Genomic DNA, 141,888 nt, shown 5'->3' with positions numbered 1-141,888 from the left:
GCAGTCGGGGCAATCCAACCGTTTTTCCCCTTCATCCTGCGCCATGCACGCGGTGAAGGAAGAAACCCCCTATTCGAAGGTGGAAGAGCACCCTCTACGGAGCGCCTACCGTGGAGCGCCCGAAGCCTCCTGCACCCGGAGGAGAGAGGCCTGAAAACTGTAAGCACCGCATATTTTTCATAAAATATTATATGCATGTATTTAACTCATTAACAGCAGCCTTGTAAAACATTGATCCCTTTTCATTGCGTTATATATGCCTATGCTGCTATATTCGGTTTTAACCTTTACAATGCCACACGTTGGCGGCGGACCTTGCCAATTTTAGTAGCAGAACCTTACTCCTGCATATAATATATGTACCTATAATAATATATGTAAGTATCCGTATCGCCGCAATTGTTGTTGTTACCCAAAGAGGCGCATAAATGATGAGAGTATACGCGTTATTTTTACCCCCCTTTCTGCTTCTTCTCGAAGTCACGCGTCCCTTGCAAAGGTTTCCCCCGCATGTACGTACGGAAATGCATACGTCGTATATATTAAAAAAAGCACATGTAAAAAATTCATAGCGAGAGCTTGACATACCCTTCCCCAATGCTTCGTACCTTTTGGCACTACACGTATTGTTTGTAAACTTATATAATATATAATACAATGTAAGTTACGTGCTCGCACTGAAAGTAAAAAAAAAAAAAAAAAAAAAAAAAAAAACGCATTCACGCGTGAAAAATGAAAATAAATAATTTTTCCTTTTTTACTCATTTTTATAAAGGAAATATATATCCCGTACTTTTATATGTAGTACATGCGACTTTCACTTTTAAGTGACTTTTTTGCCTAGCATCTTTTGAAAGCCTTCTTATGGGCCATTTCGAATAGCAACATTTTTTGTAGTACTAATTTAAACGCAGAAAAAAAAAAAAAAAAAACGCCATTTGTGTGGTACCGCATGCTGAAACAGTCAGTACATGCAAGTACGTGAACGCATTTGTGCTATGTTTGGCATGCTTGACATCCTATGCTTACCCGCATAAGTGCCAAAGTTATGTTAACTTTCCAACTTATGTTTTCACGCCGCACAATTTGCGCGAATACTTTTTTTCATCTCCACGTACCCCGCGCCATCCCACTTCCACGCCAACTGCGCTAGCACAGCAGTGTAGCACGCCTTTTTTCCCCTCCCCGCTGGAATTTTTTTTTTTTTCCCTTTTTACGTGATGAAATAAGATGTTTACCTTGCCAGCTCTTATTGGGGAAAACAAAAATTAGCAAAGGAAGCGGCGAACCAAAACGACGAAGCGAAGCGAACAATGCTGATCGAGCAGAATTAAAGCATTTCAAAAAGCGAACCACGTGAACCGCGAAAACCGACAAAACATCAAAACGCGGAAACACGCAACACAGTCAAACGTTAAAAACAATAGGGTGAAGAAAGCAACCTGGCCAACCAGCAGGCCAACCCATGCTAGCTAGCCACCCAGCCTATCGCCTTCCAATTTGTCATCCAATTTGCCGCCCAATTTGCGAAAACATTGCAGGCGGTGCTCGTTTGCAGTAGTTACAAAACAACATAACGACCTACATACGAACTTTGCCTCCGTGTAATCGTAAAAAGGGATATGCGCGAAAGGAAAAAGAGCAACGCATAGCGAACACTGGCTGAAAAGGGGAAACCAAAAAAGGAAGCAGTCAGTCCCCCTCTGACATTGAAGAAAAAATCGTGGGCAATTAATGAGTGTTGAGGAGGCGCAAATTTTTTCATACGTTACGCAGATACGTGGCCGTACTTTGTGCACATGTGTATACGTGAGTATGTGGCATCCTCCCGAAGACTTCCATAAAATTGTTTGCATCCATGTGTAAGTACGTTTACCCCCTTGTCGTACGTCGTTTCTTTCTCCCTTCTAGCGGTGCTTAATTTTTTTATTTTTTATTTTATTTCCTCCGCAATTCTCCCTGTTGTGCTTCCATCTGAATCATTACACGCACCAATCTTGCGAATTCAGTTGTGATAAGGAGCACCCCTGTTTTATACCAAACGTTTAAAACGAGCGTGCTCTGTGTTCATGTGCCCTGTTTCATTCTACGAGGCCGAACGACATTTCTCCCGCAAGAGCATATTTAGTTACAAGGGGGGAATGCCCAACTGAGGCCCTGAGACGAGAAACGGGCAAACAGACAGGCAAAGTGTCCCTTCCAGAACACCTTGCGCAGGCACAACTTGACACATTGCTTCAACCCCATCCCCATGGAGGAAAGCAACGTGGCCGAGGAGGCCGTGCAGAGCGCTGCACAGGAAGAACACACAAATGAAAAGAAGGGGCAAAATGAGGAAAACGCACCAAGTGGGGAAAATGCCCCCAATGGAGGAGAAAACGTCCCAATTGGAGAGAAGACACTCACTCCAGAAGACTTCCAATGTGATGAAAACAAAATTGTTTACACGAAGAATGAATTCCTATACGCCTACGTTGAACTGATCCTGAATGAGAAGGGATTGGGGGAGGACCATGACGTCCCCCTATGCAGCAACCAGTTTAAGTTCCCCGAGTTACTGAACGACGTAAGAAAAGGGGACGATGAGAATAACCACTTGGGAGGTGAAGAAGGAGAAAATGCTCACAACAAAAGTAACGCAATTGGGGATGAGGAGGATGGAGGTGTCTTCAATAAGCATCCTCACTACAGAAACTTCGCAGAAAGAGCAGGCGCTCCTTCAGGGTTTTTTAACAACGAAAATGACAGTAGAAGGATTAGAAATGACTTTTTCACCAGAGATGGGAATAACTTCCTGAACAAAAATAATTTTCCAGATTCGACCGATTCGAACAATCCGCTAAACAACCAGAATAGGAGAGGTAACCATTTGCTAAAGAACAACAGGTTTATCAAGTTCTTCGATGGAGGGAATACAGGCGCGCCTAACATTAGTGGTGGCAACAACAACAACAACAACAACAACAGCAACAACAGTGGTAACCACCCCTATGGAGGTTCTAAGAACCAGTTTGAAACTGCCCTAGGGGAAAGCACCAACCGAAACAGCTTCACCAGGAAGACGAATTTCCATACCGATGGAAACAACCCCGCTTTCGTCAGCCAAAACAATGCCGGCAATAACGCCCTGGGAAGTAACCCCATGGGAGGTGGTGGCCCATTAGGTATTAACAGTGGAGCGAACAAAACTTTGTGGAGGGAGTTCGATAAGGGCATTTCCTCCTGGAGGTCCTCCAAAACGAATAACAAGCAAAACGAAAATGTGAAGAATGATCCAAAGATAAGAGGTGCTTCCAAAGGGTTTAGCAAAAGTTTTGCAGATAATATGAAGATGACTTCCCCTTCTTCGCAAAATTCAGACGACGAAAATGAGAATAATAACGACGCGGTAAGGACTGTGAACAGGAGTAACTACCCCAAGGATAGGGGACCAATGCACATGAAGAGGGAAGACATGTTTAGCGACCACCCCTTTGCTTACAAAAATATGAGTATGAATAATAACATGGGCCAAATGAACAACAACAGTGGTGCTTTTATCAACCACTTTAACAACACCACTACGGCTGCTACTGCTGCTGGTTATGGCTACCACTTGGGAGTCAACCCCATGGGGCGCCATGCACAGGACAACCACGACGGAGTACGTAGTAACGCAGCAGCTGTGGGGGGAGACAACACCACCAACAAAAGATCAGTGGAGAATGCCCCTGGCTTGTTAAACCATTCAAATGCACAAAACAAAAACTTCAACTTTACCTCTCCCCCTTCTGCATTTTATGGCAATAAAGGAATTGGCAGCAGCGGTGGGCCCAAAAAAGGTTACAACGATCTGCACAACATGATCGGTACGAACGCCACGGGCAGCACTGCAGCGTTCCTCGCAGCGAGTAGCGGCATGGCAGGCATCAACAATGTCAACGCGGCTGACGATTGGAAGATGAAAAAGTATAAGAAGGTCCCCACTGGTGGGAACAACCCAGAGCAGCAACAACAACAATCGCAACAACCGTTACAACCGCGCATGGGGGAAGAGAAGGCCAAGAGAAGAGACGGCCGAAATGAATTCACAAATATGTTTATGAACAAGGGGAACGACCCCAGCAAGGTAAACATGCATAACATGGGGTCTATACACGAGATGAATTTGTACAGTTATGGTGGAAGCGGTACCAGTGGAGGAGCCTCCGCCCTTGCTGGAGGGATGCACCCAAATGTGACTCAAAATATGAAGGCTGGCGGAGCGGGTAATTTCAAAAATGCAGACATGATCAGTAGTGACATGAAGGATGGACGAGGCAACCACGGCATCGACGAAATGAATAGAACTGGGGTTAGTGGTACATCCGATGGACTGCTTAACAATATGGGGAGGAAGATGAGGAGAGGTGAAGCAGGAATGGGAGGCAACTTTTCCGCATCCCACGATATGATGAGGGGTCCACTCGGCCACACCAGCGGAGGAAACAACCAAACTGGTATTGGCAGTACACCCTTTAATACCAACAGAAGCGCAAAGGGAAATCAAAAAAGAGACACCAAAAATGAGAAGAACGTAATGGAAGATGACTGGAGCAACATAAGGAGGAAGTCCAGCTTTGTTGACAACAAAAAGGCGACGGACGATTTTATGTGGCACAAAATGAGCGAGCAGTTCGATAAGAACAACAAAATGTCCTTCGATTCCATTTACCTAAAAACGGATCAGAGCGTCATAGCCACTTTAGGCGGAATAAAGAATCATCATCAGAACAGTGTGGGGGGAGCAAAGAAGGCAAACGATGGCTCCTTACTAGGTGTTACTCCCAACAGTGGGGGGTTAAAGCCGAATGAGCAGCAGAAGGGCGCCAACAGTCTGCACCCTTCGGCGGAGGACAAACCGGGAGATGGGAATGTAAATGGAAACAACAAACTAACGACGGAAAAGGGAAAAAAGAAGAAGAAGGCAGATAAAGATGGTGCAAAGGATAATCAAAACGGTCAACAGAATGGTCAACAGAATGGTCAACAGAACGGTCAGCAAAACGGACAAATGAACCCTAAGGACACAAGTAATGATAATACATATAATTCCTTTCATGGAGAAAATAATTCTGCCCTTCATGAAAGCAGCTACTATAAATTTGCCCTTAGTGAAAAAAAATATGTCCATAAGAATAATAACGTTAGCCTTAACCCTACCCTTAACCCTAACCCTAATCTTGTGAATGTTAATGTTAGTACAAATAAGGGTAAAAATGTGAACGATAAAAAGGAACTCATTTTTAATAAATTCCATAATGTTGATAAAATCAATTTACAGGAAGAACATAGGGGAATGTTGATGGTTGGCCAGAAAATTGATGAGCGCGACGTGGGCAGGGAGTCCAGCCAGCAGCCCTACCGCATCATGGGTGCTCCTCCCTCCACGCAGCAACAGCAACAGCAACGATCACAACAACAGACGCAACAGCAAACGCAACAGCATAACTATGGCGGCCTACTCCCAACGCACGGTAACATCATCGGAAAAACGGACAAACGGAACTTCTTCGACATCAATAAGAATGCCAAACCAGGCTACCCCTTCCAGGAAAAGGACAACAACAGTAGCAGCAGCGGCAACCTGAACGAACGATACTTCCTAGCCAATCGATACGCCAAGTATGACCATTTTAAGAACAGGAAAATTTCAGAAGACAGGGACAGCATGATGGGAATCATCCCGCAGGAGAGTCTCCTGCAGAAGATTAAAAGGAAAAACATCAGCACGGTACACAGCATGAACATGAACAATGTGAGTAACCAGAATGACGTGCGTTCTGTGAACAATTTACAAAATCTGAACAGCGCGGACCACACTAGTAATCTCAACAACAGCGATGCGAACGGTGGTATTTTTCCCCAACAGAGCAATCACAAGGAACACGGAGGTGCCCTCCCCATCAGTCACATGAATCAACAGTTTAACACAAATCAGCTCATGAACAAACGAAACGGCAGTTTAGTCGACCTGGCCAGTAACCCCAACTGTATGGACGAATCGGTCAGTAGTAATAACATATCGTACCTCCTCTCCGTGATGAACAAGGCACAGACAGCAGGAACAGCACCACCAAGCGATGTCACCGTCATGAGATCCACGCCGACCACTACGAACAGAGGCGGAAGCGCCCTCCTTACCAATGCAGTGAAGGGTACAAGACCGTCCCACCCGAACCTAAACCAACCACATATGAACAACCAGAAATACTACACCACACCAGATATGAACAGAAGCAATGAAGAAGGTCCAATGGATAAAGAACAGCTAACAATGATGGAAAAACAAAATATCCTTTTAAAAAAAATTATGAGCAAAATAAAAATGGAGGAAAATATATACAACAAATTAAGCGAAAGTGAAAAAGAAGAATTTCTAAAGGAGCTAATTTTAACGAATGCGAAACATGTGGATTCGTATGGATATACGCAAGAAGATACGTCGTCCTCTCAGCTCCACATGATGGGGAAAAATATGCATCACTCGGTTATGGGAACTAGTGGTGGCCTTGAAGGGACACACCTAAATTTGAAAAACAGCACCGGTAGCATGGAGCTTATCAATCACATGTATGGAAGCAGTGCCGGAATGAAGGGCAGGGACAGTAGATCCAATGTAGCCACAACGAACATTGCTGCATCCCCGTTTGGGAATAACTACCCCAAAGAACGGGGAGAAGATGAACTGGCTCGCTATCGCCGCGACGGGGAAGACAAAATCGATGATGGAAATAAGGACCAGGGTAACTTGAAAAATAATATTAATCATATGAGCAAAAATGAGGCCTTTCCCTATGCGCAGCAAGGGGAATTCGCGGGTCGGCATCATCTGTATGAGGGAGAGAAGGAAAGCCATTCGGGTAAAACTGCTGCTGGACATGCAGCCAGCCAGGCAAACATCTCCCCCCCAGTGCAGAGTGACAAAAAGAGCTCCTTCATGAATGTAAGCAGGTGGCTAAAATACTTCAGCAGGGATAAGGGGAACGACCAGGTGGAAGGTGCTCACGTATCAGTGCAGGAAAAGACCATGCAGATGAATGAAGTGCATCACATGCACGAAGACAATGGGGGAAGTTGCACAGATAAGGGGACCACCCCATCCGGAGGAGTGGTGACAACCGCATATGGTTATAACACGAACGGAGTAATAACCCCAGGTAGAAATGCCCCACAGAAAGGTCACAAGAACAGTAATGCTGATTATACAGGGGATTCTTCAAACCATTTGCATGAAGAACCGAAAGTTGTAAAAAACATACTCAGTGCTATGAAGGAGGAGAAGAAACATCAACCATACGACAGGGTGGACATTATTTCCTCCCCCCCTTGTGCTCTTAATGAAAAGGTTAGCAGCGGTATCCCCACGGGGCGTAGTAATCTCTTGGGGGATTTTCCTCACAAGGGAATGAACTCCACTGGAGAAGGACCACACAAAAGGAGTGATAACCAGAGCAATGAGGATATATCCAACAACCACTACATACACGTCATGAACAGAATAAATAAAATTAGAGGAGATGTGTGGCAGTACAAAGATCCCGCAGGAAATGTTCAAGGTCCTTTCTCTTCCGAGTTGATGTTCTACTGGTGGTCCCTGAAATACTTTCCACAGAATTTACCCATTCGATTTAGTGAGAATATGCCTTGGGTTAGCTTCCACGAAATGTTCCCTCCTGGGACGTTTCCTTTTGTTTTTCCACTGACCAGTTTTTCTAAAAATAATTACACCATGGTGAAGAAGGATAACGAGCACTCTTCTTCCGCTCAGCAGAATAGCGACACGAACAACTACCTCTACGCCAATGCCACTGCTAGCCACCTAACTGGTATAAACCATGTGAACCATTTGGTGAAGAACCAGGATAATTTATCAGCCAAGGGTTACAACATAGATGTGGCGAAGAACCCAAGGGGGATTCTAACACAGCCAGAAGGAACAACAAAAACAATCTGCATGTACAATGAAAAAGAGTATGCTGACGTCCGTGATGGAGGGAAACCCAAATCGGAAGGACTCATCCCAGAGAGAGGAGAAAGAGATAAAAATACCCCGAGAAGGACAGTAAATTCCACCAGTAGTGGTAGCAGTGCTCGTACCGATAAGGAAGTCACTGACATGGAAAAGTACCTCCACTCGGATGACGATCGGGACGATAATGCTAAAACAGCGACGCAGACATACAAGGCGAAGGGAAACATGCAAAGTCAGAATAATTACGCCAGATCGCATAATTCCGTAGTAGTACCTCCCATCGCCGCAGAAGCAGCAATAGGGGCGCAGAAGTTTCCCTTAAATTACAAAGACGGAGGAAGCGGCATGGATAACTCGTCACACCACACGAGAGGAGATGTTAGTAGATTCTTTCCAAGTGCTCCCCACCAGGACACCAAATTACCCACCGGGGAGAGAGGAACAAATCTTCCACATAAAGAAGCAGAGCAAGATCAGGATCCCTTTTCCAGGACAATCAGATGGATGCCGGAAAAAATGACCAACTTTCCAAAAATGTTCGAATTTGCACTTAGCGAGGAGATACAAAAGGAGGTAGGGGAAAAGTTACCTCCAGGTGGAGTTCCTTCCCAACTGCACAACAATAATGTGGCACACCTAAACAAGAGTCAGCACAGAGCTGTGGATGAAGAAGAAGAAGAGGTTTCCACAAAACTGCGCGACAACAACAGTGGTAACCTTAATGACAAGCAAATGAACAAACACACAGTTAGTCATGTATCCAATGCGAAAACTACAGCGAAGGGGGGCAACGAACAACCCAGTGATAAACTGAACACACAGGGTAAAAGTAACAACGTGGTGGTTAGTGAGGACACTCTTCTTCCCCCTTTAACCGAAGCAAACTCCAAACGAAGCGTTGCCCACCATGACGGAAGCGGAAAACAAGCTAAGGAGGGCAAAGCCACTGCCGGGAAACCGGAAAAGGAAGAGGACACCAGCGAGGGATACGCCACTATGAAGAAGGATAAAAAGGGAAAAAAGGAAAAGCGCGAAAAGGGAGAAAAGGCAGACAAAAGCGATAAGACCGATAAAGCAGATAAGGTGGAAAAGACGGAGAAGAAGCGAAACAAGACCAACGAAAGTGCCAAAGCAAAGGAAAAGAACCACCAACAGGTGGATGGACAGATTGACCCGGGGACAACTAGTGAGGTTGGGGCGAACTGGGAGGAAGCAAAGAAAAAGCGAAAGGGAAACGACATAGATAAGGCTAAAGCTGATGAGGGCGAAAAGGAGGTAGCGAAAAAGAGTAACAACACCAAAAAGAAGAAAAAGGAAAGTGGTGCAGAGGTGGTGGGTAAGAATGGCGAAGCACTCCTACCGCAACAGTTGGAGTGCGAGAAGAAGGCCAAGAAGGAGGAAAAGAAGGCGGACGCCAGCAAAGCCGGAACTCCCATCGCAGCAAGCACGTCCAGCGCAGTTAACACCAAGGGGACCGAAAAAAAAACGGAAAAAATGAAATGGAGCATAACGGGCGAGAGAAAAATAGACAAGCTGGTGGACATCATGAAGGGAGAACAGAAGAGTGTAAATATGAGAATAAAAATGGAAAACTCTAAAAAAAAAATGGCAGCAATTGCTAACGGAAACAACGCAAGTGGTGCCAATGGCACGGTGAAGAAATCTGGCTGGGACGTCTCCTTCAGCACAAATGTGAAAAACTCGGACAACGTAAATTTTCCTCATTTATCCACAGGGGGAGGAAGCAAACAGGGCAAAGCGAAGGCTGGAGCGAAGGGCAGCCTTCCAAGTAAAGTTAACACCCCGAACAAAGACAATGCAAACGCAACTGCCAACGGTAGTGGTGGAAGTCTTGCCCCTTTCTCAATGGCATTCGATAACAATAACGCCAAAGCTGTTGGCGCGAAGAGCACCACAGATGTATCTAATAAAAAACAGAGTGAGAAGAAAAAATGGAAAAGCGGAAGTGGCGATGTGCAGCTGAGCGAGGAGGACAAGAAGTTCCCTCCCCTTGTGAATTCTACGTCTGTCAAAGGTAAGGCTGATTTGGCTCAGCGAATACCGCGTTGGTAGCGGTTTGCTTCTGCGCGGTTTTCCTTTGTCGCGCTGTTGTTCCGAGTTTGCACACCCCTGTTTGTGCATCTTACTACATGCTTACCCTCCTTTCCTCCACTTCTCAGCCGAAAGCACCAAGAAGAAAACGAACAATCCTTCAGACCGGGAACTAGCAGGTAGGGCTGCACATTCCCGCATGATGCCTCAACGTTAATGGGAGACTCCGCAATATACTTCCCCCTATATGTTGTCTTCCCCATATTACCCTTCTAACCTTGTTATACGCTACTTCCCACCACTTTACAGACCTGAAGCAACTGACGAGCATGTGCAAGCTTCCCCTGGATGACTCCCTCTTGAACTTTCTAAAAAACTTCAAGAAGGCCGAGGAAATTTACGCCTTCCTGCAGCACAGCGTGGAAGATAAAAAGAAGCTGACCCAGTTTGCCAAGGAGTTTATAAAAATAAACAGCAGGAATGACGAGAGTGGCCAAACTGCCAAGAAGAAGAAGTAACAGTGCTGAGCTTTCCTTTTTTTAAAATAAATTTTTTTTTTTTTTTTTTTTTTTTGCATTCCCAGTGTTGCTTCCTTTATGGTGAACTGCCCTACTGAATCCTGGTGGAATTTTTTTTTATTTTAACTTGCATTTGATTTCGTCACCTATTCCTTAACTCATTTAAAAAAAAAACAGTCCAACGGACACGTTGCCAACTGGCCTTCACATTTGACACGTTAAAGTAGCTTTTCCGCCCCCGCGCGTGTTACCTGTGTGAAAATACCCTCGTGCACACCTACGGTGCTTTTGCGGAGGACCAACTTCGCAACTTCAACACAACTGTTACGTTAAAAGAAAGAAATTGTATGTCGTTCTTGCTCAGCCAAGCGGCATATTCCCACGTCGTGAAAAAATCAAGGGGAAGTAGCCTCCCTCCACAGGGGGAGAAAGCATCCTCATTGTGAACAAAATTATTACACGGAAGTGGCGTATGCCCCTTTCTGCGTCACCATCGCGTTGGAGCGGGTGCTTCCTATGTAATGCTCTGTAGGTAGAGCAGGAGCAGGAAGGGGGCTACACCCTTCCATCCCTATACTTAGGGGTCCCCAATTCGCTGCACCACCAGAGATTGCGCTACAAGGAACATTCACGACCACATGATGATTAGCACGGAACAAATGAAACGTCAACCCCCGGAGGTATCGCCACTTACGCGCGGTGCCTACCGGTGCCCCATGAAGAGGCGCAGCAAGTACTTTTCGAAAGCTAGTAGAAAGACCACCAGGCAGGAAAACACGCCCTCCAAGAGGACACATGCAGGGGAAGCAGGAAACTACGCCATCCCCATCTCGACGAGCCTATACAACTCGACCATACTGCATGGGAAGTTCAAGAGTAGAGAAGCAAATGGGGGGAAGGAAGCGGGACTGTCCGATGGTACCCCCAATAGGCATCTCACCACAAATGAGGAGAAAACTCCCCCTAGAAGGTATCAGACGGGGTATAGGAATGGCAGTTCGCCCCCTGATGAGGACAATTCCCTAACGATGAAATTTCGTAGGATAATTGCCACCTACAACACCTTTACCGAGCTGATGAGGAAGCTAAAGTTAAGTAACAAACAAATGGGACAACATACCAACTGCCCTACATGCAGTAACAGCTCAGTACTTATGAAGGAAGGGAAGTATGGGCACTACTTCGAGTGCACACAGTGTCATGAAAGGGTTTCCAAAAGGAGAGCAGAAAACTCCATGTTCGATGAAAGAGAAAAGTTGTTTCTTCAAAATAGGAAAAAAATCTGCTTCGAAATGGAAAAACCCGACTCCTACCGCATTCACCACTTTGGGAACCTCAGCTTTGCCAACGACTTCAACAAAATAGTAACCGACGTGATCAGAGAAGTGGTCACTGATTTGAGGAAAATAAAAAGACGTAGAATAAAATACAGGAACATTATAAAGTACATATACAGGATCAATACATCTGTTGATTTATTCGAATGTTCAAAGAGGACAAAATTGAAAGGTTTCCGTCCTGCAAGGTACGTCTCCCATGGGGAGTCCCACTCCGTCTTCAGGTCCAGTTGCAGGTATAACTTCTCACTCAACCGAAAACGATACGCAGCCCTCCTTAGGAAGAACTATGCGAAGGTGAAGTCCAAAGGGGGGGAAGAAGACGTAGAAGAAGAATTACTCTTCCTGTACAACTCCAAATTTTTAAACCATGTTGAAAAAAAAAAAAAAAAAAATAGCCATTTATTTAAAACTCTAATTGATAGGTACACCCAGTGGTACATAAACGGACGTGACTTTTTCGATGAAATGAAATATCTTCCATTGACTTGGAAACCCAGGAGGGACTACATACAGAGTGGAATCTTCCCCTTCCACCTATCCAAGGATATTAAGAAGAAAGCTTCCTTTAGAAGACTCAGCGTTGACAATAACAACTATCTCTGCGGGTGTGTGTTCGACCTCTGCTCCTACCCCCTAATGCTACGTTATTTTGTATTCCATTTATACAACCACTGTTTTGTGCACGAAATTCCTACCTGCGTCTTCCACTACTTTGGATACGTCTACCCGAGGGTGAATGAGAAGACACGGGTACATAAGTTCTTTCTAAAATGGAAATTCTCCAACGTCATGCGGATAACCTGCGCAAAGTATAAGCGCGAATTTGAGGAGTGCCTTCTCCAGGAAGCGCAGTCGCCACGCCCTGCTGTAACTGCTAATATGAGAGGGGAATCCCCCATTGCATGCCCCTCCAAGTATTCCCCCCCGGATGATAACCGTATAACCAGTTCGTACAATTTGGACGAGCTAGCCAAATCCTCCTACCTTTTCAGTCGAGAAAAACTCAAAGCTCATATACTAAGACACCACTACACGAAACGAAAGAAAAAAGTGAAAAGAAAAATTTTCAGCGAAATTAAAAATAGGTGCCTTGAAGAAATAAAAAAGAACCTCCCCAGGAGGATTCAAAAGGTGATCCTACCGTACCAGCTAGAATCTGTGTACTTCTTTAAACAGCAGAATGGAAGAATATTAATTGCCGACGAAATGGGACTAGGAAAAACGCTGCAGGCGATTTGTATTTTCCACTTTTTTCGGCTTTACCCCACCCTTATTGTAACTCCGTCGTCTTTGAAGCTTAACTGGGCCTGCGAAATTGAGAAGTTCCTACCTGCGTTCGACCCGTCCAAGGTGCTCGTGGTAGGCGATTCGAACGACTTCCCGAGGGGGGCCAGGTTGTACAGGTAAGGAGTGCAAGCAAATGAGTGATACACAACCACCACCCGTGATACAACGCTAAACCTTTTCCCTTTCACCCCCCCTACAGAATCATCATCGTCTCCTTCGAGCTGTACAAAAAGCTGGCCCACCTCATAAACGAAATAAACTTCAAACTAATTATTGTGGACGAAAGTCACTTCATAAGAACGGTGCAGTACGGGAAGCAAAGTCAGCTAGCCAAAATGATCAAAGGGACCCTTAAAAAGACAAAAAACGCCATTTTCCTGAGTGGAACTCCCTCCATAAACAGACCCATCAATATATACCACCAAATTAAGTACCTCATAAACAGCAAAAAAATTTTCTGTAAAAATAAATTCACCTTTGGGGAAGAATTTTGCAAAAAATATTTTTGCAGAGGAGAAAAGATATTCGAAGAAAATTTACGCTCCTGGGAATTCCACCTCTTCTTAAAAAAAACCGTCATGATAAGGCGGTCCATTTCGGAGGTCTTTACTTCCAACTTTCCCGACTTGAAACGGTTCTTCGTGTACTTACCTCATGGACCTTACACCATGGGGAAAGATGATCTCGTCCATTTTTCATCGTCCTCTCCTTGTGCCCCAACCGGAGAAGAAAATGCCCTGCAAACTGTCGAGAAGGACTCAAAAGAAGAAACCCAGTCGGTTGACCCAGACTTCGCAACCCCCAACAGACAAGCATTGAGCGAGTTTTTTCAGGTACAGATAAAGTCCAAAAAAGTAGAAGAGGGACTGTCCAAAGTGGTTCATGCGATGAAATATATGGAGGAACATTTCCCAGGGAAGAAGAAAATAATTTTTTGCTACCACCTAAATGTGTGTAAATGCATCGAAGAAGAGTTGCTAAAAATGATAAAAAGAAAAAAACAAACTGAACAAGTTATTGTAGATTACGTTGTACTGAATGGAAGTTTAAGCGAAAAGGAAAAGAGAGAAAAAATACAATTCTTTCGCATGAACCGCAGCTGTCAGTATGGCATTTTCACCATCTGTGCAGTCAGCCATGGGTTAGACTTCACCTTCTGCAACTTGTGTTTTTTTGTAGAATTTCCAATAAACTTCTTTCACCTTCAACAATGCGAAAGCAGACTGTTTAGGAAGAACCAGCAATTCGACACGTACGTTTTTTACTTCCTCTTGAAAAATGGCTTAGGGAGTGACTACAAAACGTGGAGGAGGTTCATGCTGTGTGCACATAGCACTCGCTCAATATTAGATGGAACGGAGTTTGTTGCCAAGGATCTCCTCTATGAGAACGTTTCGGGGGACGTGCCTATGTTAAGCGGTCAAAGTGGGTCAAGCGGGGTTATAGATCCTTCCAGAAGTAGTTACTCCGCGGAGGGAACCAACTGCCCCTCCCACACCGTGCGAAGAGCGCGAAAAGGAAAATTCCTCTTCCAAATAAACACCCTCACAAACAGAATCCATGCGTACTACCAGAACAGGAAGACCAACTTTCCCATGGAACATTTAACCAACCATGGGGATGATAAAAAATCAGGGACGCTTCTCAAAAAATGCGCGACTAAATTTTTGCAAAATTACAACAAACTAAGCACGAACGAAAAGAAGTTAATTGAAAAGAAAAAATGCGACATGCACATATCGCTGTTACGCAAATTGCGCCACGGAGAAAATAAAATGAAGCCCCTAAAATTTGAGAGGTACATAAAGAACTCCACCGAAGGTGATAAGACATACGTGAAGACGTACCTTAAAAACAGCTTCAGGGGAAAACTACAAGTCTTCTATTACCAGGAGTACGATGAAAAAAGAAACGCAGTTAAATGTTTGCAGTGTAAAAGTGAGTTACCCCCCAGTGCCAATGCCATAGTTGGAGAATATGACGTCATGAAATATCTGCAGGACCACTCAGACAGCGCCACGGTGGAGAAATTTCATCACGAATTTGAAACGATTAAACTGCAAAGTTGTAATGTTAAAAATATTCTCATATGTGATGAGAGCAATATGTTTTGCGAGGGAAACTGCAGGAAGATTTATTTTTTAAAAAAAAGTTCCACCACTATACGAAGATTAATTTATGAAAGAGATAAAGGCGTTTGTAACATTTGCAAATTGGATTGCACAAATTTAATTAGACAAATAAAAAATCAAAAATATTTTTCAATTAACGAAAAAATTGATTATTTTGTTAAAAGGTATCCACTATTTATTGAAGATATTAATCACCTCACATTCATACTTGAGAAACCAATGGAGGGACATATCTGGAACGTGGACCATATTTTGCCCGTTTTCAGGGGGGGCGGAGAGGCCTCCTTTGATAATTTGCAGACATTGTGTACCTTCTGTCATAAGAAAAAAACAAAGGACGATTTTAGGAAAAAGGTGGAAAGCGCTAACCCTTTGGAGAACTCCCCTTTAAAATGATTCAACTGGTATATTTTCCGAGGGAAGGTAATTCGTCAACCGTTGTGTTGTATGTCCATGTGTTTTTTTTTTTTTTTTTTCCTCTTGGATTTTAGCTGTTTTTTTTTTTTTTTTTTTTTTTTTTTTGTCTTGCATTTTAGCTGTTTTTTTCTTTTCTTTCTCTTCACTTGTCACCCTTCAAATGAACACTGTACCCGTCCAGATCCTTGACCACCCAGCCCCCGTGCGACTCCAACAGTTCTATTCCATTTTCCCGTAGCCTCTTCTCCACGGGGGCCAAGTCGTTAAAACTCAAAATTAAATTCCCAAGCGAATTCCCCATGTGTAGCTTAAAAAAAAAAAGGGGGGTGAAAGTAGCGACGTGTGTGTGGCTGTTACGCAGGTAAATTTGCCAAACGGGCAATTTGGACTAAATTGTTCACACGCCTTGGCAAAGGCTAGACCGACACACTCACCTTATCCTCATCGTAGGCATACGCCATCTGCAGCACCGTCTCGTTCCTTCCCGAGGAGAAGAAGTAACTCATCCCGCCGTATACACTCCAGGGGTAGGAAATTTCTTCCAAGTGGCTCTGTATCTTTATCAGCTAAATATGGGGACCGAATGAGCAGATCGAAATGAGCACGCTGAACACAGTAACTATTCCAAATGGTGAACTTTTTTTCTTTTTGTTGTTCTTTTTCTCACCTCCATTCCTAAAATGTCCGAGTAAAACTTTTGCGAATCCTTCGTCGATGTGGTAAAGAAGCGTATCTGTAAATTTGCATTTTTTAAAAGGGGAATTACCAATTGAAAAGCTGGACGAAACGTGAGCAAAAATGTGCATAATGAAGGGGTTCCTTTCACTTATTTTCCTTTTCTATGTGCGTACCCTGTCTAGTTTGCTGCCTTTCCCCTGCAGCACAACCTCGATTCCGTAGCCATCCGGGTCCGTCACGAAGCAGTTTGTTGCGAATCGCCTAATTTGCGCCTACGTGTGTGTGTGAAAGGGGGCGAAAAATGAGCGCGCGAAATGGGTTAACCCTAAGTATGATCACACCACATGCACAGGCAACGAATGGATAGCCCCCGTGAAGAAGCTTCCTGTTCTTACGTCCTCGTCCGGAAGTATGCACGCTGTGATCGGCCTTTTGTCTATCCCGTCTTCCACATTCCCTCCGTATATTTTCGTTTTGCTTATTTGGAACTCTTCCATGTTTACGCCTAATCCCAGGAAGCAGTGCTGTGAGGTGTGGAAAAAGGGTTTGTATACTGTTTCGGCGGTCCACTAATGGTGGAAAAAGCAACACAGGTGCAACCAAGTGGCAGGGACAAAGCTTCCCTCCATTCACGCAGAGTGACAACGACACCCCTTCCCGAATATACCTCTCCTATAGTCAGGTCCTGCTGCTCCCCCTTTTGCACTAGCTTTATATAAGCCTCTTCCGGGCCTAAGCCCATTTTCACGAAACCCTCACCCTTCTCCCGCACTTGAAAACCCAACACATTTTTGTAAAACTCGATCGACTTGTCCACATTGCGGACTGTGTACTCTATTCCTTCCACTTTGCATTTCAGCCTGTTCTTTTGTTCTGGTTCAGCTGCATTTTTAACCTTCTTCCCGACGATATTGCTGCTGGTCAGGAAGGAATAAGACGAACTCCTGGGCAATTTCAAAAAGTGGTAACCGTTAAAGCAGAGCAGGGCTGACCAAAGGAGGGCGCGCTTAATCGGGGAAACCTTTGCCATGCGAACTAGCATACACACAAAAAATATATATAATATGTGTGTCCAGTGTGCGAACGTGTAACAAATGGGTGAGGAGTAACAGTCGAATGTGCGGATGGCACGTATCTGCAACCGATGGGTTCTGATACCCACGTGGGGGGTCCTACACTTGGCTCACCGCAAAACCTTTTACATTTACTGCGACGTTAGTGAAGGTGCTTATGTGAGGATGACGAAAAATAAGTTCGCACCAGGGAACAAAATTGATGGAAAGCATGTTCGGCGCGGAAGAAGAGCCATGAGGGAAAAAAAAAAAAAAACACATACACATATGCATACGTACGTATGTGCGTACTTACATATCGTACATTTCCGCGCCCGCAAGATGGTAGGTTGGGTAATCTTCAAAGCAGGAATAAACGGCGGCCGTCGCAACTGCCGCGGCAACCGGGGAAAACGCCTATGGAAGGTAAAACCTACGCACCAGGGGGGGCAACCACAACTAAAAAAGGAACCACGCACGTGCATACCCATGTGTGCTGTGACACCAGTATAGTTGCTGCAAAAGTGACTCCCCTTACGCTACGGAAGTGACGTCATTTTTGGCAAAGTGTACGATCCACAGGGGGTACATTATTCACCGCTCCACCTCATTCGTAACGCCCAACAGACGCAAAAGCGCGAGACTTCCCCGTCTCGAGCAAGTACGTATCAGCATCGCGGGCCACGTTTAGCAGCTTCTGAAAAATGGCCTTAACCCTCTCAAGGCGGCCATAACACATATGCCACTCATAAAAGGGCATAATCACTAAATTGTAATTTAATTTTCTCAAAAAAAATAAACGCAAATAAACCAATGGTAGAAGCTCAATAGAGGCACCATCAACTTCCTTAAAATAATTGTCCTCCTCCAAAAATTCAAAAATAATTCTCTTCCTTAAATCCACATACTTAACTTCCATGGAAAATATTTTAACGTTTTTCGAAATTTCGATTTTGTCCTTTTGGCTATTTTGGCAGTAGGCGTATTTCCTCAAAATAATTTCGAACTCAAGGTGGTCTGCGTTGCTGCGCTTGGTGCGTTCCTTGACGAGGTCATCATGGTTGCTCCATTCTGAACCATGTGGACCTCTTCTCTCCGTCGTTCTCTCCCCCCGTGTGTGCACCTCGGCTGTGTCTATATGGTTGTACTCCCGAGATATTATCTCCATCTCGTTGTCATCTTCCGTGTCCAGGAGGACGAGCTTCTTCCTGTCAAAGGTGAAGTCATGCGGCAAAGCGGGTGAGCGCATTAATGGTGACGTTGCATCTTCCCATCGTAGCGACTCCCCCATGTTAGCCTCAACAAACCTGCCAACCTTGTGCAGCAGCGCGTCCACCTCGGCGCGACCCTTTTGTTTAGCAAAAAATTTAACATTCAACAAAAAAAAGAAAAAATTGTTCTGCGGAATCAACTGCTTCATCCCCAGAATGTCGCTCATCAAGTTGGGATACCTTTCCAAAAATGGAATGTCGCGGAAGGATAAATTAACAAAAGTTACCAGCACGGGGACGAACTCCTCTTTGAGTCTTCCATCACATTTTATCTGCTCGTACAGCTGGTCGAAGAGTTCCAGACTTGTGCAGATGTACAGGTCGTTCACGCTGCAGTGAATGTTCGTGGCTGGGTTTATTAACAGCGGCATGACGGAGAAGTAGGTCTTCAGGAAGGGCAGTGGCAGCAACGAACGCGGCGCTCCTTCGAGCGATCCGTCACTCAATCCGTTGCGTTGTTCTTCGATTGATGTCTCCCCCCGGAGTGCCTGGCTAACCCCCCTCAAGCAGCATTCCACCAAACACACATACCGGTAGGGGTACATATTTTTAAAACTCCTCATCAACAGCTCCAACTGAGGAATTCCCACGGTGTCCACCCCCAACTGACGCTCCAAAAAAACCAACAGATATTTCCTTATGAGGGTATTCCTGTGGTCCACATTTATGGATAGCTTGCTCACTAGGTACAGCAACTTGATCGTTTCGTCTGTCTGCTGCTCTGTACTCTTCGTACTCTCCTTCCGAGACGACATAAAGCGAAGTAGAATTTTTTTAAAAACTGAATTGAATGAACTAAACTCCGTGTCGACATTGCGGATAATGCTAAGTCCCTTCACCAATTTAAGTATTTGCTCATTCTTCAACGCATGCACATGATCGTACAGGTTCGACAGTACGACTCGAACGACCCCCTTGTTCACGTAACTTAACCTTTGGAAATAATACAACAAGGTGCAACAATTTACTGCGCTTATTTTTGTTCGCCTGCTGTTGGAGATAATACCCCCTTCGTCTAGGGGAACATTCCCATGTGGGGCGTTATCCCGGTCGTCGCTTCCCCCACTAAAACTTTCCATCGAAGTGAGGTCATTCAGGTATGCCCAGTTCGTCTCCATCACACGTTCGATCTTCCTATACGTTTCACTAAACTCGCTCCCACCCAGTTGGTTAACCACCCCCCCCATAACCTTTTCACTACTGAACAAACTGTCTGATCGGTTCAGAAGTTTATCCATGTAATCCTGGTACTGCTTGCCCTCCTTCCTCCTTGCCACCAACCGACACTGCATCACTGTCAGGGTGCTTAAATAATTCAACACATTCTCCAAAAGGACATAATTTTCCTTTGTAAAAAAGTACGCACAGTGGTGCAACCCCCTCAGTAGGAGTAAAATGTCCCTAATGGAAAAGTGCAGTGAGCACAACAAACAGCACTTTAGCAGGTGCAAAAAAAGGGGGGAATCTCTATATTTAATCTTTCCTAGGAGCAAAATTTTGTACAAGACATTTTGGACGTACCTATCCAGGTGTTCAAATTTGACACAAACTTTCTCATCACAGTTGATTAGGAAGAAGTCTCTCCTTCTCACATGGTGAACGATGCTGGAGTATTCCTCTTTTTTGATGCTAATAAGCCCTTCCGCTGCTTTTGTCAGCAGGAGCGACTCCTCCAACGTTAGGGTGTGACCTCCGTGCGGGTTCTTAGCACTGCTTTTTACACCACTATGAATGGTGGCACTGCCCAGTGTGCCCTCCTCACCCCCCAAAACGCGCTTCACAACGCAGGAAAACAACTTTCCCCTCAAGGACGCACCCCCCTCAGTGCATTTACCAATTGTACAAAACTCATCCAACAAATAAATCATAGTGGACGTGGACTCTATCATGTTGGTGTCCTTCTTATCCAAAAATGATTCCATCTTGTTCATGCAAAAGTTCAAATGATAAACCTTTTTAAAGTAAAATAATATTTTGGCTAGCTCGGCAACACGGTCATAGTGGAAATGAGAAAAATCCTCCACCTTCAATTTGTCAAACAAGAATGAAAAATAACACAAGGGCAACAAATTGTTCTGCTTTATGTTCCTACTCTTTATAGTGTTCAGGACATTCACATAGTCCATGTCTTTCATTTCTTTAGCTCCTTGTAAGGACCCCTTTAATCTGTTCAATACGTCATAGTAACAGTCATTATCGATGAGGTTAAAAAATTGCAAATCCTGAAGGACGTTGCATAGCTGCTGTGTATTCGCTTGTGCCATTTTTTCGTAAAAGTTATTTCTCAGAAGTAAGTTAATTTGTGTGATTAGTTCCAAATTTGATTCACTATTTTGACGACCATTCTGGTTGGCTTTTCCATTGGGGGAAAACCCACACGGATGATTTTTCCCCTGGTGAATAGCCTCCATATCGTCTAACTGTTTAACCCCATTGGGTGCTCCCACATCCAGTTCACCGTCCTTCACCTCTCCTACCATAATCATGACCAACTTCTTAACACACCGCAGTACGGAGGAGATGCTATGCATCTGCAAGGACGGCACCACGTTGTGTAGCCTTCTCAAAAATGAGTTTAGCAACACTTCGTCTTGCGCTCCAGGGAAGCCACTTCCCACAGGTGGTACAACCCAGTAAGGATTAGCACTTGCACCAACGCGTCCCATCCCGTTGACGTAAAAATGAAACAGGATAGTCAAGTCGACTGCATTACTTTCGTCCAAAATCTGGTCCACATTTTTGAAAAATAAAAACAAAAACTTCTCATTGTATATGTCCAATTTTACCATACTATTTAAAATTAAGCTTATGCTCATCACGGAGATATTTTCAAAAATCTCCGCGGCCTTGTCCACCAGTTTTGTGTAAATCTGAATCACCCCCTTACTGTAGTACCTCCCTTTACTGATGGAGTTAATCAGTTGTGACAATTCGATTGGGTTTTCCGCCACGGATAATCCATAACTTAGGTTCTTCTCGTACATATCATATTTTCCATTCTTCAAATTTTCACTTAGCAATTTGCACAGCTTGGTTATTGTTTGCTTTTTGTTTCTTTCCTCCACTTGATCGTCCCTAGGAAGTTGCTCTTTTTTGTGGTGAAGATATTTACTACTTTTCGTCTCGTCTACGCATTTGTCGTCCCTTCTGTTGCTCCTCCTCACAGTGTCAATGTTCAGTGGCTTTCCCCGTAGCCTTTTCACAACAATGGAGCTGAAATTGCTGCGCGATGCGGCCTTGTGCAGGAGCGTCTGTACCGCGTCCAAAAAGACGCTACACCTTTTTGCATACATTTGTATGTTAGGAGGAGTTACACGGGGAGCCACGCAGGCAGGTTTCACGCCCTTCACAGGAGAGGTAATGAGATGGGGCAGATATAATTAGGATCATAAAGTGGGCCAGTCGGTGCGATCTCCACGTGGATAAAAAAAAGAAAAATTCATTTTGGCTGTTTTTTTTTTTTTCTTCCTTTTTGTTCATGAAATGTTGACACTTCGAAGGAATAAATAAAGACAAAATCAAATGGGGTTAATTTTAGAGAAGCAGCTGGTGGCAGCCCTCTCAAACGGGGCGTGTGCACGATACCAGCTGCGGACCCAACTTGAGTGTTCACTTCTTTTCATCTTCCGACGGAATGATTCCAGCCTTCTTCCATTCGTGGTAGCTTACGGGGGGGAAAAATGCAACCAAATGGGACAACAAATGGGACAAATGCAACAAAATATAGGAACAGTCGCCACACAGAATACGCAGCTAGCCCTCTCCAACTTACGTGGTGTACCCCAATTCCTTGAGCAGCTTCTTTTCCATCGATTCCTCCGACTCTTGCGCCTCTTTTCGCAGGTCCCGCTTGACGTTTTGGATGTAGCCCAGGGGGGTCTGGAGGCCGTCGCCAGTCACCATTAGCACCAGCATGCTGAGCGATGTGAAGGCCAGCACCTTGATCTGCGCGTTCTGAAGTGGGTGCGTGTGGGTTAGATTAAGATTCATCCGTGTTAGTGTGTCCACATTTGTAAGCACATTTCTGCTCACGCACAGGGGCAACTAATCATGGAAAGCTACACGTAAGCTTCTTCGAAGCACTCTCCGCTCATCCACATTGGCAGTGAAAATCTATCTCCTCCCATTACTCTCCCTCAATTTAAAATTACCGAAAAGTTCCCGTTTTTCACGAAAAGCAGATTTTTCAATTTATCCATTTCTTCCGCAACAGCTTTGGCATCACATTACCAGTGCTTCATTTGCCTGGACTGGATGTTTTTTTTTTATGAAAATGTTTCAAAATGCGATTTGACATGCTTAAGGGGTATGCCTGCAAGGGGGTACTAAAACTGTTCTATATTTTTTGCACATTTGGAGGAGCATCCTTATTTATAAGTTTGTTCGTTTTTTTTACGCCACTTCGGGACACATTTCCCGAGTTGCTAGCCACGTCGCTGAAAATTGCCTCACCCTTCAGGCGTTTTTTGAAGAATTTTCAAAAAAAATATGACGAAAAAAAAAAAAAAAAAAAATTTAGCTAAAAGTAAGAGGCGAAAAGCATACGCACAGGGAACAAATCGAACAGTGTGTTGCTTAGTGTGTATAATGATAAAGAGTTTGCCATAAGCGCTACAGGTGTACATGTTTATAGCCTCTTCGTCCCCTCTTTTGGCGAATTCCACTCGTTGAAACCGCGTCAAGTGAACAAATGAAAAATGCTATGCCACAACGTTTCGAGCAAGGTTAGCGAACTTCTCCTTAACCGGATGAACTGCCCCTTTCTGCAAAATGTACAAGTAAGAAACCATAAAATTATCAAACCCAGAAACATCATTAAGCTATGGAAAATTAACAAAGGAGACGAAGTGAAGGTGATATCGGGAAAGGATAAGGGAAAAATAGGGGAGGTACTAAGTTGTGATAAATTTAGGAACATGGTTAAGGTAAAAGGATGTAATTTGAGAAAAATCTATCTCGATAATAAATTTGTTTATATTGAAAAAAAAATTCATTATTCGAATGTCCAACTGATTGATGATTTTTTGAAGACAAACACCAAGGTGTGCATTAGATACACGGATGACAATCAGGTTATACGGATATCGAAAAAGTCCGGAATTGTTATTCCGTGGCCCTCCAAGACGAATAAAGAGGACGAGTTTGACGATGTGCAGGAAAATCCCCTGGATACGCCACCGCAGGAGGCCCTCAAAAAGACATACGACTACAAGACCGATGTCAAGTTCATGAATATATTACGCCAGACGGTTAACAAATACAACAGGGAACTCTCCTAGAGGAGCGCAAAAAAAAAAAAAAAAAAAAAAAAAAAGGAACAGATACAGCCACGTGTCCAAAAATGTTTTTCCAATCCAGAGAGGGGAGCGCCACAATTGTGTGCAGGCTTGAATCTGGGCAGCTTTAATTGGCAACCTGTGCTTAGCACCCAATCAGCCGAGCCACGTTTCATTTTGAACGACGGACGTGAAGCTTTGACTCAATTTAATTTGTTTAATTGAATTCACTTTTTCGCGAAAAATAGGAAGCGCCCGTGTTGTTAAACGGTGGAGACGCGCAATATTTACCTCCAGGGAGGTTCAACAAGAAAAGAAAAGAAGATTAGTACACACCTGTGGCACCTGCACAACTATAGTACACCATCGATCTGGTGTTCTTTTTTATTCAACTGTGCCTGCCTCGGATGGATGTACTTCCCACAGTCGTGTACAATGTGCCGCATCTACACAGGTGTAGTGGGGTGGAGATGTCCCTCACAAACAGCAGTAGGCACATACTATAGCATACCATCTTTAATCGCTTTAAAGACAGTAAACACGATTGGGAAGACCAACCGTTCGGGTTAAACGTTTATTTGTCCCTTGCCAAACAAAGCACAAACCTATTTATACCTGATCGGATTGTGTAGCTGCCTAATGGTTAATTTGACCAGTTATCCTACACGCAGAAATGGTAGTTTACCCCACCCCCTTTAAAATTACATCAGTTAAGTTTATTTGCACACAATTTAAAGAAGCTGTTTGTTAAGTATGAATTTATTTTAATTTTTCCTTTGGCTGTGCCTCCGTTGGGATCATCCTCCCAATCCCGTTTCAGAAAATGTTCTCCTCATATTTTTTCAAGTGTTGTTCTGTTCAATCCTTTTAACATTATTTGTTTCAATTTTTTTTCCTTCCACTTGGCAATTTTATTTTTTTCCCCTTAGCAGCAACCACTGCAACGACCCTTTCCCCAAAAAATTCGCTTTTAAAAAAAATATTATTTTATATTTTTCTTTTTGATTTTCCTCACAAACGGGGACAGCCAAGGAAGCTTACGTCTCGCTGCTTAATGATGCGAACGGCCATATGAAGTAGAACAAGAACTGTACGCTATGTTAAATATAGACGTATTGCAGCAAATAAAAATGTTAGCAACCACGTGGGTGTATAATTCACCCCCATTGGTAAAGCGAATAATAAGAAGGAAGAAGTTGCGGCTACCTGGCCCTGTCATAAATGTATAAAAAGAAAAAAAAAAATTTTTTAAGTGGGTTCTCTTCCTAACAGATGATATATGCACTTCACGTTGGGGGTCCCGCAAAATGGTTAGCAAAAAGAAGGAAAGGAAGAAGCGCGGGGCGAGCTGTGGTACATGGTGAGCCACTTTTATATCGTATGCGTATGCCCCGTGGTACAATACATAATAATGCATTTCGCTGCTGGAGCTGTATGAACAGTGGAGTACGTACATAATATAAATGCGCCATTATATACATAGAAGTATGCTACGTACGTAATATATTGTATGTAGATACGCTTGCTGCTCTCGGGGCCGAGGAACGTCCGCCCGGCCAACAGGCTGAAGGGACGTATGCGGAACGCGAGTAAAAGTGAAGCAGCTAAGCTATAAAGGGGCACTACAAGCACTGCGCGCAAAAAAAAAAAAAATATATATCACCTTATATACATGTAAATAATTCGCTTGCCCAGCTATATCCATTTTCGTATGCGCATGTACCGTATGCGCTTCCGACCATCCCATTTTTTTCAATTCGACATGCGCACTTCAGTATGGCGCGAATTTTTGGAGGAAAAAAAATTAATTCAAAGCGCGGCAGAAATAAATAAAAGGCAAAAAATAAAGCAAATTAACTCAACATGTAAAAGCATCTATTTTTTGAATGCACTTTACATGGAAGTTACAGAGACGAACCTTTCGCGCGAAAATGAAAAAGTTTTAAATGCGTGTTTAATCCGTTAAGCGGTTAAAAAGTATACCAAGTTGAACTTTTTCAAATGCGGTTTTATAATACGATCGAAAAAAACGGCATGAGTTAAATACATCTTTTCTTGCGAAGGCGATTATTTATTACTCACAGGCCTGTTTACTTAAATATATTTTACATTTATGTACATTCATTTTTTCGTTTATTTTTTTTATTGCCCACTTATGCATAAAAAAATCACTTCATTTTTTCGCCTCTCGGCTAAAATTGACCATCTCGCAAAAGAGTTTTTTTTTTTTTTTGGTTTCCTTTAATTTTTGTTTTTTGTTTTTTCTTTTTTTTACATCCTCCCCGCAGCATAGCTGACCCCCTGGAAACTTCATACCTGTTTATAAGCAATTGTATACCTGCTTCTCACTTTATAACGCATAAAGCGTGAACGGAAAAAAAGGGGAAAACAAGTTAAAGCCAGTTTTACGCGCGCGAATCAGCATATACAAAAGTACTGTTCCTTTGTACTATTCACGCGCTTCCCTGTGGCTGTTCATTTTTTCCTGTTCGCAATTTCTGAGTTTAATTTTTCCACCCCATTAAAAAAGGGTTTTTATCCTTGCGTACGCGTGTATATGTACTTACACTCCTGCATATGTACGTTCACTAGGCGGTATCCAAACGGCAAATTTTGTTTACATAAAAAGGAAAAAAAAAAAAATGCCTGTCGATGAGTGCGAAGGAGCATCCAAGAGAGAGGTGTGCATTTTGTAAGGCAAAGGAGAAAAGCGCATTTGTTCATCATACTGTATACATGTGAATGATAGCCATTTCAACGTGAAGGAGCGCAAACAGCAGATAAAGGATTGGTGCGCTCGTAGGAGGTAAAGTCAGTCCTGTATAGCGTAATCGAATGAACAAAAGTGAAGTTTACATACATACCCAATACGTACGTGTACATGCGCACAAATGTGTTAGTTCGCTGACTGTGCGATTTTACACACGGTATTTTATTAAAAGCTGAGGAAGAACACACGCACCTTCTGCACACACATGCTAAAGCCATGCGAAAAGGTTACGTACCCTTGGTGAGAGGATTTTAATGTACATACCATTGCCTCGGAGGAATTGTGTGCATATGAATGCCTACATATGTGTACATCATAATGTATTTTTTTTTTTTAATAGCCTTCTGTAAATGTTTTCCACACGTTAGGGGTTTAATTCAGGGAGTTTTCGTTTCCTCCGTTCGTTAATCATCCCATTTTTTCGCCATCCTTACGTCGTTATTTAGTTATCTTACGTCTTCAATTAGCCCCCCTTTTGTCACCACTTCGTTCTCTTGCTCGTTTTCCCTGCTTTGATTTTCCTCTCCTCATCTCAGTTTTCTCATTCGTTGTAGCCCAGTTTTACCGAGCCACCGGTTTAGCCACATTTGGAGAAAAAAAAAATAAAATAATTAATAAAAGGAACGGAAAGGAGACAGGCATAACCACGTCAATGACTCATACCTGCAGTTAACGCATTTTTGTGAATAACTGTTGGTATGATACGCTCTCCTGTTGCGTGTACACATCGTCAAGTCATTCCCCTTTTGATCGAGTCTACATAAGTTTTACAACCCTACACACACACATACTCTGTACTGCATCGACGCGGTTCCATACTTTTTCCACGTGCTTGAAGGATTTTTTTTTTCTTTTTTTTTTGGAAAAGGGATCTATCTTCAAAGTTAAAGGAATCATTTTTACGTTTAGGAAAAAAAAGGCACACGTGAAGAACGCGTGTGCTCGTAGGTATATTTCAGGAACACAACAGCTGTCGACATCTACTCAAGTGTAAGCACCTCCGTGTGGATCCCTACAAGCGGTTAGCGCAAGTGAGCAACGGATTTGAGCATTCTACACCGTGTTGTAAGGACCCAACTGTGGATCCTTGTTCTGTCCTGTTTATCCTACGTTCTTGTGTTACCACCCCACGTGAGTGTAAGCGGAGATCACATACGTTCCAGGAAAAGTACCCCCCAAGTTATACGCACTCAAGTGCCCTCTCTTAGGATAGTCAGCTCCGCTTCGGACTCCTAGTAGGCGTAGCGTGTCTGTTCTGTCCTCTCCCTGTTCATACCTGCCCCCCTCCCCTGCGCGCATTTTCGTAAATCCAAAATGATAGCGCAAAAGAGGTCGTACTCGCACCTCAACAACGAAGGCGAAATGAGCAACCACAGCGATGAGGAAAGCGCAGTTAAAAGGCCACGAAATAAAAGTGCCAGTAGCAATAGGTCCTTCGGAAGTTACCACGATGAGGAAAACGAAAACGATGAAAGAATGAGTTACACTGGTAGTGGCACAACCACAGAAATGAGAATCCCCTATTGTCTTCTCCTACCCAATAGGGCAATAGGCTTTGTGATTGGTAAATCAGGAAGTAATGTACGTGAAATCGAAAAGGCCTGCGGAGCGGTTATAAAATGCCAAAAGGAATTTGACATCTCAGTGTATCCGCCTCCGTCGGAAAAAATCCTAACCATTTTCGGAAAAAAGGAAAATAAAAAAAAAGCATTAGAATTGGTTTTAGGTAAATCTAAAACGGTTATGGATTTCCATGAAGAGGATGGAAAAGAATCCATCGTTATTATCGTACCTACTAGATCTATCCCCATCATTATTGGACAGAAGGGCGCCAAAATTGCCTCTCTATGTGAAAAGTCAGAATGCGAAATTAATGTGCATAACGATGATGTTCCAGGAATTAAGGATAAGGCTATTTTTATTAAGTCGAAAAAAATTGGAAAAATTATTGACTGCATAGGCATCATTTACGATTTATTGGAGGACATTGTGGATAATGGTATTCTTTCCTTGTTTGAGTTTCCTGGGGTTCCCAAAAGTGGCGCCGTGATCTCTCCCCTGAGTGGTGGTCCTGCCGGTGGCGGTGCGTTGCCGGATGCCCCGGACAGGATGGGTGGCGGCCCGATGAACAATAACCAAATGGGTGGAGGTGGCGGCGGCGGAGGGCCCAACAGCCACTACCACCAGGGAGGTGCACACCATCACTTTAATCACGACACGAAATATAACATGAAAATGAACGACAATAGTAACTCCTTCGAATATATGAGCGGTGACGATTATGATAACTTCTCAGTTCCGAATGAGAGGAATCTGTTGTTGCACAGGTATGGAAAGGAAGTGAGCGCCTGCGTGATACGTTTCGTTCTGGACGTAGAAACGACCGCATGGATAATCGGAAAAGCAGGGTGTCACATAAAGGAAATAAGAACCATAACAGGAGCGGGTGCAGTAATAGTAGACGCCCCCGATAATATAGAAAATGTGAAAACGTGTGATCGTATTTTAACCCTATCCGGATCGGCGGAAAATAAATTTAATGCACTCAAATTAATCGTCAGACAAATGGAAGAAAGGGAAAAAAATATCAACCACCCAATGCGTATGCTGGTCCCAGGAAAGGCAGCTAGCTTCCTAATTGGTAAAAAGGGCTCCATTATAAAGTACATCACCGATATGTCGGGTTCTCAAATACAGGTAGCTAAAAATAAGGAAAGTGAAAATGAAAAACTAGTCCTCATTAGCGGTTCTCCCGATTCTAAGATATTGGCCTCCATTTTAGTTTTGCAAAAATTAGAAGAGTACGAAAATCCAGCCATCGTTAGGGAGGGATTGCTCATCCCTTTGAATGACGTCCTCTTAAACGTAAACAATAACAAGTATGCTAATGTAAAAAAAGGAAACAACAACAGTTATAATAACAGCGGGGTGGGTAACCACGGCAAGCCAATGCATAACCACCACCAAGCGAATATGAAAAGTGACAGGTATTTTCCTCCTAACTCCATGCCCAACAATCATTACGGAAGGGATTCTTCTCCCCATAGGGTTAACGGAAGCGGCTACGGTGGGGGCGGAAACCACCCTGATCATCACCGCCCGAACCGTCACCATCCAAATGCCCACGACGACGGGAGCCACAGCCCCGTGAATAATAACTACCCTCACGACGACAACACCGCACACAGTCATAACAATCATAACAGTCATAATAGTCATAACGGTAATCACCATAACTCACTTAAAAACCCAAACGACATGAAAGAAAAGGTGGAGAAAATGTTCCTCCAACAGTTATACAAATCCTTCCCCATTTCTTCCCTCCCAAAAATCCTATCCATCACACAACCGTACACTATCGAACTGAACATGCCCGATGTGTACCTGGAAACGTTCGACGCGCAAAATAAAAATGGAAAATCCTTAATTGAGGAAATCATTGAAAAGTCTGGCTGTAATATTTCCATCTGTACCGACTCCAATGACTCCTCTTCATACACCTTTATCCTCTCCATCACGGGTTCCCCCCTCGCCAACTCCATTGCCATCCTCATGATCCAGGCCAAAATATTCCAGTTCGACTGGTTCTGAGGAAGGGGTAGCGGGGTAGTAGCAGTAACGGCAGTGTGCCTCCCTGCTGCGTGTCCCCCTTGGTAAAAATGTTCTTTCAATTTTTCAACCATCCCTATCACATTCTGCGTTGTCATCGTTTCGCTAAATGGTTACCCATTTTAACATTTTTTTTCCTCGTTTTTTTTTTTTTTTTTTTACCCGCAAATAAGAAAAACTTATTATATGTATACGTGGTTGCACCAACCCGTAGTTTCCTCAATTTTTGCAATCCCAAATTGGGCATATGTTCCTTGGGGAAGAAGCCCCTTTCGTTTTTTCTTCCTTTTTCTCACCCTGCCGCGGCACCCGTGCAGAACAGCACAGGGAGGCATACTATCTGTGTACCCTCTGCACAGAATCATCTTACAGATGGCGTTAAAACAAGTTTGAGCGACAAATTTTCTGTTTTTTCTTCAAATGAGGAGGAAAAAAATATAAGGACATAAGTGATCCACCTGGACCGGAAAAAACATTCTCAAACGTATCACATCGTATGCACACTTCCGTTCATGCGAAATTGTTTCGCTTAAATGCATTCGGAAGAAAAAATGGAACGAAAAGGTAAATGGGTGTAAATGAGCGAAGAGGTTTACGTCCCCCACTTTGCATTACATATCGGCACTCTTCGGTAACGCAAATGCAGTTCTTCACTTCTCTTTGCTTCACTTCAAGTTGAATAACGCTTTCGTTTTTAAAAAATCCTTACTCTAAAGGAGAAATGAAGAAATAGACAAGTGCAGATATATGCAACGGAGTTAAAAATATTTTTCCACCTCGCATAATATGCCTCGAAAGAAAAAATGGGCCACTTTTCCCTCAATGCGTGTCACTCGTTTTATGTGTGTGTGGTTTTTTTTTTCCACTTTTGAGGAGTTACCTGAATGAGGTGCATTTTCTTCTTCGCTGGGCTTCTGTAGTCTTTCACCACTGTGATGTTGCTGCGCAGGGGTTAGGGAAACGGCGGGGTGTTCTATTATGCACGTTTGAAGAGTATCCAAATGTGGACGACAATCATCCACGGGGCGACAACCCAATGGAGCGTCTGATCAGTGGCCCGGTTGTACCACGCCTCTTACTAATAATCGAAGCTGGGTATCCCGTGGTTCTCGTCGAAAATCCTCAGCTTATCTATCCTGTTCGTCTGTGATGAGTACATGTCGAACCAGTGCCTCAAATAGGAAATGGCATAGGCGTCTCCTTGAAACTGAGGGATGGGAAGGAGAAAAACCACACCGAATGAAAATCACACGGGGAAAAAAAAATGTACATTACAGAATGCACAAAAAAGGAGGGGCATTTGTTTGGTCCTGTCTGCGCCTCGATCCCTTACGTGGCCCATGGCAAATCGCCGCCTGCACTTAATCCAGCCAACTATATACATGCGCTTGGCGGTTTTGTAGAGCTCCTGGCAGAAGACGTTCCCTTCATCTGCATAGGAGGGGGAAGCGGTGTAATGTAGTGTTAGTGTTGCGGCGTGGTTCCATGCTGCTTTGATATGGCAACCGCCCCTCCTCGACTGACCTTCGAAAAACCCATTTATGTCAAACCTAAACTTGGATTTCACCTCGTGAAAGTTCGTTATGTCGTAGTTCCTTTTCGTTTCTTCCCTTTTCACTACGGGCGGTTTGTACTTGCGGAAGCCGGTGACCTGCACAGGTTGGGAATAGGCATGTGCGTTGGTAATCCTTGTTGCTCCTCTGCCCAGGATACACAAATAACACACGTGCTATTGCACTAAAAAATGCCCATTTCCTCGCCTCCTTTTTATCCTACCTGCCGGTTTAGTATGTCGAACTGCTTGGCGAATTCAGGGTGTCCCTTCCTTAACTTCGGTTCCCATTTTTCCCCTTTGTCCAGTAGTAAATTTTGGCGAAACAAAAAGTGGGGCTTTTTATGGATGGACAAACTCAGCCTGCTCCTTATCTTTTTCGAAACTGGTGTGGGTATCATTTGGACCGTACACGTGGGGGGGAAGAGAGAAACTGGTCACACGGATGGGTGTATGGCGGTTTACATAACTGTTCAATTGGCCCACTTCCTGAGCGACTTCCCAAGTGACTGCCTGGCTGAGTGCTCACCGATAGATTTCTCGGCGAAGTCGTTCGCATGACGGCAGGCGGGCGGTCTCCCCAAATATGCGCTCCTTGGGAAAACTCACCGCCCTCTCGCAGGTATTCTCCACAAACGGGTAAACAGGCTAACTTAGCTTTCCGCTAAAGGGGAAAACAAGTGAAAAATAAAATTCCAAGGGGGCCACATTTTACGTTCATTTTGCTGCAAATGCGTGAGGTTATGTGTAAGTGTAATATGTGCATCCTAACTGTTACGTTTTTTTTTTTTTTTTTTTTTTTTTATTTCCACATCTCAGTTTTTTTTTTTTTTTTTTTTTTTTTCAATGGTGACGCAAACGGAGTGGAAAGAAATTCATGTGAAAAAGTTTAATATTTTATTTCCCCCCCCCAGGATAGCAATAATGTGAAACTAGTTCGTTTTTACCGCTCACTTGACGAATCTGCTAGCAGGCTAATCGTCCATTCAGCCAGTCGGCTAACCGCTCCATACCGTGTGCGTCCGTCCATTTGACCATCACGTCCCGTTCCTAGTGGTCCACCCGAATGTAGACTTAAGAGTGTTTCCTGATGTGTGTATGCCGCCACACAGAAACATTCTCCACTAGTCCATGTTTTTCCTAATTCACGCGATAAGAAGTGCCTGTCTTGTGTCTGCAGCATCAAGATTGCGTGTTGGACGAGGAAGTAGAACATACAGGATCACATAGGATGCAAATAATTACCTAAATGTGTGCACCTGTTCATTTGGTGGCCGCTCTTTCCCTCAACCACGCATAGATAATGCGTGTATAGGCGTCTGCGCCTATCTTAACTACCTACCAAATTGCACAGAAAAATGAACGAGTCAGTTAGCAGCCCAATCAAGGCCACATGCAGGGACATGGCCTTGAAAAGCAGCCTGCATTCCTTCACCTTCAGTTTAAAGGATTTCGACATCGCAGGGTTCTTGGTAAAGCGAGCGGCGTAGCAAAGGAGACACAATACCGTCGTGTAGAAGCGCAGCACAACGGAACTACTACGTAACAGCATCTCCTTTAAACCACATTTTTCACCCCCACGCGATGTTTTTTCCCCCACAGGGTGATGGAGCCCACGGCAGCGTCTTTCTGGCCTGCGAAAGGAGGACCAACTTCATTTGCGTCCTGAAGTGCATATCGAAATCGCACCTAGTGAAGTAATAGACCGAAGCAAATCTGTTTGAGCGTGCACTGATCCTGTTTGACCTTCTTTCTTACTTTTTTCCTTTTTTTCTTTTCCCCTTGATTCCCGTTTAAGGAGCACACAGGAAGCCCTATTGAGAAAAGAGATAGAATTACAGGCGCATTTGAAACACCCTCACATAGCATGGTAATGGGGAAAAAAAAAAAAAAAAAAAGGACACAAACGTGACGCAATAATTACAGCATGATGTGTAGTTCAGTCTCCCCTCCCCCCTTTTTTTTTTTATCTTCACTTAATTGTGCTGTTGTCGGCATTTATGGAGGAGGGTGATTAGATTTACCATTTGTGTTTAACCCCTACATTTGTGTACACTCCTGCTCCTCCCCCTCAGCATGTATACGTGGTTCCACACCTCCAGCCACGTCTTCTTCGTGATGGAGTACTGCTCTAATGGAGATTTGTTCACCTACCTGAACGAACATGGCCCGTTCGCCGAAAAGAAGGTGGCAGAAATGTTATTCGAAATTATATGGGCAATAAGGACATGTCACGACAAAAGAATCGCACACCTAGATTTGAAGCCAGAGAATGTACTAGTCAATCATGAGGAAAAGTGCAAACTTGCGGATTTTGGATTATCTGCACATATAGGATCGAAGCATAAAAAGAAGGGAATCTCCCATTACAGAGGGACCCATGATTATTGGTCCCCTGAACAATGTGCAAGACATCAAAAGAAGAAGCAGAATTTTGGAGAATTCGATCAGAAGACAGATATTTGGACATTAGGTATATTAGCATTTGAACTGAAGTTTGGCAGACCACCATTTGGATCTACCAATGAAGAGAGAGAAACAGTTATCATGAACAGGATTCAGGATTATCACTGGAGTCAGTTATTTTGCGAAAAAGTAAAACAGGATTTAATCGACAAATTATCTCCAGAATTTAAGGACTTTTTAAATTTGTGTTTAGATAAGAACCCAAAGAAGAGACCTACAGCAGAATCGCTAATTCAGCATCCGTTCATTTTTGTTCATAACAAGAGTAGGCCTTGCATCAAATCGTATGCTACACAACCGAGGGGGAAACAGGGACCTAAGTTGAGTCACAAAGGGTTTAATGAGCAGGACGGCTCCTTCCTCACACCCATCTGGTTCCACAATAAGGGGTAGACTAAACTCGGGGCAAAGTGTGTAAAGCGCCTTCCCCATTCAGTTGAAATTTTGATTTAATTTGTTTTGTTTTTCTTTTTTTCGTGCGCCGTGCAGCGGCTACTACTTGCGTTCCCCATTTCGGCGTAACTAATATTTGGGTCCCCCCCTCTGCGCTACTACACCTGGGGAGATGCGCGGGGATGCGTTCTGCCCACACGGGGGAATACATCTCCACCCATAACAATTTTGCAAAAAGGCGAAATTAATTTTTTCCAAAACGTTAAACTTACTTTTGCCAAAAAGGCAAACATACTTTTTAGTTTAAAAAACAGGGGGTTAAGTCTGTCTGTGGGATCATCGCACGGGGGAAAACAGAAAAAAGAAAGAATCACGAATGGGCAGGTAAACATAGGAGCAAACACTAAAATGTGAAGATGTTAAAAATGGACCAAGAATACGCAGCACCAAAATGGCCCCTGCGAAACGATGCCACTTGGCCGCTTTCCCGCTTGATCTGCGCCGGTAGTTCCTCACATATTCGCTATCGCATTTTTAAATTCGTCAAAGTGCATCCTGTCACTGTTGCTTAAATCCATGATGTTAAAAATGCTCTTCAGTGTCTCCTCACTGAATTCATTTTCAAATTCCTTGGCCGATTGGATGAAGCTCCTAGTCGATATGTAGCCCCTTTTGGAGGTGTCCAGCAAGTCGAACAAACTTTTCATTTTCTCCTTCGACTTGAATTTGTTAATATCACAATTGAGCGCTGTGAGGAAGTCCTCCAGACTGATGCTACTGCCATACATGTGAAAAAAATCTAACAGGTCATCTGAAATGTCCTTGTTATGATTTTCGTGCAGAAATTTTTGCACATTCTGAATTGTAACGCTTTCATTTTCGTTCCTTTTCATTTTGTTGAAAATGTACTCCAGGTTATTTATTTCGTCCGCGTTTAGGAATTTGTAACTGCTTTCATTTTTTTTCCCCCCTCGCTGCTGTTCCTCCATTTTGGGAAGCATCTCCAGGGGGAGCAACTAAGCCTGATTCCTTCCAACTGAAATACTACGCTGTGCCACTCAAGCCTCGCTGGGGTAATTCGAGCACAGGTAGACCTCTTCCGAAATACCGTACACGTCCTCGAACTTGAGCTCCTGCTTGGGGGAATTGCATAATAGGCGATTTAATTACGATGGAACAACGGCGAAAATGTCGCGAAAAGGCACACGGGTAATGCGCAGAGAATGTGCAAAAAATGCACTGCAGATGCAGCGCCGATGAAACGCTCCGATGAAGCGCGCCAAAACGACGCAGACACACTCACCTTGGACTCCAGGTACTGGTATATGTGGGGGCGGATATGCTCGTACGTATGCTGTAGTGAAAAGTCCAGCAGACGGTAAACCAAAAACTCCACGGAAAAAATGAGTGACGGCGTTAAGTTCTCCTTCTTGTCTAACTTCTGAATATAAAAAAGCAGCTTCTCCAAAATCTGCATGTCATCATGCTGGTAAAATTTGAGCGACAAAATAAGACAAGTAGCTGCGTAGAGCTTCCGATTGGACTTATGCACATACCCCTTAATGACCAACCTTTCAAAAAAGACCCACGCACAGCAGATGGTCGAAATATCAATTTCAGGGATATTAGAAATTAAATTGAAAAGATCAATTTTTAAATTTCTCAGCTTGGATAATGTCAACGATTTGTGGATCCATGGATTTATTTCATTAAATAATTCATTCACTTCTTCCTTGAGCTTTTTTGCCTTCACAAAAGGAATCACAGACACGTTATACCCTTGCAAGCACATCACTGTGTGGTGCTTTCCTTGCTTAAAACGAGGATTAAACAAACAAAACGCATCATACTCATGCTTACTTGGAGTTAACAAATGTTCATATGATATGCCTTTCTTCCTTTCCTTTTTTTTTCTCCTCATTTCGTTGAAAATCACACTTTTTTTTTTCGCGTCCTCAGCGTTCTCTGCACTTTTGCCTTTTCCCGTGTTCGTGGTGAAATTTCTACTGGGTTCCATCATTGTTGGCTTTTTACTATACTTGTTCGAATCTTTCTCCATCCCTCTACGAACATCCTTTCCTGTCCTCATTGCTTCCTCCGCGTGAGAGTTGCTTCCTACGTTTTCGCCCCCCCTCAGTTGCCTCCTTTCTTCGTTTATCAAGAGGAACTTCCGCCCCTTCTCCCTAAAACGCCAAAATGCCCATCTCTTCAAAAAACGCACAACTCGGTTATCCTCCTCTGCTCCATCAAAGGCATACTTCTCTTCCTCCACGTCAAAATTTGGTACCTTCTTCTTAAAAATAGAAATGGAATAATTCATGTTCGCTGAGTCGTGACACACATTTTCGTTGTATGGCTTGTAGGACAGACACATGGTGTGCGTGTTTTGGTAGCACATCAGGATTTTTGACGCTCCGTGGTTCATGTTGGAGAAGCAGTGATTATTTTTGTACGCGTCCGCTTCGGCGTTTTGGTGGCCTCTGTTTGGACCACTCCGATTTGGACCACTCCGATTTGGACCGCTCCTGTTTAGGCCACTCCTATTTAGACCGCTCCTATTTGAGCTTTTCCCCATGGTTCTACCCTCATTGCTGCTGTCCTTGTGCCAAACCGCCTTGTTACTCTGGTCGTTCAGGTAAAAGTCGATGTGCCTCTCCTTCCCCGGGGCCTCTGACCCGCCATCGCTTTTCTCCCCTGAGCTTGACTCCCCACTGCTGCTCACATCGAAAATGCTGTTCTTCGTCTCAACGGCTGTGTTCAGAAAGGTCTTTGCATCTTTGAAGAAGTCCTCGTAGATGGTGAAGTACTTTGGTTCCTTCATTTGGAGAAGGGAGCAACAAAACGGGTGAACACACCAAGTGCACCGAAGAAGAGAAAGGCCTCCCTGATGCGCGCTGATCTCTATGCTGGCCAAGCCATCCTCTTCGTCGCCAAAGCGGACCCTTTCCCCTGATGTGTACTCTCCTCATTTCATCCGCTTCGCACAGGAGTATTCATACGTAAAAAAAAAAAAAAAAAAAAAAAAAAAAAAGATTCACCAACCGAATGTGTGCCCCTCCAGCGAATCGATCAAAGTCCTAAACGAGGCCTTCCCAAAATGGGGAGGAAGTCCAAAAAAAAAGAAAAACTAAATCGCGTAATGCTCACAAGATGATGACCAATCCATATTTTCAACCCGGTTCAGTCGGCAGAATTAATATTGCTGACTAAAAAATGTTGATCGTAGGAGACGCGGGAATAGGAACACCCCAAAAAAGTGTCTTATTTTTGACGCAATTTTTGCCGCATGCTTTACGGTTTGGCTATTGTTGTTGCCTTGCGCGATCGCGCGTGAGGGATTTAGTCACACAGAAAGGAGAAAAAAGAGCAGACGAAATGGACGGACAAAGTAGGGCGGCTGGGACCCCCCTCGAAATACCTAGCATGGGGACACTTCCAAATAGCAGGGTAGGGAAGCCCCTTCACCCAATGTAGTTTCTAACTCCCCCTTGGTCACTTGTTAATCTTTTTCTGGGCAATTTGATGAAACCCCTTAGCCGCAGCTAATATTGCAGCAGAGAGGGGGAAAGGCACAAACTAGCCCAGACGAGCGGCAATAAAAAGGATTTCGCGGCAATACAACCCATGGCAACCGCGTGGACATGGAAGCTCCGAAAAAGTTGCGAGCGAATGCCCCCAGACCGAGGCTGAAATATACCCACAAATATGCATTCGCTAAGACAAAGAAAAAATTGGCAAAAAAATGGCATCGCAAAATCAGCATTTAAAAACTTCCTTAATCTCTCCAACTGCACGCTGTAAATCTTCCTTGCTTGCTATTTTGGAAAAATACAATTTATGCTTGTCCTTGCCTTTGCAACCGAACTCCTGTTTTATCATTTCCGTCACTTCGTCGTACTTGGCAGCGTACGCCCCATCGGGCATGGCATCGTCCACCAAAGTGTGCAAATAGGTATCATCAAACGAGAGGCAGATCATCCCACCAATTGTAAAAGACTTGAAAAAACGAAACTGCTCGAAGTAATCACTCTTGTTGTACTTGTTCTGAACAATGGGGAAACCCGTCACTAATACGTTTCTGTCTGCCCGTTTTATTTGACCAAGCAGGGATGCGAAAGCTCTGTCGATGATGCACTTCTCGTCACTACAGTGGTCTCTATTCCCATCGCTCTGACGACCACCCCTCACGCCGCCCTTTTCCTGCTTCTCCGCCTCAAAACCAGCCACCCCCCCTCTTATCCCCTCCTTCACCATTTCCTCACGCACCAACTGCGCCATATTGATGGAGGAAAATTTTTTTAAATGAAAACATAGAATTGATGATAAAAGCAACTGAAGCTTTTCGTTTTGAGGAACGAACAGCATAATGATTTGGGGGCAGAAGAGACTGTCCACATTTTGCGGCATTTCCTTGTTCACATAAATGGTCGTCACTTCGACGTCAGGGTGTTTCTTGGAGATAACGTCCCGCAGGTCTCTGGCCGCTTGGTTATACTTGCTCAGCTTGTCCGCCTGCTTTGACCTGCCCTTCGGTTTGTCCCCGCTGTTCAGCTCTTCCTCATCGGCCTTGCCCACCTTGTCATCAGCCTTACCTACCTCGCCATTATCGCTGCCTGCCTCTTCTCCATCAGCTGTAATCTCCGTCCCCTCGAGGGAAGACCTCACAGCATTGCTACCCCCAGGCGAACCTACTCCAAAAACCCGATCATCATTTAGCGCCACATAAGCGATCACTCCAGGGACCCCGCTGGCGTCACCTCCGAACACGTTATCCCCCTGCACGCTGTGAACAAGATGAATAATTTTCTTAAAATTTGTGAAGCGACCAAATGTATCAACACAACTGCCATTCTCATCACCCGCCCATAAGGGCACATCACACAACACAACATTTGCAAATAGATATTTGCTTGAATGTTTCACAAGCCCCTCCAAGTACGTCACATAAATATCTCTTATCGTTTTTTCCTTTTCTGCTTTTATCCCCTCAGTTAGCTTTTTGACATACTCTTCCGATTTTTCTTCAATGATGGAAGGTAACTCCCTTAGCACGTCTTCACAAAACAAACAGTGAAATGAACCCCCGTTGGAGTCTTGTCCAATTTTCCTTTTTACAAACTCCCTAACATCATAGTTGTCTGGGGCGTGGTAGCAAATCAGGTTGGGTCTAATTCTGTCCTCGACTTTTTTCAAAATTTTTTTTTTCTCTTCATCCTCCAGTTGGTCATCTTGTTGGGTTCCCTCCGCGGGTTTGTCAGTGGGGTGAAGATTCTCCCCTGAGGCGTGTCCAGTAGTGGTGGTAACCTTCTCATCCCCTTCACCACCACCATTGTTGATCGCACCCTGGACCTCTTCCCCAGGTGACCCCACGTCCACTGTTAGGAGACTCCCCCTGCTGGAGAACCAGAAGATCGTCTCCGCCAGGGTGGATGCTTGTGCGCATGCGGCGTCGAACAGGTCAAGCGGGGGAAGTAGGTTAGCCGAGTTGGGTTTCTCACCACTGTAAACCCCGATTCCCATGTCAGAAGGTCCCTTCGCGGGTACCACCAATATGCACAACTTGATGTCGAAAAAGAGTTCCAACTTTCGGAAGTCCTCTACCTCTAAGTCGCTAGGAAAGCCTCCAAATACAAAATAGCTGGCATTCAACCTAGAGATAAATTTGTTCATTTTTCTTACTATTTGATTTACTCTCTCCTGATTTTTGCCACTCATATTATTTTTATCAAATACGTCGTCAATGAGATGCCACATGGAGTTGGGGTAATCCCTCGATGCTTCCCCTTCACTCATAAAGTTCAAGTCACAAAAGACAACACGAGGATATTCATACTGCAGGTATAGGCCAATAAAATCGACATTCTTCAAAGTTAGGTTAGAAATTAGAATGACGCTCTTCTTTACTACACTTATCAGATCAAACAGATGGTGCACACCTGAGGACAACTTTTCTGCTTTATTGTTCACATCAAATTGGTGTACTGTCACCCCTTTACTTATTTGGGCATCCTGCCCTAGGACGAAAGAATCGTCCACCTTGTAGTGAGCAGCTTTTTTGTACCTACCTCCATTTCTGTTACTACCCAGTTGAAGCAACCCCTGTTGAGTTTCCTTCCACTCCAAATGAACAGCATTATCACCCACTTTGCAGTTAAAATGAAACACCACCACCTTTGCATTCGTCTTCCCTTTTATCACTTCCATCTGATGCATATTAAGGGGAAAATTGCACAGGACAAATCTTCGGTAATCTTTATCCTGTAGAGAGTTCAATCTTTCAATGAGGAAGGACATGAGCATATCCGACTGAGCAGAAGAGCAATCCAATCCATCCTCACATACCTCCCCCTGTTTCGTCCTCTTCTCGTTAAACAATTTAACATGGTCAACGAAAAAGTAGTTGTAACATTCTACCAAAAAATTAATTTCACTCTTCAGGTGATTTAAGTTCACTCCCAAAAGGATCACTATTTCTGTTTCCAAATTTTGAACAAAGTTGTTAAAGAAATTTTTACCCTCCCGGTAGATCAGTATTTTCCCCTTATTTAGGAAATGATCTATGAGGTTCTCTCCGCCTCCATGGAGGAGCGAGAGGAACGAGTCCAGTTGTGCGTTTCTGTCCATTTCGTCGCTCTCCACATTTGCGCCCCCCTTCACAACCAGCAAACAGAACGATGTGGGGATTATATCCTCCCGCGTCAAGTAAACCAAATCGATCACGCCGTAAAAACCAGTCAACACGTAGCTGCTGTAGGATTTATTCCTGTCCAGATTCTCCTTCAGAATTCGCCTTACCAAATCTACCGTCAACATGTTGTACTTCCTTTTCGTGTACTCTATTTTTTTCCCTAGCAAGGATTTCTTCTTCTCCTCCTTCATGCACAGCTCGCTAAAACTTAAGTTAATGTAACCTAGTCTCTCCAAGTGCTTTATAAGGTTTAACCTGTCTTCATCATTATCTTCACTAATCGGGGTATTCTTCCTCTCGTCGTGAATGTCAGGTATGATAAAAATTTTTTTGTTTCCCTTGGGTGCTTTATGGAAGATGCTAATCTGGTTAGGACCTTCCCGTTTGGTTCCTCCACCTGCATTGTTACCGACGCTACCTAGGGGATTACTACTTTGTTTAACTTTCTCCTCGTCCGCTGCGTCAGCTACTCCAGCTTTATCCTTCCCCCCATGTTGGTGCAGATGTCCCAATTTTCTCCCGACCACTTCGTTCTTCTTTACGTTCCCCATTATTTCTCCCTTTTTCTGCTTAAGCCACTCGCTGAGCCACACTATGGCTGCCTCTTCACTCGGTTTTGACTCACACATTTTGGTGAAGCATTCCAGAAGGACCTCCCTCAACTTTATATTTTCTTCTTCCTTCTCGTAAAAAGTAACATTTTTGCGATACAAAAAATTCTTTACCATGTCGACTGTAATGGAGTCGTTGTATTTTTCGAAGAGGAAGTACTGTCTTATGAGGTTGTTAATTTTTTTTTTATCCTTCACAAATATAATGTCATTGTTATCAAGGCTGAACATGCTTCTGATACTGTTTGGCCTTTTCAATTTGGATTCCTTGGCGCTCCTCCCTCCCATTAGGTAGTGCAGACACGTGATACAGTTCACTCTGGAAAGGGTGATGATTACGTACTGCGTCTGTGGCCCTACACTAGGGTCTACCATTCCGGGTTCTTCAAATATGTTTCTCAAAGTACCCTCGTCAACCGATATTATTTTCTCTTCCAACACGTTGAATCCGTAATCATGCAAGTAATCTCGCAGATCGTTTAACTCTTCTCCACTTAGTGCACCCTTTCTTATTAGCAAAATGCCATTTTCGCTGCAAAAATTTTCTTCACCAAAAAATAGATTTATCTCTCTGTCTATGTTGTCCTCACTGGGGGTGTGCTGCATCGGAAAAAAAAAAAAAAAAAAAAAAAAATGTCCGTGAGGAGAGCAGACTTCCTCCATCTCGGTGTGTATTTAGGCCCATGGACCTCTCTTTCCCTTTTTGTCCTCCCTCCCCCTACCACAGCATTCCGCATCGCGCAAGTTCCATACTTCTTCTTCAAACACGCACTCGGTATGTCTTCAAAGGGAACCATGGAAGAGCAGGGGCCACACAAAATCTTCGCCAGCCTTAGGCAGTTCTTCCCCTCAACAATTAGGCACACTGAAAAAGGGGAAGGAAGCACAAATGAGAGATGTACACCCGGGTGCAGTCCCACATGCATCTTTTCACTTACATCCATTTGTTGCAGAATCGCCGAACTTTTATTTTTCTTCCCTCTGTCTAACCTATTCCCTTCGCAGAGGTCATAAATTCTATCAGGACATCGTAGTAGGGCTATTTGGAAGGAAAAAAAAAAATAAATAAATAAACAAATACACAAGTACAGAAGTACACAAATAACCATGCCGTGATGCGCTAACGTCCCGATAGGCCACCCTTCTGCGAGACGTAGCTACATACCTTCCCAGCCGACCCCTCATACAGACTGCGAGCCCTCTCAGCAGACAAGATGCCCCTCTTCACTGCGACGATCAACAAACCAAAATTCAAAATGTCGTTAACTATGTCACCTATCTTGTTCTGCTCTATCACGTCCGGTTTTAATATTATCAAAGTTCTTTCCAAAAAATTGTTGTCCCGGGGGGGAAGAAGTAATTCAGGTCTCTACTAAAATACCAATCATTTTTGCTAAAGTAGAATGGGACATTCCTGCACTTTAAGTTGCACTGGTATTCTAGGCTGTCGGCAGAGGGGTCCAAAAGGGAGGAAAAAAAAAAAAAAAATAAACAAAAAGAAGCGATGCTTGGTGGAACGGTGTCAAGTATCCACACGTAAACATGTGGACAGATGTACATGCACGTGTTCATGCACACACTCCATGCTCACGCTCGTATGTATAACCATTCAAAGTATTTTTCATCCTTTATCAAGATAGATGTGCTCTTAACTAGCGAATTCAACTTTTCCGCCGTGTTGCCTTCGATGTGCTTTACCAAAGAAATGACTGACAGCCCGCTTTCCACGTACGCGTAAAACTCGCCTATACTGCTGTACTGCTCAGGCTTGTCGTTTAATATTTCTTTTATTTCATTCTTCGCGGGGACGAAAAAGGGGTAAAGAAATTAAGGAAACAAAAAAAAAAAAAAATGACAAAATGGTAAAATGGAAAAATGCATTGCAATCAAATGTATCCCCCCAAACATGTGCCATCTGTTTAATACGTGGAACGGACGCCCAAGTTGCGACTGTTCTTTTGTCCACTATCATTAGTAGTATCTACCAGTATGCCTCCATCTTTGGTTCTCTTTGTGCATTTTGTCTACTCAATGCGTTCCACTGCCTAACACGTGCCTATGCGACCAAGCGGGATGATTAACTGTTTCGCGGTTGTTTACTTCTGTCAAGTGCACTTTCTTCTTTTTTAAAATGATGAAGTTTTTCTCTTCCAGTTTTTCTAGGACCTCTTCATCCTGTGTTGGCGAGAACGATGGGTGTGTGTGTGATCATCTGCGCGTGTGCACATGTACCTATGTATATGCATGTCCACACGGGTCTGCTGTGACACATCCATTTTTTCCCCCGCGTCACTAATTTCATAAACTACGGCAGTTCTCCTCATAATCGCTCCTCCCATTTGTTACTTTAAAATTGTTTGTAACGTCCGGCAATATGATAAAAATACACCTTTCGTCTTTCATCATGATTCAGCGCCAGTACTGACAGAAGAGAAATGCGTGTCAAGGTACTGTCATTATATAAGGCATAGTACACAAAAAAAAGGTGTGTTCTCCTTTTGAATAATCTTGCTTAATATAGTTACTTCTCATGCTCATTTGTTTAAGCAAAAGGATTACATATATATGAATAACGCCATTTAAATTTGCTCTTTTTTTTTTTTTTTTTTTTTTTTTTTACAATGAAAAAAGGGTTTAGAGGCATTTTAGACATTCCTTGGAAATTTTTTTACGTACGAAACGTTTCAACAAATGATGCGCAGAACCTTACCTGCGTAGGAAAATAAAATAAAATAAGAAGTGCAATATATGTTTAAAAGGAAAAGGCTTATCCATCTTCGAGTGTGCTGAACAGTGATGCTTTCCACATGGAAATCTTGTTTCCCGAATTTGTTAAAAAATTATGCATTAAAAAAAAAAAAAATCAAGAAAGGCAATTTTTCTTTTCCCCTGCGTCTAGCCCATTTTTGCAAGAACATTTGTTAAAAGCGGTGTTCCTTTTAGCTGCGAGTATCAAATGTGTGTTTTCGAGGCTTTTCATCCATAGCTTATGTATGACATTTTTAACTATACTGAATGCCCGTCACTCGTTAGCTATAGCGTGGCCTCACGTGACGTGGATGCCAAATTTGCAGTAACGTAATTGTCACTTGAAGGGTGCCTCTTAAAAAGGCCCATACGGTTACATCGTGCAAAATGGATAAGCAGGCACACATACACATGCGGACATTACGACATTCCAATATTCCCCTCGCAATTTTCATTTTTTAAACAAATTGTACTCGGCTGTGCACCTCTTAGGTGGTCTACTCAACATCGATTGTAGCGGCACCATGATCAAGCTCTCTGCTGGGTTGGCAAAGTCGCAAACTCGTTGCTCTCATGTGTTCTCACCATTTTGAAGCATTCTTAAAAAATGAAAGAAGTAATTTCACGCAAAATCCCTCATTTGGAAAACGCCTCCAATTTTCGGCCATTTTAACAAATGTTCAAGGGTGTATGTGTTCGACACTTTTGCATTTCCCCTGGTAGCGATCGAAGAGATATTACAAATAGAAAAGGAAGGGCTGACTATACGGGGGTCTGTACCAGTACCCCAATTTGATATACACGCACATGCAAAAAATGTCCAATGCATTCTGTGCTGTTCTATAGCGAGAAAACAGACGAAACTGTGTGCAACTTTTTTTTTTTTTTTTTTTTTCTAGCTAATTGTTCATAGCCTTAACTAGCTACAAAATAACGTAGATTATATTTTACCTGAACAACTATTCAAATTTGTTCATAAAAAAACCTTTTTTTTTTTTTTTTTTTTTTTTTTAATTTTCATACCTACTTGTAGTTAAAATATGCCTAACGAGTCATACTTTTCTGTCTTTAAACAGCCATCGGTACGCAGCAGACGTCTGTTTTGTGCCGTTGTAAATTAGCTGTTCACAAAAAAAAAAAAAAAAAAAAAAAAATATACATACCCATGTATACACCCGTGTGGGTATTTATATTCCCTTTTTGCACAAGGTGTGCACATAGGCGTGGACGTCCAAAACGTACTTCCAATTCATCAAACAAGGAGTCTTTTCCTTTATGAGCAAGTAAAAAAAGACTTTTAACGAATAGGACAGTAGCAGTTCCATTTCAACCTTGTCCAACATATGTACGCTTTTCGCGCTGCGCAGCATGAAGCTGAAAAAACGTTTTAATTTTTAACACGCATTCCCATGCAAACCTGTACCTATACGTGCAGCTATATATACAGCATTAGCAGCTGCGTTCTTACCTCCTTGTGCGTGTTAACCGTTGTCACTATTTTTACTTTAATTTTTGTTCTATGCTTATGTTTCTCGTCAATTTGTTGAGATTCCCAATTTTCGTTGTAGAAATGCCTCAGCAACGGTTTGTAAATGTTCAACAATTTACCCCATTTCGCTGAAAAAAAAAAGGTAGCCTTAAATTAGTGCGCGCGCGCTGTGCACAAAAGAACATGCACGCACATAGCTACACACTTTTGTACATGCACTGCCGTTTGTTTCGCAATTCCCATACATTCGCAAAATCAAAGCGCGCGATAGCAGTGCGTAGAAATGACAATTTTACGTAGAATAATATTGCGAGTAACTGTCGAGCCCCATTTTTGCCAACAAACGAATGCATAAACAAGTTAATCGTGTTAAATTGCCCCCGGTTGTTAACAGACGCACATGTTCACCGCCCTACACACCTTCCCGCGCGTGTCTACGTGTATTCATTTACTGCCCATGAATAAAACCCCTCTTCCCCAGTTTAAGTGACAACAATTTCCTTCTCACTCTTATCGTACACTGAAAAAAAAAGAAGAAAAAAAGCCAAAATGAATAACTCTTCCACTGTAACAATGAACGGGAGTACCCAATTTCAGAAGCCCGTGATTTATAAAAATCGGGCCAGAAGCATCATGCACCAGAGTGTCAGGAACGGGTCAGAAAACCAACTAACGGAACAAGGTAATGGGACCAGCATTCGGGACAAAATCAGAAGGCTCTTTTCAAGCAAGCATGATCAGACCATAAGAGATTTGCAGAAAACGAAACTCACAACGAATAAAAGCATTCAAGAGCAGGAACCAAGTGAGAGGAGTGTAAACGAAATCCTTCCTACTGATCATCAGAACGTAGAATGGCAGCCAGTGTATCGCGAAACTTGTAAAATAAAACTGCCCGTGGACGAAAGTACGACGAAAATAGCCTTGCCAGAAGAGGTGCTGGACGATTGGGTTTATAGTCAACAGAAGATTTCGCAACAGTTAGGGCGTAGGCAGGAGGGGGGAAATGTCCAGGATGATCAATCCCAGGAAGACCACGACCAGGGGGACGACCCACTCGAGCTGGATGGAAACTGCCTTTTCGGAAAAAACGCTTCCAAGAAATCCTGCAGGCTTAACAGCACTAAGGATCAGTACTCCAAGTTTAAGTACTATTACAACTACTATTTGGTAGACGAGTACTTAGAATCCCTGGCTGTGTCCCCAAACAAGAACCTCGATGCCAGTGGGCTGGACGAGCACGGCCAGCTGTACGACAATGTCAGTTTGAACGCGAAGCCGATAATCGTCTCAAAGCAGAGACTGGAGAACGGAGTCCCCTACGACCCCTCCAAGCTGCTCCAGTAATTGGACGCCTCACCGTCCGCAGGGTGAAGTGGCACAGGAGAGAAGAAAATAAACCGCGGTGCAGGCGTAGCAGCGTCCCCCAAAGGGACTTATTCCAATGGGGGTACTCCACGGGGGGTATTGCACGGGGAGTTATTCCAAGGGGAGGTGTTCAAAGCGGGGTTGCAAGGGAACCCCACCCAAAATGCTCCCCCTCCTTAGTGTACCTTTGCACATACGTATTCGTGAAAAAAAAAGGAAAGCACCCAATTAAGATGTGTTTCTCTCCATGATGGTGCAAATTTCAATTGCATCCTTAACACAGAACACGTACGAGCAAGTGAACTTTTACGTTTCCACTTCCAGAAATGTTTTTCCGTGAAGCATCAGCTTGAATGGTACATACGGGCCAACTGCTTAAATATTTCTCCATACCACTTTTTTGTCAAAAATGTATGCTGAACGGGCATGTTATTTGTGTCACGTTGCTTGTGTAGCGGTACTTGTCGGCGCCCTCCAGCAGCCTGCCTCACTTTTGAACAACCTTTAAGAAAACTTCTGCCATTCGTGGGGCGCGTCCTTCAGGGTGTAGATCTCCACAGGCTCACACCTCCATAGGTGTAGGTACTAACAGTAGCTGTTGGAGTAAATTTGTTCCTTTTATGGCAGGGGCGCGTATCCTGTCTAGCCATTCAGATGTGCTTTTTCGCAGGGAGGGTGTAAAAAGAGGAAACAATGGGGGAAAGAAAAATACTACACACACTAAAAATGGGGTGGAATATGTTCCATAAAGGAAAGGAGGAAAAAATAACTCCCTTTGAATGCGTTCTTATGTGTGCACCACTGTTTCGATGAACAAATGAAGGTGGCGCAATTTCATGCTGCTGTACAAATGGGTTTTGCTTCGTTGATGCACACATTTAAGGTGGCAAAGCTATTATGAGCACGTTTCATCGTGGAGGGTTTTTTTTAAACAAGTTACGAGGTGCTCATAACAGGAAAGTAAAACACACGAATGTATGGAAGGAATTCATGTTTTAAGAGCGCGAAGAATGGAAATGGAGGAAGGGAAGTTGCATAACCCTATCGTTCTCATTAGTATGGATATGGACGAATGAATTATCTCCTTTTGAGTTAATTTTTTCTCTTTTAATGGGGAAAATTCACAGTTTTTTTTTTTTTTTTCCCTCAGGAGAAATTACTCGCAGAATTACTACAGTAGCTTACGGAGAAAAGGGAAAGCAGAAGCTGAAAAGCTTGTACTTCCTGAACTCGCAAATTATATGTAACAATTCTTTGTGATTAAATTAATCTTGTTCGCGCATTAATCTTCGCCCGCTTTTTCTCTTAAATGAAGGGATGATGTCTCGGCTAATATGCCCAAAATAAAGGAGAAAAAAAATGGCGTCTGTAACTCGTGGTACGACGAGCTGATCGTATCCCGAAGGGAGCTTCTTAGGACGAGTAGGTTACATGGGAAAATGTGAAAAAGGAGTTACCGTAAGGTACGATTGAATTATATTCGTTGAAAAGTGAGAATTTTACGGAGTACACAATTTTAAAGCTTCTTCTGGTTTACTTGCAAAGATTGGCATCATCTCCTATTGAAAAGAGCCGCTCCTGCGCAGTACCTTGCGGGAATGGTTTAAAGGACATATAGACGCAGAAGGAAGGACGGGAAGTAAGGAATATAATGCATCTTAAGTAGAAATTTTACGAATCTGTGCACGATTTTTCACAGTGGTATAAGCAGGCGTTCCCATTTGAGCATATTCCCTTTTTAAAAATATCACACAAATTACACGATGGTTCGCGCATAGATGCGTTATGCTTATCCCATATTTTGTACTTTTCCTAAAGAATTCTACCTCCCTAAATAAGATGTAGGGAAAAGAACTGCCAAGGGGGCTCACATAGGTGTTCAGTGGGTGCTATACACACACACAAACATGTACAAATGCATATTATGCGCAATTTTCCCATTGGCACTATTTTCCAGGTGGCAGAATGGATATGGAATCGTGGTGCATGTAAGTTACCGAACATTTGGTTTAAATGGACAGTTATGATGGTAGGAATTATTTCATTTTGGAAGCTCACAAATTTCATTACACCTTGAAATATGGAATTGGTTATTCCCCATAGGGGCTTCAAAATTTAATGGTAAAAAGTAAATTCATTCAGTAGCCTTATTTGTGCACATTTTTATTGTTTCCGCTGCGGATATTAAGTCATACCCTTTATGTACTTTATTTTATATGACATTTGGCAATACTTACAGATCAAAATTTAGCATCCTCCCACCCAAGATATAACTTTGGTAGTGTGTGTTTATTTTTCTTGCGCCGCTGCACATACACATCACATGCATTACGCGCGAAGAAACCGCTCTATTACTAAGTCAATCACGTGTGACTCATAAAAACAGAAAAAAACGAAAAAAAGAAAAAAAGAAAAAGGAATGTAGGGAAAAAGAATGGTCATTTTCCATTTCTCCTTACACTGTATATATAAACTGTGCACACTGTTATTTTTGCGTCTCCCCTCTTGAGGGAGGTGGCACACACTCATTCAACATTCCAAATGACTGTTACACAGCGACGGTGTTACATGCGACTGTAACCTACATTGTTCCGGTGATGACCTGGTGTATTGTTATTCGCTCTTGCTCTTCCTTCTCTGTTGGTAGACGGTATTGTGTGCGGAGGACGAGAACGTAGTGTGGTGGAATGTTCTGCTGGATCTGTTGGACCTATTGTTGTTGAAGTGTCCGTTGAATATTCAGTGAAAGTATCTTCTGCAGACACATCGAAGTTTTGTCCAGCAGATCTTCTTCCTCTTCTGTTGCTCCTTCTTCCTCCATTTCCAGATGTGTGGTTACTAAACCAAGAAGACCATGGTTTATACTGCAAGAAAAGAAAGACGATTGTTCGGTTGTAGGTAGGTAGATGGGTTGTTAGGGGTGGTAGGAAGGTTGTTAGGGGTTGTAGAACGAAGGTTGTTATGGATGGTAGCGTACAAGGAAGGTTGTGTTAGGGGTGGTTGTTGGAAGGAAGGATTGTTAGGTGGGTGGTGGTTGGTGGAAGGAAGGTTGTTAGGGGTGGTTGGGAAGGTTGTGTTAGGTGGAAGGAAGAAGGAAGGAAAGGTCTAGGGGGTTAAGTACTATTATTTATATTTCGGAACTGTAATTGTAATTTTTTACCTTATATAGAAAATATGCCAATGCTGGTAATTCCATTAGTGCCATGGCACCAAAAGCAGAAGAAAGAGAAGAAGCTTTATTTGCTTGATGAACCGCTTCGTCTAGTTTGAGTTGTATGTATTGTGCTTGCTGTTTCACCATTGATGCGTCTTCGCGTTCGGCCTTTAATTTTTGCACCACGGAGGTATGTTGCGTACCTTCGTCCAGGTTAGCTGCCTCTTTACAATACAAATTTAACGCTTCCGCTATACCACAAGGTAACTTATACTTAGTATGGAAGTCGTAGCAATATGTATTACTATTGGTGTGGTTCTTCCCTTTGCAATCTGCTCTTATAGCTTCACATCCTGAGGAAACTTCATTCAGATACTTTGACCACTGTGTTTCACATTGGAGCCCATTCTGTAGTAACCAACTGTTTATTTTCTCATGTTCGTAATTATATTCATATACTCTTTTCATGTGGCTAACAAGTGCTTCGTTAATATCATCGTATTTAATTCTACATTTGACCAAATAATCATCTCCCTTCAGCGTTTCGTGAATTGCAGTCAGAAGCTTTGAAAATGTATGATTATGCTTTAAATCATTCCCATATGTATCTCCTAACCAATAATAAAAAAATTCACAAGGTTCTTTATTTTTGTACTGATTTGGTTGTCCATTCATCCAAGATGCGTAACAATACGCATGGGCAATTTTCTTAGCGTCCTTAGTAATGTTTGTACAATCTGAGAAAGTGGTCTTTAATTTAGTATCCAAATCGTCAGGCTTGGCACCAGTGTTATTACAATTCTGCGCATTGCCATTGAAGGTCTTATAGAATTGGGCATATGAAGTTAACAAATTTAAATGTTGTCCCTGAAAATGTAAATGGTAGAAAAGGAGTGGAATATATATATAGTTATATATATGTCCACATATGTATTAATATACATATATATTTCTATGTGTGCTTGTTATATGTGCACACATTATATGTGGACACATATTATTCAAATGCCCCCTTTAGAATAAGGAAGGAATAAAGTGGCATTACCTCAGCCATCTCTTTTTTTTATGTGTGTATATTTCTTCTTTGTATAATATAACTTCTTCTTTTAAAAAAAGAAGGTGGTTGTTGTCTTGTGTTGTTCACATATGTGAAATAGCAAAGTATATGGGAATTTGGCCTGTTTGTGGTGTTTGTTCTATGATGATTGGATTGTGAGTGTATGACTGGTAAGTGTGTGATTGTAGGCCTGGAAGTGTGTGAAACTTTTATTTTCTTCCTTCTTCAGCAGTAGTATATATATGTTACTTAAAATTTTTCAAGTAATGATAACCAACTGTATATATATGTATCAGGATCACTGTGTGCATATAATTAAGTCAAAATATATGAAGATCAATTAGTACAGGAATAATAGTACAGGAATAGGAAGAAAGCAAATACAGAAGGAAAAATTAAACTTCCCCATATAATTTTTACTTATATATACTTTACTATTTAACTAATAGGTGATTCCTTTGTAGCACTAACGATACTATTCACATATGCTTTCTCCATTTGCTGTTATGCACATTAAAGCGTAACAACACTCTCTTCCCCTTTTCAAAGAAAAAAAAAAAAAAGAAAAAATTCTAGAATATATTACGACGCACTTAAGGTATGTTTTATTATTATTATGAAAAGTGTGCGTTTCATACATATAACGTCTTCGAACAAATATTGTATGCAATTCATATAGTAAGAGCATTTATTCCCTCTCCCCCTTCTTTCTTAGAAAGTGTGTACATATACTAATACTCATAAAGATAACTCCATTTATTAGATAAATACATTATACACAGGAAGACTAAAATTGTACGAAATTACATGTACAACAATATGTGCATACCTTCACTTAACAGCACACTTTTTTTTTTATAACATACCCCTATCCTCTCTTCCATTTTATGATCGGTTTGTTGTTATAATAATTTGTTGCCCTTTCCTTCCCTATTCTTTCCTTTTCGATTTGTACATTGTAAGGAGCTGTTTCATATGTAGTGTACGAGGTGCTATTTGGATTATCCATTTCTCTCCCTCCTTCCCTATATTAAGTGCGCATATTATATTTTTATATATTTAGTGAACCTTGCTTTTTTCTTTTTTTTCATTTTTCTTTTATTTGGTATTAAGTATAAGTATTGTAATTTCACAGTAAGAAATATATATATATATAAGGGAAAAAGAGGTGGGGGAGTAGTAGTTCAATGTTTTCATATTATGATGAACTTCCTCCAAATGTAATGTACAACCAGTGTATTTGTACACTCATTTATGTGTGCATATAATGATTATAGTATCAAATACAAGGTATACTGCACATAGCTACATAAGAGGAAATTTTCGCCATAGAGCATTTTAATAAGGGTAGAAAGGAAGAAAGTACATGTGCACATGCACTTCCTCCTCCTTCCGAATTGTTCAGTAATAACACTCCGGGGGGGAGGACTGCACACACCCACACTTCCTTCATGTGCACTCCCCTTGGGCGCATTCTCTGTGCAAACTGACATATGTATAATGGGAGTGAATCATTTGTCCCCCCTTCTGCTATGTACACTTTATGCGGACACCTAAATTTTCACTCCTACAGGCAAATGTGTGTGAAACTCATTTTATTCTATTTCATTCCTCATTCATTGAAATTTACCAACATCTATATATATAGAACCCACACCTATATGTAGACAAATTATATATATAACTATTGCACCTATTCCACCAAAAGGGGAAGTAAAAGGGAGGGGAAGGATGTTCCCCACCACTACAACCTTCCTTCCACCAACCACCTAACACAACCTTCCTTCCACCAACCACCTAACACAACCTTCCTTCCACCACCCTAACAATCTTCCTTCTACCACCCCTAACAACCTTCCTTCCACCAACCATCAACCACCAACCACCCTACCACTTAACAACCCAACAACCATTACCCTAACAAACTTCTTTCCACCCTACCACACGTAACAACCTTCCTTCCACACCTACCACCACCCTAACAACCTTCCTTGCACCAACCACCCCTAACAACCTTCCCTTCCACCTACCACCCGCCTAACAACCCACCTACCACCTAACAACTCCTCTTCTCTTTCCTTCACTCCTTCCTTCCATCCCCCCCTAACAACCTTATTTCCACCTTCTAATCACCCTAACACTCCTAAGTGAATCCACGTGCACACTTCCCCTGAGCATACTTCATTCCATCCCTAACACCCCTAACAATCCTCCTTCCCTTAGGATGTACCATCCTTCCATCCACCCAACAACCCACCTTCCACCATCCTAACAACCTACCTACCACCACCCTAACAACTCACCTACCAACACCCTAACAACCCACCTACCACCACACTAACAACCCCCTAACAAATCACCTAACAACCTTTCATTCTAACACCCCTAACAGAACTTTCATTCTACCACCCCTAACAACCTTCCTTCCACCTACCACCAACCAGCCCTACCATCCCTAACAACCACCTACCACACACCTAACAGCCCACCTAGAAGCCCACCTAAAAACCTTCCTTCCTTAGATCCCCCTCCTTCCATCCTAACACCCCTAACAATCTTTCCTTCCACCACACCACCCCTTCACATAGCAAAAGCAAAAAAAATAGAATATACTACTAATACTACTTACTACTACCATTATTACTACTACTGCCCAACATTATAAGTAGCACATGTAAAACATCGAATATGGTACAAACACATTGGAATGTAACATCATCATATGGAACATCATCATGTAGAACAACACATGAAACATCGCATAGAATATTGAATGAATGCAATGTCTTCTTTCCTCCCCACACCAATTGGAAGGGATAAGCTCACAATTGTCGGACCCCGCCCATGGACCACAGCAACACATATATAGGCGCATTGCATACTAGTACAAATTACTGCATATTACCATGCATATTAGGAATTCCTATTCATAGTGGTAAAGCCTCTCTCCATCCCCCCATTCTAGTTCCACTTTCATTCACAATTAGGAAGGATTGTTCCGCAAGGGGTTCCCCGTAATTTTTCTTCAGTATGTAATTATATACTTCCCCAGCATCATATGCTTTATTATAGAATGGAATGGAACGGAACAGAGGTGTCCTCTATGTAGTTTGAATGGAAAACTGGGGAACGCATGGTCATTGAAATCTGGGACGTTCAGTTTATTTAATTCATGTTCTAATTACATATATGAGAGAAACGTCCAATACGCACAACTGCAGTGTATATTTCACTTACATGTATATAATTAATACTAATTTAATTAAACTAAAGGAATACCTTAATAGCTTAAATGAATTTTAAGGGGGGGAGGAGGCAAAAAATTCATGCCACGCATATAATAAGGTTTCTGCACATATTTGTAGGCATAAATATAGAGGTACCTATATAAATTATCTGTGTGACAGGAATATGGCTGATGGGAACTTGGGAAGTACAAATAATTCAATACAACACGTAAGAAGAGTATACTACAAAATGCATTATTATGAAAGGTACACCAAAGAAAAATTTGTCCTTCTATACATAATTCAATGCAACTTCCTCTGTACATTATATCCCTTCCTTTTTCATTTATTCCATAAGTGTACGCACGCTCCTCCTTCCCCTCCTTCATTACATATTAATAAGCATGTGCACATATACAAATAAAGGTAAAAAAAAAAAAAAAAAAGAAAGAAGAGGAACATATACTAACTCATGAAGTACAATATAATGTGCACTAAAGAAAAGGAAGAAGGTCGGGGTTGCTCAAATCGTGCAGGTTGTGCATATCTCCCATAGAGATGAACTACTTGTGTCATAATCATGGAAGAAGGAAGAAAAGAAAAAAAAAAAAAAAAAAGAGGAATGCGTGCATGTACACAAAAATTTCTACTTAAAAGAGGAAGGAATATTACGCTTCCCTTATATATAGATAATAAGGAAGGAATAATTGTATGGTGTAAGTAATAATAGTACTACAGTGCTTCCAATCGATCATTTATACCATTTATAAACTGTTCAATGAAAGAACGAAGAATATATGTAACGGGCTTTTTCCTTTTTTTTTTTTTTTTTTATTTTGTACGTTCTTCCTCCCCCTTCTTCTATTTTATTATTCCAGTACAGCACATTTGTTCCTTTTTTTTTTTTTTCACCTAAACTATATATAATGTTATGACCATTTGATATATATAATGAATAATAATGTATTACACTATTGTTTGCAAGAAGTGAGCAACGTGTGTATACATTAAAATGGAGAAATGTTAAAAACTCCCATATGCACATAATCATACGGGAGAAAAAATAAATATTCCAGCACACATATATGGTAGATGAACACATATAAACATATATATATATGTAAAGGAAAACAGCACACATTTCTAACATGAACTTATTGTTTACATAAATGTGCATAAAATGTGAACGAAATGGCGCCATCACCCGCAACAGCAATATTAACGGTTCGTTCACACCCCAACTCCCCCCCCTTCCTTTCTTCTATTATTCAGTGTGAATAATTGCATACTAAACATACAGCATTTTATATAGAGTACTGTATGTTGTATGGTGGGTATATGAACATACATATTCTTCGCTATTTACATTCATAGGATGAACTTTTGGAAAATTTGCCTTCAGTACAAATGTATAAGGAGTTAAATGAGAAGGCTGAAAGTTATGAAAATACAGGGTGCTGGAGTGAATTGGAGAGTAAATTAAAAAGTTATATTACGGATAATGAGGATGTTAATAGAATTGTAAAGGCATTTTGTTATATATATGAAATGGATGAGAATACACGTAAGAACGGAGGATGGTGCTATTATTTTTATTATTGGCTAGGGGATATGTTGCCTGAGGGATTGCTTGATTTCGAGTTTGGAACAGCTATGAATATTTTTTGGACGAAAATGGAAATACAGGAGAGAAAGAAAAAGTGTGAAGTTTTATACACTTCTAATAGTAAGGAAGTCTTCGGCGCCCTGAAAACAGTATTTGATTATAAGAAGGATGAAAAAGACCTGAAAGAACAATTAGAAGGAGGAGGAAAAAAATGTACTCAAAATTATTACGAACATCTAAGGGACATAGAGAAAGCCTATGAAAAATTAAAGAACGACTGTAAGGAAAAGACTATGAAGGAATGGCATACAGCATTCACCACAAAATATGGAAATTACAAAAGTGAGCAGGAATTACAATTGAAATGTGAATTAACAGACCAGAAAAAAGCAATTCTACACACAGCGGACTCCGCTGTCGAAGGAACTGGTACTGCTTCCATTGCAGTTCCTTCTGCATTGGTCGCCACAGTAGGCCTTCCTACAATCGCCGTCTTCTTTTTATATAAAGTAAAGTAATTAACATAATTAACATAATTACAACAATTATAATTACCACTATATATACATACATACAACTACATATATACATATATATATACATATACATGTATGTGCATATATATGTATGTCTACATATATGTATATATGTGTACATACATCCTTACACCCCTAACATCACTTCCACCCACCCTCCCATCTCTTTATTTAGTATAATCTTTTACCTTCTTGGATACGTGACTCCTTTGGAGGCAGGAGCAACAGAAATAACAATAGAAGAAAGAAAAGAAGATCAATAAAACATGAATTCGACACACCTACAGAAGATTCTTCCACACTATATACAACAGTAGCAGACACTTCCACTATAGCAGATTTGACAGATGGTTCTACTGTATATAATGAACCACGAGGAAGGAACAATGGAAAAGTACAACATAGAAATATACGTTATCAACGTATGTGAAATGTAACATCACATTGGAATGTAACACATGTTCGTATGTAATGTCCTCCTTTTTTTCATTAATTATACACGATATACAATTTCCCACCCCCCCAAAAGAACACTAATAATAATACACCACACCACACACTCTAATAATAATACCACCATCACCACACACTCTCTAACAACTAACACCACCCAAACAACCCACCTACCACCACACTAACAACCCCCTAACAAACCACCTAACAACCTTTCATTCTAACACCCCTAACAACCTTCCCTTCCACCTACCACTCTAACAATTTTCCTTCCATCACCTACCACCTAACAACTCACCAACAACCTAAGAACAACCACCCCTAACAACCTTCTTTCCAGCTACCACCACCCCTAACAACATTCCTTCCACCTAACAACCCCAAGACGCCCTGAGTGCACCCCCTCTTACACCACCCTTGCACTATACACCTACAACTAAAAAAAGGAATTCTATAGTCCCCTTATATATGCAAAGGCATAATTCATTTTTACTTTAAATACTTTATATCGACCATTGTATCTAAATTAAAATAATAAAAATTTTGAGTGCGAACTTATATAATTTTATTTTTTTTTAAAAAGGTATAAAATACGCACTTATTAAAGCGTTAGAAGGAAGGGAAAGAAGGTTGTTAGGGGCGGTGGTAGGATGGAAGGAAAGTTTTTAGGTTGGTGGTAGGTGGGTTGTTAGGGGAGGCAAGGGTCTAAGGAAGGTGGTGAAGGAATGAGGAGTGTATGTTACCCCTTGGGGGGAAGTACACCTGAAGGGTGTATAAAAAAAAAACAAGAAAAAAAAAAAAAAAAGGTTTAGGTATAAAAAAGGTTTAAGGAATAAAAGAAGAAGAAGTGTAAAAAAGGAAGATTTAAAGAAAAAAAGAATATTAAAGAAGGAAGGTGTAAAAAAGGAAGGTTTAAGGAAGAAAAACAGAAGAAGGAAGATTTAAGGTGTAAGGAAGGAAGGTTGTTAGGGGTGGTGGAAGGAAGGTTGTTAGGGGTGGTGGAAGGAAGGTTGTTAGGGGTGGTGGAAGGAAGGTTGTGTTAGATTGTTAGGGAGTGGAAGGTGTTAAGTGTACAAGAGGGTGCACTTAGGGGTGAAAGAAATGTTGTTGACGAAAGTGTGCAGGAAGGTGCACTTAGGTATGTTAGTGGTGGAGGGAAGGTGTAAGGAATGTTATTGGGGGGGTCAACTGTAAGGGAGTGTTACGGTTGAAGGAAGTAAGTATGCTTAGGGGAAGTGTGCAAATATGCATTTTAGGGTGAAGGGAAGTTTGCACTTTTTTTTTTTTAAAGAAGAAAAAATAAAAAAAGTATAAAAAAAAATAAAAGAAAAAAAGAAGAAAAAAAAAGGAAAAAAAAAAAAAATAAAAAACAAAGAAAATAAAAAAAAAAGAAAAAAAAAAGGAAGGGAGGAAAGTGTGCAGGGAGGTGTACTTAGGGGTAGTATGTGGGTGGAAGGATGATTCTTAGGGTGGAGGGAGGAAGGGAAGGTTATTGGGCTGGTTGGTAGAAGGAAGGTACTTCCTTAGGGAAGGAATGTTGTTAGGGGTTTTTGGGGTGGTAGGTGGTTTGAAGGGGTCTTAGGGGTGGAAGGAAGGTTGCTTTCTCTTCCTTTAGGAAGAAGAAGAAGAAGAAGAAAAAAAAAAAAAAAAAGAAGGAAAGAAAAAAGTATTCTCAGAAGAATAGGACGTAATCAATGAATGTATATACGTTGTGTTGTACACACATGTAGGTACTTAGTGAAATACTATTTTCCATTTATCAAGTAACGATTCCATTGTGTATAAATAGTGGTAGTGAGATAAAAAATGGTAAAAATGGCTCCACAGAAGACGAGTGAATATGAACAAGACCATACAAAGGTAGAGGAGGAAGCGGGAGATGGTAATCGTGCACGTGGTCCGCGTGGTGCACGTCGTGCACGAAGTGCAAAAGCTGAAACAAACAATGAGCCTAACAAAGTTCTTGGACGTAAGAAGAGAGAAGTTTTACTAATTCTCGGTCCAAATCACGATGGAGTAATAAGAGTACCTGTTCCAAGTGAAGGGTATGGTTACCATTACTTATATATTTATATATGCTTTAAAAAGTAGTTGTAGGAAAAAAAAAAAAGGAAAAAAGTGAGAGAGATAATATACTTTTTTTTTTTTTCCTTCCTCCCTATAGGCAAGGTAAAGATGGTGTACTTTTGGTATTCAATGGAAGTGGGACTTCCTCAACCACCACAACCTTCCTTCCACCTATCACCACCACCACCATAAAGGGGGAGATGGTGGAAGGGGGGGGATAACCGCCCCACTGTACCACCATTTTACCATTATTTCATTACCTTAGTACTATTTATTCCTACCTCCCACTTTTTGACCCCCTTTTTTTACAGAAGTTACTTGTACAAACAGTGACTTACAACAACGCTTAAGGACTCTTATAGATAACTGGCATAAGGACAAGGGAAAGAAAGAAAAAGACTGGGTAAGGATAGTTACCGTTCATTATGATCTGAGGCAGCACAAATGGACATAAAGAAATGTATATTATTGAAACGAAGAATGAGCGAACCTTCCGTGCAAGTCGGGAGGATATATACACATGTTCCATCTTTCCTTCTTCTTTATGGGCAGAAAACAGTGTGGAAGGAAATCCTGCAAATGGTCGAGCCACTCTCTAAAGACATATCTAACTATAAAGCAAGTATGGAAGAAACCTATTGTAAAAACCCTAAGGACCCAGGCACCACATGGACAGAGGCAGATAGGAACGCGTGTATGCTCATCACTGCAGGATTAAAGCATATATACGAAATAAACGTGGACACGAGCAAAAAGGGTGATCAGGCCAATATAAATAATAGAAATTTCAGGGCCACTGCGGCATGTATCATATTAAATGAACTCATAAGGAAATTGAAGGATAAGGAAAAATCTTGTACCCAGAGGATAAGCATAGAGGCAGGCATAGAACAAGCCTTTAAGGTCAGTAAAGAAATTAAAGGAACCGTATGCAAGAAAGATCCTACTTGTTTTGAGTGCCAACAACAGAATTATTCAGACTGTAAAATGGGAAAAGAACAAGTTAGGGAGAAATTAAAAGAGAAATTCAATAGCGACAAAAAAATACAAGAAGCACTGGGAGACATATATCCACCTTCCAAACCCAACTCCACCTCTGGAACAGGTTATACAAAGAAAAAACCCGCGAACAAGGAAAGGAGAATGAACAGTTACTAACGTATTCTTCCATCATCATCCTTCCCTCCTTAGACCCCTTCCTTTCCTTATTCCTTATTCTTTTTATTCCTTCTTTCCTTCTCTTTCCTTCATTCCTTCCTTAGTGCACCTTCCTTCCTTAGACTACCTTCCTCCTCCTTAGACCCCTACCTTCCCTTCCTTAGACGCCACTTTCCTTCCTCTTCCTTATACACTTCCTTCGTTTTTAGACCCTCCTTTCCTTCCATCCCCCTTAGACCCTCCTTTCCTTCCCTCCTCCTTGAACATTCCTTTCCTTTCATCCCACACTAACAATCATCCTTCGATCCACTCTAACAACCTTCCTTCCACCCTACAACCACCCTAACAACTTTACTTCCACCAACCACCCATAACAACCTTCCTTCCATCCTACCAACAACCTAACAACCCACCAACCGCCCCCCTTACACCCCTAAAAAGCTTCCTTCCACCCACCACCCTAACAACCCACCTACCATCTAACAACCCACCGACCACCCTTAACACGCCTTCCTTCCATCTACCACCACTAACACCACCTTCCTTCCTTACAGCCACTCTTACTGAATGGTTCCCACTATTTTCGAAAGATGTAAATGATGATGACAAAGAGAACTATGAAGAGTTAAAAACTCTACTAATCTTATGTGAAAGCTTGGAAGGAGAGCTTGGTACCGGTATGGGCAAGTATGTACCATTTTGTGAAGTTATGATGAAAAACATAATGCTAGTTACAGGCGTTCCAAAGGAATATAAAAACAAAAAGGGACAAACACCATGTGAGAAGAAAGTGAAAAATATTCCCTTATGTGATTTATTAAAAGCATGGATGTGGTATATGCACTGGTTCTGTGTTCCTAGTAATGTTATAGAATATGTCCTTAAGGGGGCGAATGGTGTAAGGAAGGACTTTATTAGCAAAGGTGAGAAGTATGAGGAATGTGCTTATGATTCTGCATTTAAGATTCCTGTTGGAGACAGAAGGTATACGGTAGGTGAAGCGCACGAACTATTTTCCAAAAGTACGTTGCATACTATGATGAAAGGATTAACTAAGAAAGAATGGTGCGAAAACGATAAATGGGAATATCGGATCCGTGTGCCGGAGGATCCAATCAAAGCACGAGTGGATGAAGATGAGGAGGACAGAATTATCAGTAGTAATGACAACAAAAATAACGTGGATGAAATTGTGCACAAAATTGAGGAAGGATTAAAACAGGAAGACGGAGGGGGAGTGGAAGAGGAAGAGGAAAGGGGGAAGTCTATATCAAGTGAAACGGACGAGACAAAGAAGAAAATAGAACCACAGGAGGAAACTGTCTCTAGGGAGAAAGTTCCTCCTCGAGAAGAAGATCCTCCTCGGGAAGAAGGCGAACTGGACGACGTCGTCGAAGACGACGAGGAGGAGGAGGAAGCAGAGTCAGAAACAGCGTCGGAGAACCCTGATCAAACAAGTACATCAGGTAAAGGCACACACCTTCTCCACAGGAACTGGACACTGTTACCTTTATTTTCATTAATTATTACAATATCCCATCTTGATGGGGTCGGTCACTTCCACCATAACTTCCACTGCCATTGCCATTGTTCAAATTACTAAATCTGGCATATCACCCCCTCCTATGATCCCACTGAAATCAACGTTCCTTGATTATTTTACTCAATTCTTAGATACAAAGGCCCCTGAGCAACAAGACACACGAGACACCCAGGGCGAGAGTAAGGAAGAAGCAACCCACGAAGATGAACCAGCCCTTCCTAAGGGCAGCGACCAGGGTGCTTCCACCTCCAGCAGCAGTAGTTCTTCCTCATCAGGAACAGAACAATTAGGGGCAGGTGGACAAGGGAATGATGCCGAAGTCACCCCTACTGCTGCCTCACTCACTGACAAGATTGACCTCCCTACCCCATACCTTCCTTTAATTCCATCGGTGACTGGTATCCTTGTTATGAGTTATCTCCTTTGGAAGGTAAAAGAACACACAAAAGAAGAAAAAGAAAAAAAAGAGAAAAAAAAAAAAAAAAAAGAAAGGAGAAGAATAAAAATAAAAACATTAATATAAGAAAAAAAAGAAAAAAGAGTAAAGGAAAAGGGGGAAAAAAAAAAAAATCAAGGTGAATAAATCAGTGGGTATGTGTTTAGGATTTCGCATTTTAGGGTGTATGTGTAGGACTTTGCATTTTACGGGTGTGTATGTGTAGGATTTTGCATTTTAGGGGTGTATGTGTAAGATTTCACATTTTAGGAGTGTGTGTATAGGATTTCGCATTTTAGGGTAAAAGTAGTACTTCCTGCTCTTTAAAATAATATTTCATCCCTTCTTAAGAAACATTTTTTTTCCTTTTTTTTTTTTTTTTTTGTTCAGTACTTTGGAATGCTTCGTAAGACAAGAAAACGTTACAGAAGGGCTTATAAAGTACATGGTCCCTCCTTAGAACAGCAGATGGTTGACCATGTGGAACAGCAGGATGGTCCACGTGAATATTACATTGTGAAGGAACGCAAACCTCGTTCAACGCCTATAAAAAGGAGGAAAAAACGCGCTGATGGTCGTTCTGGTCGTCGTCGTGGTGTACTTCGCCGGATGATTATTGATATTCATTTAGAAGTCTTAGACGAATGTCAAAGGGGGGATACTGACTTTATGAAAGAAGACTTCCTTAAAATCATTGTTGAAGAATTTATGGGTCTTGAGTTCATAAAAGAAGAAAATGTTCCTAAGGAAGAGATTCCTTTGGAACAGGTTCCAAGTTCAGATTCCGGTTTTAGGGAAGAAGACTTTGTTCCTAAGGAACGGGTTCAAAGTTGAGATTCCGGGTTTAGGTAGGAAGACTTGGTCGTTCAGGAGTATTTCGTTCCTAGGGAACAGATTACTATGGTTAATGTTCCTAAGGTAGAAGTTTCTAAGGATGATGTTCCTATGGAGCAGATTCCAAATTCAGATTCCGGGTTTAGGGTTGATGTTCCTAAGGGAAGATTTTCCTAAGGATGATGTTCCTAAGGGAAGATTTTCCTAAGGATGATGTTCCTAAGGAAGGTGTTTCTAAGGAACAGGTTCCATGTTCGGATTCCGGGTTTAGGGTGTAGTAAATATATTTTTTCTATCTTTTTTTAGGTTTTGGGTATTAAATTTTTTACATGTTCATGTCTAACCAATATAAGTCAGAAAAAAAATTTTTTTTTAGTTTACATAGGCGTTGCTAGGATGAGTGTCCATACAAAAAAAAAAAAAATGCCCTAACACAAATTTGTCACACAGAAAAAATTGCCAAAAAAAAAGGGGGGAGCTTGGCTAATTTTTTTTTTTTTTGTGCGCAAAGTTGTCCATTTCTACCTCCCCCACCAGCGCATCACATATGCACGCTTCTCTTCTCCTCTGCAAATAAATGTTCTTACAAAAAAAAAAAAATGAATGAAACTGTGTGTACAATTTCACAAATTTTTTACCATGTCACAAAGATGTGCGCTGCTCTTCTCCTCCGCAAAAAAAAAAAAAGTGTCTTAAAAAAAGTGTGTGTTCTCATACAAAAAAAAAAAAAGAAAAAAGAAGAAAGGAACTGTGTGTACAATTACACAAAATTTTTACCATGTAACACACATGTGTGTATGTATACGAAGAAGAATCAATATTTTTAAGGACAAACTGATACATTAAACAGAAAAAAAAAAAGTTTTAATTGAATTAATTCATAATATTAAAGAAAAAAAAAAAAAAAAAGAAAGAAGAAAAAAAGATTAAAGAAAACTAAGAAAGAAATGCCATTTCGTCCTTTGCAGTGTATATAGAAACTGTGTGTATAGCCCCCCATATTAAGTGGGAAGAAAGCATTACATACGTTGATAAGCTATATTACTTTCTTTCCTGTTGCTACTTTGCCTTGACTGTCTTTGTTGTTGCTGTTGTGTACTATTATTAGTTCTTCTTCTAAGTGGTGGCCCATCATATATGCTAGAATTATCTTCTGTAGTTGAACCAAGTGTTGAGCTTTCTGTAGAATATTGCGTTGTGAAGTCGTCGTCCGTTAGTGTATCAAAATTTTCTCTAATGGACCTTTCTCCCCTTCCTTTAAATTTGTTGCCAAACCAAGGAGGTAGAATATTATACTAACAATAAAGGAAAGAGGAAGGTGGGGGTGTCATATATATAAAGCAGCTTATTCTATATATTTGTCTTTTTAAATGAAAAGAATAAGTATATAGACAAATAATACTATTATTCTTGCTATTATCATTATAGTTCTAATTATTACTTTATATATAATTTTTTCCATTATAACGGTAACTACAACTATTATTTCATATATTATAATTATAATTGTAGTTGTAATTGGGAAGTGTAATTGTATACTTACTTTATATAAAAGATAGGTGACGAATGGTAATCCTATTATTGGCACCACGGAAGAGATAACTGTAGCAGTAGTGGGGGCTGTGGAAACACTTCCAAATTCGGAGCTTCCGTGGTACTGCACTGAAGGTTGTTCTTCTGCGTGCACATCAGGACACTTTATATATAATTCTCCCCCAGAACCACACTCCTCACACTTACTTTGGAATTCCTTACAGTACTCATTAGTATGGTTATCGCGGCAGGTTGTACTTACTTCCTTATAGGCAGAATTAAGTTTATCCAGGTATTTACCATATTTACTCTTGCAATCGGAACTACTCTTCTGTATAATTGTTTGGAGATCATTGCGGTCATGCCAATAATCGAATATTAATTTCCTGTGAAGGAAGTCATCCTTTTCAATAGTACTTCCGCAAAGAACTTTGTTCTTCTCCCTTAGATGCGTAGTCTTTATTGTTGTACAAATCAAACGTAGGGAGGTCGCGACTACACCATCATCTGTTACATTTTTGAATAAGTAGTCCCCAATCCAATAATATAAAAAATTACAACGTTCACTATGTAATGGATTCGTCTCTTTCATCATTTTAGACATATAGCACCATCCTTTCTTAACTTTATCTGTATGCTCCTTAATATCAGTATGATGATCTAAAGCGTCCTTTAACTCTGCGACCCATGATTCTCCATCACAACTATTGCAACCTCCTTCGAAGTTCTTGTAGAAATCTCTGTAGGAAGGCAATTTGTCCAAATCATCCGGCTATAGAATGTAATGAGGGAAGGAACGAAATATATATGTACGTATTCCCATGTATATATATATTTTTTTATTATTCTCTATAATTTTTATGGTGTGTGTTCAACACAAAGAATATTATATAATTGTTCCTATTGGGAAAGAAAAGAAGAAGAAGAACAAAGTAACTAACTTGCAATAGTTGTTGGGCAGGCTCTGCCATGGTTTATATGTACACACCTTTTGTTGTATATATAATGGAATTTATGTTGGGAATTAAGAACACATATTATTCATTCATACAGGGCACATATATTAATATAGGGTACATATATATATGTGAATGAACATATATATATATATGTTTGTGTGATAAAACATCATATATATATATATTCCATAGGATGATTGTTGTTATTATTATTATTATTATGAATATTATTATTATTATTATCAGATAAGATAGGCATGGGTGTCCGTTATTTTTTTTAATAATACCTTTTTTTTTGTAGGGGGGAAGGGGGGGGCGTAGTGCTTTTTTTTTTTTTTTTGTACACAATGGTAGTACATTATATACATGTGCATCCAAATCAGTTCATCATATATATAAATATGGGAAGAGTAATATTTTTCTTCCTTCCTCCTTTTTGAGTAGGAACTTTTATTTAGCATATATATTCTATTCATTTTATATGTTTTATTTGTTATTTCATGAGGGACGTACTCAAATTTAAAAAAGTAAGTGAATGAAAAGAGGTATATAATACGAAGGAAGTGTGTGTTTATGGTAATTAAGAAGGGAATGAAAAATTTTTTCTTACGTACTTCTTATAAGAACACACTTCTCATATTACACCCACCACAGATTCATTCATTTTTTTCTTTTCTTTTCTTTAAAGAATATAGAAATTAGTAAAAAAAAAAATTATTAAGAAAAAAAAAAAGCATTGTAAAAAGAAGGATAGGTGAACACGTTAGGTCATTAGTGAAAGAATTTAAAAAAGTCCAAACAAAATAAAAAAAAAATTTCTTATTTGCTCATATTGATTACACACGAACACCTAAACACCTTAATACAATACAAAGAAAATAATTTTAAATAAAAAAAAAAAAAAAAAAAAAGAACGGATAAAAAAATATTAAAGAAAAGAAAAGAAAAAAGAAATGAAATAAAAAAGAAAAATGTCATTCTGCTTCTTTCCTTACACTGTAACAATTTCATGGTTATCCACATCCTTTAGAGGTGGAAGAACATATTCCTTCTTACTACCCAGGTTTTCCACATTCCACAATGTGTACTACATGCGATGATAAGCTATATTATTTTTATTCTGTTGTTGTTGACCTTTCCTTCCATTATTATTTGTTCTTTCTCTTCTGGTAGGTGGCGGTCTTGATATACCATTATAGATGGTAGAAGCATCCGTTAATTCGCTTACTGATTGTTCTGTTGTGGAATATTCTGTAGAAGAGTCGAATGTAGATGTATCGTCCTCCCGAGTTTCAAAGTTACGCCTATTGAATGTTCCTTCCCTTTTATTGTGGTTGCTACTTCCACCGAAGAGGGTGTTACGTATGTTAGAAAAGAATGGAGTATACTAATAGAAGAAAGTGGGGGATATGGATGCTTGTAAAATCTATATAACATACCTCACTTTAAACATTCATTTTTAAAAAATATATATATATATAGATAGATATATAACAGTTCTCCTTAACATTTATTTTGTTAAGTAGGATAAGCAATAAATATGCAATAATATATTGTTACTTATGTTTTCACATTAATTGTATTTATTTACCTTATATAGATAGAAAGCGGACAAAACTCCTGGTAATCCTATTGCAGCTAATGCAGAAGGAACAGCGACAGCTCCTAATTTTTGACCCCCCTGTAATTCCTCCATTCCACAGGATTGTTCATTCTCTGTGCTCCATGCTGTTGATGTTGTTTTTTCCTCTGGATCCAGTGCACATTTTGTTGTTGATAACTGCCAACTTCTATTTCCCTTATACTTCTTTTTAAATTGTTGACAATATTCATCCTGTTTGCTTTCACAATCAGAACTTACATCATTATAGGCTGAAACAATGCCCTCCATGTAACTATTATATTTTTGATCACATGGGGATTCACCAGGATTAGAACCCCTAAACAGGTGTTCTATCTTCATATGGTCTAAGGTGTAATCGTGTATTTTTTTTCTTTTATTGAAGGGATCAGCGTTCATATTCTTGGTGTCCCAAAATTTGCACTTATGTTTATCAGGAATGCTTTTCAGCTCGGCGTTGATCGTACTCATAACACGGGAAAATGAAGTACTGTCTTTCTCTAATTCATTAAATATTTTGTCCCCAATCCAATAATAGAGAAAGCTACACATCTTACGTTCGTATTTACATTCTTCCATCTTCGTAGATACGTAACACAGGGCATTTGCCATTGTTTCTGCATGATCTGCATCACTAAGGATTCCTTGCAATTTATTCTTTATGTTTTTGGTAGGGAAGTTGGAATAGATGCAATAATCCTTACCCCCTTTGAATCTACCATACATGAACGTTGAAGGTAAATTCTTCAAAAGTTGATCCTACAAGTGCAGTTAGTGGAATACACATATATATACATGCATATATATATGTTTGTTTCCTATGTTCATTTTGCAACATGCAAAGGTACTACATACAAAGATACTACATGTGATGCTGTATTACATGCAAAGGTACTATATCCAAAGGTAATATATGTGTATATACAATTGGGTTTATTAACTATGAATAGGGATTAACCAGCCGTGTTCCTACCCACCTGTGAGATTGATGCAGCTTTCTCCGCAGTTCCTGCTGTACATTTTGATTTTAACGTCTCTGGGCTATGGTCCGTACCATTTGCATTGAACCATGCTTTGAATTTGACACAATACTGCTGATAATTGGAAACGCCCTCACAATCACTCTTTACATTTTTATATATTGGTGTAATGTCGTCTAGATAAGTGGTATATTCGTCAGTGCAAGTACTTTGACTGCTGCTTATTTTACTAGCTATGTGTGAGTAGTCCCGAAAGTAATCATATATTAATTTTCTCTCAATGAACGTCTTCCTGTCAATGTTATCGACATCCAGAATTTTACAATTACCCTTATTAAAGATTTCTTCTAACTTATCAGGTATTTCTCCTATTTCCGTCGAGAATGGATCACGACCCAGTGCGTTTGCAATAATATCCCCAACCCAATAATATACAAAATTACAGCGTTCATTATCATAGGGACCGTCGCTACTATCTGACATGTTGGTTGCACGACATATCCCCTTTGCAATCTTCTCCATATAGGTATTAAGCGTAGGGTAGCTCTGTAGTTTTTCCGACATGGTGGTCTTTATGCCATCTACTGTGTAACTGTAATTACAATTGTCATCGCCCTTCTCGAATTTGTCATAGAAATCTTCCTTCGAAGGTACACCTTCCAATTGTTCTACCTATAAATATAATGGGCAATATGTACATATATGTTCCTACATAGTCCTACTTTTAAATTTACCATATCCGGCGAATATTACTATATGAAGAATATTCATGTAAACATTCTGAAAAAGAACAGGTGTACCTCCGGTATTGGATCTTCACCATCCCCTGCCATGGTTTATTTGCCCTATTTATAAATATAACATATATACATTCCGAACCTATATATTTTTATACACATAAATAGCATAATATGTATGCAAGGACCTACGCACATTCTGCGAACATTATTATTATTAAAGGTGCATGTATCAAAAAAAAAATTTTTTTTTTATCACCACCACTACTTCTTCCCCCCTTAAATGGAACAGCTTCCTTTAATTCTCAGCTAAGGACAATATAAGCATATTATGTACCAACTCATTCCATGCATATAAATAAAACAGGCGTATGTAAAAAGGTACGGAGACAATTAGAAAAAAAAAAGTTAGAAGAAGTACCATAATTCCTGCGTACCTCTTCCATATACCTGCCATATATTATTGCACCGCACTTGGTACGTACCTGCCCAGAATACTGTAATATTATTATTATTATTTTTTACTTCATGTAGTTATTATTTATATAAGAATGTAATGCCTTTCCTCCTTTTGAGCAGAAAAATTTGAGCGTGCGCACGTTGTACATTTTGTGCTTTATTGGTAGTGTTTGAAGAAGGGAAAGGAGGAGTTAGTTCATTTAGAAAAATATTGTTACCACACAAATATATACACTATCCATATAGTACATTGAACATTTTTATAATAATACTAATTTATATAAATGTTCGTCCACTTCTATATTAGAATATCATACTCTACCATTTTGCATTGCAATATTCAATTAACGCATATATGTACAATTCATTAAAGTACACACATTAATTTGTACATGCTAGTACCATTTCATTTTTTCTTACGTGTACGAGAAGAGTATTACATTTAAGTGGTACAGTTGCCACAATATGATAGATTCTTTACCCAATATAAAAGTCGGTTATATGTATATTAAATTTAACTCCAATATCCTCTTAGTTGGTGAAATATATATGAATAAGTAACATTAATAGCATGTTCTACTGTATACATTTACCATTTAATAATGGGCACAAAGTGTGGAATGAAAATATAGAAGTCTTGCTCTACAATATTAGAGAGAACGAGTGCATCCATGTTCTCTCATATGAAGGATATATATATATGTATACAGAATGTCATAAATTCCAACTACGTTTGTGAGTGATACGCAGTTTCATAATTACGACGTTACTCTAGATTAACATATTATATAGATAGTGGACCAAGTACAGTTTTGCCCATTTTATTGTTCTTATATATATGTTTTTTTTTTTCTTCTTTTATCCCCTTCCAGTAAATATTTTTTTCCTTCTTATGTGGGGGATGTTTGTTTTTTTAACGAAATGTGATTTTGAACAGTAGGTGGTTCCCCTTCCCCTCCCCCTTCAACATCACCTTTTCACCTACCTAACAATCTTCCTTCCTGCACATCACCCTATGGATGTCGCCACTTATTTCCTTTCATACCACTTAAAGAGGTTATCAATTCTTCGCACATGTGTGTACATCACTTATATCATGCATAAAAATACCACTAATGCCAACGGGGCAGAATATAGTAATTGACGTGCAAAGGTATTAATGAAGGAAAGGAGGAGAAAGGGTATGTTAGAGGTTGAAGAAACTGTGGAAGGGGAAGGAAGATCTGCATTCGCATTCTTCCTCCTGAAGTGAGGTGACCTTGCACTGAATATAGCATTTTTTCCCTTCCTCTTCCTACTTCTTTCTTTTGCATTCTTCCTTTTTCATTCTTTCTTTCATCCTTTTTTTTTTTCTTCCTCTCTTGTTTCCTTCCCTTCCTCCTTAGACACTTCCTTCCTTTCCTTTCTTAGAGCTTCCTTTCGTTCCTCCTCCCTAGACGCTTCCTTTCCTTCTGCGAACCCTCTTTCCTTCCTTCACCTTATATCCTCCTTCCTTAGATTTCCTTCCTTAGATTTCCTTCCTTAGATTTCCTTCCTTAGACCACCTTCCTTCCTTAGATCACTGCTTCCTTATATCACTTCCTTTCCTTTCCTCCTCCCTTAGACCCCTCCTTCCGTTTCTTCTTTCCATCATTTTTTCTTTCCTTATTCTTTCTTTCCTTCTTCCCTCCTCAGTGCATGTGCACATACACGGAACATAGTAAACTGTGTACACATTACATTACTTCCTTCCTCCCTTCATTTATTTTTTTTATGATCACCATTATATATTACAATAAATAGCTGTATAAATGATGGTGTGAAGAATGATAATGAGCATGGTAATATGTATATATGTAATTATCCATATATGTAATCATCCATATGTATGAGCTAAAAATAAGAATACCCCTCCTAAAATACTAATAACGCTGTATGATCGTAACACTTTGTGCTCTAAGTGTTAATGCCCTACAGCTGAAGGAAGAACATTCCATGGTCCCCTTTAAAAAATATATATACAGGTAAAAGTATATAAGCACAAAATTCTTTTCTATTCCTTCCCTTTCCATTCCCTTCCTTTCCCCTTCTATGTGTTACACAGCGACGGTGTTACATGTTTTGATAACCTACCATCCCGCGACCTGCCCGTGTATTATTATTTGTTTTTTCCCTTTCTCTGGTAGACGGTCTTGTGTATGTTGCAGCAGAGGAACGCAATGTGGAATTTTCTGTTGGACCTATTGTTGTGGAAGTGTCCGTTGAATATTCTGTTAAGGTGTCTTCTCTGGACGAAACAAAGTTCTGTCCAATTGTTCTTTTTTTTCTTGTGTTTTTTCTTCCATTTCCAGAAGTGTGGTTACCAAACCAAGAAGACCATGGTTTATACTGAAGGGAAGGGCAGTTGTTAGGGGTGGTAGGTGGGTTGTTAGTTGCGTGGTTGGTGGAAGATTGTTGGGGTTGGTGGAAGGAAGGTGGTGTTAGGAGTAGTAGGAAGGTGGTGTTAGGGGTGGTAGGAAGGTGGTGGGTGGTAGGTGGGTTGTTAGGTGGAAGGATGGATGTCTGAGGAAGGAAAGAAGGGTCTGAGGAGGGGGTAAGGGAAGGAAGGAGGTCTAAGAAAGTAAGGGTCTAAAAAGGTAGGGTCTAAGGAAGGAAGGGGTCTAAGGAAGGAAAGGGTCTAAGGAGAAGGAAGGATTATGTACTATTATTTGTATTTGTACTTACTTTATATAGGAAAAATGCCAATGCTGGTAATTCTAATGCTGCTAAGGTGCCGAATGCGGAAGAAAGAGAAGAAGCATTATTTGCTTGATGGATGGCTTCGTTTAATTGGGAGAGTGCCTTTTCTTTTGTTGCTTCTGCCTCTTCTGTTGCTTTTTCTGCTTCCTGTTTTGCCTGTTGTGCATCTTGTATGGCAGAAGTTTTTGTACAGTACGAATCTAATGCTTCTGCTACACGACAATGTACCCTATACTTGGTATTAAAGTCGTCACAATATTGCTTACCACTAGCATTGTTCCCTTCTGGTGCGCAATCTGCTCTTATAGATTCACATGCTGAAGCAATTTCCTTCACGTAAGTGGACCACTTTGCTTCACATTTAGGCTCATTCTGTAGTAAATTTTTTTGTATGATTTTATCGTCGTAGTAATAGTCGAATACTTTTTTAATTTGGGGGAGAAGGTTTTTATTAACATCGCTGTATTGAATTCTACATTCGTCATTATGATTACCTCCCGTCAGCGTAGTGTGAATTTTACTCAAAAGTTCAGACAATGTTTGATCCTTTAAATACTTCCCATATTTATCACCTAACCAATAATAGAAGAACCAGCAAGGTGTGTTATCATCATCATCGGACTGCGATGTCGATTTCCACTCCTTCTTCATCTTGCATGCGTAACAATACGCATAGGAGATTTTATCAGCGTCGTCAATAATGTTTGTACACCCTTCGAATTTACTTTCCAATGGAGACTTTAACTGTTGGGGGTTGAGACCCTTGCCGTTACAGTTGTCCATAGTACCACCCTCATTATTGAATATATTATAGTACTTGCTATATGAAGTTAACTGTGTTAAAACTTGCGCCTGCAAATATAAAATTGGTTGAAAAGAAGTGGAATATATATATATATATATATATATATATATATATATATATATATATATATATATATATATATATATATTCCACACGTTATTCAAATACTCCTTTCAAAATTAAGGAAGGCATAAAGCGTCTTACGTCATCCATCTTCTTTATTTGTATGCACGTTCTTTATGTGTAATCAATTTATATATTGAAATTTTTGTTTATTTATACACTAAAAAAGGAATTATATGAAAATTATGTTTGTTTTATGATTGGATTGTAAGTGTGAGGGTGGAAGTGTGATTGTGGAATTTTCACTTCTTTTTTGTTTAATAATAATAATATATATTCCTTAATTCCTTGAACAATAGTAATATACCACATACACAAATGTGTACATCAAAATCATTACATATGTACATTGGAGACATTACATATGTACATATATATAATAGAAGAAAAATGTAGGGTGCAAGTTTCTCTTGTAGATAAGAAATTTGGTACTTATTATTTATGTTTTATTGTTATTATTTAAAAGAGGGGACGTAAATTCCTTTTTTTTTTTCTTCTTCCCCCACCCTCCGGGGCACAGAAAAAATTTTAGAGCTCCTTGCTATTATTGTATATTTTATTATAATTCAAAAGCAGGGATTATTAAAAAAATACTGTTATCACATGCATATATGTAGTATAACTACTGTGTAGTATAATTAATATGTGTAGTATAATTAATATGTGTAGTATAACTAATATGTGCAGTATAACTAATATGTGCAGTATAACTAATAGTGTGTAGTATAACTAATATGTGCAGTATAACTAATAGTGTGTAGTATAACTAATATGTGTGAAACCTTCTTTCCTTTCGCCTCTTTTTTTTTGGGGGTGGGCGGATGTGTATGTACTTATTAATATTCATAGAGGGGGGAGTTCATGAACTTAGGGAATATGGGCACATATTACCAAAAAAAACTATACTTACTACACAAGGAAGAAATATATACGCCTTCCTACATTAGTACACGTTCAAGCAGTACACACCTTCCTATACCTTCCATGATTATTCAGTAATAATAATAATGCTCTTCCCTACTGCGCTTCTTTTTTTATTTATTTTTTGATAAGTACCCTATAAGGGATTCACATAGAATGCATGATACGATAGTTAAACACTCCTTCCCATTTTAAATCCTTATTATAAATTTAAAAGTTAGCACATTCCTTCTTTTTCCTTTTTTTCTTTTTTTGTTCCGGTTACAGAAAATTGAGAGGAGGTTCAGATGATGACGATAAATAGTGTGTATACTTCTTTTTCCGATATGTACTTTATATACGGCTTACATGATTCATGTGAATTGGAAGTGGTTGAGAGGGGTCAAAAATGCAAAATGTTTGAGGGAATTAAAGGAAGGTTAGGGGGGGAGTGATTTTAGGTTCCCCTTCTTTTATTCCTCTGTGCGTATGATGTTAGTATATATGAATAGTTACATATATATGATCATCATCATTATCCATGTGGACACTTACTGTGACGTGTATACACAAATCATAAATGGAAGAAAATGTATACTTTACCACATTGTTTATGTATATATTTTTTTTTTTTTGTTCTAAGCAGTATAATTGAACCAATTTCGAATGTATAGAAATAGATTAGCAGATAAAGCAAGGGGTAAATAGAGTGAATGTGCATATTATGCGGTCATTTCCCTTATGTAGCATGTTATGAATGAAACTACAAGAATTATTTTCCTTCCATACGTACAAATAATTACACATGTTGCAATGGTACTATATATAGGGACTATGAACGAATACTTCGTCATATAAAAAACTCTGAGAAAGGGAAACAGCAGTTGTGTACATATAGAATATGCTTAAAAAAATAGGACCATTGTTCACTTTTCACCTCTATATATATTCCATGCACACTTTAAGTATTTCCCACCTCAACTCATAATGTTTATACCAATCTACACAGAATGAGCACCATAACTGTACATTCCTTTTTTCCTTCTTTCAGCTTCTTACATATAAATAGCTAAAAAATGAGAGAAGAATACTTTCTTCCCCTTCATGCCCAAAACTCCTGATCATATAACCTATAAACCGTTCTTCCATTCATTATAGATATATGTATGTGCATACATAGAAAAGGTTGATCGCACACACACGTATAATTTACTGTGAGCGATGTGTCCCAGACTTAATATAGAAAGTTCCCCCCTCCTCCTTCTCCCACATATAGTCCCACATATAGATAATGTGATCCCCACATTTAGATAGTGTGTGAGAAGTATCCCTTCCTTCAGCTTATTCCTATTCGAACAACACATACAGGCATGTCTATTCCTTTTAGCTTTGTTCTTATCATAGTCGTAGTTGGGAAGGGGGGAGAGAGGGACCCACCCCTGAGGGACAGTTTACACCCCCTTGAACAATGGTTCCCTCCCTGAACAGTGTATTCACCCTAAGTAGTGCAACCTATAGTACAACTTATAGTGCAACTATATAAGTACAAGGTATAGTACAACATATAGTGGAACTGTTATTAGTGGAACCTATACCTATATTCCATATGGAAGGGAGTTATTATATCAATCTTAGTGGCGGAAATTAGAAATATTACTCCTAGGTGCGTGTGCGCCTATTTCTGCGGTTCCTAAATATATCACATTATGAGTGGATTCTATAGCATTATGTAGTAGGGGTACTTCCTCATAAATTGAACATGGAGATCATGTGCCCATGGGGAGCTAATAATTATGTGGAATATGTTACTCCTCAATGTATGCACGCAAATTTCCTGTGGGGAAAGGGGTATTACAATTATTCATATGAGCAAGAGTATGGGAAGTAATTACAGAAGAGGGGACTATAAGTTCTTAAACTGAGTGGTGAATCCTTTGGATGTATATTCCACAGTATGAACACTGGAATATTTACATAACATCTATATGGAAAAATATGGAGGATAGGCAATGGATTGGCAAATGCATGGGTGGTGGCCATGTGAATAGGAATAATGGTACTTTTGCAACTACTTACATACATGTTAGGGTAATGACTCCCAAATAGTGATGCGCGCTGTACGGAGAGTTATCCACGTAGAGGTCGGTAACTTTCTGAACCATTTATGTACTTACATGGAACAGTAGGAAAAAGGGGAAAAAATATAAATATTACATTAATATGTGAAGTATAAAATAGATTAAAAATAGGAAGAGGGAAGGATCAAGTAATTCAGTATACACTTCGCACAAATGAAGCATTGGTGGTACTATTATCCGTGAAAAGGGGAAAAAATATAGAAGGAGATGTTCGAATTGGACCACAATAAACCAAAGGGGAAGGTATACTGAAAGGAAAAATGATATTGGAATGGAAAAATTCTTCCTTCTGTATATAATTATTGTAACTTCCTTCATATTATATTTCTTCCCACATTTGTTTTATAAAATTGAATTATCTACTAGACATTGATAAATGTATATATTGAAAAAAAGGAAGAAGGAGTGCTCTAAATAAAAACTATACTATATGTGTTAACAGCATTTTTTAATTAACACTCCCTCCACTTATACAAACATAACAATAAAACATAAATCAGTGGTACATACAGAAATTATAGTTAAAAAAAAAATATTCTTGTTAAGGAAATGTTGTACGTCCTTATATGCACAATACATAATAGTAGTAGAAGGAGAGGAATGATATAAAAATAATGATGGAAAACATTCTATGTGATTATACACAATACACAGAATGTGCACGCAAGAAAAAAATATATATACTGCATAGAATAAAAGAATACATGAATAGAAAGAATGCATGAAAAAAAAGGGGAGTTCATAAAAAATTGCAACCTGCTGTTATTATTATTATTCTGCTATTTCTTGTTCATTTGTCCCCGTTATTATTTTTATGCCTCACTTAAGTGTGTGCATAACGATACCATAAATGTGTACATTGTATTATTAATATTACGTAAAAAATTGAACAATATATATTATAAAGAAAAAGAAAAGAAAGAAAGGGAAAAAGGAATAAAAATCCCCATATTCACACACACTCACACTTACAGAAGAAACAAGCACAAAAAAATTGTGTCACACAGTTAATACCGTATTTATGTGAACAACAACACATATTCCTTCTTTAAAAAAGTAGATTATATAAGAGAAGAAGAAGGAAGGGTCGATGGAACAACACATGCACATAAACAACAACAAACAATGACAACAGCATCGACAGGAACAGTACTAGGGGTAATATACACTCTTTAGTGTGAATATATGAACAATATGTTGTTCTTGCAAGAACACACACACACATAGAGTGGAACGTACATATAATTTGTGTGTACCATATGGTATGTCGCACCATACTGCGTACATGTACTATATGGTATATGTACCATATGAGTTGTGTATACATTTCATATTTTAACTTTTTTTTACCATTTTACCCATTTATATATTTGTAGGATGAGGAATTGAGTAAGTTACCTTCGAATTCTTCGTATTACAATGAACTCAGTGGAGGCAGCCATTCTTTCTGTGCGGAAAATTTCATTGACGGAGTAAAGGTAGCACTGAATGGACATACAGAATTGAAGCTCCATGAGGAAGAAATTGCGAATGCACAATGTAAAGCTGATGTAATGAAGGGATTAAACAAGGAGAAGGGTGATGAGTGGTGTTATTTTTTTTATTATTGGTTAGGGGATATAGTATGGAAAAGTAAGGGGGGTAGTATAGATGCTTCCGCGTTCAAGGAACTGATGACAAAGATATCTAAAAGGGAGCGTAGTGGATTTGGGACAGAGAGATGTGGCATTATACACAAGCATGATATTGATAAGGGAACTTTCGACCGCAGAAAATTAGCATATGAATATTACATTAATTATCCACGTCTAAAGGAATTGTTGCCACAATATAGTAACAAATGTGATAAGACCTATTACACTTACTTAAAGGAACATGCTGATGTTTATCAAACTGTGAAGGTTGCTTGTTCAACTAAGGGGGAAGGGGACGGTGATCAATACTGTTCCGACTTTAACACTAAGTGGTCGAAATACAAAGAGAAGACGCAAGGAGTGGGCCAAAAAGAAGAAGAGCTAAAAATACTAACATGTGAACAAGTATCTGATCCGGCAGCTACACTTGAAGCTGTGCAAGTTGTGGATAACCACGATTCTTCTATGGGAGGAGGAGAGGGGGGACCTACAACCTCCCCTGGAAGTAGTGCTGTCCCTACCACTGCAACCATCTCATCCGTACTAGGTGTACTGGGCCTCCCCACAACCCTATTCCTTCTATATAAAGTAATAATTATTACTACAATGTATATACATATGTATATATATATATGTATGATATATATGTTTAATACATATTTTTACACCCTAACACCCCTTCCACCTACTTAACAATCTTCCTTTATTCAGTATAATCTTTTACCTTCCTGGATACAAAACTCCTTTGGAGGAAGCAACAATAGGAAAAGAAGAAAAAGAATAACAACTGCACGGAATATAGATTTGCTAACTAACAACCCTAGCGAGACATCAACAGATTATTCCACAGTAGCAGACACTTCCACAATAGGAGGTTCCACAACAGAGGACGATTCAACAGATGCTTCTACTATATATAATGATCGATCATCTGGACGACGATCACGACCACCTGGCCAAGGAGGGAGAAGAATAACAGCAACAGGAAGAACAAATACGGCACCAAATAGGCGAAATAATATACGTTATCATGCAACATAATTGTTCCTCCTTTTTTCCCTTCTTTTCATTTCTTTTTTTCTTTTTTTTTTTTGTTTGATTAATTTTTTTTTTTCGTCCACCTTTTTTTTCCTTCCATTTGTATATGTTTTTGAATAACTCTCTGCATTGGAAGGAAGAAATACTCCCTCACAGAGAGCAACAAAGGAAAAAAGAAGAAAGTACCTTCCCGTTAAAATAGAGTATTTGTATGTTTAAAGGAAAAAGAAAAAAGAAAAGAAATAAGAAGGAAGCAAAGTGTGCAATATGGTGCACTTAGGGGTGGTAGATTGAGGGGTGGTTCCTAAGGGTATTAGAATTAAGGTGTGTTAGGGGTGTAGGAGTAGGGTGGAAGGAAGGTTCCTAGGGGTATTAGAATGAATAGTTATGGGTGTGATAGTAGGGTGTAGGAGTATTAGAATGAAGGGTCAGGGATGTGAGGGGTAGGGTGTAATGGGTGTGAGAGTACGTTTTAGGTTGTGTGGATGGGGTGTAAGGGTGGTAAGGTAGAAGGATGGGTTGTTAGGTGGTAGGGGGAAGGGCGTATGTTGAGGGAAATGTGCAGGGGGGTGCACGTAAGGAGGAGTGTCAGGGTGAAATGAAGGAAGGTCATATCCTTTGAGAACAAAAAAAAAAAAAAAAAAAAAATTGAAAGAAGGAGAAAGGTGTGCAGCGGGGTGCAGATTTCTGTGTTAGGGGTAGAAGGAAGGAAGTTCCCTTCCTTTAGGGTGGGGTACACCCGAAGGGTGATTAAAAAAAAAAGGAGAAAAAAAAAAAAGAAAAAGGTTCAGGAAGAAGAAAACGAAGGTTAGGGAAGAAGAAAAAGAAGGTTTAGGTAAAGAAGGAATGTTTAAAAAAAGAAAAAAAGAAGTTTAAAGAAAAAGTGTAAAGAAGGAATACTTAAGGAAGAAAAAAGAAAGAAGAAGGAAGGTGTAAGGATGAAAAAAAGAAAAGGTGTAAAAAAGGAAGGTTTAAGGAAGTAAAGAAGAAGAAGAAAAGGTGTAAAGAGAAGGAAGGTGTAAAGAAGGAGGATTTAAAGTGCAAAGAAAGAAGGTGTAAAGAAGGAAGGTGTAAAGAAGGAAGGTGTAAAGAAGGAAAGTGTAAAGAAGGAATGTTTGAGGAAGAAAAAAGAAAGAAGAAGGAAGGCGTAAGGAAGGAAGTTTTAAGGAAGTAAAGAATGAATGTATGCGTACATTCTCTGTGTACACACATGTAGATACTTAGTGAAATACTATTTTCCATTTAGTAAGTAACGATTCCATTCATTGAATAAATAGTGGTGGTGAGATAAAAAATGGTAAAAATGGCTCCACAGAAGAAGAGTAAATTTGAACAAGACCATACGAAGGTAGCGGAGGAAATGGAACATGGTGCTGGTAGTGGTGTGCGTGGTGTGCGTCGTCCACGTAGTGCAAAAGACAGTAAAACTAGCAGAGATATTCAACTTGGGCAGGAATATGAAATACGTTACGGTGCAGGAGTGGACGGAGTAAAAGTAACGGAGCTTCCAGGTGGCGGGTATGATTACGATTACTTATACATATGTATGTATATATATATGTGTATATGTATATATATGTATTTTATGCTTTAAAAATATAGTTGTATGGCAAAAAAAAAGGAAAAAAAAAATATATTCTTCCCTTCTCTTGCTCACTTCATATAGGCCAAGCGGTAATGGTGAAAATTTAATTCTGACAGTGGATGGAGGGCGACTTCTTCCACTCACACCATCAGCTCCTACAGGTGGTGCCACCACCTGCAAGAGCAGTGAATTCCAGACACGCTTACAGCAAGTTACAGATAAATGGTTTACAAACAACAAAATGGACAAAACAGATCCAGCGCACAGGGTAAGGAGTACTATTAATCGCTGTAATTTAAGTTACTCTTATGGGTAGGATGTTTTATATATATATGAACAAAGAGTGGACTAAACTTCGTTTTAGGTGCTTACGGAGTGTAAATATATGCTCTTCCTTTTCTTCTTATATTGGCAGACTGCCTTTTGGGGTGACATCGAAAATGTGGTGAAAAAATTAGCTGAAGCCTTAAACAAAAAGGACGAAACAAAAGATGATCTAAGCGAGAAGATTACGGACAAATGTGATTCACTAAGTGATAGCGAAAAGGCGACATGTAAGAACATTGCTAAATGGTTGAGGGGTATATACGGTATTAACTTGGAACGGGGTGAAAATCAGCACCACCCTACAGAGAACCAAAAATTTGAGCAGACAATAGGTTGTCTCATATTAAATTTGTACGCTCAGGAAATAAAGACCAAGTGTCCACTCATGGGAGAAACTGTTAAACAGGCTTTTACTATCAATGAGGGGCTTTACAAAACTGAGTGCAAGAGTGGTGGGAATAATAACTGTGTTAAATGCGAGTGGGACGAATGTGCAAATTATACTTTTGAAAAAGGAGTGGACCTAAGGAAAAAAGTGAAAGAATTGCTTGAAGCGAATAAGGACATAAAAAGAACTATGTCTACTATAAGTGATACATGTAAGCAAAGTAGTACAACTCGAGTGAAGTCACCTTCACTATAAGTGCACCCTAATAATCTTCCTTCCACAGACCACCCCTAACAACCTTCCTTCCACCTACCACCTAACAACCTACCACCCTACCACCTAAGACAATACCCCCTAACACAACCTTCCTTTATTACAGTAAGTATTACTGGATGGTTCACACTATTTTCGAAGGATACGATAGAGTATGATAAAAAGAACTATAGCGAATTGAACTTCCTTCTACCTTTATGTGAAGATGTGCAGAGTACCCTTGGCCCTGGCATGGACAAGTACAAAGATTTTTGTAAAATTATGATAAGGAACATAATATTAACGACAGCTGTTCAAAAGCAATATGAAGACAAAGACCAGAATGTGCAACAGGAGAATCGGACACCATGTACAAAGATTGTAAAAGGAATTCCTGTATGTGACTTACTTAAAGTATGGATGTATTATATGCCTTTCTTCTGTGCCCCAAAGGATGTCATAGAACGTGCCATTAGCGCAGTGCAACAGGTAAGGAAAGGATTTAGTCAAGATAGGAAGTATGAGAAATGTGCTTATGATGCTGCACTTAATCTTCCTTATACGGGACAGACGAATAATACGGATGACCCGTACTACCCATTTTCCACAAATATATTGTATTCTAATATTATGAAAGAAGTAACTGACAAGAAATGGTGTGCCGATAAGGATGAATTCCAAAAGAGGAAAAAGATGCCTGAGGATCCAGACCCTGCACGCGCAGAAAGGGGAGAGAAGGTTCAAATAAGGAGTGGTGATAATGACCTAGGAGACGTTAGCAAAATTATTGAGAAAGTTAACGAAAGAGTAGAGGAGGAGGTAAAGGAAAAGAAAAAGAAACCAGATACGGAATCAGCGTCCACCCAACCTCAACCTCCACCCCAACCCCCTCCACCAAAACCCTCCCAATCTGATGAAACTAAATCTTCCGCAGCGGAATCACCTGCAGAAAATGTAATTCCTGCAGAGGAAGCGCAGGAAGGGGAAAAAAAGTCTGAACAGGAAGAACCAGGTAAAGGCACACACATACACCTTCTCCACAGGAACTGGACACTGTTATACCCATACAAATTATACCCCATCTTGATGGGGTTGGTCACTCCAACTTCCATCATAACTTCCACTGCCATTGCTATTTCCATTGTTCAAATTACTAAATCTGGCATATGCAACCCCTCCTATGATCCCACTGAAACCAACGTTCCTTTATTATTTTTTACTCAATTCGCAGATGCACAAGGAACACAGAGCGACAGTGAAGAAAAAGTAACCCACAAAGATGAACCAGCTACTTCTGAGGATAGCAACGAGGATGCCTCTTCTTCTAGTACTAGTAGTTCCTCATCAAGTAGTACTCCAGGTGCTGCTTCTCTGGGTGCCGAAGGCACCCCTTCTCCTGCCAAACTTACTGCCAAGAAAGGAATCGATCCCTTCCTTCCTTATTTCCCTCTTGCTCCTGCCGTGCTTGGTATTTCTGTTATGAGCTACTTACTCTGGAAGGTAAGAAAAAAAAGGAAAAAATATTTTTTCCGCAGAAAAAAAAAAAAAAAAAAAAGAGCAATAAATGAGTAAGTGGCTCTATGGTTTCGCATTTTAGGGGTGTTCGTAGGATTTCGCATTTTAGGGGTGTGTATGTAGGATTTCGCATTGTAGGGTGTATGTATGTAGGATTTTCCATTTTAGGGGTGTGTGTGTTTGGGATTTCGCATTTTAGGGATGTGTATGTGTAGGATTTCGCACTTTAGGGTGTATGTGTAGGATTTACCATTTAAGGGGTGTATGTATAGGATTTCATATTTTAGGACTTGAAGTAGTAATTACTGTTGCGTGAACAAACATTTCACACCCCTATTAAAGAAAACATTTTCTTCCCTTCTTTTTTTTTTTTTTTTTTTTTGCAGTACTTTGGAATGCTTCGTAATACAAGAAAACGTTACAGAAGATCTTATCAAGTACGTGGTCCGTCCTTAGAACAGCAGATTGTTGACCATGTGAACCAACCAGGTCCACGTGAATATTACATTGTAAAGGAACGCAAACCTCGTTCAACGCCTAAAACAAGGAGGGGAAAACAGAGCGCTGGTCGTCTTCGCCGTGGTGTGCGTCGCCGTATGATTATTGATATTCATTTAGAAGTCTTAAACGAATGTCAAAGGGGGGATGCGCATTCGACGAAGGAAGATTATTTTACCATTCTTGTTCAAGAATTTATGGGTTCTGAGTTTATCGAACATAAAAATGTTCCTAAGGAACGGGTTCCATGTTCAGATTCCGGGTTTAGGGAGGAAAGACTTTATTCCTAAGGAAGATGTTCCTCTCATTGATGTTCGTGAGGGAAGTATTCCTGAGGAACAGGTTCCAAGTTCAGGGTTTACGGGTTTTAGGGAGGAAGACTTTCTTCCTAAGACAGAAGTTCCTAGGGAACAGGTTCCTAGGTATCATGTTCCAAGTTCAGATTCCGGGTTTAGGGAAGGAAGACTTTGTTCCCAAGGAACACGTTTCTTGTGTTGATGTTCCTATGGAACAGGTTCCAAGTTCAGATTCCGGGTTTTAGGGTGTAGTAAATACATTTTTTTTTTTTTTTTGTATTGCATGAATGTGTTTACATTGTTCATGTGTAATCAATATAAGTTCGAATAAGTAAAAAAAAATTTTATTCCCCACTTTATTTTGATTTGTTTGGTAAAATTTATTTTTTATTGCAGATACAAAATATGTTCATTAAAATTTTTTTTTGTTATAAGTAACTTTACCTGGATAAATTTTTTTATCTTAATAATTTTTTTGAGAAGGGTAAGCAACTTTTTCCTTTTTCCGCGTCCTTCGTTAGGAGTACCTTATCTCAAGTTGTTATTTAAACAAACACATGGAAGGAAGGAAGAAAAGAAAGAAATATGAAGAAAAGAAGGAAAGGAAAGGAAAGAAAAGAAAAGAAAAGGAAAGAAAGAAAAGGGAAGGGAAAAAAGAAAAAGGAATGGAGGAAAAAACAATGGTCATTTTGCTTCTTTCCTTACACACCGTATATATAAATTGTGCCCACAGTGTTATTTATACGTGCCCCTCCTGGGAGGGAGGGGCACACACTCATTCAACATTCCAATGTTTTACATACAATGGTGTTACATCCGACCGTAACTTACATTCTGGTGACCTGGTGTATTATTATTTGTTCTTCCTTTCCGAGGTTGGCTTGTGTTGTATGCAACAGAGCGTAGTGTGGTGGAATTTTCTGCTGGACCTATTGTGGAAGTGTCCGTTGAATCGTATGTTAACCTATCGAATTCGTGTTCAACTGATCTTCTTCTATTACTTCTTCTGCTTCCTCCATTTCCAGAAGTGTGGTTACCAAACCAAGAAGACCATGGTTTATACTAAAGGGAAGGAAGGTTGTTTAGGGTGGTAGGTGGGTTGTTAGGGTAGTTGGTGGAAGGAAGGTTGTGTAAGTGGTGGTAGGGTGAAAGGAAGGTTGTTAGGGGTAGTGGTAGAATGGAAGGAAGGTTGTATCAGGGGTGGTAGTTGGTAGGTGGGTTGTTAGGTGTGGTGATAGGTGGAAGGAAGATTGTTAGGGGTGGTAGGGTGGTAGGTGGGTAGGAAGTTTGTTAGGTGGTAGGATGGAGGTAGGTCGGTTGTTAGGGTGGTGGTAGGTGGAAGAGGAAGGTTGTGTTAGTGGTGGTAGGGTTGAAGGAAGGGTCTAAGGAGGAAGGAAAGGAAGGGAGATCTAAGGAGGAGGAAGGAAGGATAGTCTAAGGAAATTGATTATTAATAATATTGTTAAATTTTTCAATTTTTTTATTTTTTAAATTTTGAAAATTTTGGATGCTTACTTTGTATAATAAGAATGGGGTACCTATGGTTGCTAAAGTACCAAAGACAGAAGAGATGGAGGAAGTGGTGGTGGCGGAACGAACAGCTTCGTTTGCTGCAGAGAGTGCTGCTTTTGCTTCACGCTGAATCTTTCTTATTAATACATCCATCTTTTGCTGGAGCTGAGCCATATCACAATATAATGTATAGGTATTATTAAAGTCTGTACAATATTCTTTAGTGCTATGATCATCCCGCCCCCCTGCTTTGCACATGTTTCCCATTTTTTCACATGCTGTGGAAAGTGTGGTCCAATATTCTGACCATTCCTTCAGACAGGTGATACCACTCGTACTTAGTAGACTAGGTAATTTCTTATAATTTTCGTAATAATCAAATATTACTTTCATATCATTGAAAATGATTTGATCATTAATGTCATATTTAAAATCACACTTCTTTTCATCGAAAGAACTTCCCAGCGTATCGTAAATTTTTTGCAAGATGCTTAACAGGGTATGACTATTCAAATCATTCCAATATTTATTTCTGAACCAGAAGTAAAAAAGGCGGCAGGGTATACTATTGGACTGTTTGCTCTCATTCTGGTTACATGCGTATTCGTAGGCATCGGCGACTTTATTAGCGTTACTAATAATTTCCGTATAATCCCGAAAACTTCCATTTAATGCAGTCTGTAATTTTGTACCATCGGCATTCACGACGCCGATGTTGCCCTCTGTGTTGCGATCGAAATTTCTATAGAAGTCGTTAAGTAAGGTTATGTTCTCAGTAATTGACCCTAGTGTACACGTCTGGGGAGGTGGGTGATATGTGTGAAACATATATATATATGTATGTATATATGTATATGTGTCTACATACATATATATGTATATACGTATATATATATGTATTATATATGTATTTCAGATATTTTGAATGAAGGAACGTATACCTTTCCTGTCATGGTTGTTATTGTTGTTATATGTGTGTATGTTTGTGCGCGGATATATTTTTTCTTCTCTCTGTATGTATATATGTGGAATGTTAATGTTTATATATGTGTGCGGTCGTCGTTGTATTATTAGTATAAACCTCTCCGTATGTGGAATGTGAATTTATATATATATGTTATATAAAAAGTTGTTGTGTTAAAAGATTGTGTTAAAGGTTGTGTTAGGAAGGTTGTGTTAAAAGGTTGTGTTAAAAGGTTGTGTTAAAAGGTTTGTGTGTGCTGTGTTGCTGCTGTTGTTCCTGTTCAAATATATACACTTCTCTCTGTATGTATATATGTGGAATGTGAATTTTATATGTTAGAAGGCTGTTTATATATATGTATTCAGAAAAAGTTTGTAAGAAAATTTACACCCAAATCTAATGATTACAGAAGAGTACACATTCCACTCCTACACTATCTCATAATATACTTTAATTCTTTAAAAAAAAAGATGATACACGTTATACACACATACGTATGTATCAGGAGCATTGTATTATTTATTATTATTATTTTCACCTAATTCAATTATTATGTGTATATGGAGAAGGGGGAGGACGCATAATTTATTTTTCTTCCTTCCTCCTTTGAGAAGGAGAAAATATTTGTGTATGTACTTCTTTTAAAATTAATGTGTGCTTTCTATTGTTATTATTTTTAAAAGGAGAAGAGGGAGGTAGTTGTTATTAAGAATTGTTAACAAACATATTGTGGAGCTTATGCATAGGGAGGATTCTTCCTCTCCCCCCATACTTTTCGAATGTGATTACCTATTTATTAATACATATTCATATTTATTAAGTATTTATTGAAAGTAACTCAATTTTTTTTTGGAGCAAAATTAACTATTTATATAAGAAAGAACAGGAAGAAAATCGTATGAATTATTTATGGAAGGAAATATACACATATATACTTTTGCAATAATAGTACTCCATGTAATATATACAATTTTGCAATAATAATGCTCTGTGTAATATGTACAACTTCCCCTTCTTTCTTTTTTTGTCTTCCTTATTTAGGGCATTCAGAAGGATTCAGAGTAGTTTAGGGGAGGGGGGAATTTAAAGGAGGAGGTTCCCCTCCCTGCGCTTCCTTATTTTCTATGTGTATATTACATTAGTACATACATATATATATATGGACGATTACATACATATACCATTATAATGATCAATATCCATATTATTCCCTTATGTAGTTACTTACTATAGTGAACAACGATGAATCGTGAACTGGAAAATTACAGTTTGCTATGCTGTACATATATCCATTCTTTCCATTCTTATACAAGAGGGTGAACGAATCAGTTTAATAAGTGTAAAGGATATATATAAGTATAAAGAATAAATATAGTGAACTTGTGTTATGATCACTTCCCTTCTGTAGCATTGTTACAAATGAAACCATTTGAAATTATTTATCACTTATACGTACAGCAATAATTATGCTATATGCGTGTGTCGCGCATAAATATTATACATAATCATATGTGGGGGAGAAAGTTCATTAGAACAAAGTGTTCTTCATTACGGAAGGAAAGTATTTAGTAGAAAAGGAAGAGGAAAGGAAATTGAGTACATGGATCTTATCGAACTGATGATGAGTGAATGTAATGTCTTTCCATCCCCTTCTGCTCCTCTTCCTTCTATGGGAGGAATATATGTATATACATACAATGTATATGTATATATAACATTGTTCTATGTATGTGTACAACACTGTTCGCTGTGTACAGATATATCTGTTGGTTACTCTAAGTTTTTTTCTTATATGAGGATTCTATATTCATTATATATATAGAGAGGGGAACGTCTATACCCCTTCTGTCTCCCCTTCAAATTGGTGACCACATTAATTGTCTAAAAGAAGAAGTAGTCTAAACATAGAGCTCTACTTCCCTAGTCCCTGAGAACATCACAAAATTACACACACATGCATATATATATATATGATACATACATATATATACCCTATCATGGGGCATATGGGACTGTTCCACTATCGCATATCTTCATAAATTTCCCAGATGTCTATTTTTGCACATTACGAACATGTGTACACGTGTAGAATGGAATAATTGGGACCACCTTTGAACATATGTGAACACACATTGTAAACGGATTTCCAAGTGTCAACTGAAATTTAAATTGGGGGGGGTAGGAAACATTCCCACCGGTCACATATCACCGTCTAAAAGGGGGGGAAGGAAGGAGGAACCAAGTATGATAACAGTTTATTGTGATCAGCGTAGGGGAGAGATATTCTATGTACCCGATATCCTAATGCAATGTTCCCCTGAATCTACATTTAGAAGTATGGAAGGAGAAACATCACAGCGGAGCGGGAGGGGGCACCATTATGTTGCTCATTCTCAGATGTAAATAGTGCACACTATGCATTTTATATGAAGGAATACTGTAAGTACATATAAATATATTTAATACGAGTATTGATATATTCATGAAATTTCCAAAGGGGGCACAATGTAACAGATTGAAGGGTCAATAAACATTAGTAAAGGTGAAAAATGAAATATTTATACAAAATGCATGTGACGGAGTATGGCGAGAGGAAGATACCTACACAATCATACACGACTGAATGTACTACATGGCAAATGTACACGGTTCCACATTTATGCAACATCACTGTGTAGGTACCTTTCTCCCTTATCAGACATTTTTCAAGAAACTACTCCCATAGCCACGAATAATATAAGATGACAACACATAAGCGTTATGCGCAGAAGTACAAATGAGCACAATGATCTAGTAGTGTACATTTTACAGAAGTTCATCATAGTATAGAGTAATAAGGTTCGTTCTACTTTTTTTCCTTTTTTATTAATTCCTTTTTTATTTTTTTTCATTCTTCTCATTACTCTTATTCTTTTTTTTCCTTTTTTATACGTAAATACTTTTTTCAGAATGTCAGCAATTTTTCCTTTTTTTTCGTATCCCTCCTTTTTGGGAGTATGCTTTCCCTTCTCATGCAGAGTTATTCAAAAACATACAAATGAAGGGAAAAAAAGGAAAGAAAGAAGGAAGAAAGAAGGAAGTGAAGGAAAGAAGGAGGAAGGGAGGAAGTAAGGGGTCTAAGGAAGGAAGGAAAGGAAAGAAGAAAAGAAGGAAAGAAGGAATAAGAAGGAATAAGAAGGAATGAGAAGGAATAAGAAGGAAATAAAAGGAAAGCAGGAAGGAAGGAATGAAAAGTAAAAAATTAAAAAAAAAAAAAAAAAAAAAAAAGAAGTGTATAATCTCAAAATTTTTACTCCTTCCCCAAAATTTCTCCAGCTCCAAAAGAGAGGGGAAAGAAATGAGGAAAAAAGGAAGAAATGAAGATTTTTCATAAAAACCTCCAAAAAAAGGAAAAAAAGTAGAAACTTCCCTATATGTACACTTCCATAAAAATGAAGAAAATTAAAAACTTCCATAAAAACGTCCCCATATGTACACTTCTATAAAAACTTCCATAAAAACTTCCATAAAAACTTCCACATATATACACTTCCTTACAAACTTCCATAAGAACTTCCTGCATATATATACACTTCCATAAAAACTTCCTGCATATATATACACTTCCTACACATAACCATTATAAAAAAAGAACATTAAAAAAAAAAAAAAAAAATAGGGAATATGCGTGCATACACACATATATATGGTACATGTACACATATAAACATATGTAAAGGAAAACAGCACATTTCTAACATGAACTTATTACTTACATATAAATGTGCATAACATGTGAACGAAATGGCGCCCGACGAAGCAATATTAACGGTTCGTTCACACCCCAACTCCCCCCCTTCCTTTCTTCTATTATTCAGTGTGAATAATTGTATACTAAACATACAGTACTTTATGTACAGTGTTGTACATTGGATGACGAACATATATATACACATATATATGAACATACATACATATATAATCCGCTAATTACATTTGTAGGAAACACTTTTGGAAAATTTGCCTTCAAAGGAAATGTATAATGATTTAGTTAGCAGGGCCAACAGTCACAATAAGGATGATTGTAATAGTGAAGTTAAGAACAGAATAAAAGAATATATTACAGATACGGATACTGTAAATAACATTATGAGAGTATTCTGTTACATGTATGGAATGAATAGTAGTGATGATGATACCGACGGAAAGTGGTGTAAAGCCACTTATTATTGGTTAGGTGAAACATTATCTGATAAATTGGATGCATTCTCTTTTACAAATGCCATGCATAAATGCTATAATGAAATGAACAATAATCGAACGGGAAACAAGTGTAAATTTATGTACACTTCTAATAATATGGATGTATTCAAAGCATTAAAAAAAGTGGTCGACTTTAAAAAGGACGAAGCAGCTATAAAGGAACAATTAGGAACAGGAGTAAAGAAGAAGTGTACTGAAGGGTACCGTAAATATTTAGAGAATGTAAAAAAGGCCTACAAAGAAGTAAAGGAAAAGTGTACAGATAAACAAAATAAAGAGTATTATGAGGAGTTCAAGGAATTATTTCCGCATTACGTCACTCAAAATGAATTACAAATGGAATGTGTGTTAACGGGGGAGGAAGCATTTGTGGACACACGTGAATCCACATTTCAAACAAGTTCCTTCCAATCCAATAGTACAGTTCCTGCTGCTGTTTCGTCTATATTTTCTATAGGAGCACTTGGACTAGCTGCTACTTTCCTTTTGTATAAAGTAAGTACATAATTGGAGTAATAATTATCATTACCATTATATATTTGAACATATGTTGGTAATATAATTAATGAAATATTATTCTTACTAATGTAAAATGTAATAAGTAATAAGTACATTGTGAACTGTGTGAACTACGTGATGTGTGTGATATGTGTGCTTCGTATACACGCATACACATATACATGTCCGCACTTCCTTTCAGTATAATCTTTTACCTTCTGGAATAAAGAACATCTTCTCCTTTGGAAGAAGCAGCAGCAGAAATAACAACAGAAGTAAAAGAAGGTCCGTCCGAAGGGACCTGGACCCTCTGACAGAGGACATCTCCACAACAACAACAGACGACAATTCAACAATAGGAGGTTCTACTATAGCAGAAGACTTTAACACAATGTACTCTGCCCCATATACTACACGACCATCCACCAGGGAAGGAAGGGCAAGAACAAATAGTGGAAGAGCAGGAAACAGGAAAAATATACGTTACCAACGTATGTAATATTCATAGAATGTAAATTATAATGTATACATACACGCACATTCCACACACACACAAATGTGTGTGTGGAATGTAACACAACACGTTACATTTTGTGTGCAATGTAAAACGTCAAATTGTGGAATGTAACACACATTGATTGGAATGTAATGTTTCCTTCCCTCTTAAAGTATAAGCAGCCAAGTAGTTTATGAAATGTAAAAGGCAAAATGACCTTTCTTTCCTATTATTCTTATTATTCTTTTTTTTTAAATTTCTGTTCTATTAAGCTGTTCACTTTAATGTGTAAGCAATATAAGTTCATAAAGAAGAAAAAAAAAAAAAAGAGAACAATAAAAATAAAAAAAAAAAAGGAAAAGAGGAAAAAGGGCAGAAAATTACTATTACTGAGTCATCATAAACAAGGGAAGGTATGGCATGTGCTACAATGCAGAAAATAATACTACTACTACCCAGCAACATGAATTTCTCCCTTCGTACATATAAATGAACACACAATTCCTTTGCATAGGCACTTTCCGTACCATTCCCATCTATTCCTATAAATGTGCACACGCGCCGCCTTTTAATTAAATATGTGAATAAATATGCACTAATAAATATGTACACATATTCGAAGAAGAGAGGAAAGGTGCAATTTGTACACCATGCACATATGCACACATATGTATGAACTGTATACAATATATGTACATATATTACATAATTCTTAAATGAACGACCGCTTTAAAAAAAAAAAGGGTAAAGTAATATAAATAATATCTCCGTGCTCAAAATTTTATGTTTTTAAGAAGGGGGAGGGGGAAGGGTAGGGTGGGGGACAGAAGAATTCCACTCTTCAATTATATGCTACAAGAGAAGGGCATGGTATAAAGTAATAATTATAATACGACGACGTCGGTTGGAATAATTATGCACAATGTGCAATAATGTACAAAATGCAATAATAAACAATGTACACACATATGAACATTCCGTATGAATATATATGAACACCATGTTCCTAACATAAATTTCATTATATGCACAAAAATGAACACACTCAAACAATGACACCACCATCAACGGATTACCACACGGAGGTCCGCTTTCTTTTTTTTTTTTTTTTTTTTTTCCTCAAGAAACATAACATAATAATGTATATGTAATGCTCTATGTGTCATGTAATAACAAAGGCGGGGGTGAAGTGTATATTGTATGGACAAACACATATATAAATTCCACTTATTGTATTTCTTAGGAGGACCTTTTCAAAACGCTCCTTTCGAAGGCAAATTTCTACGACCATTTCAACAAAGAACAGGGTCACTGTGATAGTGGTAGTGATTCGTGGCCCGAAAAAATAAAGATGGCATTGTCAAAATATCAGCAAGTTCAAAATGAAGCAGAGAAAATTGGAAAGGCCTTCTGTTATGTGTCTACCAGAGAGAATAGTGAGCCATTGTATAAAGAACGTTGTAATTTCCTCTATTATTGGATATTAGAAATACTACTGCAGAAACTGAACAACAATTCGTCCTCGACCGCCATAAACGCAATTTTTGGGTTTATGGAAGAATTAAATACAGAACAGAATAATTGTCTAACTATAGAAGACAGTATGGACAAGGACACTGTCCTTCCAAGAAAAACCATCTTCGATTATTACCATGACCGTACAATTGTACAAGCACTGGTTACGGCTGCTTCGTCTGATTGTGAGAAGAACTATGGTCCTTACCTGCAGGGCATTATTACAGCATATGCTGCTGTGGAGAAAGGTTGTACAAAAAATAAGGGTGGTTATGGTGATTACTGTTCCAAATTTTGGGACCAACATAAAGATAAAATTAAGGAAGATCTGTTGAAGTTGAAATGTGGATCAATGAATATGCAACAACTCATATCAGAAGCACAGGCTCAGGCTCTTTCTGCGTCATCCGTATTTGCTGGTGTTGCAGTGGAAGGGCAAGAGGAAGAAACTGCAGTAATTGACGTAACCAACGGAAGCACCAACACCACTACCATTATATCCTCTTTACTCCCTGCAGTGGGATTGCCAACACTCGCCGTTTTTTTTTTATATAAAGTAAGTATAATTAAAATAATTATAATTACAACAATTATAATTACCACGATGTATACATACATATAAACATACATATATACACATATATACACATATATACATATATATATATGTATGTATATAATACACCTTTCCTCCCTAGACCACTCCTTCCTTCTCCCATCACTTTTTTAGTATAACCTCCTACCTGATTGGTTAAATAGTAATTTTAAAGGAAGAAGGAACAATAAAGGAAGAAAAGGAAGATCAACCAGACAACAACAATTCGACATGTTAACAGAAGACGGCACTTCCACACTATATTCAACAGGAGCGAACACTTCCACCATAGGAGCCTTGTCCAGAACAAATTCCATGTCAGATGGAGAATCTACCATATATAATGAACGACGATCATCAGAACCTCAAAGAAGAGCAGGAACAGGAACAAATAATACACGACAGGGAAATAAAAATATACGTTATCAACGCATGTAGAACACACAAATTGGAATAAAACACATCGTAATGTAACATTGGAATGTGTAATGTTCCACACACACACAGAAGGAAGGCATAAATAACACCACACGAATTTTATACAGTGTGTAAAAAACTAAAGGACATTTCTTCCTCTCTCTTTTCTTTTTTTCCTCATTTTTTCTTTTTTCCCTTTTTTTTCACTTTTTTTCTATTCCTTCTTTCCTTCATTTCTTCTTTCCTTCCTTCCGTAGACATTCCTTACCTTCTTTTTCCTTCCTTCCATTTGTAAGTTTGAATAAGCACATAAGGAAAGTAATACTCTAGATAGGGTGCGAAGGAAAAAAAGAGAAAAGAAAAAAAAAAAATGCTTACCTCTTTTCAAAACAATGTATTTATATGTTTTAGGGAAGAAGAGAAAAATAGAAAAAATAAAATAAAGGAAATAAATGAAAATAAGGAAAAATTAATACGTGCAAAGTAATCTGTGCTGCAGAGTGGGGGAAAAGCGCAAATAGAACATGATATAATGTGCCCATCTTTCACATAAATGAGCAATCTGTTATGTACTCATTAAGAAGAGAAGGAAAAAGAAGGGAAAGCCACGGTTATTACTGGGCAATAATAAATAGGAGGGAAGAAAATATTAACAACAAATATTATTATGGAGGTACATATATTTTTCTTCTCTCTTATTCAATGAATACAATTCTCCATGCTACATCCTATTTTAATTCCTTTTATAAAATCATGCTCCCCCCGCATTAAATATTAATGAATGTATATATAGAGAAGGGAGTATTGCGTATTTATGTGGTATATATATTAGCAATTCCATGAAGCCCCTTTAAAACATAACAATAGAACGTAAAATTCACAGTATATCCTAAAAAATTTCCCGTTTAAAAAAAAAAAAAAAAAAAAAAAAAAAACATGTTCCGGCCTTCTCCTATATACGTATGGGTGGAATCTTATAAGTACTAATATAACATTCCAAACGAACACAATCCCACATACAGTAGTACAACACAGTACAATCCCATATGCAGAGAGCAATAATACAAAGAGCTCGAATGGAAGATATATAAAGAAACTTCCATTCTCATTCCTCTTAATTTCACCATTTCTTGTTTCGCTCGTCCCTGTTCCTACATTTTTATGCCTTAAATTATAAATATGCGTGTGATGATTTTGGATGCACATGCATACATATGTACATGTAGAATGTGTTATCCTTATTTGATAAATTAGAAGGAATGTGTACACATATATAAATAATAACAAACAATGACAAACCATGTCACCAGAGCCGTCAAAAGCAGCATCGGAAACAGGACCATTAGGGGTTTGTTTTTCTGCTTTAACAAGCGTGTGTATCCATATATGCATCTACCATTTTTTTTTTTTTGTGTGTATGCCCAATTTAATGGGAAAAAATGCAGAAAAAAAAAAGTGTATATATATCTATGTGGGAAAGAACATTCCATTTCTATACAATGTACATACATTCCACTTTCACCTTATCTTAATTCCATTTTTGTAGACAGCGGATTTGGCCCAATTACCCTCAAAACAAACATATGCTCAGTTTAACCATGGAGGAGGGGGGACTTATATTGGCTCATTCTGTGCAGGGTCTGGGGCTGAGGTGAATAAAATAAAGAATATATTGCCACAAAACGGTGGAAATGCTGAAGATTATGCAAAGCAAATTGTATGGAACTACTGCTATGCAACATCACGAGAAACAAGCAACAATGGTTATGGAACATGGTGTCAATATTTCTATTATTGGTTGGGAGACATATTAATTGACAAAGTACAAGTCAGTGACTCACCTTTGGATCGTATGAAAACAATCTATGAGAAATTAAAGGGAGTCCATATTGTAGGGAAGAACGGTTGTGAAATTATATACGAAAGAGACAATATTAGCAAAGAAATTTTCAATCACGTAAAAACACATTTCGACTACAAACAGGACCATACGAAAATAGAAACGCAACTACAGAAATCCAATAAAAAATGCACGACAGAATACCTCAATCATCTAAAAGCCATTACTCAAGCATGTTCTGCTATGAGCACATATTGCCCAGATGGGCAGGAACATGAGAACCCTAAATATTGTGGCGAATTCAATGCAGGGAAGGAAGGGGAAAGTGGCGGTTACTGCAGCACAGAGAAGCTACAGGAATTGCAGTGTCAAGAAGTAGCTGAGGAGATAGAAGTAGAAGTTGCATCTGGAGCTGCGGCAGGTGTAAGCTCTCCCGAAGGTAGTAGTGATGCCCCTTCAGCCGTAGGTCCTATTGTCTCTTCCACAATTGCTACTACAATTGGAATACCTGCGTTTGTTTTTTTCTTATATAAGGTAACTACAATTACAACAATTATAAATTAAAGCGAAAGTGTACAAATAATAATAATATTAATAATAATAATTATTATTATTTCTATTCTTATTTAAACAATAAGAATATATAGTATAGACTGTACGATGTGCATATATGCATTTATATATACAATACATATATACATACACATATATATATATATATATATGTATGTATTACATATTCCCATGTCCCCGCTTTCTTACTTTCCTTTTTTCAGTATAACCTTTTACCTTCGGGAATAAGAAACTTGTTCGGAAACAATGACAACAACATTAGTAGAAGCAGCAGTAATAGAAGCAATAGAAAAAAAAGATCCACCATGAGGGATGACTTCGAAACCCTTACAACTGACACCTCCACATTGTATTCAACAGCGGAGGAAGCTTCCACAATAGCTGATTCTATAGCAGATTCTACTGATGTTTCTACCATATATGATAGACAACACATAAAAACAAGAAGAACAAGAACAAATAATGGAAGACAGCAGCAACAACCACAGCAGGGTAGCCAAAGAAATAATATTGCTTATCATCCTAGATAAAAGAAAATGTTCTTTCTTCCCTTCGCATTGCCCATCACACGAAGCATAAAGGACCATTATAAAGCTTATGCAGTATGTGTATGGAAAGAAGCAAAAATGACCATTCTTCCTTTCTTTCTTCCTTATATTTTCTTTCCCTTCCTTTCCTCTTTCTTTTTTCTTCTTTTCCTTTCTTTCATTCCTTCTTTTTTCTTCCTTTTCTTCATATTTCTTTCTTTTTTGTTTATTTTTTTTTTTATTTCTTTTCTTCACATTTCCTTCTTTTTTTTTCGTACGTTTGTAAGTTTGAATAAGCACATAAGGAAAGAATACTCCGAAGCGTGTTGCAAAAAAAAAAAAAAAAAAAAAAGGAAGGAAGTATGTTGGGGGAAGTGTGCAGAGGGGTGCAGATTTGGGTGTTAGGGTGATGGTAGGTGGAAGGAAGGTTGTTTAGGGGTGATTGGTGGAAGGAAGGTTGTTTAGGGGTGATTGGTGGAAGGAAGGTGTGTGGAAGAAAAGGGTATGGAAGGAAGGGGTTTGGAAGAAAAGGGCGTGTAAGGAAGGGGTGTTGAAGAAAGGGGTGTGGAAGGAGTGAGAGTGAAGGAGTGGGAGTGAAGGAAAAAGGAGTGAAGGAAAAAGGAGTGAAGGAAAAAGGAGTGAAGGAAAAAGGAGTGAAGGGAAGAAAAGGAAGTAAAAGGAGTGATGGAAAGGGAGTGTAAGATTTAGGATTAGAGCTGTTAGTGTGGGAGGGTGTGAGTTTTATTGTGAAGAGAAGTGTGTTATGGTGTGGGGTTTAGGGTTGGAAAGAAGGTTGTTAAAAGGAGGGGATTGTAGGTGTTACATTTTTTCTTTAGGAATAGGAACCACTTTATGTCAACTTCTTTTAACCAATATATAATACAGATGCTAAAAAATGAACTACTTTTTTTTTGACCATTATTTTAAATTATCATATCTTTTGCATTATTCTACACTCTAATAATTTTAAAATTTAAAAAAAAGATAAAAAAAAAAGTTTAAAAGAAAGAAAAGTTTAAATAAAAAAGTTTACACTTTCGTACACACACACCCCTACAATAGAGCAGTTAATCACATGCGCACGCAAACCACGTAATGGGGATTTAACATTAAAGAGAAAAAAAAATAATCATCATACACAATCCATTTAATGTACATAAGAAGGCAAAAACAGCAAAAAAAAAAAAAAACAAGCAAAATGGCATCTCTCACAAAATATTTAATATTCACCTTCGTATTCCTATGCTTTTCACAATATCCTAACCACCACCACCACGTAAGATAATAGAAGGCCCTGCAGCTGCAGCAACTCTTACACACACCTATATAAAATATATATATATATATTTGACGAACACACACACATACATTTTTATTATGATTAATGAACATTTTTTTTACACTTCTATAATAAAAATAGAAGGGGGAATTTCACCCCTAACAACCCTTCCATTCTACCACCTAACACAACTTTCTTTCCACCCTACCACCCCTAACAAACTTCCTTCCATCTTACCACCCCTAACAAACTTCCTTCCATCTTACCACCCCTAACAACCTTCCTTCCACCAACCACCCTAACAACCCTTCCTTCACCCCTTTTTTTTTTTACTTATGTTAGGTCATGGTACAAGCAACCCCCTCATGGGGCAAAGGAACGACAACAGCAGTAACCAGGTCATATGATTCGTCAGATTTGAGCAGTACAAGCAGTGAAGGATCATCAATAAGAGATTCGAGTGTGGGAACACAATTACCAAATCAATTTCAGCATAGAAGTGATAAAGACCCCATTAAAATTACTTTCCCATATGAAGGACCACATAATGAACCACATAATAAATCAAATTTAGAAACAAATTCATGTGATTTACCACATATAAGGAAGAATAATACCACCTTACGGGACAAATGTCGAAGGTTGTATAAAAAATGTAAATATGGGAAATTCAAACATAGAACCTTACTGTTTCTTATATTGGTTATTGTGGCACTTTGTTTGTTAATTGTACATGATACGAACTCATTTATAACAGGTTCTGGGGATATCACCGTACCAATTTTAGGCACATTGAAAGAAATGTACAGCACATTTCAGGAAACAGCAGGTCCTTGGGTGTGGGGACCCGCAATTTTTACAATCATAGTACTTGGTTATTTGGGCGCAATATTAGGATGTCACTACCGCAGAGCTCGGAAGAAATATATCCAACGTTCCAAATACAAAAGACACAAATTATAAATACAAATCCTAATACAAAAATTACAAATTATAAGTTATAACTTACACAACTTATAAGTTGTGTTGTTGTTGTGTACAAGGATTGTTGTGTGTAATTGTTGTTGTTACAAGGATTGTTGTGTGTAATTGTTGTTGTTACAAGGATTGTTGTAGTAATTGTTTGTTGTTACAAGTTGTAAAATAGGGAATGTTTTTCTTTTTTTTTTTAACTTTCTTCTTTTCTTTTCTTTTTTTCTTTTTTTTTGACTTGCCCCTCAAATTAAATACATTTATGTATATGTAGTAAGAGTGATGTCTATTCATAAATTAGTGAACAACATATGTGAACGAACAAAAATCATGTATAATTGGAAAAACATATTTGTTCCTTTTTTATATATATGCAATATTATACGTCACGCTAGTTCGGGACAGGGGGGGAGGACATAACATTATAGGCCAAATACTATTTTTTAAGAATAGGAAGATGTTATATACGTTGATAAGCTACATTCTTCCGGTGATGATGACTTGGTGCAGTATTTGTTCTTCCTGCTCCTGTTTTTTTTCCTCTTCTTGGTGGTGGTGATGATCGTCGTCCATCATATATGGTAGAATTATCTTCCGTTGAATCGTCACCTATTGTGGAAGTGTCTGTTGTTGTATATAATGTTGTTGAGTCGTCGTTCGTAAACGCATCAAAATGATGATCAATGGATCTTTTTCCTCTGACTCGGCCCCCTCCTTTAAGATGTCTATGTAACCAATCAGGTAGAAGATTATACTGAATGAAGGAATGGAAATGAGAAGGAAGAAGGGTAGATGGAAGGAGGGGGGTGGAAATATGTACACATATATATAGTTATATATAGAGGTAGTGGTAATTGTATGTACTACCTACCTTATATAAAAGGAAAGAAATGAATGGTATTCCAATTCCTGTGGCAGCCACTGCCGAGGAAACGGCAGGGATATTTACTTCAGAGGAGGTTGCTCCTTCTGCTGTTGTGGGTAATGTATCTGCTCTGTTCTCGGGGTCCCTGGGCGACTCTTCCTGTGAATGAGTACCGTGCCCACTTCCATCATGTATAACCTTGGCTGCAGAATCTAGTGTACATGTTAATTGTGATAGGTTGTTCTCTTCAATAGGTCCTTTATATGTTCTATTATATTCTTCACAATGTTTATCAGTATTATTACTGCTGGGACATTTTGTATTTAATGATTCATAAGCTGAAACAATGTTCGTTAGATGACGTTGATAGTTCTGAGTGCACATTTTATTCGTCTGTTGCAGGTGTTTTTCTATTGTACTATAGTCCCGTGAATATTCATATACTGCTTTCATTTCATTGAAAATGGTTTGGTCAATTTTACTGTCATCGTATATAATTGCACAAACATTTTCTGAGCCAGCAATTTCTCCGCCAGGAATACTTTTAAATTCGTCGTAGATCTTTCTCATAATGTCTAAGAATGAATCATCAACCTCACTTAATTTGTTAATTAATAGATCTCCTAACCAGTAGTAGAAGAAATAACAACGTGGACTCCCATATGTACGCGTCCCTACGGAATTCTGCACAATGCACCATGCTTTTACTATCTGATCTGCATAAGCTTTGACACTTTCGTGCCCATCAAGTGCACTTTCCAATGCATTCTTTGTATTTTCGAGCCAAGTGCAGGATGCACTATAAGAACTCCATCCTGCGTCAAATGCAGCATATGTTTTTTTGGATAGTAAATCCGTTAAATTATAGTCCTACAAAAATAATTGGGGACGGGTGCACATACATATACATATGTACATATATATATACATATATATACATGTATATATGGACATATATATTCCACACATATATTCCATCCATCCCACTTCCCAATTGCTACTTGCTACCACCACGCCATTCCGAAGGTCAGGATGGATGTGGGTGGTCATCCATTATTTCCCTCCTTACTGTCATTTGTGTTTATTTGTGCCCCCTCTCCTAATATAGTGAACTAATATAAAAAATACTACTCATGCCCTCACACAAAATGTGTGCTTATTATGAACATCAAATTTTTATTCTTTCTACAATAACGTGCACACATTTGTTTAATTCTTCTGAAGAGACGATGTCACAATATATTTCACATATATATATATGCGTCAAACTGTTTTAAACACAATTAAGGCAGGAATATTAACAGATGTGCTACAATAACAAAAAAAAAAATAGAATGTAAGGGGAAATGAATGATTTAAACTTTTCTCATATCTTTGCATCCTTCATTCGATTATTCTATTATTGGATTATGCACAGCGCTCCGGAAAATTCCATTATGGTTCACACGTTTCTTTTTATTTTTTATTTGAGGGCGTAATTCTTCCCTTTTTCCATGATAAAAATTTCAACATGCGCTATTAATTCACGTTTTATTGTTCTTTCTCAACGATTATTAAGAAGTTGTTGACAGATGCACATATATATTCTGCATAGTTCATAAGTACAGTATTTATCTCCTCCCCTTTTCCCTTTTGCGGAATTGTGTACATATTTATTCATCAATATTTAATGAAGAGGAATATAAATTCATAAATTAAGTGAGAATATATATATAGAACATTGGGGGAAGTTGTATGAATTATATATATAAAAAAAATAGGAAGAAAAAAGAATTTTATGTGTGTGCGCCCATACCCCTTTATAGAGTAAGCACTTCCCCTCCCCCCAATATAACCTTTTTTTTTCCCTATCTTCCTCTTTTTTTATAATTGTTTTCAATAGCAATAATAATAATTCCTTATTCCTTCTCCTCTTTTTTCTTAAATTTTCCTTTTTTCCTTTTCTCATGAGAACATTATAAATAATTCATTCACATGACAAAAAAAAAAAAAAGGTGCATATTATATTATGTATACCATTTTGGGATACCCATTTATAGAGTTATTCACCTCTCTATAGCGATGATAATGTTTTGTTCTTTCATCTAGATGATGAAGTAGTGTATGGAATTGAATATTCGGACGAATTCGTTGAATCATATTCCGTTGTTGAGTCGTACTCCGTTGAGTCGTTGCCCTCAAAATCTTTAAATCGCCTCCTAAGGGACCTTTTACTTCTGCTTCTTCCATTTGCAGAGTGGTTATTCCCCTTAAGGAAGAAGAGGTGTGATTTATACTTGTAAAAAAAGTATGCCAATGTTGGTAATCCTATTGTTGCCAATGCACCTGACACAGCAGCAGGGACGATGCTGCTAGCATCGGAAGCTGCTTCAGCTTTTTTTCCTTGATTCTGTGCACCTTCTGCTTTTTTTCCTTGGTTTTGTGCTCCTTCTGCTTTCTTTCCTTGGTTTTGTGCTCCTTCTGCTTTCTTTCCTTGGTTTTGTGCACCTTCCACTTTTGTAACTGGCATATCACCTAAAAAAGAAATGTGAAAAAAAGGAGATAGTTGTTATTTCAGTGTAATAGGCAATGTGTATACCTAAATTCCTTACGTCCAGGCCTTCCTTCCACCCTACCACCATCCTAACAACCTTCCATCTACCACCCCTAATACAACCTTCCTTCCACCCTACCACCTAACAACCCACCTTCCACCCTACCATCTAACAACCCACCTTCCACCCCTAACAACCTTACTTCTACTCTAGCACCACCGAACAACCTTCCCCCTTCCACCTACCACCCCTAACAACCCAACTTCCACCACCCCAAAAATCTTTCTTCCACCTAACACCCCAAACAACCTTCCTTCCACCTACCACCCAACAACCTTCCTTCCACTCTACTACCACCCTAACAACCTTCCTTCCACCTACCACCCAACAACCTTCCTTCCACTCTACTGCCACCCTAATAACCTTCCTTCCACCTACTACCATCCACGATCCACCTACCAGCATCCACCTAACAACCCACCTACCACCACCCTAACTACCCACCTACCACCACACCATCATAAAGCAATGTAGCACCATAAAAAACATGTACCACTTACCATCTACCACGGCGTCTCCTAAGTCGAAGTCATCTCCAGCAGAAGGTTTCTTTGGAGTGGCAACAAGATTGCATGTTAAGTTTGATGGTCCTGTAGAACCGTGCTTATCACAAACTTCTTTAAGTTTTCCGCAACATGTACTACTAGTCCCACTTCCACATTCTTTATATACACTCCCATATGTTTCAGTTATTTTTTTCAGATGCTCGTCATATTCCTGATTACACGATTCCTGTGCTAAACTTGCAAATGTCTCAATAAAACCCCTGTCCTCAGAATAATCATATATTATTTTTCTCTTGTCGAATTGCTCTTTGGTAAGACTATGGCATATTTTTCCACACCTAGTCCCCGTAACTAATTTTCCCAATTCACTGTAAACTGCATCCATGGCATCCGAAAATGAATCAGTATGTTGCAAATGGTTTGATAGTATATGTCCTGTCCAGTAGTACAGGGCATAGCAGAGATCGTCATATGTCCCATTGACCTTCCCTTTTACATGTATATGACACCAGGCTTCTGCAATGCTTTCTGTATAGTTCCCTCGTTTAAGGTAAGCACTTATCTGCTTCTTAGCCTCCTCCACACTACCTTGAAGATTACATTGGCCTAAGTTACTTTTTTGTCCTAATTTATCGTATAAATACTTCTTTGAAGGGAATTGATCCAAGTGTTTCTCCTGTGTGTTTAATGGGAGAAATATATGCAGCCACACATTATATATTACTATTTATTCCATTATTTGCGACGTATTATATGTACACAGTCCTAAAATCTATTCTTTGTAAAAGATAAATGTGATTACGTTTGCCTTTGCTGCCATTGTTTACATGCATATTCCTTCTTTATATATAATTAATTTATGTTAACATGCGTTTTTTCCACATTTTTATATATTTCGAATAAGGATATGAGATATTTGTTCGTTCCATATTAATTTTAAATAGCAAGAACACATGTGCATCAAAACCAAACCAAAACTTTTACTTTTTTTTTTTACTTTTATGTTCTTCTTTTTTTTTTTTTTTTTTTTTTCCCTTTTTTATTTCTTCGTTTTCTTTTTTTTTCTTCTTCTTCTTCTTTATTTGGTTTTATAGTAGTAGTAGTAGGTGGAGCAGGAGGAAGGAAGGAAATGTAAGACCGATCAAGTTGGACCAATGTAGTAGGAAAAAAAATGGGAAAGAGCATATGGGTCAAATTCTTCGAGTATTCCTTATATATTTATTATACGTTTCAGAAATGTATGCAATTATTCCAAATAGTGCATTACATTATTATTCATCTTCCCCCCTTTAACTATTCGCTTTTATAAGAATGTGAACTTCCCATGGTAAACATTTTTGTTCACACACTTTTATAATACTCATGCTCTCCCTATTATTTAGAAAAATTATTAAAAAAATTATGTACGAATATAACATAGTTTATACATATACAGAGTATTTATTTCCTTCTTCCTTTTTTAAGTGCATGTGTACACTCTAAAAAGGGAGCTTACCCTCTTTTTTTTTCCTTCCTTCTCTCTTTTTCCTTTCCTTCTGCTTTTTTTCCTTCACTCTCCTTTCCTTCACTCCTTCACTTCCTTTCCTTAACCCTAAAACCGGATCCCATACCTTCACTTCCTCCTCTTTCCTTCACTCCTTTTCTTCCTTCACACCCTCACTCCTTTTTCATTCCTTCACTTCCTTCCTTTCCTTCTTTATTCCTTTTTTAATATAGATTACATTCTTTGTACATATATTCATGTGTTCTTTATTTCCTTTTTTTTTTTTTTTCATTCTTTTTTTTTTTCTTTCCTTTTTTCCTTATTCTTTTTTTTCTTTTTCCTTTTTTTTTTTCCCCTTTACGTGACCCCTCCCTAAATCGCTAAATGCCAGCTCATACTGTTATTCTACACCCTGAAACCCAGAACATTAAACTTTTTCTTTCTTTTTTCTTTTTTTCCTTTCTTTCCCTTCTTATTTAAAAGAAAGAAATTATCTAACATATGGGACAGAATATAATGTGGTAGAACCATCCCCTGCTGTGGAATTTGCTGTCGAAAGTTCATTTGAATATTCGGTAGATGTGTCGTCTTCTGTTAAGGTGTCGATTCTTTGTCTGATGATGGATCTTTTTTTTCTTTTATTGTTATTTCTGCTGCTGCCTCCAAAGAAGTTTTTTAGTCCAGAAGGTAGAAAATTGTACTACGAAAGGGGGATTGTTAGGTGGTAGGGTGGTTGGTGGAAGGTGTATTACATATATACATATATATATATATGTATGGACATATAAATATAGCTCTATTATAATTGTTTTAATTATAAGTATGTTAATTATCCTTACTTTATATAAAAGGAATGCAGCAATTGTTGGTAATCCTATTGCTCCAGCGGCAGCTGCAGCACCACCACCAATACCAATAGTAGACACATCCATTCTGGCGGAGCTTGGAACAGCTGGCAGTTTTTCCTGATGAAATGATTGAACCTGCGGTTTGTTACCACCTTGTTGTGGTGGTCCTTGTGGTTTCCCTGGGGGAGGTGGACTTTGGGGTCTCGGACTACCAGTGTTCTGGTTTCCCGTGGAACCGGTACCGGAAGAACCTGGATTCCAGGTTCCAGTAGAACCGGCACCCGAAGAACCTGGATTCCAGGTTCCAGTACTGCCGGGACTGGAGGATCCGGGTTTCCAGGTTCCAGTGGAACCTGGGTTATAGGAGACAATACCTTCTACAACTAAAAATGGAACATGGAAAAGTAGTTTCAATGTAAGCAGGAGTCATTGGACACTAGAAATGTTGTGGGTGTACTTTCCCTTTTCTGTATATTTTTTTCTCTTTGTAATAATTCTTTCGAATTATGCATATTTGTTATTATGTGTTCTACCTCCCCTTGCTCTATTTGTCTTACCTGATGCAGATCTTAAAGGTGGTGATGTTCTTGATTCAGGGCACTCCAATTTTTTAGGTTCCGCGAATTCTCCGTCCTTAGTTTTCTCCACTTTAAATTTATCACAATATGGTTCTCCGCCACTTCCTTGGCAAGTTGTACTTAATGTTTTATGTGTTTTCTCAGCTTCCTGGTATAACTTTAGGCACTTTTCCCCAGTGCAATAATTGCGACACTTGTCTACATTCTTCCCTTCTAATCGCTTAAAATTATAGTGGTAGTCAAATAGTATTTTACCTTCGTCGAAACGATCCTTCCAAATACCTCTGTATAAATTTTCACACTTACATTTATACATGGAATCATTCAGCTTATCATAAATTGCCGGAATAACCATTGAGAGCTTGCTTCCTCCGTTATTTCTTTCCTTATTTATTTGATCACCTAACCAATAAAAAAAGAAACTATAACGATCACTACTGGACAAAGTAGCGAACTCTTCCCTCCCTGTTCCCTTACAAGTTACACAATAGTTTTGCACAATTTTATTGGGAAGGTCCTTATCATAAATTCTGTATGATCGTAATGAATTTTTCATTTGTGTTTCCAGTGTAGTATTGTTCCCTTTGCTTCCGTTGAGTGAACAATTTTTTCCTACTCCTCCGTCTAACGCACTATATATTATCTCGGAAGGTAATTTACTTGTGTCTGCGTCCCCCTAAAAAAATATAGAATTGGTAACAGGAGGAAGTGGAATGTATGTATATTACATAAATGTTCATCTATTGCATTGCGTACATAGAGAATGTTATTATGTGTACATTTCTTATATTTCTTTATTACATTACGTATAGAGTATTGTATTTATAATATTTATAAAAATTCAAATAAGGGAAATAACCTGTGGTTTTGCTGCAGAGCAGTCTAATGATTGTGGTTTCTTATATTCCTCCTTCTTTGGGGGGGTTTTCTTAAATTCGGTGCAATATAATTCTCCGCCCTCCTTTATGCAAGTTGAAGTTAACTCGTTATATGTTAATAGGGCTTTCTCGAAAGGGGCATTACATTTTTCATTATTATTGCAATACTCACTACACTTTTCTTTGCTGTGTAATTCCTTATAGTTATAGTACCAATCGAACAATATTTTAGCCTTTTCGAAACGTTCCTTTTTAATAAAAGGGTATATATGAGTGCACTTACATCCAGAATCGAATTTCGTCAGCTTCTCATAAATCTTATTCATAATCGGTGAGAAATTGTTCCCTATCTGAGGTTCCCCCTTTACTTTATCACCTAACCAATAAAAGAAAAAACTATAACGTTCATTATCGGGCAAAGTAGCGAACCCTTCGCTCCCTGCCCCCCTACATGCTAAACAGTAGTTTTGCACAATTTTATCGATCCAAGTCCAATTTCCACCTCCGTACGACTCTACTGATCCTTTCACATCTTGTTCCAATTTACTACTGTTTCCCTGGCTCCACCCTCCGAAAGTACAACTCTTTCTTCCATTTTCCAATTCAGCGTATATGTCCCATGAGGGTAATGTAACTGTATCTGCCTCTTCCTTCCCCTAAGAAAATATATAGAATTGAAATATGTGTGTGCGTATACATGTCCATACATATTCATACATATCCACTAATATTATATGACATACATGTGGGGAACATATATATATATATATTTATATGTGTGTGTACACATACACATACACTACTATGTGTATATATACACATTTTTAATAATGAAATCAACCTTGTATTATTCTTTTACCATTGTTTAGGTATATACTCAATATATAATTTAATTTATGTTAAAAATAGTGTTTATGTGGTCATGTAGTTTGGAAATATATATCAAAGTTCTAATTGATTTATGATGATTATGAAATATGTAGGTATTGAATTTTTATTTTTTCGAATCCCTCACAGTACACAATGCTTAATTTTTCAAAAAATGATAATCCACAGTCCACATGCATTGAAATGATCATGTGCATATAATTAAAGTAAAAATGGCAATGAACACACACAGGAGATAACAAAGTAAAAAAAGTAAAGAACGAGCTCTACTCCCCTCCTCCCCTTTACTACTTTCTCCTTCCTCATATATTACTGAATTATGCAAAATTGCGCATAAAAATATGTTGCAGTATACACATATTCTTCTCTTCCATTCATGATCACGACATAATTATAATTTCTCCTTTTACTTTTATTCCTTTTTTGATGATTACACTACAAATAACTTATTCAAACATAAGGTGTGTATATTATATTATATAAGCTCCCCTTTCCCCTTTTAGTGCACATTCAAGTTCATCTTTTTTTCACCTACCACTTCCCTTCTTTCCATCCTAATATGTACAACCTGCATATTTTTTTTTATATGTGTGTGACGTGTACATTACACAATGGAAGCTACTCCTCTCTCCCCCTCCTAATTCATGTTATACTTTTAAGCTTACATATGCTTCATTCTTTCCTAACCTTACTTCCTTCTATCCTTTCTGTCATTCTTTTCTTTCTTCTCTTTTTTTTTTTTTTTTTTTCCTTTTATTCTTTTTTCGCACCCTTTTCTCCGCGCTTGGGAGTATATTCCTTTTCCCCTCTCTCCCAATGCAGACAGTTATTCAAAAACATACAAATGTAAAAGAAATAGAAGTAAGAGAAATTGTAAAGAAAAAACAGAAAATGAGAAGAAAGTTACAAACAAACAAAAAAAAAAAAAAATAATAATAATATGAATTAATGTTCTGCACTATTTTTACATCACACTAGGTACTCGACCTGCTTGTCTGTCCCCCCTACTGTCGCACCCTGACTATGGTCGAGTATCCGTGGCGGTCCTTTCTAACCCTGTAGAAGCAGTTTGTCAACCCGTACTGCGAAAGCACATCGACAAAGTGTGTGTCGTGCGTGATGAGAATAAGCTGGAAAGCGGAGCTATCCTTTCTGAGGTCTACAATATTCGCAATGAGACTAGCCAGATTTTTAGAGTTCGATTTATCCAAATTCGTCGTTGGTTCGTCTAGAGCTAGAATTCCACATTTGATGGAAAAGGATTCCGCTAGAGCGAGTCGAATGATGATGGAGGATAGGACCTTTTGTCCAGAGGAGCACCTTCCTCTCATGTCCAGTTCGCAGTTATCTTTGACCATGACGACGCGATAATTATATGACCTCCTCTGATGAACTTTCCCATTATTTTCCGTTTGCACCTCTGACTTTATGTATATATAGTCTATGTCGGCACTGTTGTAAACCCTCCTCCATAAGTTCTTAATGGACAAATTAATTTCTTGCATCTTCAGAGAATGGAATTTAATAATTGCTTGATCGAAGGAGTTGTAAAAATTGCAGATATCTTTGATGATATTTTTGTATACAAAAATTTCGATCATTTTTTCCTTATATTTCTTTTCTATTTCATCATAGGTGTCGGAATTCATTTCGGATGTTAGTTTATCTATGTATTCTCTCCTTAACTCGATTTTCCCCTTCATTTCTGCTTCCTTCATTTTCAGACTGGTCGTGGCTTCCGAGTGAAGTTCCATTTGTTCCTTCAATTTATCTTCCTCCACGTAGACTAATTCGAGTAACTCCTTTTCGTGGTCCAAAAAGGAAAAGCTCTCCTCTACAAACTTGTAAATATCGCAATCGGTTTGGTACACTTCTTCCAGCAAAGCAATAATGGTGTTCACTTTATCGAACTGTTCCTCCTTCTGTTCAGCCGAGAAGAACGCGCTTCTAAATTCCTTCAGTGAGGAAATAAAATTCCTCTGGTGGAGTAAAAACTTTTCCTGCATTCTCTTTAAGTTCATATTGATAACCACATTGTGGTGCATTTTCTCGATGTTGATTTTTTCTTCCTGTAAAGATAAAATTTGCTCCTTCTTTTGGCTCACTTTTTTTGCAAGTTCGTTTGACTCATTTTGTATAATTTCGTTACTGTGTATCTTCTCCTTCACTTGCTTCAGTTCCTCTTTCTTTTTTTCCATGTCAAGTTCAATATCGGCTATGAGTCTCTGCAGCAGCTTCACTATCTCCACTTTGACGTAAAACAATTTATTTTGGAGTAACATGTCTTTCCTGCACCCTCGAATGTTCCTCTTCATCTGCTTATCTCGCAGGTGCAGTTTTTTTATTCTTGCCGCCATTGCCTCTTGCCTTCTGTACAAACGATTCTTCCTACATCTATGGTTCTCGATGTACTCTTGAGATTTTTGGATGGTTTCCCTAATTTGTTTTTCCCTTTCTACGCTGCGCTGTGCTTCATCTGTCTTCGTCCTAATGATTTCCTTCCTCTCCCGAATGACTGATTTTATTCGAACTGAAAAGTCAATTTCCTGCTCCTTTTTCAGTGCCTCCAAAGTTATGTACATCTGAAGTTTGTCGTATGCCTCTATGAACTTGCGATTATTCATGGCTATTGACTCGAGGTTGCCTATCTCTTTCGGTTCGTTCACTTTGCATTTGGAAGATTCATACACGGGGGTGTTACTTAGGAGGGGCGTTCCCTCTTCATTATGCTCTACGTAATTAACATAGCAGTCTCCTTTTTGTGGGTAAAAACTCTTCGAATGGGCTTCCACATATTCAGTGCAGTGGTTAGCTATCTTGTGTGGTTCATTCCTTGGCCCCTCCCCCGACTTGGTGTCCTCCGTGTACTTTTTCCCCACTTCGTCTTGGCTTATTTCTCCCACCACAACATGGTGCATCTTACTCTCCACCCTATTTGGCAATGTCTCCCCGAGATGGAAGAACATGTCTTCCGGGCCAAATAGGATGCCGCTGTCTTCCATGTTTGCACTGACTTCCTGCACCATGAGGTGGACATCTTGACACTCACACAGGAGAGTAATGTTAGGGATAAACTCACGAAGAAGCTGACACAAATTCTTCTGTGAGGATCCCTCTTCGGATTCCCCTTCGAGCAACTCTAGCATTGAATGTAGGGCTTGTATATGGTGCTTCCCCTCGCTAAGCATCTCTCTTAGCCCACTCAGAGCAGCTCTCACTTCGGACCGTTGCGCGTCCAGCTCGTCTCTCTCGCAAAAAATATCCATTTCGATCTCCATCAGATGGGCGCATCTCTCCTGCAAAAGCTTCATCAATTGGCACTTCCCATTCATTTTATGTATCATCTGGGAACAGCTATCTACCCCATTTTGCAGATCCAACAGTTCGTTTTTAAGTGAGTCAATAATTTCACTCAGGGAGGCGCTTTCCCTGTGTAGGGGATCAACCTCCTTATAGTAATGCTCTAACAGAATCATCAATTCTTTCTTTTGGTCTCTTAAATTTGTGAGCGTTTTTTCCTTGTCTTCTATCTCCAGGGTTATGCCTTCCTTCTCTTTATGCACATCTGGCAAGGTGAACCTATCCAGAGCAACATCTGTAATGGGTCCTTTGCACAGCAGACAGGCCTTCCCCTCTTCGGCATGCTGTATAAAACGACTCAGTGATTCTTCCTCAGTTTTTAAAGCGACAATCTCCCTTTTGATTTTCTTCATGTCCTTCCTGACTTGACCTAAATGGACGAAAAAATCTTTCACGTTTTTAAAATTATTTTTTTCCAGCATCCCCCAGAACTTAGCTAGTACGTTTGGATAACGTCCTACCCGCTCGCTCACATTCCGTAATGCTCCACTAGTCAGTAACAACGTTTCCTTCAATTTGGAGGCTTCTTTTTCCACCTCTTTCATTTTATTGTCGTACTTATTTATATACTGGCTGATCACATCGTTTAATTTGTTCAGGTAGCTTTGTCCAGGGGGACGTTCCATCTTGAATAACTTTTTCCGTTTCAGTCGATTATGGGTCTCTTCGCCAGGATCCTTTGTCCGTTTGTTCCTTTTATTGCAAATTCCTCCAGTGAAAATATCTCCATGGGCGGACTCCTCCCTGTTGGGATATTTACTCGAATCCGCTCCGGAGGGACTCTCTAACGGGGTGCAACTTTCCACTTTCGCTATTTCGGTCAAGTTATTTGTTCCTTCCGGTGTTGCGTGTGGCGCGCTGGAGGGGTTACCTTCTCCCCCGTGCTCCTCTTCATTCGGGTCTTCCATTTTTTCCTTTTCTTCCTGGACCCCCCGCTCGGCTTGCCCCTCAACTTCTTCTTTTTCCTCCTCTTCCCCCGTAGAGCATTCCTGCCCGTATTCTACTCCCTCTGTCAAATCCGCTTTTTCCGCCCAGTCTCCGATAGGCTTCCCTATAGAGCGCCATACCTTGGGTAGTTTGCCCAGTTCGCAAAGAAAGGCTCGCCGCTCATCGATGAAGGATGTCACCTTGCGACGCACCCTCCGGAGGCACAAAAAATATTGAAAGGTTTTCTCATAGTGTTTCCCAAGGAGCAGCACCTGTTCCAGTTGTTTCTTGAATTTTTCTATTTGCCTAAGCTGTCTTTTCTTCCCCTCAAGGTCATCATCCATATCACTGGTCGTGTTCGCGCAGTTCGCCTCACTCAAGCAAATGCTGTCGTAGACGCATCCCAGCTGGTTCATTTTGTGCAAATGGTTGCAAATTTGTTTGTACGTCTCGTCCCTCGCTTTGAAAGTGGCCAAATAATCCTTGTGCATTTCCATGGTGGCAATTCTTCTGTCCATCCTTGATACCTTCCTTTTCCACCTTTTTGCTTTTTCAGTGAGGATTCCTTTTTTCCTCTTTATATGGAGTCGCTCCCGGGCGTGTTTCTGCACCTGGACTCTGAGCAGGGCCAGGGTTTCCTTGCGTCTCTTGCGCATTTGTTTCACGCAGGGGATACATCCTCTGGTGATTGTTTCATTGGTATGGTCCCCACCAGGGATGCTCTCACCGTCGCTACGCCCATCATCGCTATGCTCAACATTGGTGGACGCCCTCCCCCGGCGGAACACCCATTTGGGGCCATTTCCCCCAAAGAGGGCCCTCCACTGAACCAGTAAACCACCCAAAATTGGCTCGTTCGCCTTGATAAAGCAACCCACTCTGGTGTGCTCCTCAGAGAGGTTCTTCCGTGCATTTCTCCTCTTCATCCCACTCCCGGTGGACGCATGATCCAAATCTAAAATGGCTTTGCTCAAAGTGTGCGCTTCCCCCCGTCGTTTCTCCAAATGAAATAAATTGGAGCAGATTTCATCCCTCTGCTTTACATCCGCTTCGTCACACGAATGAATAGGCAAAGAGGTCTGCTTCTCCAGAAGGGCCAACTCATTACTAACTTGTTCAATTAGGGAGTTACACTTGGCCAAGTCTTTCTGAAAGAGTTCAGCAAAGTGTTCTAACTCGGAGGCATCCTCCTCATATATCTCCTCGACAGATTTATAATTTTGCAGATCGTCTAGAAATTTCCCTTGGATAGCAAAATACATATCAATGCTGGAAGTTAGTTTTCTTAACAAGGATTTTTTTTTTTCTAAATTATTTAAAATGAGAAAACTCTCTTCTATTTCTTCCTTGTCCAATTGTATAATCGTTTGACACTCTTCTATTTCTTGTTCGTTCCTTTGGATGTCCAAAGCGATGCTTTTCTTTTTCTCATAGCGCTCTTTCAAAGTTGCCAACTCATATTCCTTCGTTTTCAGAACGTCATTCATCGTTTTTCTACATTTTGTGAATTCGTCCAGGATTTTTGAGAAATGGTCATCTCCAAAAAGTTCATCGAATTTTTTTTTTATTTTTACTGATTCGCTAAATGGCCAAAGACTCTCCTCATGGTGGCATAAAATCACATTTTCCAGCAGGGCCTTTGATACCCCCATTAATTTGGGAATATGCTCATTTATGTCTAGACATTTGTTGGTAATTATTACATCCTCTTGCCCCTCTCCTTTTTTTATGATTATGTTGTTGTCCAGTGCTCTAAAGGTTTGTTTTATTTTTTTATTTTTGTCCTTACAATAAAATAGACTGAACGATCTGGAGATGCCAATCCTTTTGTTGTTATAATTTTTTAGGAGCAGATTTATTTTTCCTCTGCTGTTCATTTTGTTTGATATTAATGGGTCGTGTATGAATGACTTTCCCTTATCTGCATTGGGGGGGAAGTCCCCCGTGCAACTCATCTTCAGACATTCGATGATTGTCGACTTGCCGCTCCCGTTGTTTCCATAGATCACCGTGATGGGCGATGCGAACTCCAACTCCTGCGCCTCCTCGTCCCCGTAGCTCCGTATCCCCTGGATCCCGATCTTTTCCAGCGTCGTCATGGGGGTGGACAATAGGACAAAAGCGGAGTAATAACAAAGGGGTAGCAACGGAATAGCAACGGAGTAGTAACAGAGTAGGAACACCGCAGTGGTGGGCATCAACCCATTATGCACACCTTTGCGCGAACATAGCGGGTGCACTGGGTTGACTACCCTGAGAGACACACCTTCCCTCCAGAAACGTCAACTAATAAGGAGGCCAAACCAAAATGACTTCTTCACAAAAAATAAAGTTGCGACGAGCGATGAAGCAAATCAGGAAAGCACGTCACTCTGCCCTGTTGTGGATAAGCAAAACGGGGGGAGAGGTGCATCCCTCCTTTGCATCCCCCTAGTTACAACTGCTTCGCACAGGTCGACCATATGGGGTCGCTCAAACAAGTTGTATGCGTGTAATGCTGAACAAATCAAAAATGGAGGTGAAGCCAACTGCAGGACTTAAACAAATCTAAGGTGTATGTACACTCTGTCAAAAGAAAAAAATAAAAGCACCATTTCATTAAATGGAAATGCCATAAGGAGGACCTTCTCCAGAATTTAATCGGCCCAAAAGAATAAGCTAACTTGCTAAGTTACATGACAACGTAAAACGAAGTGAAAAAAAAAATGCCCAGAGGAAAGAGGAGACCAAATAGGTGGTATGCCAAGGCCCCAAGGTGTATCTTACTGAAGACCATTAGCTTAGCAAAAAAAAAAAAAAAAATCACCCCATTTTTACATCAAAAAAATGTTCCTTCAATAAGAAGTTGTTATTGTCGCACATCTGAGGGTTGTTGCGTTCTGCCGAGTGTTGATTTGTTTTCCGTTTTGGTTCCCCACTTTCGATGCGTTTGGGGTAGGGGGGGAGGATTCCCATTTTTCCCTCATTCTCACGTGGGTTCCACTTTCACACGTGTCAATGACAGTGGGAGGGGCCACACCTTCAGAGTTAAGAGCGCGACTTGGGGCAGTTGCATAAGTTAACCAGACAATTTGAAAAGGGTCCTTAACAGTGGGGGACCTCTAAAAAGGGTGACCCCTTTTCGGTAGCATTTTTTTTTTTTCGCCATGTTAGATATATTTTAGGGGGAACCAAAAGGCAGAGTACAACGACAGGTAGTCATCGTAAAGGTGTAAAGCGAAATGACGCTGCTCTTCTGAGTTACTACAAAGGAGCCAATGTTCCTCACGTACTTGCTGCACAATAAGTGTGTTGGGTCCTCCTTTTAACAAAAAAAGGGCGGGAAATGTAGCAAAATTATATTTTGAACCAAATCCATTTTGCCCGCTTCACAGAGTGTCCTTTGGGGGGACTTTATACCTTTTTGTAAAAATGCGAAAATTGTGTCGGACGCACAATTGAACGTGATTCTTTGGAACATCACCTTTTTTAGTTCCATGTGCAGGTGCATCCACACACGTGTGGTTGTCATGTGACTTCACCCGCCTACCCTACAACTGTGTGAGGAATGCTCGCATTTTAGTGCCACCATTTCAGCGGCACCACCCTTCACAGGCCCAGTTTAACCCTCCGCTCCCATGGGAAGTAAAAAAAGGGCCAAGTGGTGAATGTAGAATAAGCGTGCACACACGGGGGAGACAAGTAAAAGGACGACGAACTCACCCACGGACGCAAGGGTAAAGAAGCTGCGGTAAAAATTTCCCCCGACGTAAAAAAAATAATTCGAAGGGTGCAGATCGATCAATTTGGGGAAAACAATTTCTGTCATGTTTTTGTCCCGTTCTGTGTAATCATTCAGCTGAGTAATTATCCGAAAAAAAAAAAAAAAAAAAAAAAAAAAAGTCGCATGTGAGAAAAACAAAAGAACTGTCATTTCTGAGTATGTGGGAAATTCCACTTTGTTCCTCCTGTTGCACTGCGAAGGGAAACAAAAACGATTACTTCCTTTTCAATACCATTTGAACGTCTTGCAATTTTTCTCGACCATTTTTGGTGAGAAATAACCTCTCCCAAGAGTTTCCTCCCAGCTGACAATTCACACTCTTACCATTTTAAGCTGCTCGATTTAGTAACCACGTCTGCTAGTTTCTACGCGAGGTGGCTCCTCCCTTACACTCCCCTACCCCCCTTTTTTTTAATTCACCAATGAGCAATTGCGCCGCTTTAACACACACACCCCCATCTACACATGGGCGAAAATTAAAAGGGAAAAATGTTCACCGGGGAAATTTCCCCCCATGACGAAAGTCACACAAATATATAAAATGGAAAAGCTGTTTAAACGTACACAACTCTATTTGCCATGTGCGGGACGCTGAGGCGTGATCCGTGGAAACTGAACCCATTTTTGGCCACTGCGGATAGGGGAGGAAATATGACGCAGCTGGCAATCACATTGGCGCACACACAATTGGGGGGAGAATTGCGGAACATTTGCGAGGGGACCCTGGAGAAGCACCTCCCCCTTGTGGGCGCCAAAGTCGCTTCACGCTTTACACACTTCACCGTTACGCTTCGACAATGCCTTCTTTGAATTTCTTCAAATGGTACCTTTCCGAGGAATTCCCGCTGCGTTATAATTTTCTCGTTCTCTTCACAAAAGGCAGTCAATTAACTTTAAGCGCTGAGGAAATTTTCTTTTATACACCTCTCGCCACAATGAGCAATATTGTGAGCGTAGCGAAAAGATTGTTTTTTCAAAACCCCGCGCAGTTTCCGCCACGGTACGCCGTACATTGCGCTGTGCGTTTTAGTCGTAATTTCACGACATACTGCAGGTGGAACAGCGCCGCTTAATGGTTTTCCAACTAGTTAAGTGTAAATATTGTTCACGTAAAAAAAAAAACGCCTGGTGAATTTTTTTTTTTTTTTTTTTTTTTTCCATTCGCAGAAAAATTAACTTGGGATAGAATTCAATACACCTTCGTAGTTATACACATTAATTGGTTAATTCAACTGATAAGTAAAACAATGCCGTGTACAATTTTGTGCAGTTATTATTTTCCCTAACCTCTATTCTAAGTTTTGCTTTATTGATGACCTTCGGTTCAGTTTTACTTAATCATTGCTTCGTCATTGCTCAATTGGTCGCGTCAAGCTTTTATTTTTTCTTTCTTCATTATTTTTTCCCCTCTTCGCCAAGCCTATTCTGGAGAAAGGCGCAACGAAAAGAAAAGTTTTTTTTTTTTTTTTTTTTATCATTTTTTCCCCGTGTGCAGCTTCCACCCTATCATAGATCTACTAAGCAGTAGTTTTACCAGTTATGTGTTACTCAGTGTAGTACGGTGTAATAGTTAAGGCATGAAAGTTTTGTTTGCAGACCCACCGAAAAAGTGGAAAAAAAAAAAAAAAATTGTTAGCCAAATCTTTTCTTGAAGCTCCCCTTCTGTTCATAACATGTGCATTTGATTTGTGCCCCACAATACACACACATATATTTTATATGTACATGCGCGTCCGATTGTTCATTGCGCATCCCTCTGTTCTCTTTTCTTACGTACACCCATTACCCCCCTCGCTTGCGCGTGCTTGCCCCATGTAGCAGTTTACCCCCCTCTCCTATTTTTTTTTTTTTTAATTTTTTTTGTGCACTAGTTTGTGGCCTAATTTGTTCATAGTTCGAATTAGAGCTCCTTCTTTCCCTTTGCATAATCCTCTGCCCCCCGTGTGAACACAGAAAAGTGAGTCTAACATGACAGACAGGGCGCACCCAATAGTCGCAGCTTTGGATTAGATAAGCTCCAAAGTGGACCAATGCGCAAACGCACATACATAGTTACTTAGATAGATACGTACACACGCACGCACGCACTTCCCCCTGCCGCTTATACAGCCATCCACAAGTCACCCTCCCAAGTACTCTAAAATGGCCCTCAACATAGCCTTCATAAACAAACTCGGAGAGAGTATTTTAAGTTTTTTTAACCCCAAGTTGAGGTATGGCAGAAGAGTTACTAAGAACTGGTTCCTGATGAACCCGACCCATTTCTTTATAGCCTTCCTCTTTTATGTTTTGTTCGTTCTGGCCTCCTATGCCTATAAAAACTACTACGTGTCTAAGCTGAAGTCAGATAAGGGGTTGGCAAAAATAAAGCCGTCTTCAAGCTTCAAGTCGAAGAATCCTCGCCTCGAGGCTATTTTAGCAAAGGCCATCCCTGCGTACAACTTGTTACAGGTGAGTAGAAACCATCAATTCGACCTTTTTCAGTGCACACGTGTCTATGCGAAATTCCATTTTGCATGTGGCCACCCTAATGGGTGCATATCTGTACAAACACTTTCCTTTTTTTTTTTTTCCCGATACAGGTCCTTCTCAGCCTAGTGATCACCGTGCTAACCATATATCAAGTGCGAAAGAGAAAATTTTCCCTCATCCACAACTATGTAGATTTTTCCAAGACGAACATTGCACTTTGCTGCTGGCTCTTTTATCTGTAAGTTTTTCACACCTGCGGGGGGACGCTCATTCACGGAGAAGTGGCTTCTTCGCGTCATTTTGTGGGGATTCCCCTGACACGTAGTGTTGTGCATGCAGAGCCTTCTCGGATATTCTTTTCCCCCCTCCAAACACATACACTAACATCGCCACAACCACCTTTTTCTTTTGTTCCCATTAGTAACAAACTGTTTGATTTTATGGACACCATTTTGATTGTACTAAGAAAGAAATGGAACCAGTTCACCTTCCTCCACGTGTACCATCACATTTCCGTCTTCCTCATCATGTGGATTAACGCCAGCGTGGGATATGACGGAGACATCTACTACGTCATCACAGTCAAGTAGGACAAGAGTGACATGCCTCAATATGCGGCCTCTGCAGAGGGGCATATCTCCATACATTCATGGGCTATGCGATGAGTTATTCAGATGGAGTTTTCCTACCAGTATAACATTTACTGCTACCTTACCGCTACACGTTCACATACGCTTATATTTTTTCTTTCCTTCCCCCTGACAGCTCCATCGTGCACTTCATCATGTACCTGTACTACTTCCTAGCGAGCATGAAATTCCATGTCCCAGTGTTCGTCAAGGCTAGCGTGACGTATATCCAAATGATACAGGTGAGTAACCTACAGGGTGAGAGTAGACCGAATAGCTTTCTTTTTACCAATGTGTCGGGGTGGTTGTTCCCCCAAACAGATGCACGCACATTCGCCTTATCAGACATAACCCCCCTCTCATTTTTTCTTCCCTCCTTTGCAGTTTCTCGCCATCATCTGCCCAGCGTTCTGCGTTTTGTTCCTGAAATACTACTCCTACTACCCCATAAGACTGATCGGTCTGAGTTTTTACTACTGTATTTCTTTGCTAATTTTGTTTGTCCATTTTGCCTACAATACTTACATACGACCCAAGAAAAAAGTCGCTTAATTTTTTTCCCTTCCATTCATTTTTTTTTTTTTTTTTTCTCCCTCCCCGTCTTCAAATTTTTGTCACGAGTAAACTTGCACAATTATAATTAAACACATGAAATAATTCAAGTAACCGTTTGTGCTTAGTTACCATTGGAACAACAACCAAAGGGAGGTGCGGTCTGCTCTTGATGCTGCTTTTTCGCGCGGTCCCAGTGGTCACAGTCGTTGCCAGTTATCATTATACGTGGCTCTACGTAGCGCCTTTTAAACGTCGTGCCCCTGTTCATACGCGCGACGTAATCGCCATTCGCAATCCATTGGCATGATTAAAAAAAATAAGGGCGTATATCTGCCACACTGATTTGCTACGCCGTAGCTCATTCAGTGACGCCTTTGCTCCTCGATTTGTTGCTTGCCATTTGTAGACCGTGGTGCGCACATTCCGTACTGTGTGCACACGCAAATATATTTTACATACCAAAAGACTACATTGCCTTAAAATGTTTTACCCCCCTTTTGCTGTATATCCTTTTTAACATAGCCAATTATTTTTCCCATTCCTTTGAATGATGCACGATTCATAAAACATTGTAATTGTTAGGTAAATTAAAACAAGTTGGTCATATAATGAAAAAAAAAAAAAAAAAGTGCATCGCGCAAGTGCACATGTTACCAATGCAATATACACACGCGCGGGAGATTAATACAAACACATCAGACAACGTAAGGGATGCACGCTACTTATCTTCGCAGAAAAGCTGCAATGCGTTGAAAAAAATCGCAAAGAGGAAATTATTAAATGATTACGTGACGAAACGGCCACATGGCATAATCAAAAACGGAAAAAGACTAAACAGAAACAAAAGGAAACGCGCAGTGGACACGGCAGTAACGCTCGTCCGTGTTCGGGTGGGATGACGGCGAGGAGGAGCAATCCTTCCAGTTAAGCGTCTATTCCATTTCTACTCGTTCATAAAAATGCGCAGCTGTTCCTGCAAGTCGCTGTTCTTCGTCTGGTACATCTTCACCTGCATGAGAAGCTCCTGGATCTTTTCCTCGTAGCTCTCTATCAGGGCGGCCTGATTACCTCCACCACTGCTGACGCTGGCGTTGGCATCCGCGATGTTATTCAAAATGGTGCAGCTGCTTCTGTTGCGTAGCAGGTGGCACGTGCCGCTATCACTGTGCACACCGCTAGTTCTCTCATTTTTGGAAAGCGCAGGAAAGGACGTGAAATTGCTCAGGAGAGAATACTGGGTGCTGCCGTTATTGTTTATTCGCTTCATTAAATTCATTTCCAGTTCTTCCTTCTGCTTCTTTAGAATTTTTATTTCCGCTTCCTTCTCCTTCAAAGCGTAACTCAAATTGTTGTTAAAGCTCAGTAGCGACTTAATCTCCACGCTCAACTTGGTGTTTTCGATTTTGCTCTTTTGTATAATGACCTTTCTCTTTTCACATAAATCTTGTAAAAAGTTCTTCTCGCGAAAGAGTCTCTTCACATCATTGGCATGGTTAATCGTGTCGTAGCATTGCTCCAGTGCCTTCTGCTGATCATCACTTATTTTCCTTTCCTCTGCGTAAGGTACTTTCTCCTTCTTTTGATTGTAATACATTTTTGCAAGCTCTGGATATTTATTAAAATTGCCCACACTGGAACTGTTCGTGATTACGCTGTTGTTGTCCCCCTTCGGAAGGGATTCCCTTTGGATGTTTTCAGTAATGTTGTCCTCACCATGAGGTATGTTCTTATTACCTCCTACTTCGTCTTCTTCCTCTGCCTCGTAACTATAAACGTCGTTTTTTACCTTCCCCTGGAGATCCTCCTCATGACTTTTACTTGCACCCTTGTTGGCGTCACCACCGAGAGGTGAGTCCTCCTCTTCATCCCCGGGGAATTTTATATTTGCCATTTTTAATCCCACGTTGGGACTGCTACTTTTTTGGTTACCTTTCGTGTCACCACCGGGGGGTAATAACTTCTCTGAATTCTCCGCCACACTATCTAAACTGCTTTTTTTTTTTTTTTTCTTTTTTTTCCCTTGTGTTCCTTCCTGCGTGTCATAATTATCACAAGGGGATATATTTAACCCCATATCGGCTACATTTCCAGCCGTTTCGTCTTTACCAAAGTGGTGTTCTTCATTCGGTTGGCTGTTGTGGGCTCCTTTCGTGGTAACACCTCCGACTACATCATCGCTATGTGTCAGATTGGTCTTCTTATTCATTTTGCTATCCCCGCGAAACGACTCCACTTCTGGATTACCTTTCGACACGCTACTCACCAGGGGTGCACTAACGACGGAAATTTTGTCCTTGTCGTATGCTTCAAACAGCTTACTGACACTTTTGCTATTTCCCTCCTTTCCCCCGACGTAGTTGCACAGCACCTCCTCCAGTTCCCCATTCGCATAATTATATGCACGGCCGTATTTGTTACCAAGCAGCGTTTCCTTCCCAATTAGTTTCTTCGCGGAGAAAACAGACCCGCAGTCCTCCTCGTCAATGACGTTGCTGTAACTTATACCTGAAACGCTCGTTCCATGTTTGTTCTTACCCATCCGTGCGTACAACTCGTTCTGATCATATTGATCCAAATCTGAGTATCCACTCAGGCATTTTTTACTCATTTCAATTAGCCTCTTGGATCGGCTTATAAGTTGGTTGTGGCTAGCTTCGTCCATCTGCTCGGACGGGGGAGACTCGCTCCTATCCATTTCGGTGTTTCTATTAAATGTCTCAGACATGACAGAGTCAATTTTGTAATTATCGCAACTTATGAAAGACTTCCTCAAATGTTCATTGTTTGCTTTGTTTTTTTTTTTGAATAAAAAATCAAGGTCGCTCAGTCTGTTGTTGCTCATATACTTACACTTGCTTTTCAGCAGCTGGTCCAGTTTCTCCAGCGAGTTGCAGCTCGTCCGATTGTCCTCCTGGCGCCTCTGATGGATACTACCCCTTTCGGCACTACTACGTTCATCGTAGTGATATTCGTCATGAGAGACATCTTTGCCTATTTTCTGCCTGTCAACCTTAGTGGTGTTCCCTCCAATGACACTTCCCTCCAAATCGCTGCGGCGGTAACTGAAGCTAGGGCAAGTCAGACTTTCGTCCGATTTTACATTGAAATTTCTGTACTTGTTCATGTTATTAAAGAGACTACTCCTTCCGTCCCCACTCCCCATGACACTTCTAGCACCGCTTCCACTTCCCCCTCTGCGGCTATCAAAGGGAGCGAACCTTAAGAGGTCACCGCTCTGCCCTCTGTCCATTTCTCTCCCCCCTACTGACACACTGTCGTAAATTTTCTTGTTGCTCAGCAAGTAGGTATAATCCTCCCTTTTGGAAAACAGTCCCTTCGGGTCAGTCAGGTGCAAGCTCCTCGCCTTAACATTCTCATAATTCTGCTGATCAGAATTGGAAAAAGCACTCACTCCTACGTTCACGTTCTTATATGTGTGGCTGTTACTGCCCATGCCCCCATCGATTCCCAACCCCTTCAAAGCCGCATTGTATTTCATCAGATTGAACATACTGCCGTTGCGGAAGGAGCCATCCAACTGGACATCCGCATGGTTGCCCAAATGGCCACCATCCTGAACACCAACCTGACTGTCCACCCTTCCGTTTACATCGATCGAGCTCCTCTTCTCCCGCAGAAGCAAACTCCCACTGTTATTATTTTGAAAATCCGAATGTCTTGTCTTTTCGCTGTTCACAACATCGTTGCAACTGACATACGTTTCATTCTTCAAGTAATCGGTTTCCACGTCGAGGAATTTGTTCCTCACGTACTGTCCATCGTATTGGTCATTGCATGGTTGGAATGAAGAATGTCGTCTCTGTATGTGGTCACTTTTTTCATCATCATGTAGCATCAGATGGTTGACACTCTCTGCGTCATTATCCTTTTTGGCAAATAGTTCCTCTTCTTCCTGTTTGTTATTTTTTTTTAAGTATGCCTGAATGGCAAGATTACTCCAACTGGCATTTCCTTCTCCTGCTACTCCCTTGTTGGGACTGCCTCCGATTCCTTCATTCTCCTCTCCTACACCAGGCAACGCTCCTGCAACATCCTTCGAATGGTTAGGACGAAGCCACTCCTTCGACCCATTCTTCAAATTGTAACCTAAATTATCTGATGAACTGACCCCCTTGCAAAAATTGTACAAACTATTCTCAATATAGTTACAGTGTCTCTTGTTCGTTTTTGTAATTTCGTTGAAGTCATTATAAATGGACTCCCACAGGACATCGCTGCCCTTCGTGTCATCTCCTTGGCCGTTCAGTTTCATTTTCGCTCTACATTAAGGTGGGGCGCTTCTCTGGCGTCGTACCTAGGCAAAAAGTGGTAACACTGCTACACTGGCTATTCAAACGTGTGCAACGAGTGGGTCTGAAAAGCAGACACCTACGTGCGCACACATATACACCTTTAAATGGTTTCACCCCCCAAGGATGGTGAAGTAAATTATGTTCAACACAAGTTGGTTGTTTTTCCCCCGTTCAATTTTCACTTCCTCTTCCCCTATCAACTTTGCTATCACGTGTGACGTTTCAAAATGCATGCACAACCACGGCATCACTGATTGTGCATCATTTTTAATCAACCACGTTTTTGCTAATCTGGGCAAAAAAAAAAAAAAAATTAAGACTTAAAAAATCAGATAAACGGGAGAGGAATTAAAAAAAAAGCAGATGGAATGAACAACGGAAAAATATAACGCTATGCAGATGTGAAAATCGGCGAGCAAGCGTCTTTGCAAAAATGGAAGGTGGTAAAAAAACGTGTCCTGCAGGGTTGGCAGTGATACATACGACAAAGTTGAAACGTGCGGGGTGAACTGTAAAAAGGGGAACGCATAAAATGAAACGTAAAAAAAAGGGAACGCAAAAATCGGGACGTAAAAAACGAAACGCAAAAAGCGGAATGTAAAATGCTAAACGCTAAACGTGAAACGTGCAACGCAGAAAGCACCCTCACTAAGCAGTGAAGAGGAAAAACACTGGTTAGCTAAAATGGGGGCGATGGAAATTGTACAAAACGCAGGGGGGAAGAACAAAATGAAAAGGCAAGTGTATATGCGAAAGCAAACGCAAACGCAAGGAAAATACAATTATAATTGTATTAAAAAGGGCGGAATTAAATTCTACCTGAAAAAATATGCATATGATGTATTGTACTGTACTCCGCACGAAAGAAAAGCAGTCGTGGGTATACAATCCAAGAGATTTGTTTTGTTTTATTTTGTTTGCTTTGTTTGTATTGTATTTTTATTTTTTTTGTTTATTTATTTATTTTTTTTTTTGTGCCAAAAAAAAACGTTTGATGGCAAAAAAATTCATTCAGTGGTCTATGCATCAATTTCGGTATGCACGAAAATGCTACGCTTAGCACGTTATGCAATTTTTACGTTTTAAAGATTACAAAAAAAATAGAAAAAAAAAAACACCGGCGGTTTTTTATTTTGTATGATTATAATATATATACATGCGAGTGCTGCGCGCATTTTTTCCTACATATGCGTAATGCAGTATGCCTTTTTTTTTAAATTATTTTTTTTCCGTTCCCAGGATTTCTTGCTTTCGGGGGGGGAAGAAGGGATGCGAAATAAAAAAGGCAAAAAAAAGAAGTGGTAAAAAAGGAAGTGCAATTCTGCTGATGCTTTAAATTTTAAGCGCTTTCTTTCTTATGTCGCTTTTCCTTCTTAGCTCTTTTGTTAGCTTCTCTTTTACAGCTTCTCCTCAGATTTGTCCCTTCTACAATCCACGGCCCATCCCATGGTAGCATAATACGAAGGCAGATGAAATCGGCACCTCCATGACCCACCCCCAATTCGTGAGGTGCAGATCGGCTGCAATAAGCATATTTTTTTTTTCCCTACCCCTTCGCGCGCATCATTCGATTTATTTCTTATGTTAGACTTCCTAGGCGAAAATGTTTATGTAGCAGTTAAAGGTCATTTTGTTCAAATGGAAGAATCCACTTTTTCCTTTTTTGGCCCATCCCAAGGAAAAAATAATAGATTAAAAAATTTCGTTACATGTTTTTTTTACCTGCCGTTCATAATTTTTCCCTGTCCCTTTTATAATAACGCATGTAAGATAAAAAAAAAAAAAAAAAAGGCAGAATTGTTTATCAGTAAAAAAAAGGATGTATAAGCAATTGAGAAGAGTAACTTCTTTAAAATAATTTTATACATCTAGTGGCATCATTTTTTTCTCGTTTTCTCTCGAAAATTGGAACCCTGTGGTTATTTTTCTAAATTTGGGGTCCTTTTCCAGTGGGGCATCCTCAGTAGTATATCTCCAAACTGTTCATTCGCGTCAGGCGAAAGAGACAGCTCAATTGGTAGACACGTTTGGGTATACCCCGTCCAAATTCGCAAGGCACCCATAAAAATATGTGTCAATCGTATGAGGTCATATACAAGGATGTACTTGTCATAGGTACGAGTGAAAAAGCGCTAGGCAATGTGCATGCCATTTCGCCACTTGTCTGTTCGGTTTTTGGCTCTTTTTCGAAGTACATGACTAACTTTTTCTTTGAACCCACTCTCCGAACTATTCTTAAAATGATGGAACACTTGGTCCAAATGTTTGATAACATCCTTCGTACCTATTCACATGCTGGAAGGCATAATAATAATGGGGGCCGCTTTCCCCAGTTTGTCTACTTTTACAAAATTGCCTCTACTTCGGTGCACACGCAATTACCCATTGCACAAAGAATAAAGCTCATTTCGAATTGTGCACAATTTTTATGTACCCACTGGGATGAGTATATTTCTCTTTGCAAAGTCCATCAAGGCGTCTTTTTACCGTCGAGTTTAATTCTTTCAAGACGGTGACTGACGGGCAGGACAATGACAAAATGGGAGTTCCTTTTTTTTTTTTTTTTCTTTTTTTTCCGCTATACAGCATGCTGTGTAGCCCCCGATTTTATTCATATGCGCTACTGACAAGCATCCATCTTAACAAACTTGTGTGCTTGCCCAATATGTTGTGTGTTATGCACACGGCTAAACGCGACCTAATTACCAGCGCTCAATTCGCAATTATCGCTTTGCGCTTTACAAAGCAAAGACGTTCACTTTTATCTTTTAAGGCCTTTCAAATAATTTCCCTTTCTCACAACACTATCTTGGCTGACGTTTACGCGTCCCTTTTTTCCAAAATGGTGGAAGCCACCTCTGTTCCCTTTTCGTAATTCGCCTGAACCGTTCGGGCATTTTTTTCATCTTTTTTTTTCCACAAATTTGTGTTTACTGTGTGTGAGACTATTCGGTTTGGGGTGACGCGATCCAATGTACTACTTTTCCATCCAATGTGGTGATGCACTCCAAGGCGATTCTTCCCTCACCCACCAGATGCATAACCCTCTGGGTGAAATTACCATTTCTCGCAATTCTTACGCCTTTACAAAATTGTATTTTAACCCTCACAATTAGTTATGTATCTCCCCCCCTTGTTGCGCTACAATTTTTTCCTTCGCAGAATTCGTTGGACGGGGGTCTAACATTCTTCTACATAAAAGGAAATTAATTGCCGGTCATTCCACTCTTAACAAATTGCAGGGGTTCCGAAAAGGGATCTTATAGGTACAGTTATATTTTTCCTTCCCCTCCATATGTATATATGAAGCCAAATTTTTTTAATACACTTCCTATGTTGTGCTAATCATATTGTGGAAAAAAGAAAATTATCCTTCTCGCCTTTTTTTTTTTTTTTTTTTTTTTGTTCCAATTTAGCTAACATGCATATATAGCTACATATGCATTCACGCGCAAAATTTTCAATCCATCTGTTTAGAAAAAAAAAAAAAAAAATAGATGCCACGCCTATCAGCTCATCAACGCGGTACATAGAGAACATCTGCGAACTGATAAAAATGTAAAGAAAAGGGAAACAAGTTCATTCAATTTGTACGCCCCCATTTGTTGATCGTTCCCTGTAGTGGAAACAATTCCTGGCTGATGCTTCTCCCCTCGAAACGTACGTATGGGTAGCAGTTGATCCACGCAGAGGTTTACATATAAATACATACGTCCTACATCCACGTTGTTATAATTCCTTACTTCCGCGCGTGCATACGTACATTCCCATTTGTGCGCCTGATCCCTTAGAAAAGAAGCCACAAAAGAAAGAAACCGAATGAGAACTTCCGAAACACAGCTTCTAACATGAGTTTAAATTTTAGCATAGCCAATGTCGTTTATGTAAAGAACCTTTCCACCGATGTGACAGAGAAGGACATAAAAGAAAAATTTGAATCATGTGATGAGATAATAGGCGTCGTTTTTAAGAAGTAAGTTTTGCTGATCCGAAAAAGGGGGCGTGTGTTTCCTTTTCTAACAGATGCGCTATATCGGGCAAATGTGCCTGTATCTGTGTTGGACATGTGTATTGGTTCCCCCCTTTGAGTGATTACACATTCAAGGGGGTGCGAACGCGCAGTTTCTCCATGCCCCCTAACGAAAGGACAACAGAGAATACACTTCTTCACCTTATTATACTCCCATTTTGCTACTGTTATCACATTAGTGTTTTTTCCCCTCACCCTTTTTACTTGATAGCTTCCCTGGAAAGAACCAGAAGTACTGTCAAATCGAGTTCAAGAGCTCAGAGGGAATAACGAAAGCTTCTCGCCTCAATGGCGAGCTGCTGCTGAATGTCCCCATGGTGGTAACTGTCATAGAACCCATTTCACATAATCCACCTTTTTCCGACCCAGCTATCGGTAACAATGAGACGGATAAAAATTTAGCCACGTCCCTAGATGCACGAACCGGTGCCCTCGTTAACACTGCTACCGCGCAGGCCCTACAAAATATCCTTCTCCAGCAGCAACTCCTATCGGAGCAGAAGAAGGGACTCGTGGACTTCCAAAACTCGTTGAACGAGAAGAACAACAAATTTGACGTCTTCTCGAAAATTATCTACATGGAAAATGTTCCCCCAAATGTAAGCACACACATTCCACCTGGATTGGTCTGATTACGTATAATTGGACGCAGTTAATTTGCCCTCCTCTGTAATTATCAAAGCATCGTTTCACCCATTCGTCATTTTCTCCTTTCCTCACCACACAGTGCAGCGAAGATGATATAAAGGCCCTGTTCAAGAACGTGGGGACCACTACTAGCTACAAGCTCCACTACAACGAACAGAAAAAAGTGCACACGGCGTTTGTTGAATTTACGAACGAAGAACATGCCAAGGCTGCTCTACATTTGAACGGAACCAAAATAGGAACCAACGAAATAATCATAAGAGATGCATGCAGCTTAATCAACGAAAGAGATAATTTGAAAAATAACTTTTCCTTTTATAGTAACGGCACAAGTGTCACGAACACCAAGGGTGACGTCAGTGATCCTCCCCCAGTGAAAAAACCACCTGTGGTTAATGAGAAGGTAGAAAAGGTCCTCGCTTTAAGGGAAAAACTAAGTCAAAAACTTTTCGCCTTGTATAATTCTAGTGCCGCGGTTGCAAATAACCTCGCACAGGTTAATCCGCAGCTGACGGGGGTACCCGCAGAGGGTGTTCCAGGGGTTACAGCAGGCATAACGGTTGGGGTAAATCGGGCGGCCACGTCCACCATCAGCGCCGTGCCGAATACGGAGCAACCCAAAACGGTAGCAGAGAGTAACAACGTGAGCGAGGCGAAGGAGAAAAAAAAGGCTAAAGAGGAAGGAGAGAACACCGATGAGGATGCAACACAAGACAAGGTGAGGAAAGGCAAAAAATCCAGGAGTGGGAAATACAGCAGCAGCGAATCGTCTTCCTCCTCCCGAAGCAGCTCCTATACCTCATCCAGCAGCAGGAGCAGCTACAGGAGGCATGGAAGCAAAACAAAATCCAGGCGAAAACGTAGCCATAAAAGGCGCAGCAGTGATACTCGTAAAAGAGATAAATATGATAGCCGCTCCAGGAGTAACGATTCTTCAAGTTCATATGAGTCACATAAAAGAAGCAGGTATCGTGACAGGGAAAGTGAAATTAGAAGAACCAGAAAAAGATACCACAGCTCTTCCGTCAGTTGTAGCAACTCCTCTGATTCGCCCAGACGAAGGCGAAAAAGGTCCACCAGCAACAAGCCCTGGTGGGTCAAAGAATCGGAAAAGATGGAGATGAGGCAGCGGTTGAAGGAGAGGCAGAGGCGAGAAATGGCCTACAGGGAAAGGTACAGACGCTAGGAGGTACCAGGCATAGGGGGTGATTCCCTATCCCATTGTGCCAAATAAAAATTATGCTCATTATTACGGCGTGGATACGTCTAATCGGGTGGCCAAAAATGAGGAGGTGGGTTACTCATCAGGCCAAGGTCAAGAAAAATAGAAAGGTCCCCTACAATTTTAACATAATTATACGGATGCCCATTTTAAATACCTCCAACCGTTAAATATTTTTGTACCCCCGAAAAAGAAAAAAAGGGAAACTCTCAAATGGGAGGAAAGGACGCACCTGGTACGTGTTAACGTGACCACGGGAAGAGAAGTGAAGAATGTCACCTGTTGGGTTGGGGCACCCCAAAGTTTGTTCCACCCCGTTCCGTGTGTGCATCAGTTAAAATTAAAAGTTGGCTATCCACACATGGATATAAGCAAATTTATGACTCGTAAAAGTTGTAAAATCCCCTCAGACCATGTGCCTTCCCTGTGTGGTCATATAGAAACATCCTGAGGTACATTATTACTCAGATGATCACACCGTTGCGACGCTAAGTGAATACCTTGATGTGAGCAGCGTTTCCACTCTTCCTGCGTAGTGGCATTCGTTTGGTTTTCCTTGAGGGGGAGTAAAGTGGCGGTAGAAGTAAACATGTTCCCTTCACTCCAGTACCCCTTCCTACACATCAAGCGATGTCATTTTTTTTTCTATCACTTGTCCCATTTTACGTTTCTCAAAATTTTTTTGTATTTCTGATTTTTACCTCCCATTATACATGCCCCCTCCGGCTACTTTTTTTTTTTTTTTTATGAAACTCAAAAAACTATATATGTATAGCGTTACACCCGTTTCCGTGCGCTTAACGAATTAAAGTTTCACTTGATATACTAAGCTCGACCTTTCAGTGACATTCCCATTTTACCATCTACATGTAAATGGAGAGTAATTGCCGTGTAGTCCATATCAACCACTTGAAGGTATAGACGTCTCCTCCACAACAAATGGATACCTCGTACGATACAAATTGGAGAACTTCAAATTGGTTGGTTCCTTTTTAAGACGTATTTCCACATGGTAGTGAAAGCGGGGGGCATGCAATGCACACACACAAATAAAGTAAAGCAAATCGATCGAACAGAAAAGGAAGACGTGCACAAACAGTCGGGGGGGGAGGTATTATGCATGCAGAAACTCCCTTAAAATAACTATAAAAAAAATGTGTACACATGAACAAATATATATATGTATGTACACCTCAAATGGGGGAGTGTTTAACCGTAGGCACTATAACGTGGTGAAGTGGCCTCAGTGGAACACCTTCTTTGGGTTACGAAAAATGTAATGCGGGAAAAATCATACGCGCGCGGATGCTGCAATTTGGACTCCCCCCTTCCGATAAGCACCTTCCATGTGGGTATATGCCAAACGGGTCGTTTATACACAAAAAAAAAAAAAAAAAAAAAAAAGGGGGTTACCCCAACACGTTCATCCTTCCACACCATATTTGTACAACCATCAGATCAGTCATTCTGCATAGCGAATTCGTGCGTGTACATTCTGGCCATCGACTGAAATCCCTTAATATCCCCAGACCGCAGCAGGTTGCCTGTAGAGCGATAAAAGCGTTTTTTTATTTTATTTGTGTGCACATGTTAGCTGAACAAGGTTAGCACTGTAAAGGGCTAGCCGCATGTGCAGCCGCATAACCATTCAGGTTTGAAAGCGAAGTCCTGAATGGAGGTCCTTCCAACTCATCCCCTCATTCGCACGCGCAATAGCACCAACCTGCGTCACAATTCAGAGGACTCTCCGCATTAGGCTCGGTGAACAAAAATAAAATCGCTCGACAGAGGGACTGAATGGTCCATGCCGGGCTCCAGTTGGCCTTCAAAATATCCATGCAGAGTTCGCCTTAGGCAGGGTAAAAAAAAAAATATATATATGGAGAGAAATGTTTCCAATGTGTGCTTTCGGTCATGATAGCAGTTTTTACCGCCACAGGGGCAAGTGATACAGGTACTTCTTCAGGCGCGCTGCCAGTTGGAGGATGCACACGGCTCTACCTGTTACGAAATTCACGTTCGGATGAAAAAACTTCGTGACGAAGGTTATCACCGGGGGGTCTATCGGGTACGTGCTCTTGCACTTTATGCTCAGCTTCCACTTTCCTCCCTGCGGGGAAAAAAGGCCAGGAATTAAGCTCCACATTTACGCAGAAGTATGCACACACATATATATGTACTATATATATACACAGTAGCGCAATGTTCAGAGCGAAGGAGCCGCTTTGCTGATTCAAAAAATTCCTGAGCAGGTTTCTCTCTACCTCGTAGGGGGAGTCCTTTGGGCCCCGTATGACTGCTTGCCACTCGTACAGATTGTAATCACTGAAAAAAGGGGCGGAATGGTGGAAATTGGTGCAATGTAAGTGGCTTAACCTGGGTTGGTGCACGCACAGGGGTTATGTCTACATGCCGGCACATAACTGCTACGCAAACGTTAACCCTGTTATGCTAGCTAATCAAATGGAGAATCAAAAAAATACAACCATCCGGACACCCCCACATGCGTAGACAATAAAACGCTCAGAAGAAATCTGCACTAAATGGCATTCCACAAGGCGCACCAACGGACGCAAAAATGGGGCCAAAAAACAAATCGCAGAAAAGGGTTTCTCCCCATAGTTGTGCTTATCAACTGTATGTACCTGTGAGTGAGTGTTATGTCTGGGTCATTCTGCTTTTTGGCTTCGCGTGATTCTATTAGAAGTCTATTTTTCGTCATGCTATTCATATGAATTGACAAAAAAATAAAATAAAATAAATGGTGCTAATGGTGGTTAGACAAACTGGGAAAAATGTGAAAAGAAAAAAAAATTTTCTTTTATTTTCTGTGTTTTTTGTGGTAGATGAGATCAGATCAGGCAGGGCTATACATTTTGTGTTTTAATTCTACAGCGGTGTGTGTACTGATTTGCTTCGCCTATCGTATTCTTATGCTTTCCACTTTGCGCTGCACAACGCTTCCTCTATTGTCGTTCCTTCGTTTGCTTCTTATTTTTATTTCTTATTTTTATTTTTATTTTTGTATGTTTTTCCTTTACGTTCCTTTTCTTGCTCGCTTTTATGTCCATTAAGAATGCAACCCCCTGTGCACAACTCCAAAAGTGCCGCAGATATTTTGCGCTTTTAAATTTGTGTAAGAATTCCACTGCGGGTGAAGAGGCATATGGAGCGTTTTTTTTTTTTTTTTTTGGTTTCCTTCAGATTAGTTAAAAATGTCCATTTTGTGTCCTTTTTTTTTTTTTTTTTTTTTTTTTTTGCCTTCGATTAACCGTTCCCTGAGCAAGGCGAATTATAACAGATCAACGTGGCTTCCACGTACGTTGCATCACACGCGTTGGCATGTCTCTTCCTGTGGGTGGAAGGAGCCTCACGAAGCAAGTTTCTATTGTCTGTTCGCAGGTCCTATGCCACGGTTACGCATGAGTGGACTGACGAATATGTGCATATCCCCCGGGCGACACCTCTAATTGCAAAATGAACTTGGAAAAAAAGGTAACGTTTTACAAAAACGAACTCAGGCAGAGGGACGAGGAGGACCAGGCAAGGTTTAAAAAGGCCATCAAATTTCAAAGAAATTTTTGTGACATGCAAGATGAATTCGTCAGGAGGAACGAATTGTATAAACTCCAGGAGGAAATAAAAAATTACAAACACAAAATGGCGGAACTGCAAAATGAAAATGGCTGTTTAAAAGGAAAAGTACAATTGTGCTATGCAGAAGTGAAAAAATTGAAGGAAGAAATCCAACTGAAAGATAAGCGCATTATTCGCTTAATGGCGGAAAATGACGTAGCGCATAAATTGTGCCGGGAAATGTGCCTTGGTGCGCACCCACAAAGGTGAGCGGCCGCGCACGCGCATACACGCATGTTACGCTCCTCGCGCCCTTGGGGCCATCCTCCCGAAAGTGTATGTTTTCCCGCACGAACGATCATACATTTGGCAAAGAACAGAGTTTTAAAAATTCCGTTTGCCTTTTCCAATTTTGCATTTGCGCCATTTGCGTATCGCCATTTTTGTCACTGCGTCAGTATACATAGCCGAAACATTGAGGGCCGCCCCACGATAAGTTATTTCGCGCGGCTAACGCAGTCAGGTTTTGTTTTCCTTCCATTTGCTTTTGCTTCACTTTGTTTCGTTTCGACTTTACTTTTTAATCGCCCGTTTGGACGCTATACACCATGAACATGATACATAATCGTATGTAAAAAAATTTAAAAAAATGGAAGGGGGAATGGAACAGCATGGAAAAAAGGGGACAGGGAGGGGAAAAAACTCCCCGTCACACAAACGCGCAAGGAAAGAACAAGCGCAAATGCAAACGGAAACATAGACACGGCGTGCAACGACGCGTGCCGCTTCACAAATCTTCGATTCGCTTTTTGATGCTCTCCAGCGCCTTGTGCGAGCCCGTAATCATCTCCCCGTTTTCCTAAAATGGAACAAAACAGGAAGGGAATGATACACATTAAGCATAAATACTCATTGGAAAGGGAAATATTCGACTTGAGCAATTTGGGGGAACCTTTTTCTCAAGATATTTCTCCGCCTTCTTAACTGATTTTTTCACGTTTTTTAGCTGCAAAGCTGTGAAGGACGTGTTGCGCATGGGGGACGCACGTGGACAAACGTGTCTATACATTTATGGGTGCACCCATTTGTGTAGGCACATACAGTAACGCATGTATTTACTTATCATATAAACAGTATGCAAAAATGTGACTTTATAAACCTATGTTTTGAAAGGTGTCCTTCATTTTATCCCTCTCGCTATGTCGTCGCTGTTCCTCTTCGTCCAGCAGAATCAACAGGTTGTCGATGTTGAAACTGAATTGGTCTGTTTCTTTCCGCTCCAGTTCGTTCTTGTTGCTCTTCGGGGTGGTTGCCGCAAAATGAATAAATAAATAAATAAAACGAAATGAAGGAGAAAGAAATGCGCACACAGAGGTGAAGGTGAAGGGCGCAGACGCCGTTTCAAAGCAATTGCCCACATGGGTCACACCTTTAGCAGGAAGTTCAGGTTATCCTTGTAAACGTCGTCCACTATTTTGCTGAGAAAAAATTTTCGTTAAAATGAGCGCTCAATTGGTCTACAGTGGCACTCTCTCGGTTTCGCGTTCTTTCCACTTTTTTTTCTTTTTTTCGTTTTTCCACTTACTCCACCCCATTAAATGACAAATTTTTATCATCCTCAAAAACAGCCAAACCCATTGTGGCAAAAAAAAAAAAAAAAAAAAAAAAAAAAAAAAGCTAGTTAATATGACCAGGTCAGGCAAATTTTAAGCTGAAATTGTACAACAGTGAATTGGCTTAAACGGTTAGTAAATGGTACGATTGAGACAAAAATGGTAAATGACTTAAAAAACGACAAATTCGGAGAATTGTGCGTTGTGGCCCGAGCACAGTTACGGGCACGCATACGTAAGTACGCACATTGGCAGTTGAGTACATACATACGTACGCATATACGTGCACACATACAAACCTATAAGTGGACGCGTACACGCACATATAGACGACGCACAAGACCAACGCACGGGGTGGAAAACAAACGTTAGCCAGGCAAACGTAAAACTTAAAAAAAAACACGAAAACAAATTTCATTTTTGGGGGGTTCCCCCTGGACATCGGGCACAATCACCCTGAGGAGTGAAAGTAACTGAGAAAAAAGAAGAAAATTAAGATAATCATATGGATAGGACAGTGATGGGAAAGATGGTGAACGGGATGATGGTGAGATTATTATGATGATGCTTTAGACAGGAGTAGATCCTTAGTGAGACTTAATTTATTAGTTTTTTTTCTTTCCGAAAAATTAATAGATAAAAGGATTTTATAGGTAGATAAGGTTTTCAGAAAAAAGGGGAATTTGGAACAAAATTAATTTTCAAGGGGAGGTAAGGGCAGGGCAGAATAGCGGAGCCAAAGGTGTGAGGTCAAATGAAGAGGGCAAAATGAGAGAAGCAAAAAGGATGCATGGGAGGGAGGGTGCAGCAGTGTACATGTTGACAAACATATATGACGTAGAGGACACATATCTAATGTGCGCTTGTGTACGCATAACAACATGGGGACGGACGAGGGCGCACGATATAAACATATCTGCGCCGCATAGAATAATTACATGTATGCGTACATACAAACGTACCTACGTACATAAACATACACCTGCATGCACACACGAATAATGCTCCCACTGCATGTGGAAAGGAAAATGGACGAACAATGCATCATACTCACACGTAAAAAGAACCCGCTTTGAGGTCTATACTATGTTACTTAACAAGAGGAAATTTTCGATAAAAAAAAAAAAAAAAATGAGATATATATGATAATAAAATGGGGGAAAGAAATAATAAAGAAAACTTGTCATCATTTGTCTTCCCTCGCCATGGTCAGAGTAACAACACACTGGCTCCCCTATCGTTTGCGCCATTCGATTTGGCTTTGCTTTACTTTGCTTTATTAATTAATTTTTTTTTTTAATCATAATCTAGTTTTGGTGTAAGAAACCTTCATGAAGCGATCTTTCAGGTAGAAATTGTGGAGGTCCATTAACGCCCTCGTTGCCTGAAAGAAAAAAAAGGGGGGAGGAAAAAAAAAAGGCATATATTTTACCACTCCTTTTAAGCACGTTTAACATTTTTTTTTATCCTCCTACATCCTTTTATATAATGTTTACGTTCTTGTTCTGTTGCCACTCTGCCACATGGCTTAATTACTCTCCTCATTTCTTACCGCATCTTCTGAACTGAGTTCCACTGTGATGGTTATGTGTTTCTTTCCCTCCTTAACTGGTTGGATTTTTATTTTTTTAATCTCTCCGTATTTCATAAAAAGGTTCATCATGTATTCTTCAGTTACTTCTTCGCTTACGTTCGATATGAACAGCGTTTTGGTTGGCTTACACGCGCCCTTTATGTATTTCACTTGGTCTGCCACCTGCACAGGAAGAGGGGGGGGGAAAGAAAAAACAGGTGCACATGTGTTTTCTCGCCTTCGATAAGCGGTCATACAAAGCAGGTACCCACATGCGCGTATGTTCACATGGTGCACATTTCTACGCGCGCCAATCCATCCCTTGGGGTCATACCAAATATCGCTGATCGTAGCTGCTGAACGTTTTGGCCTTGTACGACTCGATTTGCTTCTGCTGCGGCGCAATACGGATGTCTAGAATTTTGGAAAAGTGGAGCTCCAAAATCTGGTCGTCAAGTTTGGCGTGCTGCAAACACTCCTGGGCCACTGAGGCGAACAGATAGCCTGCGTACTGGATGAGCGCACAGTCGGGTTTCTCCCTCAGGATTTTTATTCGAGATACGAAACCGTATACGCTGAAGAGGTTGAAGAGCTGTTTGGAGGGGGGTAAAAGGGGGGGGTGTATCAATGAGCCATAACAATTGGACGTAACAATTGGGCGTAACAATTGGGCGTAACAGTGGAGCGTAGAAAAAGGGGACCCCTAAATAAATCTGGGCAACGTTCATAAAACCCTTCGCACCAGATATATGTACGTCCGCGTGGAACATATTCACACGTTGCCCACGCTTTACCTTATGCACATCCGTGTAGTCCTTCGGGATGTTGTAACAAATCAGAACCGGCGTTTTGGAGGTGTTCTTCGCGTCGAAGTCGACTAGCTTGAATTTCCTCTCCAGCATGAGGTACAGCTCGGAGTCGTTTCCCTTCCCTGTAGGGGCGAAAAAGAAAAAGGGGTAATTTTAATGAGGGGCTTAAACAATGTTCCTTAGGGTCTCCAATGGGGAACACATCCAAAGGGAGAGGAAGACAACACTTAAAGAACATGAACGTGGTGTGTTTCCATTTGGATCGCCACGCAGGATAACCGGTAGGCAGATCCCGTCCCCCACATGCCAGTCACATAGCTTCCTGTCTTACTTGTCGGGGTAGGGAGCACACCATGCGAAGTCTGGATATTCACGGGGTTCTTATTCTTGCCAAAGTTGGCTGTCGTGTAATCCCGCGAGCTGGAGTTATTTGCCTTCACAACAAGCTCCTTCAAAAAGGAGTACTGTATCTGTATAGTGTTGCACCCATCATATATGTTCCTGTTGTGCAGCGTTTTTATGGCTTCTTGTGCAGTCTCAATGTTTTGAAACTGAACTAAGGCTTGATAGATTAGCGGGTTCCTCGAAAAGGTGATGATTTTTTCTACCGTTCCACATTTGCTAAAGAGATAGTATATTAAATCTATGTCGACTGGGTAGTGCAGGTTCAGGACGGACACAAGAATAACTCTTGAGACCTCGTTTTTGTTGTGCTTGCCCGCTCTTTTATTTGCGCCTTCTAGGGCATCCTTCGCGCTAGACATGTTGCCAAGGTTGCCTAGATTATTTCCATTTCCGCTAATGAGACCGCCCATGGGACCACCCATCGGACCAGCATTCCCGGCCATGCTCCCAACTTCGTACTCATCCAAGTTGTCCTCATTAACGGTAGCACCACCACTGTCGTCACTAAGTTTGGACAGCTGGACACTCACGAAGGAACCCTTGATCTGTGTAGGGTGCTCATCAAAGTAGTTGAAAATATTTTTGTTCAATTCATCATCGTAGAGCTTTACAATAATTCCATCACGATCGAAGATAATTTCTGGATTGCTATTTTTAATAAATGGCCTCATAAAGGATTTGATGTCCTCCTCATCTGCATCTCTGGGTACGTCCTTCAAAACAAGGAATGTGTTGACGCAGTTTTTTTCCTTCTTAAGGAATGGCATTCCATTATACTTGCTGCCCTTTCTTTTCTTACTGTCGCTGCGGAAGTATATGCTCGGAGGCTGGTTGATCATCCCGCCGTCGCTGAGGGGGCAACTGTTACCAATGCAGTTGTTAGCAATGCAGTTGTTTGGAATGCAGTTGTTTGGAATGCAGTTGTTTGGTATGCAATTGTTTGGGATGCAATTGTTTGGTATGCAGTTGTTTGGGATTAAATTATTTGGAATGCAATTGTTTGGGATGAGGTTGTTCGGCATGCAGCCGTTCCCAACGCAACCTCCCCCTACCACACCTCCGTAGCCAAAATCACTCATCGTGCTAACCCCCCCGTAGTTGGTATTATCCCGTTCATTGTTCATATTCGCATCAATCAGGGCGGCGCCTAGATCCATGGCACAACTCATGTCTGCGTCCTTATCATTTCCATTCATGCTGCTGTTCATATCGGTATGAACGTAATCCTGTTCCTCCTTCATATCTATTAACGAATTGGCATTCATTTTAGACGCGCAGTTTTGTTCGTGAAACATTTTCTGGCTGTCATACGGGTCTTCACTGCTCATCAGGTATCTCTTCACGCCTGTTTTATTTTTCTCGTTTTCGTTTTCGTCATTGGATAGAGTCCTCTTATTCATTTTTCCTCTATTCCTTTGTTTTTGTAATGCTCCTAATTTGTATACCTCGGCCAATTTGCCCTTCGTCTGTTACGCTTTTTTGCGTTTTTTCAACACTTGATTACTTTCACGCGGGGTGACTAACTGTGAAGTGTTTTCCTGTGTATGTTTGTAAGAACGGTGAACTACGCGAGGCAATCTTTTTAACCTTTCACAAATGTAGACGTTACAACGACAGGGCAAATATGCGCACAAACTGTGATCATGTAGGCGGTGACAGAGTCGTGTAACATGGGAGGACAAATGGACGTCGATATGTAGGTTCACAGTGGTCTCCCCCCAATGGGAATGAAAACACGCAGTAAGGTCGGAAGAGGTGCTGGATGGAGGATTAAACGCATGTATAGTGACTTGACGCCAAAGGGCCAAAACAAACGGGTATGCACAAATGGGAACAAGAGAAAGTCAAACCACTCCGAAGAGCACCCACTATATGCAAGAGCATTTGCTCGCTCACGCTGGTATGGGGATGATGTCGAAATGCGGAAAACGCCAAGCGAACGGTGGGGAAAGAAAAAAAATCCGTTGTTAAAAAAAAAAAAAAAAAGATTCAGTTATGTATGTATACGTATGCGGCCTTTACGAAAATACGCACATATGGGTTCTTTCCACAGGTTGTGTGGCATACGAACGTAAAATGCGCACAAAGGTTTTTCTCTTCCGTTCTGGTACTAGCGGACTTGCGGGTGGAAAAAATGAAACGACGCAAAAAAAAAAAAAAACTACAGAGTGTTCGTGTAACGAACGGGTTTATGTCATCTGTTTGTTCGGTCGGGTAAGCAAGCGCTTTAACAGTTTGCCTAACCGATGAGTTAACCTCTCTGTTGATTGCTCTTTTTGCTACTTTATTATTTTTTCTTTTTCCTTTATTCTCTTTATTTTAATTAATTATTTTTTTTTTTTTTTACTTTATAATTTAAAAAATTTTTTTTTTTTTTATCGCACTATATGGAAAACGATGAGAAGGGGCGGTATATGTCGTGACTACCGGCTGAGCACGGGTTTATAGAAAATGAGCACAGCTTGGGGCATAGAGGGGGAAAAACGGATGCCCTGGTCTTGCCTTGCCCCTCGCATATACCTGCTTGCGGGATTCTGCCTTGTGTTGCCATCCACCTTGTGCCACGCGCATGAGGGGGTCGTTTCCTTTTTTTTTTTTTTTTTTTTATATGCCCTCCACAGGAAGAGAGCGTATGATGTATGTTTGGTGCATAGTACGCTTGCGCAGCGTATAGCTAAGAGAAAGCACGCGGAAGAAGCGGCTTTTCGCCCTCCTGCGCAAACTCTCCAGACGTTTACAGAAGTATAGTATATATATACAATGCAAAGTATGTACTGCTGAACGTATTGCCTAACTGACCGCGGCGTTAACATAGTGTTCCCCAACTGGAGAGACCAATACTGCATTTTACAACTGACTTTTTCCCCAAGTAAAGGTGCTAACACGAGTGGAAAAAAAAAAAAAAAAAAAAAAAAAAAACTCCGGGAAGAGAACCCTATCTCGACTTCGTACAAAAAACAAGTGATCAAGAAAAAAAAAAAAAAAGAGAACATCACTGTGGTGTTGCATGCGAATGCGTGGAGTCTCTCACGAATGTGCCTACCCGACGTTCCAGAAAAAGTGGAACATAACGGGGTAAAAGAACAACGCGGCAAAGCATAAAATGATATTTAGAATGGAATAAAATCCGTGGGGACAAATTTATTCTCCACCTTTTGCCGAAAGATCAACCTGCTTGTCCAATCGTCTCAAGCGCTCCTAGTTGGGCCAAAGATTGATACCACTCAACAATACCAAAAAAAGGGTTAACACATTATTATTCCAACACGTTCATGCCAACGTTTTAGGTAAGTGCCCTTATGACACCCACAGTCCACTTTATGGAGGCCCTTCCCCAAAGTGGGGGTGCCAAAATTAGTGACAGCATCCATGGTGGCTTTCTCAATCTGAGAAATTTTGCACCACTTGGAACGAAAAAAAAAAAAGAAAAGAAAAGGATCCACCTGTGATTTACAGGGGGACACAACGGCTACCTACCCTTAGCGCAGAGACGCGCGAGGGAATTGTGAATAAACATATTTGCGTTTTTTCCCCATCGTGAAAAATGAACGGGGGGATAACAAAGGTGATTTATAATGACTAGTCAGCGTCCTCATAAATGGTTACCAAGAGGTGGGGAACAAAATAGGGGTCATA

At 40.0% G+C, this 141,888-nt stretch overlaps 27 protein-coding genes across 27 annotated transcripts; 17 read left to right on the top strand and 10 right to left on the bottom strand.

The window, feature by feature from the left end:
- Positions 1–2,251: 2,251 nt before the first annotated feature.
- PCOAH_00036610 (Uncharacterized protein) lies at positions 2,252–10,563 on the top strand (the record flags this gene model as incomplete). The annotated part of the gene is made up of 3 exons (XM_020060452.1): positions 2,252–10,028; positions 10,174–10,224; positions 10,355–10,563. 3 exons carry the CDS (start codon positions 2,252–2,254, stop codon positions 10,561–10,563), a joined length of 8,037 nt encoding a protein of 2,678 aa, XP_019915901.1.
- A 659-nt stretch (positions 10,564–11,222) lies between these two features.
- On the top strand, positions 11,223–15,718 carry PCOAH_00036600 (DNA helicase; the record flags this gene model as incomplete). The annotated part of the gene is made up of 2 exons (XM_020060451.1): positions 11,223–13,306; positions 13,390–15,718. 2 exons carry the CDS (start codon positions 11,223–11,225, stop codon positions 15,716–15,718), a joined length of 4,413 nt encoding a protein of 1,470 aa, XP_019916049.1.
- Positions 15,719–15,881: 163 nt separating this feature from the next.
- PCOAH_00036590 (Glyoxalase I) lies at positions 15,882–17,447 on the bottom strand (the record flags this gene model as incomplete). Its single annotated transcript, XM_020060450.1, has 6 exons — positions 15,882–16,046; positions 16,174–16,305; positions 16,407–16,472; positions 16,591–16,689; positions 16,813–16,941; positions 17,085–17,447. 6 exons carry the CDS (start codon positions 17,445–17,447, stop codon positions 15,882–15,884), a joined length of 954 nt encoding a protein of 317 aa, XP_019916051.1.
- A 629-nt stretch (positions 17,448–18,076) lies between these two features.
- PCOAH_00036580 (Uncharacterized protein) lies at positions 18,077–22,939 on the bottom strand (the record flags this gene model as incomplete). The annotated part of the gene is made up of 4 exons (XM_020060449.1): positions 18,077–22,084; positions 22,337–22,388; positions 22,513–22,694; positions 22,892–22,939. The coding sequence occupies 4 exons, from the start codon at positions 22,937–22,939 to the stop codon at positions 18,077–18,079; spliced, it is 4,290 nt and encodes a 1,429-aa protein (XP_019915904.1).
- A 498-nt stretch (positions 22,940–23,437) lies between these two features.
- On the top strand, positions 23,438–24,019 carry PCOAH_00036570 (50S ribosomal subunit L24; the record flags this gene model as incomplete). Its single annotated transcript, XM_020060448.1, has 1 exon — positions 23,438–24,019. One exon carries the CDS (start codon positions 23,438–23,440, stop codon positions 24,017–24,019), a length of 582 nt encoding a protein of 193 aa, XP_019915917.1.
- A 4,081-nt stretch (positions 24,020–28,100) lies between these two features.
- PCOAH_00036560 (RNA binding protein) lies at positions 28,101–30,377 on the top strand (the record flags this gene model as incomplete). Its single annotated transcript, XM_020060447.1, has 1 exon — positions 28,101–30,377. One exon carries the CDS (start codon positions 28,101–28,103, stop codon positions 30,375–30,377), a length of 2,277 nt encoding a protein of 758 aa, XP_019915728.1.
- A 683-nt stretch (positions 30,378–31,060) lies between these two features.
- PCOAH_00036550 (Uncharacterized protein) lies at positions 31,061–32,707 on the bottom strand (the record flags this gene model as incomplete). The annotated part of the gene is made up of 7 exons (XM_020060446.1): positions 31,061–31,105; positions 31,276–31,336; positions 31,475–31,602; positions 31,729–31,826; positions 31,920–32,046; positions 32,172–32,536; positions 32,557–32,707. The coding sequence occupies 6 exons, from the start codon at positions 32,346–32,348 to the stop codon at positions 31,061–31,063; spliced, it is 636 nt and encodes a 211-aa protein (XP_019915835.1).
- A 598-nt stretch (positions 32,708–33,305) lies between these two features.
- Positions 33,306–34,806, top strand: PCOAH_00036540 (Serine/threonine protein kinase; the record flags this gene model as incomplete). The annotated part of the gene is made up of 4 exons (XM_020060445.1): positions 33,306–33,419; positions 33,550–33,644; positions 33,746–33,817; positions 34,023–34,806. 4 exons carry the CDS (start codon positions 33,306–33,308, stop codon positions 34,804–34,806), a joined length of 1,065 nt encoding a protein of 354 aa, XP_019915965.1.
- Positions 34,807–35,318: 512 nt separating this feature from the next.
- On the bottom strand, positions 35,319–37,627 carry PCOAH_00036530 (Cyclin dependent kinase binding protein; the record flags this gene model as incomplete). Its single annotated transcript, XM_020060444.1, has 3 exons — positions 35,319–35,780; positions 35,901–35,939; positions 36,110–37,627. The coding sequence occupies 3 exons, from the start codon at positions 37,625–37,627 to the stop codon at positions 35,319–35,321; spliced, it is 2,019 nt and encodes a 672-aa protein (XP_019915976.1).
- Positions 37,628–38,562: 935 nt separating this feature from the next.
- PCOAH_00036520 (Uncharacterized protein) lies at positions 38,563–44,511 on the bottom strand (the record flags this gene model as incomplete). The annotated part of the gene is made up of 8 exons (XM_020060443.1): positions 38,563–42,705; positions 42,828–42,970; positions 43,096–43,144; positions 43,271–43,474; positions 43,516–43,549; positions 43,712–43,902; positions 44,206–44,280; positions 44,452–44,511. The coding sequence occupies 8 exons, from the start codon at positions 44,509–44,511 to the stop codon at positions 38,563–38,565; spliced, it is 4,899 nt and encodes a 1,632-aa protein (XP_019915822.1).
- Positions 44,512–46,891: 2,380 nt separating this feature from the next.
- On the top strand, positions 46,892–47,689 carry PCOAH_00036510 (Uncharacterized protein; the record flags this gene model as incomplete). Its single annotated transcript, XM_020060442.1, has 1 exon — positions 46,892–47,689. The coding sequence occupies one exon, from the start codon at positions 46,892–46,894 to the stop codon at positions 47,687–47,689; it is 798 nt and encodes a 265-aa protein (XP_019915677.1).
- Positions 47,690–56,522: 8,833 nt separating this feature from the next.
- On the top strand, positions 56,523–57,720 carry PCOAH_00036500 (KIR-like protein; the record flags this gene model as incomplete). Its single annotated transcript, XM_020060441.1, has 2 exons — positions 56,523–57,263; positions 57,466–57,720. Coding segments are annotated over 2 exons (996 nt in total), but the record flags the coding sequence as incomplete, so codon positions are not given.
- A 1,838-nt stretch (positions 57,721–59,558) lies between these two features.
- Positions 59,559–63,781, top strand: PCOAH_00036490 (SICA antigen; the record flags this gene model as incomplete). The annotated part of the gene is made up of 6 exons (XM_020060440.1): positions 59,559–59,625; positions 60,122–60,213; positions 60,363–60,915; positions 61,523–62,434; positions 62,643–62,941; positions 63,338–63,781. 6 exons carry the CDS (start codon positions 59,559–59,561, stop codon positions 63,779–63,781), a joined length of 2,367 nt encoding a protein of 788 aa, XP_019915583.1.
- A 66-nt stretch (positions 63,782–63,847) lies between these two features.
- PCOAH_00036480 (hypothetical protein) lies at positions 63,848–64,059 on the top strand (the record flags this gene model as incomplete). The annotated part of the gene is made up of 2 exons (XM_020060439.1): positions 63,848–63,928; positions 63,949–64,059. 2 exons carry the CDS (start codon positions 63,848–63,850, stop codon positions 64,057–64,059), a joined length of 192 nt encoding a protein of 63 aa, XP_019915729.1.
- Positions 64,060–81,252: 17,193 nt separating this feature from the next.
- PCOAH_00036470 (SICA antigen) lies at positions 81,253–84,281 on the top strand (the record flags this gene model as incomplete). The annotated part of the gene is made up of 5 exons (XM_020060438.1): positions 81,253–81,279; positions 81,427–81,949; positions 82,106–82,990; positions 83,210–83,478; positions 83,880–84,281. 5 exons carry the CDS (start codon positions 81,253–81,255, stop codon positions 84,279–84,281), a joined length of 2,106 nt encoding a protein of 701 aa, XP_019915879.1.
- A 5-nt stretch (positions 84,282–84,286) lies between these two features.
- PCOAH_00036460 (hypothetical protein) lies at positions 84,287–84,532 on the top strand (the record flags this gene model as incomplete). Its single annotated transcript, XM_020060437.1, has 1 exon — positions 84,287–84,532. One exon carries the CDS (start codon positions 84,287–84,289, stop codon positions 84,530–84,532), a length of 246 nt encoding a protein of 81 aa, XP_019916027.1.
- Positions 84,533–90,777: 6,245 nt separating this feature from the next.
- On the top strand, positions 90,778–92,203 carry PCOAH_00036450 (Variable surface protein Vir7-like protein; the record flags this gene model as incomplete). Its single annotated transcript, XM_020060436.1, has 3 exons — positions 90,778–91,500; positions 91,733–91,896; positions 92,173–92,203. The coding sequence occupies 3 exons, from the start codon at positions 90,778–90,780 to the stop codon at positions 92,201–92,203; spliced, it is 918 nt and encodes a 305-aa protein (XP_019915644.1).
- Positions 92,204–93,051: 848 nt separating this feature from the next.
- PCOAH_00036440 (Variable surface protein Vir7-like protein) lies at positions 93,052–94,136 on the top strand (the record flags this gene model as incomplete). The annotated part of the gene is made up of 2 exons (XM_020060435.1): positions 93,052–93,084; positions 93,243–94,136. 2 exons carry the CDS (start codon positions 93,052–93,054, stop codon positions 94,134–94,136), a joined length of 927 nt encoding a protein of 308 aa, XP_019915827.1.
- A 1,690-nt stretch (positions 94,137–95,826) lies between these two features.
- Positions 95,827–97,469, top strand: PCOAH_00036430 (KIR protein; the record flags this gene model as incomplete). Its single annotated transcript, XM_020060434.1, has 3 exons — positions 95,827–95,874; positions 96,073–96,789; positions 97,143–97,469. 3 exons carry the CDS (start codon positions 95,827–95,829, stop codon positions 97,467–97,469), a joined length of 1,092 nt encoding a protein of 363 aa, XP_019915980.1.
- Positions 97,470–105,023: 7,554 nt separating this feature from the next.
- PCOAH_00036420 (Uncharacterized protein) lies at positions 105,024–114,743 on the bottom strand (the record flags this gene model as incomplete). Its single annotated transcript, XM_020060433.1, has 2 exons — positions 105,024–105,053; positions 109,374–114,743. 2 exons carry the CDS (start codon positions 114,741–114,743, stop codon positions 105,024–105,026), a joined length of 5,400 nt encoding a protein of 1,799 aa, XP_019915597.1.
- Positions 114,744–118,549: 3,806 nt separating this feature from the next.
- Positions 118,550–120,060, top strand: PCOAH_00036410 (Elongation of fatty acids protein; the record flags this gene model as incomplete). Its single annotated transcript, XM_020060432.1, has 5 exons — positions 118,550–118,858; positions 118,990–119,117; positions 119,301–119,465; positions 119,645–119,750; positions 119,893–120,060. The coding sequence occupies 5 exons, from the start codon at positions 118,550–118,552 to the stop codon at positions 120,058–120,060; spliced, it is 876 nt and encodes a 291-aa protein (XP_019915741.1).
- Positions 120,061–121,006: 946 nt separating this feature from the next.
- PCOAH_00036400 (Uncharacterized protein) lies at positions 121,007–124,336 on the bottom strand (the record flags this gene model as incomplete). The annotated part of the gene is made up of 1 exon (XM_020060431.1): positions 121,007–124,336. One exon carries the CDS (start codon positions 124,334–124,336, stop codon positions 121,007–121,009), a length of 3,330 nt encoding a protein of 1,109 aa, XP_019915892.1.
- Positions 124,337–128,224: 3,888 nt separating this feature from the next.
- Positions 128,225–130,240, top strand: PCOAH_00036390 (RNA binding protein; the record flags this gene model as incomplete). Its single annotated transcript, XM_020060430.1, has 3 exons — positions 128,225–128,349; positions 128,618–129,005; positions 129,134–130,240. The coding sequence occupies 3 exons, from the start codon at positions 128,225–128,227 to the stop codon at positions 130,238–130,240; spliced, it is 1,620 nt and encodes a 539-aa protein (XP_019915611.1).
- A 1,494-nt stretch (positions 130,241–131,734) lies between these two features.
- On the bottom strand, positions 131,735–132,998 carry PCOAH_00036380 (Ubiquitin-conjugating enzyme E2 I; the record flags this gene model as incomplete). Its single annotated transcript, XM_020060429.1, has 5 exons — positions 131,735–131,820; positions 132,000–132,125; positions 132,278–132,386; positions 132,541–132,601; positions 132,922–132,998. 5 exons carry the CDS (start codon positions 132,996–132,998, stop codon positions 131,735–131,737), a joined length of 459 nt encoding a protein of 152 aa, XP_019915998.1.
- A 755-nt stretch (positions 132,999–133,753) lies between these two features.
- On the top strand, positions 133,754–134,122 carry PCOAH_00036370 (Uncharacterized protein; the record flags this gene model as incomplete). Its single annotated transcript, XM_020060428.1, has 1 exon — positions 133,754–134,122. One exon carries the CDS (start codon positions 133,754–133,756, stop codon positions 134,120–134,122), a length of 369 nt encoding a protein of 122 aa, XP_019915622.1.
- Positions 134,123–134,581: 459 nt separating this feature from the next.
- On the bottom strand, positions 134,582–135,490 carry PCOAH_00036360 (Uncharacterized protein; the record flags this gene model as incomplete). The annotated part of the gene is made up of 5 exons (XM_020060427.1): positions 134,582–134,711; positions 134,805–134,866; positions 135,012–135,150; positions 135,282–135,330; positions 135,438–135,490. 5 exons carry the CDS (start codon positions 135,488–135,490, stop codon positions 134,640–134,642), a joined length of 375 nt encoding a protein of 124 aa, XP_019916011.1.
- A 1,275-nt stretch (positions 135,491–136,765) lies between these two features.
- Positions 136,766–139,652, bottom strand: PCOAH_00036350 (Uncharacterized protein; the record flags this gene model as incomplete). The annotated part of the gene is made up of 5 exons (XM_020060426.1): positions 136,766–136,849; positions 137,018–137,221; positions 137,373–137,630; positions 137,833–137,969; positions 138,179–139,652. 5 exons carry the CDS (start codon positions 139,650–139,652, stop codon positions 136,766–136,768), a joined length of 2,157 nt encoding a protein of 718 aa, XP_019915923.1.
- Positions 139,653–141,888: the final 2,236 nt, after the last annotated feature.

This window comes from Plasmodium coatneyi, chromosome 11 (genome assembly GCF_001680005.1).
Source record: "Plasmodium coatneyi strain Hackeri chromosome 11, complete sequence".
Lineage (NCBI taxonomy): Eukaryota > Apicomplexa > Aconoidasida > Haemosporida > Plasmodiidae > Plasmodium > Plasmodium coatneyi.
The sequence above is the reverse complement of the archived record's forward strand: the minus strand, read 5'-3'. Positions and strand labels throughout refer to the sequence as shown.